The following is a 133,252-nucleotide window of genomic DNA, read 5'->3' on the forward strand; positions in this document are numbered from 1 at the left end:
ACCCTGGGGACAGTTTTAATCTCCTGGTTAAATCGCCCAGGAAGTGCAGGGCAATCATGTCATGCAAACAGAGATTTCTTTAACCTAAGTAGTACCAGAGATCATAGTTTTGCTAAAACTTGTGTTTCTTTTAAAAGTGCATTTGAGATAATAGTGAACGGACAAACATGACAGGGGAATTCATGGAACAATTAAGTTAGCTACAATAACTTTAAATATCCATATTATGATTGATATAATTATAATTTGCCACAACTGCATTGTTCCATACTTTCACAATCCTGGCATTGTTGCATGCAGCAAAATGTTTTCATCGTACTCTGAAAGTAGTTAAAGTATAGAGATGTTTTAAGTGATTATTTTTTCATATACTTTTTCCCTATGACTTTGAAATGTTTCTCAATATACCAGTGAGTATTATTTAACAGGGCTTCAAACTAAATGAAAAGATTCAGGGGAAGAAAAAAGGTTTTATCACACAACCTGCGAAATATACCTAATGTCTCAGATTATTATTATTTTTTTTTTTTGGATTCTGACCTCGCTGTCTGTTAAAAAGGTCACTTCATTGTCAAGTTGCAACCTACTGGACTGGGAGGATGGAATGAGATCAGCATTCTCTATTACAGATTAATGTGCTGGGTGCAAGTTGCAATGTACATGCCCTGATGCCTAGATCTAGCTCGGAGCAATCCACATTTTCCTTTTACAAAACTTGCAACATAAGTTGCATAAGACTGGAGATATAAAGGACACATACACAAGGTTTACACGAAGGAGAGGCTATGTAGGTTTCTTTTGCCGTCATTTTGGATCTACAGCCAACCTGTGAAATGACCTCTTACTCACAAATGCTCAGTTCCACAGGAATATGCACAGAGCAGTAACATTGTGATTCAAAATGGAGCCCAGTGAAAAAACAATTTCAATTTTGTAAAGACCTTGATCAAGACCCGTTTCTGACCTCCTCCCAACTGAACCAGATTTGCTCCTGTTAAATATTTGTACTTACTCAAAGATATCTGGCAGTATTTCTAACATGGTTTAGCTAATTGCATATTTAATGGTTTAGTGAGTCTGTTGAGTTCCGTGCAGGTTTTCTGTGTGTTGCACTGTTGGTCTTGGTTAATTTTAATCTGATTAATTCTGCCAGCTGCATACAACAGGCTTAAGCACTTTTTTAAATTTAAATTTGCTGAATCAATTAAGTTATCATTGAAATTACAGCCAGGAAATTACTTCATTTTGAATAATTCCAATGAGTACACATTGGTCAGGAGGTCCTGTCTCCAATGCATCCAAACCCAGCTGTGTCAATATTAAGTGCTCACCAAAAGTACTTGATTGGACCACCTTGAGAAATCATCTGAGCTTTTTTTTGATATTGCTTGAATAATATATAGTAATTGTTTTTATGGATTGCTTCTAATTTGTAATACAGGATGCCTGGAAAAGCATTTTAAATAACAAACCCCAGGAATTCCCTTAAAAGTTTTAAAGCTAATTCGTTACATAACAAAATAACAAGTACATATATAACGATGTGGTGAATGTTTTCCACATCGCAGTATAGATTTTAAAGCTAAATAGGTTGATTTTATTTTGAATGTAGGGGAAAAAATACTAATGGGCTCATAAAGAAAGGAGACCAATTATTTCTAGCTTAGCGATAATTCTCTCTTTCTATCAAAGTAGTGGTTCCAGAAGGTTCTCTAATAAGGAATATTTTATTCAGACAATAATGAGCAAAACACAAGGGAACTAGAGCTTATCCTCAGTGGTGAGGGACTTCACTCAGAAAGTATTGCTAGCATAGATCTTAAAGTGCGTTTGATTTCACAAGTCTTGTCTGTGAACAGTAAAGCATTAGCCCCACAGACCATCATCTCAGAGATATAAAATGTGTATACTGTAATTATCATTGATGAGTAAAGACACATCTATTAATAACAACCACATCCAATATCTTCTCAGCTAGAATACTGAATTGGAGTGGTACGGTACATCATTTCAATACGTCCCTATACCTGTACCTATACAGACATCTGTTGAAGTTCAGTAACAGGTACTGAACACACACATGTATGGTTTGTCTTCTGAACAATAAAATAGTCTAGACAAAGATTGTCAAAACTAACAAAGTGTTTATCGTGGAAACAGCAGAGAAACAAATAGTTCTGAATATGAAATGAAGAGCATCTCCCCAGGTCTCATTTGGTGTTAATTTGAACTGCAACTGGCCTCAGCAGATGGTGTTGTCAAAGCAACATACAATATATATATGCAGAAAATCACATAACAGTTATACCCAAAACCATAAAAAACAATTTTTTCCTATCTCAGCTCTTTCAAAAAGAAATGCATTTGAATTTCTTCACTCTGTTCCCCTGTGTCTCCTCTCTCCTGTCTCCTCACTATCTACTTCACAAATTTCTGGCAAACAGCCAAGAATGCATTGCCTATCTTTCTATTTTCTACTTTACGATCTGAGTGTCATATAATTCAAACACATCCATTCCCCCCCCCCCCCCTTTACACACACAACCCAATTTTACGACCTGTGTGGCATTCCTGAATTCATGCTGATTAGAACTATGCAAGCCTTGTCTGAGAGTTTAATACACATTTAATTCAAAGCTTACTCAAACGTATAGTGTAACCATTCAATAAGGAAATTGGACAATCAACAGCACCAAGAGTCACTTAATGAGGATGCATGAACAGTATAAAATATTGAGCAGAACACTGGAGGGAATTCAGTCACCTCGTTACATTGTAATAACTGGGCAATAAATGTCACTGCTGTTACACCTCAAATACTGTGTAATTAAATAAAAATAGACAACAACACTGTTTTACCTGATGAGATTACATGGTAACATCACAGTACAGATAATATAACTGCACATGTATTCCACTAGCAATCACCACAATAATCAGGGTCTATTGGTAGTTGCCAGTTATTACTATCTGATAACATGATTATGTCTGCCCCTAGTCTAAAGAGCTACGAAATATTATTACCCTTATGCAAATGGGAAACAGTGGCATATTATATGACATATTATTATATTGGGTGATTGGATAAGCCAAAAATAAGTTAATCATCTGGATATAATGCTTTAAAAAGATGCCTGACAATGTTTAATTGCACTCAAGCCCTCTAAACACATTTTGAAGACTGATCACCTGTGAGTGCCCTTTTGACAAACAGCTCATCAGAAAGAAGTGAGGAAGGTATGATTAGGATTTTTTTTTAAATGACCCTAGCACACATCTATTTGAAGGCTTGGGTACTGGCTAAATCTCTTCTCAGTGATATAAATGAGATTACTGTGATCTACCAGGCCTTCTATTATTCCAGATAGTTTCATTTAGGGTTTCTCAAAATGCATCCAAATCTGCTGCTGCAGATGGATTTAGCCACGCTCACTTTTCATTGTCTTTACAGGAGTCACAGGGCATTTACATCTGATGGAGATACCAGTGAATGCTGCTTTTGTGAAGGAATTAGGTAACCAAGTGTGACATAAACTGCTGGGAGGACTGACATGACCAGAGATGCTGATACCTTCCTGCCTTACTCTTTGTGGGTAAGCCTAGGGTCTATATGAAGGCTGTGTGGTCCAGTGGTTAAAGAAACAGCCTTGTAACCAGGCGGTCCCCAGTTTAAATCCCAGCTCAGCAACTGACTCATTGTGTGACCCTAAGCAAGTCATTTAACCTCCTTGTGCTCAGTCTTTCGGGTGAGATGTTGCTGTAAGTGACTCTGCAGCTGATGCATAGTTCACACACCCTAGTCTTGTAGCTTGTAAAGTGCTTTGTGATGGTGGTCCACTATGAAAGGTGCTATATAAAGATTATTATTAATCAATTACTTAAAGGTGCCCTTTCTGTCCTCATCATTAGCCAATATCATTTCTTTATTGCCTTCCAATATGTATGCCCTTTGTGTATTATCCCTGGAATTGGGCACTAGAATTAAGACCTTATTCTCATGATGTTATCCCCACTTGTTTTCCATTTAGTAACTTCTGCATGCTGAGAACACAGCCAGGCTTTTCCCACTCTAATGGGTTTACTGTAACTAAATGATGTATTGCTCTGCGACCTGGTCTAGGGTTTATTTGTTTCAATTGAATAAAGACATGTTTGTATTGGATCAAAGTCCTGGACTGGAAGGTTTCTTACCTCTGGTCTTGTACAGCTATGAATTCAGCTACAGTAAGTAAGAAGTGTGATTTAGTTATAGTTTATAACAAATGCACGTGGTCACAAACCCTATTGACCTAGGGGCCTTTGTGAATGAAACTGAGTATTTAGAACCACTTTGGGTAGGGAACTGTTTTATTTTATCTGACTTCAATTAAACAATTAAGATCATGGCTGTAACAAGGACCTGGAACGGTCAGTTTCCCACTCCAGAATCTTGCAAGCAAGTCGAATGTTTTATTGTAATAATCTTATTACACAATGGGCCTTATTTAAATGATTTAGACATGAAGCCACACTATTATGGTCACTATCCAATTGATTCACAGCTTTGTAACTCATTCAAGATGATGTCGTGAACTAGGATTGATGGTATTAAAGCTACACCTAGTTTTCAATGATAAATTAATAATTCTTGACAAAAATGAATTCCTGTCAGATCTGTTCAGTATGCTTACTTACAGGACTAGGGTGTGTGAACTATGCATCAGCTGCAGAGTAATTGCCTCTTGTTATTAACAATATGTTTTATTATAATGTTATTTGTAAGAGAAATAGATAATAAAATATGGACACAAAGTGGAAACCAGAGGGTTATTTTAGACAGTTTTTACTACTAATAATAATAGGCTCTGGCAAGCCAGTATAATAATAACATGCCGGGCTTGCATCGAATTCATTATAATTACTTTATAGCAGGGCTTGGGCTTTACACTAAAAGTGTGCCATTAAAATAGTATAATAGCATGCTGTTATAGTTAATTCTTGTCAAAACCTTTTATAAAAACCTTTTAGTTATAAAGGAATCCTTAAACTAAAGTGTGACCTAGTTTTCTTTGTCAGATTAAACATGGAATTGTTAAAATAAATCACCTTGGTTGCGTGCTTATCTATACTTATTGCAAGAATCTAATTGATTTCTCGATGGCTTCTGCTCTAAAAACACATGGGAGTTCTAATGATGCTGTCTCTGGACTTTTAAGGATAATAATAATAATAATAATAATAATAATAATAATAATAATAATAATAATAATAATAATAATAATAATAATAATAATAACAGTTTACTGCAGACAATAAAGCTAAATTAACATATTACATAGACTGGAAAACAGTATGGAATTATAATTAGAATAGCAATAACATTTCATTAACAATTTCATTTGCATTATTCCAGTCCATAAATGCATTTCATTAAATGCAAATGACACACATTTAATTGTTAATTAACTTAACTTAGGGGTACTGTTCAATGATAAAGAGTTGCTCACAGAATATCTTCTATGACTTGTACACAAAACTCATTGATATTGTAAGCCTTCCCACAATGCACCACAACCAAAACCTGAACAACAATGAACAAGCTTAATCGTATTCTGGAAGCATACTGTATCTCTTATTATTACCATTCCATAAAGAATATGCCACATTACACAGAAACCAGGCCCTTGGTAACACAAAGCTTCTTATTGAGTTCATTGTTCTGAATCAGTTTAGTTTTTTATCACAACTATTTCTTTTGGAATATGTTACCTTTTAATGTTCATTTAAATGCATGAAAATTCCGCATGACCTGCTTTTTCTATTTCAGAACTGATTAATATGTCTGGATTAATCATGATCTTGTCAAATAATCGACTCTCTAATGGGGAATTAAGAAGAGGAGCTGGATCTTGAAATATATTCCTGCTCAGTAACCAAGCACATACACTGAAGTACAAGAGTCACATGAAGATGTTCTTGTTTATTTCAACATCATCAAGGGCACATCTCTCGTGAGGTGTGTAGTTAAATCATGGTATTAAAGTTGCATTGTATGTTTTACAAATGTATATCAGTGGGGTTTCTTTACTATTATTCTTTGGTGAGACAAGAAAGGAACAACAAAATAATTGATACACGTATTCCATCAATGGGATGGCATCTCCATACCATGTGACTGGGGAGTGTGTGTGAGGGTAAACAGTGATCCAGCAGAGGATTCAATATAACATTGAGTAATAATAATGTTTCATTAAATTATCTGCTATTTCTGTGTCTGTGTTGAGGAGGCTTGATGTCTTCTTCCTTGGTGGTCTTGGGATTGGAGACTTCCTGCTTCTGTCAGCTGCAGTGTTGCTAACTGGTCATGACAGGAGTTCCAGACGGTGGTGAGTCCACAGATGTTATCAGAGCTTGAGGCTCTGTAGAACTTCCTGTCGTAGTAGCAATGATGTTAATCATTGTTCATACCCTTAAGCTATTTTTCCACAGCCTGGCTTCCTATGAAGGACCTTTGCTCTATGTCTTGCTTCCAGACCTCCTTGTTTTTGCGCTGTTGTTTGTGAACATTCAATTAACTCTCAAATTAACTCCTACTCTCCAGTTGTAGACATAATTCATTTTATTGTAAATAAAAAAGCTCCTGACAGTGGAATAGTCATTACCAAAGTGATAAAGGATTTAGATGGTTTCTGTTGCAAAAAATAACCGTGACTTTGGAATGTTTAAGAGATTAGTTTAATCACTGTTTGAGGGTATAGCCTGTTCTATTATTGAACATACAGCTATACATTATGAAGATGGTGCTGACTTGATCACATTAAATGTATGCAATGTACAGTTTCAATCATGGCTATGGTTCAGAGCTGTGTGTTGGATAATGTGTCGAGGGTGGGGGGTGCGATGGGTATGTGTGCATTTTTTGTAACAAGTACAGTGTTAGATAAGAAAAACATACAATTAGTGTATATTGTGACAAATGTGAAATATATTAAGACAAAAAGATAGCTTTCATATGGCCCTCTTTGTCATAAAACTTCTGTCAATTGAGTATACAGGTATCAACAGCGTTTTATATGTTGACCTCCGGGCTCAGACAAAGAGTTTTACAAGAAATCTGTTAGATCTATGAGCAAGATTAACTTTCATCCACTTTCAAACTCAGTGAACTCTCCACACATACTGTGGAGAAATCATAGATCTTCTTAGTCCTGTTGATTGAAAATTATATTATGGGATTTCCATTTAAATAGTGATTCACAAATGGGTCATCAATATTTATTATTATTCTATTTGAAATTCCTCTTGAAATTCATTTTTTCTTCTCTCTCTTTCATTCTCTTTCTCCCTCTCACTCTGCCTTTTATTCTCTTATCATTACAATGGTTACATGGAAACGAGGAACTGTTCAGAATCAATTACACTTTATGCCTCTTTAAAATATCCATCTCCTTTTTACATTACCATTGAAAAATGTAGGTTTCTGGTTTGTATGGGCAATCCTTGTGGTATGCTATGTCTGTAGCAGTTTTACATGGAATGGGAATTTGTCTTTGTGGCAGAGCAAAGCTCTGCCCTTTTTAAATTGGCAGGGATGGGGTTAATTTCCCCTACCTGCCTGGGTTTATTATGTTCAGGTGGCTGGGGTTGGTTAGTTGATTAGGTTAATTAACGATCAATCAGCGCCCAGCCACCTGACATAAAAGGAGGCCTCTGCTTCTCATTTGGGAAGAGGGAGCTGAGGAAGCTGGTTGGTGGGTTTTTGGTGGGTTTTTGGTGGGTTTTTGGTGGGTTTTTGGTGGGTTTTTGGTGGGTTTTTGGTGGGTTTTTGGTGGGTTTTTGGTGGGTTTGAAATTTTGAATCCAGTGAAGGCATTGCCCAGCCTGGAAACCTTATTTTTGTAAGTTTGGTTTTCTTTGTTTAGGTATTTGTGTTTAAACATCTTTGTTTTGCCCTTGTGCACGTTTATTTTGTGTTAATTTATAATAAGTATGTATTTTTTTGAACTGCAGTCTCTCTGAGCCTCTGTCCACTCGCCAGCCTGCCACAGTCTTCTACTTAAGAGATGTGACACCTTTTATTGGACTAACTAAACAATAATTAATCACAAGCCTTCAAGACCTCCAAGGCATCTTCTTCAGGTGAAGGTGGGAAAGCTAGCAGACTTCAGCTATCCAGATTTCCTGTTAAACTGAAATAGTTTTCTTAAGCCACTTTACATTGAAGAAACACATACAAATCCCATGTATGCCTTCTTACTTTAATTGATTGCTGCCTCATGTTTTTGAAAGTGTAAAAGCTTATGTTTATATGACATTATGCTTTTTTTTATGTAGAGAGCTTTCACAAAATATCCACTGGATAATACCTCCTGCTATGATTGAGCTAATATCTATAGATTAATAGGGATTCATAGAGTGGAATGCATGATGAGAATGTATTGGATGTCTACAGCTGTGGCTAACAAAATGGCACAAAATGGAAATTGTTAGTAACAGATGGCCCTTATTTAATGCTCAGTGTTGACCTGTAGTATATAGCGCTGTTATGGTCCCTGTCTGCAGCAGCAATACAAAAGCTAAGCGTCTTCAACCAATAATCCTGTCTCTGATCTACAAACAGTTTAGTTCCTACTATTTATGCCACTTGGAGTAGGTGAGTTTATTGATTTTTTCATGTACTTCCTCCTACAGGAAGTAAGGAGGCTTGGTTGTCTAGTGTTTAAAGAACGGGTCTTGTTCTCTTGTACCAAGAGCTTCAAGGTTCAATCCCAGCTCAGCCACTGTCTCACTGTGTGACCATGAGCAACCTCCTTGTGCTCCTTGTGCTATATATATATATATATATATACCAACATAAGTTGAATATTTGCCAGAGGAAAAATAATTAACATAACATTTTAAAACAGTTAAATCGTGTACAATTCATCAATATTTTAAATGTCAGGAAATGCTCCTAACAAATAAAACAGCAGTGTGAGCTTGGTTAATGGAAATGTTCAGCCCTTGTTAAAATAATGTTTTATGATACTTTTACCTGCATGTGTAAATGCCTTTAGAGGATGGATATTGAGTTTCAGAGTGAATGTGTAAAGTTGAGAGATATGCATGATCTGTTTCTGGAAGAGAATGCCAGCACTGAAGAAAAATAATAAAGATGCTATGCATTGTGGTTATCTACAAGGTTAAATGAGTACAAGAAATCAATGATGGGAAAAGGTTTGAGAACCTGGAATTGTATAAAACATGAAAAAAGACAGGAGAACAGATATGATTTACAAAGATAAGTGCTGTTGTTTCTGGTAAAGTGTGAAGAGAGGCCCAGGAATGCAATTTTCAAAAGCAAGCTATCTCATTTTAACAGTATTAATTCCCAAAGGTACTGAGCATCACAACTCGTTCAAACTGTGGAATGAAATGAAGAGTTGTCACATTAAAAGAAAGCAAGCCACTGGAAAGAGGCCATAGCCACAGGCAGAAACTGCTTCTCCAAACCATTTCTGCCAACGCCACCCTTTGATCTTCCATTCAAAGATTCAAGTGAAAGCTGTGGATTCGTCACAGAACCCAACCACGGCAGCCGTCCTAAATGGAAGTCAGTCAATTATATTGTAATACTTTTTATTTTTCAGTAAAAGGATAATGAATTTCGTATAAGAGTATTACTGATATCTTAATCAGCAGATTATGCAAGCAGATCTGATATTTAAAAAATGACAAAGATAAAAACTATGCCTAACTTTTTCTTTTTACAGATGCTATTGCAATCAGTATAGCAGTTCCAAAAAACAAAGTATGTGATAACTTCAAAATTCAATTTTTTTTAAAATTTTTTACATGCGTAAAATTGATACTCCAGACTGACAGCCGCGTTAATGGGATTTTAAACGTGGTGGTGGTTTTCCTTTACTATCAACCACTCTTGTTTGCAATGCAAAGAGCTATGTTGCTTGTTTCATTAAAGTAGTCCTTCATGTTTGACACATTTCAGCACTGGCAACGTGGATAGACATCTTAAAAGCAAATTGCAATCGAAATTCTGAGCAGGATGAGCTGCAAATTAGCTAGCTGTCTAGTGCAGTTCCATTTATCTCAGAATGTCAGTTGTCTGTGAAAGAAATTTTGATAGGGAGGCATCTGCTGTTCCAGATTACAGAATTAGTAGGATGGGAATTGAAAAGGGACAGAGAGCTGTTTGAATAATGGTGCATATCAAAAAGGGGCAGTGGAATGTCTGGCTGCTTCAAGTATGTATCCAATATAGCTGAGTGTGCAGCTACCGAGAGCCTTTCACGAGTCATATCTTTAAAACTCTGTTATTTTCTTTTTGCCTGATCCATTGCAATGTGCTTGTTATCCATTGACGCAGCAATTTCCCAAAAGCTGATTGGAGGCAATATTCAATACTCAGAACTTGTTTATTATAATATTTTTCTCCTGGAAGGTTCTACCTTTGAAATAGGACTCATGGCAATATGCTGTTTCGATCAAGTGTAGACTATCATGCACACTATGACACTAATAATGTGGACTCAACATATTTTAATCTCCAGAAGCTTGAAGGAGTGTAGCGTACACATGCTAAAACTGATTCAAAAGCTTTTTGGAAAACAGTGTGTGTGTTTGATGGGAGGAGGGGGGTGTTTGTTTAACTTTCAGGACAATATCTGTCATCTTTACAACTAAAAAAATGTCATATAGACTCAAAGTATGTACCAATGAAAGAAGTACAACAAAAAGCAAGTTTTTCTACAAGTAAGTATTAAAGTAGATGGACTGGCACTAGAATCAGTCGCTGCCTTCTCGGAGAATCCCAGGTGCATTCTGTAATAGCATCATAGCGAACTGAGTTAAAGCCTTGAGGCACTTGTTTATAGACTGTCCAGGTTTTAAATTCAGTCTGCTGTAGCCTCTGAGCTCATTATGAAATCATGGCTTAGGTCCTGAGATGTCAGGTTCAGAATGACTGTACAGATTAGCTTTCTGCTTGGGAAATACATTAGTCCTCAGAATTGCCAACTTGCCTTTTTTATGCTTTTATGTTTTGTTATGTGCACCTAATAAAAAGCAAGGAAACCTACGTAAAGTATTGGATCAAAACTCTGATTGTGTCAGTTAGTTGCATCATCCTCTCAGCCGGTAATATCAGCTTAATTGGAACAATATCTTAACTGATGCTAACTGATCAGTGGGACTTGAAAGATTGTGACAATGACAGGCAAAATGACATCCCAAAAGGCAGCATCAGCCTGCCATGCAACTGATAATCATACTGACTTCACTGGGGTGGAATAAGAAAGGGTGCCATCATAGCTGCTGTTCATGTCACAGGCCAGCAGGTGGCATTTTCCCTTTTAGAGATTTTTGTTTTTTCTCTCTTGCATCGGGTCTTCCGCAACACCTCACTGATCCCATAATCAACACATCTAATTGCATTAAGCTTAGTCTTATTGCTTCTATGAAGTGGTATGAAAACGGCCTACATGCTACAATGTAAACGTTTGTATCTTGTTAATATCCCTTTACGTGTATTTTTTGGTTATGGTGCATTTTCTGCAATGTGGCACTTATTTTATTTTATTTTTAGGTAATACTTTAAAATAATGGCTGCAAATTTATAATGCATTACAACTGAATACCACACACGAATTACACCTGAATATCTTATGCACTTCCTCTGAGTTCTGGGGTCATTCATTTTGAATTAGGACTTTGTTTTAAAGTGTTGCTGGATTTGGTTAGCTGATTTTGTAGGAAATTTTCAGGTCTGTTTAAAAGCTGACAAAGCCTTTTACAGCAGCTCATTTGAATGAGATATGTGTTGACATCACCTGACTTGCACCATATAAAACTGCACCCCCCACTATACATAAGCAAAGTGAAACAACCAAGCATCATTCAAGCTGTTTAGCACCACCTAGTGGAACATGCACTTCACATGTAATTGAGGATTTTAAAGCTAACTTTTCCATTGGTGCCGTTGCAGCTAATAAAAGCAGACACAGTGAACGGCATTAAAAGCTTGTGAATGTCAGCATCCTGTTTTAATATTTTGGGTTTATTAAAAGCTTCCTGTTATTTGTCAATAATGCAGAGTCAATTGATCCTTGTTGATACATTTTGAGAATTCTTGGACCATAATGGACCATTACAAGTAGAACGGTCTGAAAACAAAACAAACTATCAAAATATTCAACAGATAATGATTCCTTCAGTGCTTTTAACACATTAACAACATCATTAAAATTATTAGTTTTTCGCTCAAAAGATGTATTTTCATCAACTCCAATGGTCGGTATTGAGCCAGTTCATGATTGAATATTTGCAAGTTTTACAGCACCATCAATCCTAATACTTCTCAATGTATTATTAAACAAAACACAACTAAATGCTATCAAAGGAACTTATGGGTTCAGGAAAATTAAACATCAATCTATTTCTAAAATGCTTTCCTGGCTATTCCTGGCTATCCTGGTACTGAATAACCAAAAAAACATGAAAAGACTGAGAGACACTTACTGGATATGGAACTATCAATAAGATGTATTGATGGTGCTTGAGTGGCTTACAAAGTGGACAGTAAAAGACACTCTGATGAATGAATTCTGGTTTGAGTAGAACACATGAAAAATAAATTGTTAGTCAAATTATTTCAACATTTCTTATTCTGGTTTATTACTCCACTAGTTACTGTACTTAAAGCATTTAATTGCTTGGTTTTGAAAAACAAAAGATGAAAAAGAGCTGTTACAGTCTGAAAGCTTTATCATTTGCTAGGGAAAAGAAAAACAAAAAAAAACATGAGTTAGCTTTAGCTAGAATTAAATGAAGCTGAAACCCTTTATTTATCTTAACTTCTACAGCTGCCCAACCATTGTATTATTTGTAAGTGTTATATGTGAGTTTGGATGCATACTAATCATTGACTGTTATTCAAGATCTAGAGCTTACATATGCCTTTTTCAAAGGTTATTATCATTAATCTGCATTTCTATGATGGGCCCAGTGGGCTGATTATAAATTTAACACAGCCAATCAGCTATAAAAAAACTCAGCAATCAAGCTTGTCAGAATGATGTTCCACATATTAAATAGATACAGTTCTCTCTGCTTCAAGAGCATGTAAAAGTGAAAAATAAAAACCAGATCATCCCTATAAGCACAAGATGTAACATGGCGTATTGATTACTGTAATGCATTGCTGAGTGTGCTGCTTTCTCACCTGGTGAACTGGTTACAACTGCTCCGAAATGCAGCTGCACGGATAATGACTGGTACAAAAAAGACTGAGCATATTACACCTGTTTTGGAAAATTTCCACCTGCTGCCCGTCATGTTTAATATTACGCCTATCATCACTATTTATTTGCTATCGACTAGTTAACATCTGAGATAAGAGCAGTTGAAAATAAGTTAAGTGGACACATTTTTTGGCAATCTTTCTTTTTCAAGGTCTTTTATGTAATTTTCCCTTGTTATTTTCAATGAATAGTGTAAAGTTATGGATGAACTAATTAACAATATACAGCTGATACTTAGGCTCCCCCCCTTAGTCTGAAACATCAAGTGAGACATTTCCCTGCGCGAGTTCTTATAAATACTGCATGTGGTTATGAAAAGAGACTTTAGTTTCTTGGTAAAAAGAGAAGCATGGGAAATATCTAATTTTATTGATATAAATGTGTTTTTGCCTGTCATTGCCAGTCATTATGTTGGCATGAAAAATGACCTGGAAAGCCACAAATCTCTGATGGTGTCTCTGCCCCTGTAATAGTTTTTAATTCCCCTGGTTTTAAATAATTTCTGACCTGCTGATTCTAAAACATAATGAGATCTGTCAAGCCAGAATTCACTCTTTGTAACTGGAATGTGAATAGACATTCACATTATCTCTAATGCTGCAGATAGATATTGCTAATATGGAAAAAGGGAAAGGGTGACACCCCCCCCCCTCCCCCCCCAACCACAGTCTCAGCACTGGTCGCATTTCATTTTAATGTGATAAGAGCTATATGGCGCTTTAATCAGCCTAGTATCTAAAATGCCTTGTTCACTTAAGTCTAGTGCAGAGATTGAAAAAAAAATAAAAATAAAATAAACATATAGTATCTTCAAGAATCTCATTTAACAGTATTCCTATAACCAGGAAAATAGATTTAAAGGGGCTGCGTTATCTGGAGATAAAAGTAATGTTGCAACATAAAAAAGACTTTTCATTTAATATATGCATATTAGATATTAGATACTATATGTAGCATATGTATTCTCATTGCCAACATATAGGAGAAACATGACTCTAGCCATGTCCATCAAGGATGGTTTTTGTAGCTGTGACAGTAATTATTCAAACAGAAACACTGAGGATTATTAACAACAGCATTATCTACTGCAGACCATCCAAGTAAGAGATCACTAAGATATCTCCTCTTTTATTGCTAGAATTGCATACATCCAAACACAGCACACACATTGTGTCATTTTAAAAGCTCAGTGAGTTCATTCAGAACCAGGTTTTTGTGTATTGCAAAAATGTACATTTTATATAACCGGATTTATAACAAGGCTATTTAAGGATGTGATTAATCATTCGACATAAAACATTCTGTTTAAGCCTGTAAGATTTCTACAAGTAAGAAATGTCAACTAGCTCTCTTATGATTACCGAAAGACAATCCATGTCAACTCTGCCTAAACTTTACCTGAACTTAAAAAAGGCTTTCTTTTAACTTTTTTTTTTATATTCAGTCTTTTATATTTAGTTTCCCATCCGTTCATTTTAACTGTCATCAGCCTTCATTGTACCCTTTGGGTATAAGATGCCAACGTCAAAGGCAATCACTATTTAGGTGTATACATGGGCGATCTTCAATATCTCATATTTCCTTTGTTAGGAAATAAACACCAACTGATTCTAGCCTCAGTGTGAGCTTCTTTATAATTATGAAATCTGATCTCAAGTATAAAGCACGAAGCAATTCAGCAGCTGTAAGCTGCAGTGCTAGATCAGCATGGATGGTTGAACCCAGGTTCTCCAGTCAGCTCCATTGTAATTTAGTCCTTGACCCAGCAACAAAGAGAGTGGACGACTTCATATATAATAGTTTAAGGTACATACTCAGGGTTGTTTTAATCGTTTGTGCAGTTCTGACATTCTCTGGGTAAGCCACAGCACAATCAATCAAAGTCTACATGAAAGAGTTGTCTTTTTTGAAGTAAAATCAATACCCTTTTATCACCTAGTGGGGATGTAAAATCCATGGTGACTAAATCTTCTCTAAAAATGCTTTTGTCAAGAAATATCTGAATTGCTAGCACTGGTTGTGATTATTTTGATTTTCTTAAAATTTTCAGTAAGAGTTTGCACTTGTGCACCATGCAAATACCTGAAAGTCCTTTATAAAATGTTACCAGAGTAAAGGCATAACAACGTGTTGTAAAGGGTAGCAAGAGGTATATTAAAAACATGGTAAACTAGAGTTAATGCTTAGTGCTATAGTGAACTGCAATCCATTGGGGAACACAGTAAAGAAACATCTTAAATATCTGGTTTTAAGTAAAAAGCATATTTATTTCTGAGAGCCTGCCAGGCCTGTCAATTTCACCCTTATCTTCTTCCTAGCTTACGTCCTCGTAGTCGACCTGTATTCTACAGTGTTATCTGATGCACAGGGTTTCAGGAACGCAATCAATAAAGTGTATTTTAAACAAGCACAAGCCTGCTTTACTGGCAAGCCACTGCCATCCACTCACAACACTTTTGCTTTACTTTAAAGACAGTAAACCGTTTTGTAAGATATTTCTGTGTGTTTTTAAAATGATAATTTTACTGCAAGTTGAGGAAGATTTTTTTTTTTTGTAAGGTGTACTTAATATTAAAAATAAATGTTTCATGATGATACCTGTGTTTAATTAAAACCCTTATATGGATCTTTGTTACTTACAGTGATGCACGTTGCTACTATTGATGAATCAAGGTAATACTCAATGGTTAACCCTTTGTCTGCAGTAAATGGTGTAAACTCACCCATACTTGTTTGAAACATGCTGGTGGAGGGCACTGAGCACTGTGCTTGAAGATGAAGAATCCGTTTCCCATCTTTCTTAGGATCAGGCCATTCTTAGGGTGGGGTCTGTTCCATTTCTTTGTTGTGTCAGTATGAGACATGCAAGCCGAACATGCACTCAATTACTAGAGGGAAGAAATACAGAAGAATTGACGACACTGTGAAAACCACCTCGGTTTGCAAGCTTGAGAAAATTACTGGCATCTAATTTAGCAGATGTTATAAGGATGTGCACACAATGTCTCAGACCACATCAAGGATGATGTGGAATATGACCGCTGGCTGAAACTCTAACAATTAAAATGACTGTGACTTTATTGCACATGGCATGATGCAACCCATAGGGAGATATGCCAGGTGGGACCATGCAATGTAGAGATTGCACCTGACCCAGTATCTCCCAGTGATCCCAGTGCAGGATGGCTCAAAGGTAGACAAGAGTTTCTGATCATCTTAAACTCTGTTAAAATTATTATACACACAGGCAATGCTAACAGTGTGAACCATCCGATCATAAAAACCCACTTATAAATGCCATTAGACACCCTATTTTATTTTTTGTATTGTACCTGCTCAAGCAGGTGTTATCAGTCCAATTAAATCTGCCTATATCTGCTTCTATTAAACTATACTTAGGTTGTTAAAAGAATACAAATTAAATACATGCTATAGTAATTTTCCATCTGTCTGTATTTTTTTTTTAAATGCTTAGAAGAATGTAACTCTCAATTAGATTCAGAGTACAGAGCAGTTATCTTAGATATAATGAATTGCTCAAAAGCAGTTTAGCAGAGTGCCTATGTGAAATCATAAGCTTACAGTAATCCAAGCCTGTTGATAAAAGACATCACCAAAACACATCGAGAGCTTTTTCTTCAACAAATTGAAGTGCAGTGAGAGGGTGGAAAGGACATATCAGGGAACCAGCAGTGCCTTTGCTGTTATTGCTTAGATAAAACCCCAAGGTTTGACTGTATTTTGCTAACCTCACAATAGCATTGGTATTGTGCCTTGTGTTCTTAATAGATGCAGATGCAGTTGCCTTTACAGTATATTAGATGGAAGCATCGCTGGCATTTGGTTGGGAGATAAATCATATTGATCCACTGACTGAACATCCCACTTCCTTTGCAAAAATGTGGGTTAGCATGGTATATTCTCTTAATTAAAAAACACATCTATACTGTGCCACTGATAACAAAAAAAGTGGGTACAATTATTATTATTATTATTATTATTATTATTATTATTATTTTCTTTCTTTTTTTTCATATTGCTTAGGCTGAAAACAACAGACAGCAGGGACTATTATGTGATCAACTTGCTTCTGATCAGACAGCTACAGTAAGGTGTTTTTCTATTTTCTTTTCTATTAATGAAATGCTTTTTGTGAGGTTGTTTGTCTTTGAAATATAAGGGGGGAGCTGGGGAAAAAAATGGTAGGAATGTTAATAACAATGCTTACAATTGCTTCAAATTACATTCTAATAGTTTTTTTTTTTTTTTTGCATTTCCCTTGGCATTTGTGATGTTTGCAATCATTCTGAGCAATCATTACTCTCAGCTTCTCTGGAGTATTCACACATTGTCACATGATCTCAGTGGAATGAGGATGACACACTACTGCTAGCCCCACCTTCTCTACACAATTATGTAGCCAGAGAGAGTAGGAGAGCCGACAGCCCTTTGATTTGAATGAAATAGGGAAGCCTGTTAGTCCCATGCACTTTTAGGAGTTGGTTAGAGCAACAAAACACTAAACCAGATGGATTGCAAATTCCATAAAACAGCAATGGAAGCATACAAATTAAAATTACATTATTGCTTACTCTTTAAACACACTGCATCCGTTAACATCATTGTTAATACATGCAGCCGAAACACAGCTAAAAATTATTTTAATTGTAATTCTGTAATGTTGTTTGACATTCTGAGAGCTGTGCTGTGCTAAAGCATGCTGAAGTGCTCTTTAATAGTGCTTCTGGTCTTGTATTTGGCTATGAGTGACTACAGCATGCATCATTGCTTCATGTGCTGATTGAGACTATTTATCATGCACTGTAAGAAGGGAGTCTATTCAGCCATAGTGGAGCGTGTTTATAAATGGAACCCTGTGTTGCCCACTACTGTGGAATTATTATCAATTTTTAGGTATCTCCAAGGGAATGCCTGGCCAAGACTATTTGAAGCAAATGCAGTTATGAAAGTCTGGTGCTGATGTGAGTTGTTCCCATTATTCTCTGCTTTTATAGGAATACTGATATACTCTCCTCACTTTGTTTAGTATAATCAATTATTAATTGGGTAGAAACAATTGGTGAAAATATTAGATTCTGATTGGCAGAGACCTTCTCCCTAGCCATTAGATATCTGGTGATAACACAACAGTGCGGAACTTCTTCCTTCAAAGCGGTTTCATCACAGTAAACAAAATCAATATGCCAACTGTAACTGTACATCTGGGTAAACAAAACCAGTTGAGTCAGTCAGCATGACAGCAATCCTTGAGATGTACTACAAACGTTCTGCAGCTGAAAACATTGACAAAGAAAATAAAATGCCAACATCTCGCCATACTTAGTTAAAAGAAGCAGATTTAGGCAACCTAGAAACACCAAGCGCCAGACAAAATGGGCTATGAAAGTTTTCTGTGGTTAATTGAAAAGAGCATCACCAAAAGCTACTGGCACCCAACGCTCAAGCAGCAAAAGGTCTGGAGCAATCTACTCACCGCAACAGAAGAGAACGAAAATTCACTCCAACCTCCTCCTATCAAACGAGCAACCACAAATGAAAATGTCACAACAGCATCCGCTCTGTCTACTGGACAAAACCCACACATACATGTTGAAACAATGAATGGCAACATCCAGTTCAATATCTACAAAGCCTAACCAAGAAACTATTAGCGAAGCCCTAAAACAAGAAAATATTATACAAAACTTGTTTAAAATCAAAGGTTTTATTGTTAAGCAAAATTGAAGTTACTGTGGAACTACCTTTTCTCTCAGTGGACGGTTACACAAATAACAATTATTAAAAAGTATTCTTTAAAAACAACAACAACAGCAACAACACAATAATAGCAATAATACACTACAGGTTCTGTGTGTTATCGTGAGATATCACCACTTCTTGCGTGGTTGAAGGCATCACACCCTGCCATGTATTATTGCTTAAATATCCAACAATGAATATATCAATTTACAAATCAAAATGCCCTGGGGCAGAGGTGACTGTTTTTTCTATCCACACAAATATCACATTTATTTTCTAGCAGTACGACAGTATGAGTCTTCCTGCATTTAAAGGGAATGGGTTCAGATGCAGTCACAAAACATCTTGCATTGTAGAGAAGTGTCATGATACAGAGGCATCATATTACAATAATGTTATTACTTTCAAACCACATGGATAACAAGGCTGTTTTGTATATTTAGAGCTATTGCATTTTATCAACAGGGACAACAAAAAATAATACTAGTGCAAATGTGACAGTGACACAAAAGAATGTGTGTGTGTGCAATTATTGTCAGTCTTTTTTTTACACAATCACAAAGCTTAACCTTGTGGGTTAGGCATTCATCAAAACAGGCTTTGAAAAAATACTCCTTATGTAACTCATGAGTTTGTGAAAGTCTTCATCACATAAGATTTCACAACACTGCCTAACACAGCCACATAAAATAAATGCATACTATGCACTGAACATTTGACATATATTATGCTGTATGCATTTTCAGAGATTCATCTCATCAAATTGTCTTGGCGGCAAGGTTAATTAATTGTCTAGTTATTTTTCTGTCTTCGTTGTAAATTAGGCTTTATTACTTTTGTTTTTGTAATTGAACCACCTTTGATTTGAACTTTGTACTGTAATAGGAATGCCTCGTTATTTTATTTGATTGGAATACATATTATTAATCACATACAGTAACAACTCAATCTTCAGCAAATGACCAAGTTCGAGGTTTGTGATTAGAACGCACTATCAGTGGTTGGTTAATCAGATTGGTTGATTGGTGCTATTATAATTGGTATACTTCAGACAAGCTGAGCATTCTGAATTACTCACTGATTCTAGACTTTGATTATTGAATATCCGTAGTATGGCATCAGTCCATTTCTTCTTCTTTTGGAATTTGTACTTTATTTTCCAGCAAAGGTTTATTGCCTTTTTCTTTCCTTGCATTGATATCCTAGGATTACACTCTCCTTATTAGTATTTCTCTGTGTTTTTCTGGAACAATGCACTATGCCTGTAACTACTAGGTGACCATGCAGCTTGAACCGAGCTTTTGTCTAAGAAGTGAAGAAAAACTAAATCAGATCAGTGAGGACATTCTGTAAGAGCAAAACTATAAAGTGTTTTAGGACAATGATACTGAAACCATTCGAATATTTAACAAAAGAAAAAGATGTGTGTGTGTTGCTATAATCAAAATCATATAGTTTTGACCAAAACAGGTTTTATAGCTACTGTATGCTTTTAGAAATCCAGTAGCTCCAAAGAAGATGGGCTTTGGGAGCACATTTTGAAATGTCAATACAGAACAAGCAAACGTATAAATATGCATCAACTGCCTGTTCTGACATACCAAACACTTGTCAGTCTATTTAATAAGAATGATCCTGCTTAAACGCCTGTTACAAAGAGTAGTTTATTATCGCATTGACATTTTAATCTTGCTGCACACAAAGATGAAATGAGGAAGGGTTGCTCAACCAGGAAAACCTCATCTGTTATCATTTTCTGAAAATAGAGCAGATTCTTTAATAAAGCACCTTTTGTTTCGTTGTTACTTTGCTAGAGTGGAGTCTGACACAAGCTATGGCAAGTCTGAACAGTAATTGCGGATCATTTAGATATTTTAAAGATTCTTCAAGTGCGTCGCCTTTATATCCATCAAGCATTGTGCTTTCCTGCCTTTATAAATCACCAATTCATCACTGAAATGCAAATTTCAGTATGGAGCATTTTAACATAAAGTTGCAAATACTAATAAATCCAATGGAAAACCTTGCTTCACACCCTATAGCCATGCAAGTTGTTCCCTAACACCATGAGCCACCTTGATCACATCCTACAGCACTTGATTTCCCTTGGTGCAACGTGATCAACGTGTACCTTGGCCTATTACTGTACACCTCATTCATTAAAAATATGTCATTGAAGACACTGCGAAAGAGTTATAGTCATAACGTTTGCCATTGAATTGATTAAGTTTATTAGTATTTCCAAATGTAGCACTATCGTTATGGATAGCATTATTTTACTACATCAGTATACTTCATAGACTAATCGGATAACAATGAAAGTCAGCTGACCGAAATCCTAGCACCATCAATAATTTCAGGGAATAATAATAATAAATCCGTCAACAGCAAAACATTTTAACATGTTTTATAATATTCAATTGTAAATCATTTCTATTTGTAGCAATATTGTTGACTGTATTTTAGTTTACTGCATACAATCAAAAACTGTGTTCTAGTTTATAAGGATAATAAAAACGGCGATTCCTGTAATCCCATGGTCAGTTTACATAATACCTGTAAACAATGAAATCTTCAAAGGGAGAGTGCCAGACAAGGTTGATAGGCATTTCACTCGCTGCTAAATCCATTATGCAATTCTGTTGGTACAAAACCTTGTAATCTTTCCAATGCTGATAATATGTTGAGTGCTAGCTCTCAATCCCACGGTGAAAGCAGCCTGTCACTTAAAGGATGCTTTGTCATTGTTTACTAGAAAATAAATGTACAGCATTCTGGGAAGACGTGGTAGTTAGGTTGGTAACACTTTATGTTAAGTATCTCTACTGACTGTGTGTTTATATAATGGATAGTAATTACATGTGCACAAACACATCATTACAATGCCATTCTACACGGTTAAAATGTATTTAACATGTAAATATTTTAAATAATATGCAAGTACACAATTGTATCACAAAAGTGTTAGGGTAAGGGCTATGTTTAGAGTTAGGATGAGTGAGGTTAGGGTTAGTGGGGGTAGGGTGCAGTTTAGAGTTAGGGTTAGAGTTAGGGTTATGGTTAGGGTTAGGATTATATCATGCACAGATTACTACATTGTAACGATACATAATAACATTTTTATTATGTGCAAGTACACATGCATTTACTAAGTAACTACTATGCAAATGCACAGTACAGTAATACAATGTAAAGTGTTACCGTTAGGTGTTTGAAATTCCTGGTGTCCGTAACCTTACACTGCCCAAATAGAACATGATATGCATTGAGTTCTCCCAGGACAAGACAACATTAAGATATTTTAAAGGATGTGAGGAACAGCTAATCAGTATGAACTGATATATTCAATTTAATTCCTTAGAATTGTAAAAGCTACTGGACATTCTGTGACCCTAAAATATGACCATTCTTATTCCAGTAGAATTTTCTAAGAAAAGTCTTACTTTTGCAAGCTAGAGCTCACTATGTTTTTCTGCAATATCAGACATACTTTAGTGTGGCATGAAGAACAACTGGTAATCTTTTTTAAACCATTGTGACCTTGGCTTTGCAGTGGATCCAACTACTGTACTGTAGTTGACCTGAATTATCCTGTAAAGGTTGAACACATTAAGCACACTGTATAATTTACAGCCTTCTGACAATGCAGGGCTTGTAGCTGAAATCATTTCCAGAACCCCCTCTTTTTCATTTTCCAATTTGCATTATAATCATCACCTGTTCTAGTTTTCTTTACAGACAGTACACCGATGTAGCTTTCATACCACAGAGTATCCAGCCCCAATCACATCTGTTTAAGCCTGTAAATTTGAGTGACATCACATTCCCAATGGCTCTTATCATTGCAGGTTTGATAATGACAGCATTTATTTTTAATTGCACTGTGAGCACAGACAATGTGCGCTGTCATGTTCATATTCTCTATATAAAGCACTCATTTATATGGAGAGCCTCTAAAGATCCCAACCAGGAAGGAATATAACCACTGGCTCAAGCAACAGGGACCAACAAAGAAGAACAGTATATGCCATAGGCTTCAGATTATGTATCTGAAAAATAACTCTATTCTTTGTATGTCACTTTGCGTTGTTCAATATGGCAAGGAAAACGTTTATTTAGATGGTCTAATTAAAAAAAAAAAAAAAAAAAAAAAAAAAATAACTATTGCAGTTTCTATCCGATTGCTTGGTGAGGGTAGTAAAAACCTAGTTTCTACACCAGCCTGTCACTCTCGCATAATGCAAGAAAATAATGTACAAAATGGAATAAAACCAAAAAATATTCAGTGTCCTAATAGTTATAGAGCTGCACTGCTAACATACCACTGTGGGCAGGACTCCCATTTCCTTTACATAATTACATAAATGGTAACCCTCAGCATCATTTTTCTGACTAAAGGTATGAATGTTGCAGCCCACACTGCACAATCCATTCTGTTGTTACTGTATGGGAAGGTTGGCATTTGAAAGCAGGCTAGTGACCTCGGTCATCACTCTACAGCAGAGAAGCACTGCATTCTCTGCCCATTCAATCACCATCGTCAATCTAATGCAAAAAGAGCCTTTTCTTGCAAATGTTACATTTTTTGTTGTATTTGATGCTGTACATCAAATACAACAAAAAAATGTAACAGTTTTATATTTATTTTCAAAACAATTTAGGAATGCTAGTTTATAGAAACCTAATTGATGTCTGTGTGAATTTAAATATCAAGCCTGATGCGGTACTGGTATGCTCATTGGGTAAAGGATGGAATACCTACGGTAAATGCATATAAGTACTCTATTTTATTGCTATTTAGAACATTAAAGTTCAAACAATGATACATAGCGGTACAATATGTTTTGTAAGGGTTGAAGAGAAAAAAAAAACTATTGATGTATATTGATATTCTATCTTAAAAAAAAAAAACATTTAAAAGGTCTCCAGAATTACTTTGCCAAGTGCATTATTCTTTGCTTTGCTACCCAAGAGTAAATGACTTGTTACATTTACTGTATGAACAGTTACAGGCTTGACCTTCTAAGAAAGGTCAGAATTAGGTCTTCAACCCCCCCCTCCCTTTTTTAAGATGGGGTTAGAGTTTACATACTTTCATTATGTAGCATTTATTTTACACAAAGCTAAAAATAGGCATTATCTTGAGAAGAATATACCAGTACCTAAACATTACCTGAGTATCGTACTACTCAGCTTCTGTACTGCCACCTACCAGAACAACAGCAGAACATTATTCGCATCATTTTATTTATCTTTTAAACTTCTGTGAAAAATGAGGATGCCTATTTTAACACATACAATACATCATGTCATTCCACGCTATCTCGTTTCTAGTAAATATAGCCATGCGAGCTTTCTCTACCATTATCAGCAGCCAAGCAGTAAGCTGTATCTTGTTAATCAGCCTGTATTTCCTTTTCAGCTGTGACAGGAACATGAAAGGGTGAATATTCCTTGTGCCGTGTGCATACCAACCGACACAAAGCTTTCTTCATTAGACTGTGCATCTGACCGACATGACCACACCTCGTCAAACAAAGATGCCAACCTTGAAAATATCTGCAAGCTCAGTGAACTATCATGTCATCTTGCAATGATTACAAACTCAACTTTGACCCTTGGAAAGATTTGACTACATATAGCATTGAATATTTTATTACCACTTTGCCACGTGCCAATAATACCTTCTCTATACCTGGTATTTCAGGTAATAATTAAATGAGCATGTTATGAATGTTTTTTGAAAGTCTTCACTACAATAGATGTAGGGTATATTACACTTTGGGTGATTTCCACTGTATCTCTTAATTTCTGCCTGTCACATTGCAGTTGTAAGCCTATATGTTTTAGTTGTTCCATAATAATTACAAGGTCTCTTCACGGCATAGTTTGATCGTCATTAAAAGTTAATCATATCATTGTGTTGAAAGTGTTTTAGCAGTTTCTTCTATTTTTATCTCTTACTCGTTAAGGTAATCCCTCAGTTCATTTTATTGGTTTTGCATCTCCTCTCATAGACAGCAGCTCCAGCAGGACAGCGCCCCAAATGAAAATGAACTTCCCTGCAAAGTTACCCATCATCACTTAAGCAGCTTCTCCGACCAGAGAGGATCAGGTTCCAAATTACCTAATTCAAATTGAAACACCCATTGAAAGACAATGGACCCACACCAGAGATTCTAGATCCATCTGACTGCAACCAGCTTTGATCAGCACAATTCACATTTAAATTATATTAAATAATATGACAAAGCTCTTTCTGAACAAAGAGTCATAGCTGGGGTTGAGAGCAAACAGTATACATGGACAGGATTTCCCTTTACAATAGATGCATTTAATTATGGTACCTTGTGTTTGCCATCTGTGGAACAAAGCATAAAACCAACAATAATGTAGGTCATTATTGGTCATTAAAGCAGAGAAATCGCCACTAAGCCTGCAACTGCTGTAGAGTTAACAGCATAGCAAAAAGACAGTGAGCACAGGAATGTACTTATAATGTAAACTATTTATATTTGAGATAACAGACGTCACAAAGATGCTTTGCATGTTGTAGTTAATATGAACCTCACCTAGGAGTCCCCCAGCTACAGACTGCATGTCTAATGTCATTGGGAACACCACTACAGCAGGCAGTGCTCCTAGGGAGTTAATGTACTACACTACTGTCCCCAGGCTCTTGATAGGAAAGAAAATGTAACAAACAACAGCACACTTCATAATTGCACTACGAGGAATACAGGCACACAGACAACTATTAAAAACACGATTCAGTACATACAAACCATGGACCATTTTGGGGAACTGGAGCCAAGATTATTAAAGAAATTCTAAAATGCAAATACGCCTAAACACATTCCCATCTGTCTGAAGCTCAGTGCATGTTTTTAACAAACTGTAAAGCACTTGTAGAACAATCAAGGTGCATTTTGAGTCCCAAGAGGAAAGCAAGCTTGCTTGTTAATAATCCTTAGAACTGTTTTCTCTTCCTTTGAGCTGCTATGTGCTTTACAAGCAATAATTATTTTCTGATATATAGCCCAAATGTCTCCATATTTCATCTAAACCTGTAATACAATTTCTAGCTACACTTCCAGCTATAAGTTATACCTTACACTGTTTTCTAGATAGGATTGTGCCTGGGCCCTAACTGCGTTGATTAGCAACTTCGAACATTGATTTATTGCTTGTGTTCTCTTACTAGTCAGAATGGCTTCATTTACTTTCTGCATTTTTAACAACAGTCCTCAATAAATATAACACTGGAATAAAGAAGAGGCACAAGGGGATGAGCAGTAAATCACAAAACCCCTCGAGATATAAAAATAAGAAGACAAATGAAATGTAAGTCTTCACAAGCTGTGAAAAACAAAGGTCATGAAAAAAAGCCTGAAGACTTCTCTTTTTTAAGAAAACAGGGCAACACTTTACATGAAATGTCTCTAATTACTGCGTCTTTACATAGTAGTTACATAGTAAATACATGTGTTTATTATTATTAAAATCCGTTTAGTCGAGGCCGACTTTCGGTCACTTTATGGGTCATAATTTTCCACGCATTTCTGTCTTTGACCGCTTCTTTCAGATCTTTCATGTGCATGTTTGTGTCAGCCTTGATTGTGTCCAGCCAGCGGGTTCTCTGACGCCCTCTTCTTCTTGACCCACTGACTGTGCCGAGCATTAATGCTGTTTCTAGGGAATTAGCTCGCATGATGTGTCCAAAATATGAGAGCCGCTGTTTCGTGATTTTTCCCTCTAACGATGTTTGTGGTTTGACACGTTCAAGGATCGTCTTGTTTGTGACCATTGCCGTCCATGGTGTTCGCAGCAATCGTCTCCAACACCAAAGTTCAAAAGCATCGATCCTCCTTCTGTCGGCCTTCTTGAGCGTCCAGCTTTCGCATGCGTATGTGGAAATCGGAAAAACGATTGCATTGATTATGCGAGTCTTTGTTGCTATGCTGATGTCATTGCTCTTCCATATTTTTGCCATTCCCTGCATTGCGCTACGCCCAAGTGCGATTCTGCGTTTGATTTCTGGTCCCGATTCGCCACCTCGGTCGATCTTGGATCCAAGGAAGAGGAAATCTTGGACTGATTTGATTTCTTCATTGTCAATTGTCAAGTGGAGTGTACCATTGCCTGCTGTTGTCATTACCTTTGTTTTCTTGATGTTGAAGTACAAACCCATGCGCTCGCTTTCTTCTTTGACCTTTCGGACCAGATATTCTAGGTCTTTTTCACTCTCTGCGAGCAAAGTCGTGTCGTCTGCGTATCGAAGATTGTTGATGTTCCTCCCTCCAGTTTTCACTCCGATCGGTGATTCTTCCAGATTACATCGTCTCATGATCGTTTCGGCATATAGGTTGAACAGGGCCGGTGATAGAATGCAGCCTTGTCTAACGCCTTTTCCGATCTCAAACCAGTCCGTGTTGCCGAATGCTGTCCTGACCGTGGCTTCTTGATTCTTGTAGAGCGATCTTATCAGTTGTTCTAGATGTTCTGGGACGCCCATTTGCTTCAGACATTTCCATAACTTGCCATGGTCAACGCAATCGAATGCTTTGCTGTAATCGATGAAACACATATACACGTTCTTTTGATATTCGCGAGTCTTCTCCATGATCCACCGCAAGTTTGAAATTTGATCTCTGGTTCCACGTCCTTTTCGAAATCCAGCTTGCACATCAGGGAGTTCCCTCTCGACAGATGAGGCCATGCGTTTTTGAATAATCTTTAGCAGGATTTTGCTTACGTGCGGTATAAGTGCGATGGTCCGATAGTTGCAGCATTCTTGCGTGTCGCCCTTTTTTGGAAGCGGGACCTGGACTGATCTTTTCCACTCTTTGGGCCACGATTTGGTCTTCCAGATCAGTTGGCAAAGCGCTGTGAGTATCGGGATCGGTATTGGCTTGAGTAGTTCGGCTGGTATGCAGTCGATGCCCGGGGCTTTCCTGCTTGGGAGTTCTTTCAGTGCCCAGGCTACCTCCTCCTTCAGAATATCTGGTTCTTGCTCGATCGAATCTTCCTGACTGGCTGATGGACTCGGTCCGTTTCCTGCATATAATTCCGTTGTGTACTCTTGCCACCTCCTCTTAATTTGGTCTTCATTCTGTAGTACTTTGCCATTCTGATCTTTGATGGTCGTTGCTTTTCGAAGTGCGAAAGGTGCCCGTGCCTGTTTCACATGGGCAAAAAGCTCACGGGTATGTCCTTGTTTGCTTGCAGCTTCCAGTTTTGCGCACCGTTTGTTCCAGTAACGCTCCTTATCCCTCCTCGCTTCTCTCTGAAATTCCGCATTTAGCAAACTGAATTCGAGCCTCTTGCCAGTGGCTTTGGCTGTTCGTCTTTTGTTGGCGATTTCGATCGTCGCATCCGAGAGCCATTGTGGTCCTTTCACTGGCTTTTTGTGCGGAATCAGTTGTTCCGCTGTGTCCATTATGATCGATTTCATTTCTTCCCACAATTCATCCGGGGCTTTTTCAGTTGTGCTGAGTGCCTCAAATCTGTTGTGTACCTCAACCGCATATTTTGCTGGGATGTTGCAGGTGTCAAAACGTAGCTGTGCTGGTTGCCTTTTGATGGTGTTGAAGCGGAGTTTGACTTTCGCGACCAACAGCTGATGGTCGGATCCACAATCTGCACCGGGTAGCGTTTTGACTGCTTGCACTGAGCTCTTCCAGTGTTGTTGGCAGAGGAGGTAGTCGATCTGGTTGCGATATTGTCCATTCGGTGCTATCCACGTGTATGCACGGCGTTTAGGCTGCTCAAACCACGTGTTTGCGATCAGTAATCGATTTTCTTGGCAGCACTGAACCAAACGGTCGCCAGCCTCGTTTCGTTCACCTAGTCCGAATTTGCCTACGACTGGTGGTTCTCCTCCAACGCCGACTTTTGCATTGAAATCCCCGCCAATAAGGATGATGTCTTTGGCCGGGACTTGATCGATTGCTTGTTGGAGATCCGAATAAAATTTTTCGATATCCTCTTCTTTCGCGTCGGTGGTCGGCGTGTAGACCTGCAGGATTGTGAGCGAGCGAGGCTTCCCGTGAAAGCGGGTGGTCATGATTCTGTCGTTGACAGCGTTGAAACATTGAACGGTCTTTGCAATTTTCTTGTTTGCAATGATGGCTACTCCATTGCGTCTGATGTTGTCATTCCCGGAGTAGTATACCGTATAATCATCGCTGTTGAAATAGCCGCTTCCTGTCCAGTGGAGCTCGCTGATACCAAGTATGTCGATGTTGAATCGTTCCATTTCGGTTTTTATGATGTCCAATTTGCCCTTTTTCATGCCACGGACATTCCAAGTTCCGATGTTGTGAACCTTTGTGAGACGCAGACGAGTTCTTTCACATAGGTCTGCATCAGCCGACCGGTGTCCTGGTGGATTTGTCCCGTCCGCGTCATAATTGCCTGAGCTATTCGAACTTCGTCCTTGTCCTTCCCTGGTCGCTTGTTGGGTGCCTTCCGGCCCAGGGGGCCCACCTTCCAGCACCATGTTTGAAGACGTTTCGTTGTGATCCATAAAGGATTTCAGCAGAAATAGTGGGGTAGTTTGCCATTGCTTTCCCCACCCCTCCCCATTTTTCCGGGCTTGGGACCGGCGTGTAGCTGCTGCCAGTTACACGGCTGGGTTAAAAAAAAAAAAAAAAACAGTTTACATTAAGTGTCTCTAATTCGTAGTTACTAAGTAAATACATGTGTACTTACATGCAATTACAACGTTTTTTCTGCATAGATCTTTGCACACGTTATATTCAAGTACCTAATTATATCAGAAAAGGTTAGGGTTGGGTTAAGAGTTAGGGTTAGGGTTAGAGTTAGAGTTAGGGTTAGGATCATGGTTATAGCATGCAAAAAAAAAAAAATAGACATTGTGACTATGCATAATAACATTGTAGTTATGTGTCAGTACACATGTATTTACTTAATAACTACGAATTAGAGACACTTAATGTAAACTGTTACAGAAAATGGTTCTGACCATACCACTTTCCCTTGTCTTTTTTCAAACTTTTTCATTTTTTAACACTTTTTCATTTTACAATCAGATCCAATTGACAGAATCTGTAATACTTTAAGCAAAGAGAAAACATGTTAACCTAAAAGCCCTGATATGCAGAAGTTTGTAATTAATTATTTTTTCAGCCCGTTGAATTTAAGAGAAAGGCATGGGTTGGACAAGAACCATAAACCATACGATTCAAAGAGGAACGTCTTACCATTCAACTGAATAACAAGCTCTGTAGTAGAGAAGTGATTATGTGGCATGTGCTGATGTTAGTATTATTAACGCATCAGCTGCTAGCAGGAGGTCCATTACAAGTTGTACACGCAAAGCATATATTTATGTTTCTCTGCTGAAGTATTTGTTATAGAAATCTAAAATACATCTTCTTTGATTGCTTTACCTGAGGGTTAGGCCATTCTCATTGTGTGCTCACACAAAGAAGCAGCTATCTTATTAACCTCACAAAAGATATTACGATACAGTGTTCACTAGTTACAGTGCAATTCTTCTAGACTTTTTTTTTGGGGGGGGGGGGTCTCAGTTTTACAATGCAATCCTGTGTCCATATGCCGCTAAGGTTGTAACTAACATAATTGTCTCTGTATCTGCTTAGCATGCGTTATGTTTTACCACACTGTTCTGTTTGCCACTTGCATTGTTAAAAGGTGGAGCAAACATCTAAAAGCAGACTTTAAACAGACAACACAAATATCCAGGAAGACAATGCAAACTCTAAACTTTGATATGCAGTCATTAAGGCAAAAAAAACCCCCAAAAAACAGTAACAGCCCAGGCAATTTGTGATTTGATTGGAATCCACGATTTTTTTTAGGAGCACTAAGAGAATCACTAAATCAGATGTATTCATTGGCTAGGTGTTCACATTTGCAAGTACATTCTCTTGAGTTCTATATTGAATGCTAATCACAGACAGATTATGCAGTAGAACAGAGTGCAGTGGCATTCCAGTAAGTGTGCTGCAGTCATGTGCTTTACTGGCATCTTAATGCAGTCTAGATCCATGATGAGTTTTAATCAAAACAGTGTAGGACCCCCACAAATAGCTTCCGTATTAATTGACTTGGATTTATCGCACTAAACCTGCAGTACTTTATCCTCCACATCATGCATCAGTGTTTTGTTCTGTAAACCTATATCTTCTGTACTATATAACCTAGTTACAACAAAAACAAATATGATTCGTCTAACTTCGAAACAACACTAACGTAGCCCTAGCCCTTATCAAGCCTTTTTATTTATTTAACCACAGACGTTAGACTCACAAACTGTGGCAATCTATGCTTACGACAATGAAGCAGTAATTAGACTCGAAAAGTCATTAGAAGGAAAGCAACTTGAAACTTTTGAGGAAAAGTTTCGGTCTAAAAGTGCACTTAATATATGATAAAATAAATACGTTGAATATTTAAAATATTGCATAGTGGTAACAGGTTGGTATGCTAGTCTATTTATCTAGGCACACAGAGTGAAGCTAAACAACTGTCAGACTTTTAAAGTCAAATAAGCCAGATTATAAAAGTGTAATTGACAGTCCACTTTTCTTTGTACTCTGTAGAGAATCAGCATATCCTGCGATAAACTCAGTGTTATAAAAGCAGCACTTGTACAGTGCAGCCTCAGGCCTCCACAATGAAACTGACACCAAATCTGTAGGCCTCATTAGGGCCTGTCTGTCCTTTAAAGGAAACTGACACAGACCAGTACTTAAAAACAGCTCTCTAGATTTTCAAATAATAATAATAATAATAATAATAATAATAATAATAATAACAATTCCTGGTCCATTTCTTGTTAAAAAAAATTATATTTCTTGTAATTAAAAAATAAACTGATAAACATGGCTATATTATGTTGAAATACACTTAACTGGTCTCCGGTCCTATTTTTTTAAAATTCAAAACCCACAGCATTTTATTTTCAGCTCAGTCACAGATTGGCTTTTTAAAGATCTGTTGAAAACACTAGACACATAATTGATATAAGTTTAAGGTTGGTTGTGTGTAAATTTGCCTCATGCTAACATAAACAGTCCAACAGGGCTATTTATCCACTGATCATAAGAAGAGTTATTTCCTGGTATACTTAACAAACCCTAAAATTATCGCTTAAACAGTTTTTCTTTTTTTGTTAAATTAAATCTGTTTTTCCGTCACTGCTTCCTCTTTTGCAAATCATTGCAAGTCATTATTAGAAGTCAAGGGCATATAAATTCATTACTGATTGTGGTGGTTTAATCAAGACTTTCTTTTTTTTTATAGACCCTTCAAGTTTTATTAGTGACACTGTTTATAAACAATACATCACATTAATTCACTACCTGATGATACTGTCTGTTTTTTTCTAGAATATTTTTTTTTTCCAATGATGTTAACACTAACCTCAGCACAGTGTAGCAGTGTTTAAGACGACTCCATTTTACAATTTGATTACGTCTTAATTCTGTTTCTTCGTGAGTGGAAAATGGCCAGTCAGTATATGTATACCTGATCTGATTTTTGCCACAGAGGGCTCTATCCATTTACAAATTAAAGTGAGACATCGATGTTAAATGGTTTGTCCTCTAATGTGCACCATCTGTTTACTAAAAACTGTTTCCTGACTCATTTCTCGATCAGGGTCACATTAATAGTTATGTTTTAATTTTTCAGAATTTTGTGTGTGAATTTTGTGTATCTTTCAGCATAAAAACCTTTTAGTTTTGGGTTTTAAATACATAATAATTCCATTTTATTTTCCATAAATTCATGGCCAGTTTGTGAAAAGAAAACCATGTCTTCTGAGCAAAGTTTAAATCAAAGCATTACAACTATCTACAGTATTATATTCTATGTCATAAAAAAAACACAGCTTTGTCTCTTTGCCAATTTACAAAACATGAAAGAGTTTTTAGTGAGCAAACACCCACTGGTTGTAGTTTAGGTGATGGATTGACATCTGCAGGCTAAGATTTAACAAAACAAAGACTGTGAACAGAAAATGAGTTTCTTCAGAGATGAAAATCAGTAATTGTGTGTTTCTAAGACACATGCAAAGATGACAGTGGTCCCTTTTTATCAACAGTGGTAAATTGCACTTTGAATGCAGTATTTAATACGAAATCTAAGCTTAAGGTTACAATTTATGTAGCGAAGCCCATGCAGGAGAATAAGTTCTTTATAACTGTACATAACAGCTCTCATCTTTAAATGTAAGCACTGTTTTTTAATATGATAGGATAACACATTTATGATAACACACTGTGACAGAAAGAAACACGTTTACTGCCCCCAGGTTTCCCATCATTTAGCTGTACACACCAGGACAATGCTAAACCAGTCAGCTAGCATGCATCAATCTGTAAATAACAACCATTAATCTGAGACGCCCTTAAAAGTTTTTTTTTTTTTGTCAAGAATTGTGTTACTGTCATAATCGTTCTATCCAAGGCAGATTCTACTAAGTCTTATGAAATAATGTGAAAATTATTTTTGTCGGCTAGAGAAACAATCCTGAATCAGTAAAACCATTTCTGCTAATTTCCTATTCTTCCGAGCAAGAAGGCCCGTTCTCGAAGATATCAAACAAGTAGGTGCACTACAAGGCCATTAGGGATAGCTGCATGATATTAACCCAGATGCAATAAGGATACAGGTCAATTCTTCCTCTTCTTATATCAGCCTAAGGCATTTCTCTTATTAGAAATTGCACAATTGGACATTTCAAAGCTATTTTCAGCTGCACTGGTAATCGTCTCAATAGTCTACAGAAAGGCTGCAATACACAGCGATGCAACATTATTTGCAAAAGATTTATGCCATGCAATTTGAAGGCTTTATTATGGGATGCTTGTGCACATACAGAACACAGAAATCAGCTGTATTTGTTCTGCCTCTCAGCGCGTCCCCCCCAGAAATGCTGAAAGGGGTTTGAAAACAGCAGGTTAGGCACTGTATGAACCCCTTGTGTTCGTGGCTTTCTTTCTACTACTTGTTTTTTGCCTGTCTGTTGTTAATTAAGAGTGCATTATATGTTCCAAAGCTGGCACCACAAAGTGATCACATTGCACATAGGTGTTATGATATGGCGATACGTTTTATATGTGTCAGTAAAATGTAATTATGTTTGAGCTAACACATTTTCTTACTGAGTTCATGCTACAGCCATATATAGTAAGCCTCTATTCATGATACCTTACACCAAACTGGTAGGGTGGCACATCGTTAGTAGTGAATAACATTTCAACTAATTTATCGCATGACTTATTAAGAAAAAAAGAAAATAATTAACCTGGAGGTATATAATGAAACTGTCCAACCCAGCTATTGCAGATGACCATGGCTGAAAACTCCCACTTGTCAATTACAGATGATGTGTCTCGGTACTCGTTGATTTGAGCGATTTCACTCAACGTGTTTCCTTCTTCATGCAAGTCAAGGTTATAATAGTAGAAAACACTAGTGAAGGCTTTGAGTAAATTGTTGATGCTCATAAATTGTTGATGCTCATAATGCATCAGAGTAGAAAAATGCAACATATCTATAAATTTTGCACAGCAGTGCATGATATTGAACTAATTGTTATGAAATAATACTATGTTTTATTCCTTAAATTCCATGCAATTGAAATATTCCTGACAGCTAAAATGATGCCAGTTCATAAAACTGGGAATCATGATAAAAATTTTAACAGATTAGCAAATGGGAGAATCCAGTATATTTTACCAGTTCCCCTGAAAATTAAACCCTTTTTGAAATGTTTTTAATGTTTAAACAAAGCTGGTTACTATATCAGTGCTGCCATTGTATACACCGGAGCAGAGTTATGTCCCAAAACAATCGCTTAATCCACAATACCCTTGACCCCTGTTAGTTTTAAGATTGCATTTCCTTAAAGCAATTCAGAATTATGTCTACAAACCTCATAAGGCTCGATAGGGAAGCTGACACATTTGGAACTGCTGAACAATGGATTTGTAAACACAGAAGATAATTCATTAGAAAGACAAATGACGCTGATACTGCATGGCTAATCACCACTACCCCATAAGAGGTTTTAATTGGAATGGAAAGCCCTTATTATTCATATCACCTGTCTTACAGATTATTTTCCAAAGGCAATTCAATCCTTAATTATTATTACAGATATTTATGAATAAGTGCTACATCTGTTTGGGAGCAGTTTATTGACAAAAACATTCCGATATATAAAACAAGCAGCATGCACAAATCGCCTGCCACTGCACCTGTTACCAATTAGAAATTGATTTAATTAATCTAATAATGTATCTTTATAAAAATGTGTTCTTTATTTCAATGACATTTGGGCATTTATAAATCTGGAGATGATTGTGTGATCACATGTTTGATGTAGAAGGGTGTGTGACATAACTAGCTAGTCAACATTTCTACAGAATTCCCTTGTTATATTTCATAAACAACAAGTATAGGAATTTTAATGGAAGGGAATTATTAAAAGGCTCTATACAGTCTTGCAAAACTGCACCCTGCCAATGCAAAAAAGAGATACTGATTTTTTTTTTTAAAGCCTTGCTCACTGGTGCTCACTCTTTTATAAATAGGTCAATGCACTACATTAAAAAACTTCACCATTTATTTTCAATAGATACATTCACAAATTAAACAATCCTGACATTTGTGTTTGCATAAAAGTAGCTTCCTTTGACACCTGGAATACTCTATCTGCCCCACAGCACTTGCTGGGAATTCTCTGAGAACACTTTTATCAGCTATTTCCAGATGTGTCATGCATGTATGAGCTGCATTATTCAAGAGAGCAAACCAATACATGTGCTTTCCACGATTAATCAACAGTACTAAATCAACAGTACTTTATACAAAATATCTGGGTTTCCTACCATCCTCTCAACTATTGATTAAACTAAAGCGGCAAACCAAGTTTCTTCATGAATTAATTAGCCTGAGGAAAGAGACAGCTTCCTTATCTGTTTGTATGTGAGGCTCTTAAAAAAAAAAAAAAAATACCACACTACTGACAAAAGCGTATTGCATTGCTCATGTCATGACTGCTATTGTACACAAGCGATCAATCAGGGCTATGTATTTTGTAAATATTCAAATATCTGAGCTAGGGAGGAGAAAATGTATTGTTACAGTACAGTAGGTATGCTCACTCATCTAGCAGGGCTCTTTCAGTTCACTATGAAACTAGGTTAAGGTAGACAAAATTGTTTACTTTTCTTATTAAATAGAATGGGCAAGAGCTAGTTCTCAAACTAGCCATTTTCAGTATCCATCTTCATCCAGTTACACTGTATTGTTAAGGAAGGCTGTTTTCAGAAATGATTCCATCCTGCACAACCCAATTGTTAAGTAGTTCTGCTGTTTCATAATGATATGCCATGCTTGTGAAAAACATGTCATGTACATCTAGCCATTGAGCAGAGTTTCACCTATATCAATAGGCAAATCGAATCACAGCAATGCGACAGCTTGTGTCCTTGATGGAACCACTGCAATTTAATCAGAAAGGAATATGCGTTGGTTTTTGAGTATGATAGACAGAAAGCATGATGGTTCAAATGAGATAATGCAAAACAAACAGTGTGAGGGAAATCATAACCTACTTGTGAACTTGTCATTGATTATTTTTGCATTACCTACTGTACTCTGAACCCCACTTCTGAACCCAACCATATGCAATTATGAAATTTGCAGCAGATTCTCCAAAACCAATTTAATGCTAAATGACTTGTATATACTTTACTGCCCAAAAAAGGGCATTAATTATGCAGCTGGGTGAGAAAGGTTAATATGCTGGTGGGGATTTCTTTCATTTAATTGCTTTGTGCGGGGTGAGATGTACTTAGGCAGCAAGCACTCCGTCAGTATGCTGTTCTTACTTTCTGGCTACTTACATCTATAGCCAAAAGTTTTGCATCACCTAGAATTCTAGGATTGAGACATAATAAAAAAATAATAATAATTATGTTCCGTGAACATAATTTAGAGCTTTTATTTAACATTTATTCAAAGAAACTCCAACATGATATCACAATATATATATATATATATATATATATATATATATATATATATATATATATATATATATATATATATTATATATATATATATACATGTGTATAGTTTATATGAATATAGAGCAATTCAACTTTTTCAAGTTTCTGGATTCAGTTCACTGAATGACCTATATATTTAGATGCACAACATGAAAAAATGGTTTGATTTATGATTATTGCACTTGAATGACACCAGGAACATTGCTTCAGCAAGACTATAGAAAGAAGATTGATGCAGTGAGATGGCCATCCTAGTGTAAAGAAAAAATAATTTATGATTCTTTACAAAACAAACCGTTGTAGGATCCCATGAAAATAAATCAAAATCAAAAATAAATCATTAGAAATGTGTAATCTCACTTTGTAAGAAATGGAAGGAATGCTTTAATGTGTTTATGCTTCCAATGGAAAATGATTCAGATTTATGATAAGGATCACAGGATAAACCATGAGTTTATGTCAGGCCATCCTCAGGTTATTATAAGATACTTTTTTTTTTTTTTTTCCTCAGGATGCCTCAAAGCCTCAAGTAAAAATCTATAGTGCATTAACATAGGCAACAACTGTCTTTTAGAGATGATGGGGCCCATGCACGTTTTTAGACCAATACAGGATCTTAATATGTAGCTGACATATATTATATGGATCAAACCGGTTATCTTTTCTCAGGCTAATACATTTTTAATTTGCTTTTTATGTGAAATAAATTGTATAGACGGCTTCACAGCCCAGGCCCATTAAAGCTTTCTGAATCAATAGCGGCTGTAAAAGTATCCCTATAAAGAATGGTGATTTACAAGGAATATTCTCAGCTGGGAAAAACAGCAAGCACCAATTATCCCTTTGAAATTATTCTGGAAGCACGCGATACAAGAAGTTTGATGCTGCGCTTCCTCAGTTCAAGAACAGGAGTACTGTGAGAAATCGTCTACTTCAGTGTTTTGGTAAATAACTGTCAAACAAAATATATGTGAATGTTGACATGTCTGAGAGGTCAATAGCATTCCACAAATATGTATGATGGTGAGTAAGGGGATGACAAGTGATTGAAGTCAGAAGCAGAAATCTGACAATTTCTTCAGAGCTAGGGATTTGGAGCTGGAATATGAAAGACCAGGAAGAACTTTTTAAAAAGACAACCAACATCCTTGGTCTTCGTTATCTATGTTTTCATGATGTCTAAAGAGACAAAAACTGCAGATAAACATTACATTACATATGTGGTAAACTGGGGATTTGTAAGACAATCAAAGGTATGTTACATTAAGTGTCTCTAATTACTGTGAAGCTTCTTAGTAAATACATGTGTACTTACACATAATTACAATGTTATTACACATAAATACAATGTACTTAAGGTGTAAATCTTACATATTAATTACATTGTATTTATGCATAATACAACTGGAATTATGTGTAAGTACACATGTATTTACTAAGAAGCTTCTATGTAAATACGCAGCAATTAGAGACACTTAATATGTAAAGTGTTACCCAGTCAAATAGATAATCTTACGAAAACATTTCTTCTCCGTTTTGATGCATTGAATTTGAACTTCTGTGCTTATTTAGCTAGTATACTATGAAATCGAGAGCACACTAGGGTTGAGCTCCCAAAATACGTCAACAGATCCTCATACCTATTTGTTCAGCTATGCCCAGACACAGACCATTCTGTTATTATTGCTCTTCAAAAATGAAATAAAATAGTAAACCAGCTAACATTGTGCAATATATAATAAAAAAAGCGATAAAGAGAGTAAAAACATGTACACAGTGGAAAATAAAGCCTTTATTCTTATTTAATGATTGTATTTCCTAATTTAATTTAGATTTACTCAGAAGGGAATTTAGAATAGTATTCTGAACAGCATTGATACCATCAGCGACTCATATTTAAACTGGATGAGGTTAATTTATTGACAGTTATTATGAGCGGTAGTTTATTTAATGAGGTAGGCCTGTTGGTGCTAGGATTATATTGGAATTCTGGTGTCGATATAGCGACCTTGAAGAAGGACAGATAACAAAACAAAACAAACTGTAATACAGATAGCTGCTGAGTTTTTTGGGGGGCAATTTGATCAAGCCCTAGACAGGACTTGTTTGTATGAACCAGCATGATGGAGAAAAGGTTGCCCATCACAATATCACTAAAAGATTACAGGTGAGCTTTGCAATGTTATACCTTACTCCGCCACAATGTTACTAACAAATCAAGTGGAAACAATCACCACATTTAATAGGTCTGTATGAGTTGGAGATATGATCAAGTCATGCATGATGTAATGGTTGTTATCATCTATTTATCACAAAAGCATCTTTTACTATTCATTAAAGCCATCAATTCCATACAGTACTGTAGTGCTGGAGAGATGGTGCTTGTGTAGCACTCCAATGGGCACCAGTGGTCTGTAATGCAGACATGGGGATAGACTGGCCCAAAGCACTACAATATAGATCACTGTTCAGAAATAAGACACGTTGGTGGTCCAGTGAGGTAGAAAGTGTTCTTATTTAGCTCAGGTATTAAGTTTTTACAACTGAAAATGAAACAGTGCAAAGCCTTTTAAGAAATAAGAGACAAAAAACAGCAGACAAAAGAGAGCGGATCCAGGCAAATGCAAGGACAGCATTTTCAATGCTGAGTTGACGTGGATTTAATTAGAGCAGGCTGTAATTAGACAGAAGAAGCGTGTTGATTGTTTCTTCCATGTAATTAGAGACTCGCTCTCAGAACAGGGTTGTAAAAACATTTATGTTGCACATCTCTAGGATCTGAGCAGAATTGTGTTGAAATAGCAAGGAGGCTGACAATGCCTCATTGCTCTTCTAAGCCCCAAAATACAGTGAATTGGAACCAGACCTCTGCTGGGTTCTATTTTTGTTTTGCATTGCGCAGTGTAAAACTTGTTTTTGAAAAGGCAGACACAAATTATCTAAAGCTGGAAACTAATCCCTGAAATTCATGCTCGTTTTTTCCGTTCTCAGACAAAGACATTTTATTGTTAAAGGAACCTCTTGCACATTGAGATTATAACAAGTAAATGTGATGCATTGTATGTGTGTCTCTGTGCATTTCTGTATGCTTTTCTTTAATCATACACAAGTCTTAGTCAGTAATGGATAGGAAGCCCACACAGTACTTGTCATATCTATATGTCCGGTTGTGTGGTAGATTTTGGGTGTATCCTGTTGTTTTGCATCAGTGAAGATAGTGTTTATTATGGTCCACTACAAAGAGCAAGGCTTGGGTTGTGGATCAGGTCTAGTGGGCTTCATTCTGTATTGATCTTTATGTAAATTCTTACTTGGGATGCAGTACACACACAGACTTGTTTGTGTGTGTGTGTGTGTGTGTGTGTGTGTGTGTGTGTGTGTGTGTGTGTGTGTGTGTGTGTGTGTGGAGGTTGAAGAGGAGGTTATATAGTGTCGGAGAAGCAAAACTGAAATATATATTTTATGTGAAATATTGCACATGAATAGTCATGTATATGTTAATTCAGGTCATTTTTTTTAACAATATGCTATAATAGTACTACCTTATCACATCTGTGATCAGCTGTGCAGTATAAGGCTGAGATGGGATAGCTGTATGCACTGTAAGTTTGACATGTGAGCTGCAAAGATTGATCTTAGTTTTAAAGTGTGGTTGTGGCTGCCCGGCTTGTTGAAGCCTCTGTATCCACTCCACTGGATCCTAGAAATCACCATCTGTGTCTTTAGGATTGGCAAACGACTAAGAAGATGACTAATCATTCATAGTGTGGTCGATAGCAGACAAGCGAGAAAACGTCAGTCAGTGAGCACAGCTACGCATACACGGAATGCTAGTATTGAGTTGTATTGAACATAACTTAGTCTTAATAAGGTTCTGTGAAACTCTGAAACATCTAACTTCCCATGAGATAATGATTCACAGCACTTGTGGCAACGGTTTTTATAAATATGCATTTTTTTATACTTCTCTCTCTGTTATGAGTGTCTAAGAGAGAGAGAGAGAGAGAGAGAGAGAGAGAGAGAGAGAGAGAGAGAGAGAGAGAGAGAGAGAGAGACCAAAATGGAAATCAAAAAGCAGTTTAATCAATCAGTTCTGTTAAAACCATCTGGAGAGCGCAGATACGAGGCAACATTTTTTTAATCCTTTGTTGATCTACCACGCTAATTGAGAATTTTAGCAAAAATATAGGGAACAACAAAATCCCCATGAGGCCAATTCATCTCAGTGATAATATATTTATATATTTTTTTAATTATTCCACTGATTTCTTAAGGTTACAATAAAAAAAAAAAAACATACAGTATGCGCTCTATATACATATATTAATAATAATAGAAAACGTAATTTAAGGTAACCCTGCATGTAATGCACATATATTTATTGCTGTTATTACATTATTAAAACTTTTGATAATTTTAAGCGTGCTGAAAGTAGTCTAGATACAAATTTGGTGTATTTTAACATATTTTGTTGTATTACAATGTACAAGTTTGATATTAAACAATACATTTTTTTGGGTAACAATACTAGAACGTAATTTATACAGAAAGTCAGCACTTTCTTTTCTCTATGAAAACTGTTGATAATACTGAGTTTAAAAAATTGATTGACTGATTGATAAAACTTTTAGTTGTTCTAATAAATCGTCTTAAATAAGCCTGGGCTGGTGCTGCTGTGCTCCTTGTTTGTGGAACTCTATTCCGGTTGATATTAGGCAGGTTGAAACATTGGCTTCTTTTTAAGTCTAAATTGAAAACATACTTTTTTTATATGTGCTTTTATAAAATTGGTTGTAGCTGAAGTGTATTGTACATATGAGTTCTCCTGTTGTTTTTTTTTTTTTTTTCATTTTGTACAGTGCTTTGGGATACAATGATGTGAAGGGCGCTATATAAAAAATACATTTATGTTGTATTGTAATAACATTGACACTGAAGATTAATGCACATGTTGGGAACCTGTGTGTTAAGTTGAGTATATTTATACAGCATTAAAGGTGTTGTACAAATAAACCAGTGCTTCTGGATACCTGTGATTTTTAGTTACAAACTATTGGAAACGACAGCCTCAAAATTTATAGCATAGACAACTCCTTTCCTAACTTAACTTAATTGCTATCGCAGCTTTGATTAATCTTGTATCCAGAGCTCTCGTTAATAACAAATATAAAACCTGAATTAGACACGGCTAGTACTGTTATTATTTCAGATTAAGGTAAATGCATTTATAAAGTAATGATAACATATCCATATTCAAAAAACAACCAAACACCACCCAAGCCATATTAAACAACAGCACAGTTTTAATTAATGCCCGTCAACTTTATATACCCACTTTTCTAGGGCTTGTGCTCCAATGCCTTTGCTAGCTAAACCTTCCAGTTTAGTAATGTAATATTAGAATGCAAGGCTATATGAACCTAACCCACCTCTAGCTTACCTCTAACACAATGCATTCTGACTTACTGAGGGAACTGTCCAACTTAATGACATTTTTTAAAACTGCTTTCTCTTGTACTGGGAGTGCATATTTGAAAAATAGAGTTTATTTATATAGCTGTTTGAAGACTGATGCTTATTAGGCTCATATACAATGATTGCATTCTGTCTGCCTCTTAATTGCATCTCACTGTCTTAAAGGCACCATTAATGGATACATTTTTAGGAGACGGAATTTAGTCAAATGCAGAGATTGTGGGGAAAAAAAAAATATTGCTAATTTGCAAAACATATGTATAGAGCTAATATAGTGGAGATACATTTTTGTATGCAATTAAGATTTAAAATGTGCTGTATAAAAAACTGAACAATCCCGTACATGTCCCAGCTGAACAGTTACTGTGCACCTTGTTAAGATTGACAGTCTTTATGGGACTATCTGTTACTCATAAACTGCATTCAATTGTCAAGTATAGCCTCAGTGGTGGATTTTGACAACATCAGAAACTCCACAATCAATGGGGCCTCACAAAGTACATTCACTTGCATATATCTCGCAGTGTACATGCTATCTATTTAGACAAGGAGGAGAGTAAGACTAATCTTCAGTGCCAGTTGACTTATGTACAGGTGAAACAACATGGGTAAGTAGGCAAAGATAATGTTCAAATACAAGGTTTTTCTAATATGTGGGCAGTGGGTTTGTAGTTCATGCAGCTCCTATATAAATATGGCAAAAAGGTTTTGTGTATGTGGCAACACGTTGATCATACTGTTGCCTAATTATTATGTTTGCCAATAGCTGGATTGACTAAATATTTCCGTATATAACAACACAGAATTTAGTATTAGTGATTTAACTAAAGAATGTATTTTTGACCAGTTAACTAAAGAATGTATTTTTGACCAATGCTTTGGTCGAGGAAATTGTATATTCTCTGCTGTAGGCTAGTTAATTCCATTGATTAGTTGGTATTAATTTATTTCTTGAAAGAAAACCCACATACACACTTCTGATCCTTGCCCTCTTTTTTTTTTAAATCAAGAACAGGACAGAGAATAGAAAAACCATGTAGCATGGAAACTGATAAATGAGCTAATCAGGATCTACAGAATCTGTCAGAGTGCCCTTCTGAACACTTACTCCCGCAGGATTCATATGCTGTGCTGTTTAAATAACCACCTCTGAGTTCAGAATTTAAAAAGAAATATATCTTAGCTGCTTGTTCACATGTATCGATGGAAAGCAAAGCAAGAAATCAAACACCAAGGCCTTCGGGAAGCTTTAGAACATGCATCAAGACTTCATAAATAATGATGTGACCTGTAGTGATTTGTCCCCCTTTCTCATCCCATCTAATACTTACTGTTCAAAGGATTAGATATATGTTGGCCATTCATTTTAATACAGTTTGATGGTGTTAAAATGTTCATTGTTATAAATAAATAAATGAATAAATACAGTGGCTCTCAAAAGTATTCACCCCCCTTGGATTTTTTCATATTTTATTGCGTTACAACATGGAATCAAAATGGATTTAATTAGGAGTTTTTGCCACTGATTAACACAAAAAAAGTCCACAATGTCAAAGTGAAAAGTAAAATCTACAAATTGTTCTAAATTCATTACAAATACAAAACAGAAAATAATTAATTGCAGACTTATTCACCCCCTTGAGTGAATATTTGGTAGCGGCACCTTTGGCAGCAATTACAGCCATGAGTCTATTTGGATAAGTCTCCACCAGCTTTGCACATCTGAACACTGCAATTTTTACCCATTCTTCTTTGCAAAATTGCTCAAGCTCCGTCAAGTTGGATGGACCTTTGGTGAACAGTAATTTTCAACTCTTTCCACTCCAGGACATTGACCTTTTGTTTTTAAGCCACTCCAGTGTGGCTTTGGCTATATGTTTGGGGTCCTGCTGGGAGATGACTCTTCTCCCAAGTCCCAGGTCTCTTGCAGACTTCAGCAGGTTTTCTTCCAGGATTTCTCTGTACTTTGCTGCATCCATTTTGCCATCTATCTTTACAAGCTTTCCAGGCCCTGACACAGAGAAGCATGCCCATAGCATGATGCTGCCACCACCATGCTTCTCGGTAGGGATGGTGTTCTCAGGATGATGTGCGGTGTTAGGCTTGCGCCAAACAAAGTTCTTAGCGTTGAGGCCAAAAAACTATTTTTTGGTCTCATTACCATAGAATCTTCTTCCACTTGGTCTCAGAGTCTCCCACATGCCTTCTGGCAAACTCTAGCCGAGATTTGATGTAAGTTTTTTTCAACAATGGCTTTCTTTTTGCCACTCTCCCATGAAGGCTAGTTTTGTGAAGCACCTGGGCTATTGTTACCATATGCACAGTGTCTCCCAGCTCAGCTGTGGAAGACTATAACTCCTTTAGAGATGCCATAGGCCTCTTGGTGGCCTCCCTGACTAATGCCCTTCTCGCCTGGATGCTCAGTTTTTGAGGACGGCCTGCTCTAGACAGATTCACAGTTGTGCCATATTCTCTCCATTTCTAAATAATGGACTTTACTGTCCTCCGGGGGATATTCAATGCCTTGAAAATGTTCTTATATCCTACCCCTGATTTGTGCTTTTGAAGAACCTTATTCCGGATTTGCTTTGAATGTCCCTTCGTCTTCATGATGTAGTTTTTGTTAGGAAATGTACTAACCAACGGTGGGACCTCCCAGAGACAGGTATATTTAACCTGAAATCATATGAAACACCAGGTGTGTCATAGCATAGGGGGTGAATACCTATGCAATTAATTATTTTCTGTTTTATATTTGTAATTAATTTAGAACAATTTGCAGATTTTATTTTTCACTTTGACATTATGGACTTTTTTATGTTGATCAGTGGCAAAAACTCCTAATTAAATCCATTTTGATTCCATGTTGTAACGCAATAAAATGTGAAAAAGTCCAAGGGGGGGGTGAATACTTTTGAGAGCCACTGTATCACATTTAAAAAACAAACATGAAATCGTAAGCTAATCTTAACCTGTTTAGTACTTTTAAAATTGAGATCTAATATGGGCTTTTTCTCCAGTTTGAATGATTTGTCTACTTTTGCCATTGGTTTTATAATGTTGTTTCTTTCTGCGTTCTCCTGCCAGGACCCCCTTGAAATGAAATGTATATACCAAGGGTTATATCCTGGTTAAATAAATACATTTGCTTTGAATTTGATTTGCCTGGGGTCGGTACACCATCATTCATATTGAAACATGTTATACATATATGTGTGCATTGTTTATCTTTGTTGGAATATCATTGCCAAACACTCTTCAAGGATTTTAACAGATGTGAAAACCATTTTAAATTACAGTATTGCTGGTTGAAATTGGGTTATTACCCCAAAAGTACAATTGATTGTAATTCTAATTTAATTCCAGATTCACAGCTTTAAAGATAAAATCCTTAGCGAAACTAAATCCATAACCAAAGCACTGATTTTCTTCAATGCCAGCGACGGGTTTCATGCTGATGTATGCAAATCTATAGGCTTTGTATCCTGCTTTACTGGTGTATTATCTCAATTATATTCTTGCATTACAGAAAAACAAAGATATTGGTTTGCATCTTCTGGAGGTTCAAACATTAAAAGAAGATTCTGCTTTATTCCATTTTTCTAAATACATTTTATCCATAGTACTACGTGATTCCAACAAATATTAATAGCATGATATATTAGGGTACGCTACTTTGAAATGGCAATTATTTGGAAGGATTTCTTTTCAATTGCAGTGTAAGGGCTTATCCCATTGCACAATCCATTGTATGGCATGTCTCTGAACAAAGTCTCCTTGAAACAGGGGCAGCAAATCTGCTTGTTCTTTTTTATAAGCAAATGCTGCTTGATACGCCACCAGGGAAAGACAGCAAGTGAATGCTCTAACCAACCTGACTGCATGTTAATAGAGACACCAGTACAGGGAGAAGAACTGAGAAAGCTTGTCTTAAATAGCGCTCTATTATTTATAGAATAGAATACCCTTCCAGCATCTACTGCAGATTTGTGTTATGGCATAGCCAGACTGTAAAGCAGACTATAGAAACCTTGGTTGTATTTTTACAGTAATTACAAATCATGTGAAAAGCCTGATAACATTTGCTTTGTTATTACACAGTGTCATTAAAAGCATTCTTGTTAGTGGATAGTTTATAAAGTTGTCATTATATATAATATGACATAAACACATTTCTCAAAAGCACACTTTTTTTTATTACGTTAAAAACTTTATTGTAATTTAAGAACATTCTGAAAGTTCCTATTATTGTTTCTAAGACATTTCCACTGAAGTAGTACCTTTACCCAAATAAAAGTATACAATGTACAGAAACATTAGCTGACACAATCCACATTTTGTGCTTAACGTTTTATACAGCATCACAGAAACGGACTGATAATCTGAAGAACGCATTAACTATACCATGTTAACATCTTACCTACACAAGGTGTGCACACAACAGTGTTTTGGGTAATTAAATATGAATCAAATTGAATCACATGACCAGTTTAGTGCTGGCAAAAGTTTAATGCCGTTTTTGTGATTCTTTATGCTGTTTTGGTGCAGTTGGTTTTGTGGTTTATAATTTTAACAGGACACATTCAAACTTAAACAAAGTAGCTCCTGTTTGAAAGGGAGGGCTTGTATCTGTTTGTAGGGGCTGCAGCTGTTGAGGCTCCAGCAGTTTTATGTAACAAGAAACAGCTGTAAGTCTTAAGCATGAACTTAATCTTGTCTTAAAGATTTCCAATAAGTTTTGATTAGGCCTGGTTTTCTTGTTTCCCTTTAGTATGCTGTTCTGTTTCCGTGAACCAGTTTGAAGAAAAAAAAGGGAATCGAATGATTCACAGGTTAATGCAAAGCCTCTGCCAGCTACATACGTTCACCTCAAGTAATTTGTATACATCTGGAACACAAATAAAGCTATCCCTTGTTATTTCAGAATTCAAGAATTCGCTTTTTTGTTTTTTGGTGCGCAGACCAGATAGTGAAATGAGGAGGGAGCACTAGAGTTCAAGCTTGTTAACGCCATCCACAGAATTCAGAAACTCTGCACTTGTGGCCACTATAATTGAGCTCAACTACCTCTTGACCTCACTCCTAGGGATCTCTATAAGCAGAGTATTAAAGTGCTTTCATCCTTCTGCAACAGAAGAATAAACTTTCGCTCTAGCCAGGTCTAAAGCTAACCCATAAGGATTACAGTATTTTCAAATTGTTGCTAAAGTCCTACCTAAGCTCTGGCAGGCTTATGTGTGAATGCAGTTTTAAAAGAGCTTCCTGTTATGAGGGTGGAGTAGTCTCTGTAATACCCAGCCTCATCACATTTGTGCTAGGTCTGTGATCAGAGAGAGGTCCTCTTCCAAAGGATAGCTGGAGAGTCAATAGTAAGCCCTTCTTTTCTGCAACCTGGAGCTCTAGCCAGCAAGCTTTTCATACAGCATCTGTAGGATTTTCAGCTGTGGGCTGTTTTCCTTTAGTCATAAACTCTTATAAAAGATGTGCCCATAAGTATCAACGCCCCATTCGGTGTTATATTGATCCCCTAGAAGTCTTTCTCAATGATGCTCGTCAAAGATTATTTACATTATTATTTTATTTTTGTAGTATATCCTTCAGTGTTTTATAGTTCTGGATGAATACTTTCCCCATATGTTGTCTGCAATAACAATTGATTTTGGAGTCAATGTTTTTAGAACTGGGGTGGAAGCATCAAGGTTGGTTCATAGCCCATGCTATTGACTGTTGAAACTGTTTATAAGAGTAGAAATGTGGTCATACCAAATTTTAATAAAGGTTACTGGATGTCAGTACTTACAAAAAAACCCACAATTTTGTCACAGTTTAGTTTAGGTATCCGTTATAAGTGGTTTTATACAATCTAGAAACATTGTATTAATTATTAAAGATAATAACTCTTCTATAACGCACGTTTAACCTAATTGTTAAGAATAAAATACAAAGGAAAGTGTAATCAACTTTAATAAATGTATTGGTGTTCATTTTTATTTTGGACTTATGGTACAAAACTATTATGTGTTGTTATTATGTCATTTTAAGTGAATCACTTTTTCATTCGCTTGTCACAATGCTTTCAGGCAGCTACAGCATTCGGTGAGTGTCTCAAACCACACAGTGTCAACACTCATGGACACAACTGTATAACATGACATGGACAGCGCACGGCTGGGTTATGATTCTATTCCTGCCTTTGAAACATTTGAGAGGAAAGTGACAGAGGCTCGTTCGCATGGCTTCTTCGCAAGGTCTAAATGAGGTTTTCACCATGCCCTAGAGAAAATACACAAATGACATACATTTTCAGTGTTCCAAACCACTCTTCATCATTCTACAAAAATAGTGAATATGAAGCAGCCAAAAATTTCACATAAGCAGCTGATATTTTTAGAAAGTGCATGGTTGGGATAAGATGAATTATTTATAGAGGATATACATTTATCACAGACCACTGTGGCATCCGAACAGTCAATTATTTCTTTGCGCTATTGGCATGCAGTAAAAGAGGAGGGAGAGGGGCTGTATAAAACCCCATGAAGTTATAAATTAGCAATAAAGGAAGGGGATGTGGAAGCCTCAGGTAAACTCATACACATACACTGTGCCCTTTAGAGCTACACATACTTGTATTAAAGAAAGCTGATAAATGAAAGCCAGACATGTGTGCTTTCATGTGGAAGATACCCTGTGAGTGTAATTTCAAGGTGAACAATGCAGTTTCTATTCAAGCATTTCATATCCACAGAGAAATATTACTAAGAATATAACTTTGTCTGAGGCAGTATCATGTATACATATACTTATATACTGTATGCTCTTTTTATTTTAATATATATTTTTTTTATTTATTATTATTATTATTATTATTATTATTATTATTATTATTATTATTATTATTATTATTATTATTATTTGTTTTAAAGACGATATTTCCTAAGGAGGTCAGACTGCCACATGTATTTTCTCTCCGGGAATCTGTCTGGAATTTTGATTTTGTGGAAATCCTCGATGCATTTCTCCAGCTCTTCCTCCATGGTTAGCTTTTCCTTGGTGGGTTTTTTTTTGCCGATGTTGGATTCGCGAGAGCTGCTGGTCAGAGTCCTCAGCAGGTCACTCTTCCGACGCAGCTCGGACTGCTGTAGCTGCTGCACGGGGCCTTTCTTTAGGGGCCGGTCGAGAGTCTGGATGTTGGGCTGGCGGCTTACCGGTCCACAGATGACCGTTTCCTGTGGAGAGCTCGCCTCGGATTGGCTCTCGGAGCTGGAGGTGGAGAGTTCGTTGAAGGACGTCCCACTCTCCCCTTCAGGGTCTACCTTGTTGGTTGTGCAGCAGCAATCACAGTGAGGGGACATCCATTGGGAAGGACCACCTGAAAGAGAAGAAAAGGCAGAAATGAGTTTTGCATTTCCTCTCAGTGCCACACTTACCTAAAAATCAATACATACAGATGACCCTGTCTCTAATGGTTTAAGATGAGGAAAGAGCTCAGATCTCCACCTGATCTACAGTGGAATTGGGTCTTATTTCAGAATAGGCAGGGTCAACTGTGAATAATAACTTATTATAAATAATCTTGTTAATACACTGTATAAAACAATTGTGATTGTATAAAACAATTTTTAAAAAATGAAATATCTAACAGAGAATATGAGTCTCTTGAGTGTGTTCCTGTCACTGAAAATCCCCAGTGAGTTTCCCACTTTAATATACTTAGATCTGACAGCATATAACAGCATGTTCACTTGTATTAAATAAAATGCACACAACTGTATATAAACATAATGATTGTCTCAAGCTTTCTCCCACAAGCTACTTGTCAATAAAGGTAAGACGAGGGATCTCAGTGGATAGGTATCAGATATTAAAACTGCAGCATCCCGTAACCTTGTTCTTTTTCTTTTTCAGTATACACAGCACACTTTACGTGTGCTTGTCAGTAATGGAGCTGGAAAACGCAAAGCAGAGTATTCTAGGATGAGCAGTACATAGAAACTAAACCGTTTAAAATGTGAAATAACCAAAAGACCAGGCTGAGCAGACCTCAGAATTATTACTTGATGTGGGTTACTGCAAAAGGGTTTTTCTTTTTTTTTAATTAACTTTTTTTTTTTTTTTTTTTTTAGTGCGTTCATTCATGACGATTCAAGAAAAGACTCCTGTATTATTTTGATAACTGCATGCCTGATTGATGGTAAGATTGCATGTATAGGATAGGAAATGCCTGTTTCAAGGGCGGCTATACACTTCAGCAATCTCAGAACTCGATAAACAAAGCTTTCCCTCAGCTACAGTGCAATACTAGTACAGTAGCCATGCAGAATGGAATCTCATTTGTAATTGTGATTCCCATTGTACTCTGGTATCAACAACTTCATACTGTAGGCACCTGCTGTTCACACCTGCATTTTCTATTTTATGTCTAGCCACCTGCTGCATATACTCTACACAGTACCCAAGCAGTATACATCATTTATATTCTTCTATTATACCATAATCGCAATATGTGGGATATTTTACGATAGTGTCATTACTCTTCCCCTCTCCACTGAAACTTCAGGTCTCAGGTAAGTCTTATGTAAAAAATTAAAAGCAACAGCTAAGAAAAAAAAAAAGACAACTGGCAACACAATGAATCAAGGCAAATGCATATGAAGCATGTCTTAATTTCTTGTTTAAAGGAGTGGGGTTTTTTTTTGTTATTTTTTTTATCAAATATTGTTGGCAGTAGTCTGTTTGGATAACAAACTCATTTTGTGGCAGTGTTTACTGGCAGCTAAATAAATAATTGCAAGAGAGAATATACCTTTGGAAATAATCTTCAGTCACCAAAGGGATGGAGTAGAAATCACATCTGTTCACTTATTTGCACCTACTTGGCAACGTGTCTTCTCTATAAACATTGAAAAATAAGTGCAAAAGAAAATTGCTTTACATTTGTTTTACAGGGAGTGTTCTACAGATAGAGCATGACATGCAATGTGTCTTCCTGCTTTTTTTGTATTACTACTAGGGTATATACAAATTCAGATTTGGATTTTTTTTATCTTGCTACGTTTGCAACATTTAGTCACTGGGTGGCACTGTGTGCATTGCTTTAAATGCTTTAAAAGTAAGATGCAGCTTTACATTTTTACAAGGTAATATAGGCATTACAGGATTTATAGTTAAACTATTTGTAGAGGTGTGTTGATATATATGAAAGTACTACATTTTAAAGTCCTTTCAACAAGACAAATCCCTTGGATGTAACATCATTTTTATGAAGCTTTTGCCTTCAAAGCTTAATAACTGTTTTTACACATGTCTTCTTCCTGATGTTGAAATTAACGTGCAGAAATACAAACCCAAATCCTTTCACAGTGGGATCTATTTCTGAACAAGACCTTCTTCCTGTTGTCTTTCTACTCTTTGCTTTAAGCCTGTTTTTATTCTCTTCCTGGCATTCATCCCATTTTTCTGTAATCAATCTGATAACAGAAACAATCAAAGGTGGTAGTGGGGATCTTATCTGCATTGGAATGTAGCTAGGTCCTTGACTCAAAAGAGAGCCATGTGATTTAATATCCATAGTACCCTGTTTCTCCGAATCACATAACTCCACTTGCACTCTATCATGCACAACTTTTATTTTATGTTAAACACACTTCACCCTGCAACTGATGAGTTTATTATCCAACAGAGCAGTTTGCATATCTATTACCAGCGAGATTGCTCTGTGGTGATCATAACTATATCACCTGAGAATGTTCTCGCATCACTTACTGCAATAGAATATGAAGCTGTGAAGCTATCACTCTTTGGGAATGTTTTCAGGCACGTAACACAATCAAACACTAATATAAAGTGAAGTAAAGAGCAGCATGCCACATGCAGTCTCACACACAAGATAACAGAGCTGCTCCCCAGTCAGGCACATTAGTGTTTCCTACAATGCCTACTGCACTATTTCCCTATGTATGTAACTATAATATTTGCCTGCATCACTGGGTTTCATTTGATCAATACCCTTTTCTCTGATATATTTCTTACATGCAATGTGTTTGGAATGCACTGTTATAAATGACACAAAAGGAGAGCCACACTGGATTCATTTATAGACACAGTTTAGGAATCACATTCAGATACTTAGCACTATGCTGGGCTCCCTGTTTTTCTGTTTTTTTTTTTTAGTCCAACAATAATTGGCAGTAATTATTTGTAGGTTTTAAAAGGCTAACACTTGATCATCCTACATTTTGTTCTCAGCATCATTAAGTGTTTTTAATCAGAGATGCAACCATGAGGCTGTGTATGAACATAACACACAAGAACCACAAACTATATACAAAGTAGGGAGAGCCAAATCAAAAATAACAAAAAGGTTGCCCCTTTGATATGGGCTTACATTATGCCCAGTGGCTGACTGAACTGAATAATATAGAGCTTTAGTTGGTCTACTTCACAAGCATAGCAAACAGTTCATTGGTCGTAACCTACCCTAAGAAGGAGTTTTCTAATCACGTTTTTACTTGCAGTAACATATATCTGAAACACTGTACTAAAAAACACAGTATTTTAGTGTGGCGTGCAAATCTGTTTTGATATGTATTTTTCAGATGCCAGGTATGCTGTTTGCTTTACTATATCTGTTGTGCTTGTTCTGCATTACTGTACAGTTAACTTTTACATTTGAAGTGCATTTAATGTTTTCCTTCTAATGATGTACAGTTCATGTTTCCTCATTTAAAAAAAACATTGCTTTATAACTTCCCAAACCGCCTTAACATATATCTGCTTTTTTTTTCAAGAGGCTTTTTATATTTATTTATTTGTATTCCTTTTTTTTTTTTTTTTTTTTGCATAATTTGAAGACAAATATTTTGCAAGACAGTGATATAAAATTGCTTTTATTCTGAAACTTTAATTTATCTTAAGTGGAGCACTTCCATTGCAGGAATACCCATGGCAATAAAAATAAATGAAGCAGTCCCTTTAACATCTAATGTTTATCAATATTCCCCTGGTTTGTGAAATCTATTCAGCCATAATTGGTTCTCTTCAGGCTATTGCAGGCTATTCTTGGTGAAGATTTCTCTATTTTTAAACCTCTGCAAATAAAGCAAAACCATGTTTTCAAACAAAGATAAAGTTATGTGTGTGCATCACCAATACAGTGAGTCATACAGTATATGGAAGTTATGTGACCTGAGAGACAGTATATTTAAAGTACTGTAACTAACAAGAAGATCTTAAATCACAAAGATGTAAGTACAGGTGCAGTGCAAATAACTGGAGATGCAAAATCGGCCAGGCAATTATTTTGCACTTGATCTATGTAAGCGTAAGAGCAATGCAAATTACTCAACACACACAAACAATGAGCTGCAATCATGATAATGAGGGTCTCAACGAGTGCATCGGTATATTTATTATTTGTATTATTTGTGGGGCACGAAAATACAAAACAAAAAACAAAATATGTCAGAAGATGGGAAGCAAAGTTCTCTTGGCGCACGGCCAACAAAAGAAAAGTTTTCTGATGAAGGTAGTAGATAGTCCTTAGAGCCTCAGCCTACATCAGTTATGCTAGTATCCTTAAGAAAGTATATATCTATATTGGCCTGCCCTTTTCAGTATGACATCCAGAAATTTGCCTAGCACTCTGGAAAAGGTGGATTGGGCTATCCCTCCAGACATTCCAACTGTAGTCTTAAAGGAACCAGAGGCTAAGTAGTGCAGAGAACACAGCACTTTCACATGGGCAGGGATAGCAGTCCCTAGGTTAATGCTGGGATGTAGTTTACCCCTCAATTCAGCTATCAGGTCTAGGTTGACCTGCGGAGTGAGACAATAACACTTTAGCACCACATCCTCCAGTATCCCAAACCAAGTGACCCTGGAATTGAATATGCAGGGTCTTCTTCATCTTGCCCTTCCCTCCAAACGCGTTCCTGCCTCTTCTCAAAAAGAGCTAAGTGTCACCGCATCAGGAAGTGAACCACAGCAGCCATCCTGAAGCCAGTGACAGGTCTTTGCAGGTGTGTGCTTTTATACAGCTCTTAGTTACTCGCTTCTATAATGGTTTGCAACTTGTAAGAAGAGGTGTAACGTTTTTGGAGAGTCAGCAATTGCCTAAGTGCAAGGCAAAATCTTTAAATCATATAATAATGATTGCGCCCGCTTAGTATCCCAATTCCATGTCTTCATTTGATTGCATTTCAATATAATTTGAATGGATTAATGATGGTAAAGTGCAAATTTGCTAGCGGGTGCAGAACGCCTGATGAATACTATTCTTTACATAAGCTACATTATGCAGGTTTTGAGTCCGCAAATCACTTTGCGCATATCCTTACATCTACCCCTATATATGCACCATAGTTGATCTTGTTAATAAACAAACAATATAGCCTAAGGCACTTTATTTTATTTTTTAATTTATTATTTATGAATTTCGATTTGTTAGTTGGAAGCAGTTTACTGGAAGACATTATCTGGATATAGTATCCAATATGAATCACGTTATATAGCAAGAAGATCCCTTTTGCTCTCCAGTCTGGGGTGATATCAATAGCTAGGTATAAAGCCCTCTTAGATCATTAAGCAAAGTTCAGAATTTATGTATATTAATGAACAGAAACCAAGTGAAAAATATTATGATAATACATTTATAATCCATGCTTTTTTATATAAATTACAATGTGAGCATATTTACAAAAGGCAACACTTCCTTAAAGTACTATATAGTATACCATACAGTGTATATACTAATCTAAAGCTATGATATTTTTAAATACAAATATCAATGTATGTAAAGGATACAGAAACGATACATATAGTTCTAAGTTCCAAAGCATGGATAGCTTAGCAGTTAGAGAAAAAGAAAGGGGTTGGAAGCTCTCTCAATTTCCTCATATCTCCTAACAACTAAAATAGCTACATAAAAGAATGTACTGCATGTCTATTGAATTAGGCTATTCTGAGAAATAAAAGTCATGATTTCAGGATGTTATGCAGCTAAACGTAGGGATGAGAAGGTCACCAAAAGTCAAAGAATCAAGGAGATCAAAGAGTGAAATATTCCTTTGATGACAAAGAAGCTAATAATTCAAAATCTGGTCCAAGATATATATATATTATAGTGGTTATTTTTTTAATGTTTTTGTCAGCAGACATCCTTCCCCAAAACGAATATTTGGGCAAAATGGTATCTCAAATTTATAGGTTAAAACAAAAACAATATATTTGGACCGAGTAAGGTGGTAAAAATACATTGTTCTTAAAAAAAGTTTAACTGAACTCCCCAAATTTGAGGTTTGTAGATAATCTTGGTACCTCCCTAACACACCTGCAACACCACTGAATACCAACTTTCACCTAAATACAGCAAGAAAACATCTTTACCCCAGTACAGGGTAAGCATAGGGACCGAAGACTTGTTTGATCTAAAGCCTTTGCTTGCCCATGCAGAGTAGTGCTGCATTTGTTTATGTCACTCACTGTCTAAAAGGTCTCTTGATCGATGAGCAAGCTCCTCCTAATTGGTGTTGTGAAAAATAACTTCAGACTCTGTAGTATAGCTAAATCTGTCTGCAGCCTATGTTTTCTTGTCTAAATAAAACGACCAAGCTATACCTAAGGAGCAGTGACAAATGCCAAGAACAAAATGGGTTGTTGCAGCATCCACTTTGCCAGCAGAAGCTGACAAAACCACTGTAATGCCGCTCCTCTGTTGCAGTTTAAAATATTGACGCCGCTCAGAATGTTTTTGGAACATTTATGGAATTCCACCAGCCATATCCAGGAGAAGGTGGCCAGTTGGGAAATAAAAGGAAGGGTTTTAGGAGCAGTCGCATAAGCTAGTGAATTGATACCTGGAGGCATTCTTTTGAAGAAATATAGTGAGAACATGTTATAAAAGACAGGAATGGTCATTACCCTTACAATACATCTGCACAGTTATTCTACTAATAAACTTAAAGATTTTAAAGGAAATGCTCCAATGACTCCTGAATAAAGCCATATTTAAATGAAAGTAGACGTGGTAAAATACATAAAATCTACAGAACATTACTCTAAAACTGGCCATAGTATCAGTGAATTTCCTTTACAGACTAGACCAGTCTAGAATTGTAGTTTCTCCTTATCCACTTCTCTTTTAATCCTGATAGACATTTTTACATTCTGATAAACAATGTTCTATAATATAGGAATAAAGCAGCACAAATTAAAGCCTTTTTAAAATCCAACACAGATATCAATAAAAACACACTTAGATAAAACAAAAATGCTAACTGTAATTTATAAGCTCCGACCTAAAAACATACATAAAACCATTTATCGACTTTTTTTTTTTTTTTAATATTGATCAACATATACCCGTTCCTTTTTGTATGTATAGACACCTTAGGGAAGTAATAAATAGCAGACCATAGAAAAAATATGAGTGAATCACAAAACTGTGTTGCAAGTGAATGGCGCTTGTCAATATCACGTACATGATAACCCCAAAGACAATCAATATTATTGCAAGGAGAATACTCGCATGTGTTTAAAAGTTCACTTGTGTGGTCAAGTTACCGACTGACATCAGCTCCACATTCATGGCCATGCTGTTGACATATGAGTAGTTACATTGCGGTTTTTATTGAATAGATTTTAATAGATGTATAATGAAATCACTATAAGCTGAAGAAATTCCTATATTAATGTAAATATAAGGAAGTCGTCATGGCTGTATATCTTAACCTGTAATCACAACTAAATTAGCTAGAGCTGGAAAGTGCCGGCTGTGATAACTGGTTCAACTCTAATTCACTGTCAATGCATATGGCTGGAGTCACAGCAAAGTCAAAATCAACACAACAGAGCTCTTCCCACTAACTATCCCCCAAAAAAGTTTCAAGTCATTGTTTAAAAATTTAAAAATTTTTCACTCCATTCTGTAACTGTATATCAACAGCAAATTCAGGATCAAATTTAGCAAATATTATTTATTTTATTTTTTTCTAAACAACACATTGTCAAACAAATTAATATTTCATTAACCATATCATACATCTTTAATATACTGAAATTTAATACATGTACACCAGTCATACTAGACCAGGGTTTAATCACACTATATCTGCAGAGTAACTCCACTTGTTCAATGCAGCCATACCTGTTCTTGTGAAAATCTAGAAACTGCCAGCCTGCTGATGCCAACATTAATATTTTGACTTGGGTAAAACTGCTTTCAACAGAATTGTAATTCAATACATATTTTTTTCATGTTTAATTTAAGATACCCTTCAGATTCAGTCCCAAATGACATCTAACATTTTTTTTAGAATACAATTATTGTACCATTTCTATTTACATTGAAAAATTATATTTCTTATAACACTATTGTGAATTTAATCACACATGCACTGAAAGTTTAAATAGGAATCTACAGTTAGAAAGGATAAGGAAAGTTTTCTGATTCTAATGTAGTTTTTCTATTCAATTCCCTACTGTTTCTCAATGTAGTTATTGAATGGAAAATGGGGTTAAGTCTGTTCCATTCAGCTTTATTACTGTGGGTTTTCAGATACATTTTCAAGCTGTAGTGTGTACTTAAAAAATGCAGTACTTTGCTGTGGGAGACAGAGCTACTGAATTACTTAAAACTCTACCAAAGTGAATGTGATAAACACCAGCAGATTGCATGTAATAGCAGGTGATGGAAAGTTTATGCCAACTGGGAACAGTAGAGCCAATCTCAGTTGCACTGGTTCAGTACAGCATGCTCCCGTCTATAGCACCTTGGAGAAGAAATTATTTATTCAATGCAGTCGCTCGGTTTTGGACCACTGGGAGATCTCACACATATACAGAGGTCAAGTAATGAAACCTGTCCATAGAACACGGTTGTGAAATTGTAAAAGGACTGAAATAAATATATAAGTCCCCCCTTATTTTTCGACCACTCTGAATAAATGGTTTGATCATGAAAAAAAGTGATGTTCAAAATTAATAAAGCAAAGCGCCGTTTCTGGCAGGGAACTCATTTTAACCTTAGATCAAATCTCGTAAACATCAAGCATGGTGTATTTCAGGGGCTTCCAATACCAGATCAAATCATCAACCAAATAGCTAGCTTATTGATCCTTGATAAGCAATACGTCCAATGATCATTAATGAAAGGATTTATATCTTACCTCAATCCACCACGTCCCTGCTGTGCTCCAGAGTTTGCCTCCTCCTCCCCAGCCTCCCCAGCTTCCACCTGCTTTTTGGCTTGGTCTAAGGGGAGGGCAGCTATCCTGTCCCCCTTGCCCATGGCTTCCCTACAGTCAGCCTTTTCACTTATATGTGAGCTAATTTATGAGCAGGGGTACCTCAAAAATTGAGGCCAAAGAACGTACTGTAAAATATGTATAACGTAGCAGTGTTATCTAGTCTATGTTTTAGAAAATAATCTATGGCATGAGTTTCTTGGCTGAGTAAGTTGAGTATGGTTTTTAGCGTTTTTCCTTTAAGATTCCCTTTGTGTATAATATCCTGTTGCTGTGATTACTTCCTGGTGACTTTTTTAGAACTCAGATGTGATAGTCTTACCCATGACAGTTTGAACTATTATCTAGTCTCTCTCTCTTGTCAGAATTCAAATTTGTTTTGTTTGTTTGTTCATCAACTGTTTTGCAACTGACAAGCAGGTCAACCGACAAAGCAAAGAGAATCAGATTTGCAGAGAGATGCATTTTGGTGTAATTTGCATAACAGTGGAAACCTCAATCATGAAGGTGATGTGACCCACATGAAGCAAGCACACTGTAAACAACAATAGGACTGAACCATAGGGAGTCCCACAGACTCCTTTAATATCTGAAGAGGAAATGTTAGCCTTAAGGCACAAAATGCCATTTATTTCTCAGAAAAAAAACAAAACAAACAAAAAACACATAAGCCAGCACAGTAACTGTGATGAACTTTTTATCGAAAGCACCACCGAGGTCTGACAAAATGAGAATAGGCAAGTTTTCAGAATCAGATATCAATAATAAATATTTTGTTATATAAAATAAAGCTGTTGGAGGCTAGTATCTGTTTTAGGTATGCCAGACGGTTGTAATAATGATCTGGGTCCATAAGAAGAGTTCTTTGGCAACAGACTTTTTAAAATTATATAACAGTACTGTAAAGAGCAAATGCAAAACATGATCAATCACAGGCAAATGTGACATCAACCTTGGTCACATATCAAATTGAGCAATAAAAATATATATTGGTTCTTGTACAGTAGAAGTTACTGTATGCCAAGGATTTACAAAACAACAAGGGGGTGCATTATGGATAAGTAAGGGATAAGGTGTCTGGCTAAGTTCTCCAGTCAGTTCCTTTATCTTGTCAAATCAGGTGGAAGCTGTTCTGCTGTCTTACAGGAGAGATAATGTCATGCTTAGACCCTTGCGTGTTACATGGATTGGAATCTGTCTTCCTTCATTCCTATAGTTTGTTCTCCAGGGACACTCTGTGGTAGCCTTTGCCGTTACTGGCTCTAAAAGCTAAAATGTCTTGTTTCAGCACAGTGATCATTGAGATCACTGAGGGTGGCAGAGTCAAGGACTGCAAAGGGACATACAACACTGCACATGCCCATTCAGGCCCTGAGGGCACACACGTGGTCATGTGCCTTATGGATTTTCACTCACTCTCCATACTGAATAAAAATGATAATAATAATAATAATAATGACTGGGGATATAGTCTAATGAATCAACGTTCATGGTTATTGCTGCAAACTCCTTGTCGGCCTTCATAATACTGTATGGGGTGCACATACTTATGGAAAACAGTATTAAAGCTAGCCAAAAATAGTAGCGATGGGTTCCTTTAGTGTTTTTTTTTTTTAATGATTTTATATTTTTTAAGGCGGCCAGACGTTTTGCTAGCTGGCTGAATGGGAACAGTGTTTATAAAGTCTAGTATTTTGGCTGCAGAGTTTTGTTATGTAAATTTGAATGCCTATCTGTTCTTCTGTTACTACAGAAGGAAATCACTTGGCATGTCTCAGGGTAGACGTTACTTCTGGTACCGTACTTACACTGCAAACATTTTAAAATAGAAACCCTTTTTATGAATTGGTTGGTGCAACATGGTTGTTTTTCATGTAGAGCCACATTTAGATTCATTACTTAGTTTGATTCCACTGGTCCTGTATACAATAATTCATGCATGGGAACCCGATGAGTAAGGACAGCAAACTTCTCCCAAGCAGAGAAGTAAGAACCTAAACATACAATCCAATACAGTGGCATTAATATATAGTAGCCTAAAGGTAAGCAGCCTTAGTAAAAAAGCAATAATAATAATAATAATAATAATAATAATACAATGAGACAAATCTTGCAAAGGCTTACAGAATACCTTTAATGTTTGCCAGTTAAAGGTTACAGGAAAGACTTTGTCTCATACGTGCATCTGTGTTTGAACTTGGGTGTTGATTGGATGGGGAAATAATGCCACATTAATTAATTTAAATGAGAAAAATACAGTTTATTACAAAACAACAACTGAAAACAACTGTAAACATATACTGTAGTACAACAGCCTACTGTGGGTAAGCTACAGTTATGGTGTTATGAGCAGGGTGCCTTTCTTACCATGCAGAAGATGCATTTTCAACTGCTACAAAGCTTGATTTGCATTTATCTGGACAAGTTTAGACTTGAAGTCCCTCCGCTCCAGCCCCAGCCCATTGAGCTGTGTGCAGCTGTAATGCAGTGCTCTCCAGGGACTGAGTGCTCATCATTACACTGCATGGCTAGCTTACAAAAGAGAGAGACCTCAGTGAATCCAAAATGCTTTCAGGCTTCAGCACTCCTCTGAATCAAACTCGAAGGGTTTACCGGAGTGTGGGCTGGAATAATGCTGTCTTCACAAATTAAACGGAGAAGGAACTAGTGACCCATAACTTGTCAGACAGTAAAAAAGTCTCACTGACTTCTTATGTCTCCCACAGGGAGCTGATTTTTAGAAGACTTCAAGCTGTTACCCTTCCAACATACCCCTGTGATCCTGTCAAATAGGAACACTATTTATTCCACCATAATATATTATGTAGTTACCATAACTAAATCTTTTGGATTAATGCAGTGACATTTTACATGGGCTTGTAATTACATACAGGTATAATCACTAGATGAAAATAGGCATGAAGAATATACAAGCTGATTTTTCTCCTTCTCGAGGTCAGAGATGCCAGTACGCAACTTGTGGGCAGTTGTTCTTACCTATTGCGGAGTGGATAAGCTTGGATAGTACAGCACTGTATATCTATATGCAGTATATTTCCATTTCCTCTCAGTTATAGCTTTTGAATTGCCTCCTCCCCTCTGTCTTCCGTGTTGAACGAGGTCATGGTAAATGAACAGAGCAGTAAGGTTATAACTGTATTCCATTGCCTTTGACATGATAACAAAGTTTCAATACTTTTGCTAATGAGATGGAAAGACGAATATCTGCTGTCTTCGAGTTTTGAGCAGTCATCCTACAGCACGTGAAGTGTCTGCAGTGTACTAAATTAAGCTAGTTTAAAAAGTTAAAACACTCAGCAATATTCTTATAAACTCAATTGTGACTTTCTATATTCATGCTGCTGTACGTTTTCATTTGGCTTTTCTAATGGAATAAACTGAGCAAGCCAAATATTGAACATTATGATGAGAGGCTAAATAAATCCATTTGTAATTTCTGCAAAAGTACAGTCTTTTAAATGCCTGAACACAAATTGCCATTCAAAAATGTTAAAAGCTTTTATTTATTTTTCCATTTAAGTTCAAACTACATGATTAACGTCTGTATAATAAATAATGCGTTACGACTAAACCACTTAATAGTATAATTTCTATGTCTATGTTTAAAGAACCCAGGCTGGTCTGTGGAAAGTAAAACTATTGATTGTTATTTGAAGCCAGGCAGGCTGATGCATTAGCTTGAGTGGTATAGTTGATTTTCAGTCTCTTCTTTACCATTCCCTTGTGAAGTTTTATAATATGATGATATGAAAGTGGAGCAGCTGGAAGATCCGAAGCAACATGAAGGGTTCTAATGCCTCAGCACGGACCCAACAAAAACAATATCCTGAGTTGAACTTTGCTGCGATTGTATTTTTTTCTCAAACTGGAAAGGGAGGTGGAGTTTACAGATCCTTCAGAAACATCACCTTCAAGAAGGACAGGACATCAACTCTAAGAAAGTAAAGTGATCTTGTTTGGCTGGTCCCAGATGATCTATTAGTTGGCATTATGCCTTTCTCTGATTGGTCTCATACAGTAGCCAAGCTTCACTGTAGGTTCCATTGCTCCTGCTATGTATTGAGTTGCTCAAATTGATGTTGTTTGTTTCAGAGGAGCCAAAAGGGATTTTACAGGCCCACATATTGGCAGCACTTTTATATCCTCTTAATAACCCCTTTCTTATTTCAATGGGTAGAAATACCTGAGAATTGCAATTTTCACTGTGCTCTCAGAGTACACATATGGTCATTTCGAACATGAAGGCAGAAAACAAAAGCTTGACTTTTAATTAAGAGTAGAGAATTAAAGTTTGCAAAACTGAACAAAGTATTTGCCAGCCTCTAAGGGCACATGAATAAGGTAACTGTGTAAATGGTATTTACCGGCCTCAACCATCAATCATACCACAATGGCAAATCATTAATGTCATACAACAGACCTGTCCCGAAGATCACACAGTGCCCGCCAGGCTACACCCTTGACCTGGCCAATTAGTCCTTTTGACAGGTAAGGTACTTGTTGCCCCAACAGGGGTCTCAAGGCAAGACAAGTACAATGGATGAGTGTCAATGAAGATAACAATATCTGCACAAGAAAACACAAAAAGAACCCAGCAACAACAAAACAATGATTGTGATATTCTGCTAGTCCTTGCATTCTATTTGGATTTTGAATTAATGTATATCTTGTGTGGAACAATGGTTTCATTTTCATTTTATTTTAGGATGGATGTTATCTTTAAAACTTTAATGAAATAAACACAGGGGCTTCTGCATACAGTACCTGTTGCATATATGTAAAATCAAACCATTGGACATTATAATGGATCTCCGCCTAGTGGCTGATGAGTTCATAATACTGACATCAGCATAAGACCCGTACTGACCTCTCGACTACAGTGCTTGCTGTTTAGTTGAATGGTAAGTCGTTAGTCTTTGAACCGTGAGGTTTACAGTTTGCATCCAGCCCTTACCTTTCTATTCAAGGCACTGGGATGAGATGCCATTACAACATCTATGTAAAGGTATGAATACTTTAAATCACGGATGGGATCAGCGTTCCTGGTATAGACAGAAGGCTACAATCTCTGTATAGCCTATATATGGCATGGCTGTGCAAAGATTTATTAGGAAAACATCCAACACTGTTGTACTTCAACAATTCATTTGGAAAATAAAACTTTTAATAACTTGGCTTGATAACGAATTAGCTGAAAGATACAGATGTCCCAGAGTACAAGAAAATCACTGAAAATGGCTGCATAATTAGCCAGCTGAAATGCTCAACCGAAAAGCGAGTTGGAAATGTCCCTTGTGCAAACATGTTCTGTAGTAGCCTCAATATTATTTCCCCTTAATACCGGTACTCTGGCATTGGTTATAGAAAGCAGAGGGATTTCAGAGCCAGAACAGTTGAAGCAGAAACAAAAAATACACAACTGTCATAATAAGAATATGGCAATGAACAGTACAACCACGCTTAAAAGGCTTTCGCTGTCCCTAGACAAACCTGTTTTAAACTGTTAAAAATCCTCCGCAGTACACATACAGCATGGAAACTGAATTGGAACAAATAAATAAAAACTGCCGTTCTGTCCCTTGGCTTGCAGCATGGTAAATCAGTTTCAGATTCTGAGAGATTCTCTCACTGACTCTGACGTCTACATGGCGTTTGTTGGCAGAACAAAATGATGCAGGTGTTTCTTTAATGGTGCTTTCTATTTTGAAGAGTGTTGCCATTTAGAAAATATCTGAACCATAGCTTTTGCATCTGGACCTGTCCATCCCGTGAGGGAAAGGGCTTCCGGTAATTCAGGTCCAGATTGGCACTGGAATAGAGTATGAAATGCTAATGCTGCATTACTACTATTCAAAGAAACAGAGCGAAACACTTGGGACCCTTATTTACAACCCAAGCAGTGAATATGTGCAGCTCCACATTCAAAACATTTTCTGTCTCAAGCCCTGCAGCCGAACTTATGATTTCTAGGAGGCTTATTATGGATATACTGTATTATAGTATAGAGACCTTAAAGACCTTAAACACGTCAGTAAATCGGTAAAAGTATTGCAACTATATGCATTTGCCAGCATACTATGCTAATTCTTTATGATTAGAGTAGAAGAGTAGAATAATAGATATAGTGCCTTGGTTAATATTGACTGCATCAAGCTTATATTTCCAGATTTTATACAAGAATCCAGAGATTGTGTTTGTATTCAAAAGTATTGTTGTATAATCAAAGCTAAGTTTCATCATCAATAACCGCTTAATCCTTTACAAGGTTGTGGTGGTACTGAGCCTAACCCAGCAGACACAGGGTGCAAGATAGGACTACACCCTGGATGGACGTCAGTCCATCACAGGGCACCACACACACATGGTGTGTGAAAGTGATGGAGAAAGTGATCAATCTTTACTGGGTTTGTCAGGCTTATTTAGTTATAAAAGCCATTTAGAAGAACATATATTGTAGTAAAAAGACTACCAGTTGGATAGATTAAAGCCTCTGTGAGTTATGTTTACTACTTCTAAGTCTGTGTTGGTGTATACTGGTATGCTGTAGGCCTCAATTGTTTAAATACACCACATTTACAAATACAAGACAGAACCCGTTATTACCAGTACAGTACTAGTAGAAAACAGGAACTACTTGTCAGCAGCTGTCTTTGTGTTACTCCTGACAATCCCCTCACTGTTACCATATTTTTATAATAGTTCATCTCATTCTCACTTTGAAATGACAAACAACATCAAATCCGACCCCTCGGAATTCCTGAAGCCCTGTTCCGCCCTGTGTGCAGCATTCTGGTTTGCTTACACTGTAAAATGACACTGACAGAGCCATACAGTGTTTTAGAGTTTAGTGTGGGAGCTGCTTTACAGAAGCCTCATTTTCTACGTCCTGCTTATCTTGGCCACTGCAGGACCACTCAGCAGCTCAAACCAGTTCAGAACTGAAGCAATGCTAAGGTTCTACAACACTGATCCCAGTGGAAATTTTACTGGAAGTGTGTTTTGAGCCAGGCAAGATGGCCCTTAGGGGCACAATAAGCATGGCATGCTGTAAGCTGTCCAACGCATAACAGCTATTTAGTGCATTTTTATGTAAAACATACATTTTTAAGGCTCTTTTTGTATTAGTTTTCCATGCATTGGTATGGAAGTTATTACTTTCTAAAAATTAAAGCAATATACTCAGCAACCTATTAGAGTTAATCATAGAAATTGCCAGTTAGCTAGTGCTTTCAATATCCAATTCTGTTTTATAGCTTGCTAAGCAAATAAAGTGATCCTAGAATCTTTCCTTTGTCCAGCAAATCTGATCACTGAATCAGCTGTGTCACATAGAAGGCTGAAATAAAAAGGCAACAATATACAAAAGGTTTGTATTGGCTAATTAAGTTGGCTAATTCAGTTGGCTAATTCAGCTACTGTAACTCCACTGTCCATGCTAGTAACAGTATATGTGCTTAGGCTGGATATTTCATATTTCCTGCTGTATATCAATCTAGCATAAGCAAGTAGAACAGTTACATCAATGCTAAAAGGCTGTAAAAAGGCTTGGTATTATGGTGCTGACATTTTTTTATTTCATGCAGCAGACAGAAAAAAGCACCTTGCCATCACAATGGCTTTACTTTTGAACAATCGCACGGAAAATTGGATTCTATGCTTAGAAAGGATATTTCATTTTGGACTTGTCAATCATTTGCTTATTTTTCAGCCAGCCCTTTATATAATGCTGTAAATCATGAACCAGCATAATTCACGACTCCAATAGAATGGAACCAATGTCAATGGCAGAATTCTCTGGGCAACCACATGCGAGAAAGTCAGTGAAGCTCCAAGACTAAATCCTGGGGTTCAGTGGTCAGGAACCTGTGTTTGAGAGAAAAAGGGAGAGATACCAAGTGTTTATGCTGAGCATTTCTGAAGGGATCCTCAAATTAATTAATTTTCTTCAAAAAATAAAACATTCTAAAAACATAATTATCTATTTATTTTTACTCATTTTCTGTGCAACTTTCCTTTAGTTTCATTCGTATCACGTTGTCAATAATATTTACCTGTCTAAAAGCCTGAGACCCTTGTCACCTGTGGAGCTCACTGTCTGCAGAGTTCACAATTTCTGTTACTGTGTAATGCTTGATATGCAAAAGATAATTCCCCAAACGTGTTCAATCCCTTGAAACAGCTACAGACTCCAGAGAGTGTAAACTCCAGACAACACTAGTACTTTCTACCAGATCACTCAGATAGGGAAGTACCATGCTTTTAAAAACATTAAACAATACCATAGATACCTACGTTTATCAACAATTCAGTGAGCAACTGTGTGCCAAGTTATAATGGAGGCAGACAACTCTCTTTAGAGTTAGCATGCACGCATGAATAAAACAATTAATATTGTAATAGACTGTGCACAGAAAGATTTATTCATGCTATCTGATGACATCTACGGACAGGCTACCTGTTCTTTTGCTACATGCTGGTCCTGTAAGTGCAACCGTAAAAATGGAACATTTTAACACATGTTGTCTGACTCTGTCACGGTAAACAGCAAAGAGAGAAAGCAGACTCTAACAAGGAAAAGCCTCCCATCTCCCAGCAACACAGTTTAAAAAGCAACGGTGCGCCGAATGTCAGATTGGTCAATTAGCTTTTCTAGCTTTGCATGTGCACAGCACAATATTTGTCTCTGGAGGAGTCTTATCGGTGACTCTCAACAGTGAGCAAAGTCATGTTTATGCAAGTCAAAAGCCAGCATGAAAGAAATGAATCAGCAGCTGCAAAAACCTGGATATTGGGAGCAAACTTCAGGGCATGCCTAGGATACACATGAATTACTATGAAGGGGACATAAAGCAAAGGTGATCTGGAAAGACTGACTATTTCCTTGAAATCCTATAATCTTTCATTTATCAAGACTTTCATTTGTGCTCTAGTGCATGGTTTTCCTGAAAATTCCTGACTGGGCTTTTGCTTGTGTGTTTGCTTTCATCAGTCAAAGATAACCATAAAGACGTAACCAGGACAGCTCTCCAGGAAAGGCGTACCTGTTGTCCAGTTTGGATGCCTGCTGTTACATAGAAACTCATTCATAGCTGGAGTAATGCTGGCAGAGTACATAAGACAGGTCCCACACAGAGCACTTGTTAACTAAGTTATGTAGGCACTGATGCCCTTCTATATCAGCCACTGAGTTTGCTTTGCAAGTGGTTTAAAATCACTCTGTTTGCTTGGAATCTGGGCTGAGCAGCACAGTTACAAGGTGGAAGTAACATAATAAGCTGCATGCGTCATGGAGAGTGTAACTGGAAGGTAGCTGCTCTTAGACGAGTGGTTAAGAAGCTTGGGGGGTGCTTGGTTGCTGCTTCTCGTCCTGTTTTTACCAATTGCAAATGACCCGCAGTAATGTATGTCTGCTCATTGATATGCATAACCAAACAATATCTTACGCCTCCTTTGTGTCATTGGAAAGTTGATTTGGGAGGATCTGAGTTGATGTTAGCACACCATTGCTGTATACATCTGGCAGCAGAATGAATTCTACCGAACCAAGCGTTTTTTTTTTGTTTGGTTTTTTTTTGTCTTTTACCCTTTTCTACCTGATTTGCGTGTGGCCAAAGTAGAAACCCAAAACACACCGAATTTGGGTTGTAGACTTCATTGTGTTTGAATTACATAACTGAATTTTACATAAGCTAAAATTATAGAGGCAAAGCCTAGAAAGCTCTTAATACATGGTGTAAATGTACCAACAATTGTTCTATCTTGAATATACTTTACATCACTGACATGTAATTCTGACAGCGATTTATTATGAATAAGGTTTCAAGCTCCTCTTTTCTGTCCTCTGTGCTTCAAGAGTCTGACCATACAGCTCTCTTATGTTCTGTCACACTTTCAAGTGTTACGTGGGGCTTAAGAGTGTCAATAATACATAACATTGTGATACAGCTCCACTGTGGAAAGTAATTTAACCAGAGCTTTGGGTTAAAAGGGATGGTTTTAAAACACTGTTTATCCATTAAATATTATTTGTGTTGTGCTATGTAGTAGATAATAAGGAAGTCAAACAATCATTGCACTTGACCATAGAAAAAAAAAACGAATAGCTAATTGTATGCTGTCTAGCTTTGGACTACATGTTAAATCTGAAGTTTTGCATACAATGTTTCTATACCCTTGTTATTTGTCTCTACAGTGTTTGTCACGTAAATGCACAACCAATGTAAATGAGAGCATTTTGCACCACAATAAAGATACAGTCAGGTTAATTACTGTGGCTATTTTCTACTTGTGTTAACTTGCTGAATCCGTGCCATCTCTGAGAAGACTAAACATAGGTGAGACGCCACAGCCTGTGCCGTTAACTGAACGATTTATCTCATAATAGGTCTTGTAGGGGCCAATGAAGTTTATGCTAATATTGTGGCATGTTTGAGAAAAGAACCGTGCTGAGCAGACCTGCAAGGCATGACAACAGAGAGAGGTGTTCTACCCAGTAACAAAGATTTGATAAACTGGGGTTTATTTCACCTTGTCTACGTTCTGTGCCTGGAAAAACATTATAACTCATGCCAAAAAAATGGATAGTGTTTAGATATGGTTAGGAAAACTGAGTGTAAGTAGAGTTCACACACTAGGTCAGCATCACACACATGCAGTTAGGTAAGATATATAAGACAGGCACTTCAGAGTGTGAGTGAGAAAAATCTACCTGAATCCTCTTCTGACGACAGACCATCTCCTTACCTGAGCTGTCTCCCACGACATTAGGTAACGGATCACTATCGGATTTTTGTTTAAAACCAGGTGCCGCATTTGTTGTGTCTAACAATAAATGTTTAAGCTGTATGTGTGAAACTTTTGAATATTGGAAAGAATACATGAAAACTTACTAACATAGCAATTGGTATAGTTTCCTTACACTGTGCAGTAGGAATTCATGCAGGAGACACGACCTTTATATTGAGTTTGTGATAGCATGACTAAAGCAAGGTTGACATGGACAGATGTGTCTAGCAAGACATGTCCTCTAGACTACGTGAGTACATGTGTGCAGTGCAGCAAGGTGTCAGGTTTCACATTTCAGTTTATTTGATGGCAGTGGTGTGCAGATGTAGACGACAATGTACTACTGTGTATAGCAAAATAGTATATACTTTGTTTTTGCAGGTCACTGGTAATTTTTAACAGCCTGTAAGCCGTGACTGTATGTTACCTCTTGATATTTGTATAATGTATATTATTTTTTGATATTTGTGTGATAGAATGCTGTAGATGGGATGATTACATTTGCAGAAAAGGCCATTCTTTATTACAGATTGATTAAATACACTCAACAGTTTTAATATATTTTATTGTTATTTGGTACACAGTTCTTTGTGTCTGCCCATTTTCAAAGGTCATATTACACTCAGGTTTGATTGAAGAGGAAATAAAATTGATTCTACACATCATTTATTTCCCTTCCATTAATCAGCCGTGAACATTAATCTCAGTGAAATCAAATCATCAAAACAATTATCGCCCTCGTTCTAAAAAGAAAAAAAGTAACATTATTGCACAATCTACAGTATACTAATATTGAGCAAGTTAGAAATTCTTAAAGTTACACCAGATATTAAGCCAATTGCATTATTTGTCACAATTTATTACAATTAGAGTGCCAGTCATGGAGGGGCATTCCACTCCAGGTTCAATAGGCAACATGAAAAATAAAAGTATTACTCTTCAGCCAGGCTGCTGTTTAATTAAATGAATTACACATTTCCAAACATGGTAAATGATAAGACTTGGACTGGCCAGGCCCGTCCATGCTATAGCATATGCATGATGTCACTAATCTAATACACTTGGTCTGTGTACAAACTATTAACTGCTAACACCCACAACACAACAGACTGGTAAACATTCTTATTTTTCATTTGGGTTCTGGCTGACTCTTCTGCACCGGCCTCCCCTCCATGGAGAGTTGCAGTGGGTAGCACTGTTAAACTTTTACTTGATTACACTATTTTCTATAAATAATTGACTTTTACAGTGCAAACCCTCAGTGATATGACCTGCCTAATCATTCTACCTAAGCAGTTTAAAGAAATCAGAATGAGCAAGCATCAGCAAGATCACTTGACTTGATATCCAGCTGCAAGGCTTTGAAACAGTAGAAAATCTCGAACACTATGTGCAGCATACAGTATATAGTTAGACTTTCTTTGTAGTCATGAAAAACAGACACATTCTTATTAAAGCTTTGCTCATTGCGGTTCCTTTATTATGAGCCCCAGTCCCATGATCATACCCCTACTTAAAATTGTGCTTCTGAAGCTTCAAACAATGCACACTTTGTGAGCAAGGATGGTTGCCAAGTTCTTTTCATTTTTACCCACTTGTGATCTCTCAAATCTCCTGCTTTTTCAGCAGAAAACACAGCTGAACTGTATAAAAAAAAAAAACCTTCTAGCATAATTATCTATGAAGCAATACATATTTGGGTATATTACAGATCAGTTAGTGCAAAACCATTCCTAACTCAAACACCAAAATCATTGATATGTACTGTATTAAATAATAAAACACTAGCTAATTCAATTTAGTATTAAGCTGCTGCATTCTACAAAAACAAAAGAAAATATTGACATTCTAACATGAAAAGAAACAGGATTATTTATGTGTTTTATTTTATTTTATATAATCATTTGCAAACCTTCTAAACCGAACATGCCTGTATAAATAACAATTTTAAATGATAAATGGGCTTTGAATGTACAATTGATTTCTGACAATGAGTAAAAGGAAAATAATATGGTAAAACCACATTATATGATAATCAAACCACTTCTTAATACACAATATCTGTGTCTATTGTTGGTACTGGGTTCAAATAATCTAAGCAATATTATAAGTGTCAGTCTAACACCAACAATGATTTTTATTATTTTTTATGTTGTCACACTTCAGTGACACTCCTGTCTCTATTCAATCTCATTTTATCGGGGTCACTGAGTTCAGCAAAAGTTGATTCAGGCATCCATTCCATTTTCTTGGTAATTCACTTCATCCGTATTATTTTAATCATAAAACTATGCAATTTTAAGGTCGTATCCTGCAGTTCTGAAAACTGAATGTAATTACAAACTCTTTTCTTGGTAACCTTTTGCATAGTAGTACATTTTATACATTGATTGATAAAACTAAGATCATTCTATATATATATATATATGTGTGTGTGTGTGTGTGTGTGTGTGTGTGTGTGTGTGTGTGTGTGTGTGTGTGTGTGTGTGTATTTAAATGAATCATTTTCATTTTTTTTTTAAATTATGGCAGTTATAATACAAAAACTAAATACTGTAATACTGAAAATATAAATAGTAGTTTATTATTTGTTGATGTATATTATTTGTTCAGAACTCATTTTGAGGGCTGGGCAAATTAATACAATACAGCTAGTCCCTTATCATCTTTTGCTTTTGATTAGGTAAAGCTGCCTGCCACTGTTGTGCCAATCAGACAGGACAGGGGCCTGGAGGTTCCAATTTGGATCTCTCTCAATTATCACCTCTCACCCCATCAACTAAAATCAACTGCTGTTTAAATAAACAAAAAAAATATTTATGTATAGGTGCGTTCTACCCTTTGGGGATATATTGTTCCCAGGCAATCTCTACAGTCAGTAACATGCTGGAGGCCGATATAGAGAGTAGCTGGCAATGTCGTGCGCTGATCGTCATTCAGATCATTAAAATGATATTGATGTTCAACTCATTTAAGAGAGCCTGCATGTGCTTGTTCTGACACATTAGCCGTTTGTTTTTCATTTTACAAAAAATGGTGCAATCTTTCAGTGATAACTTATTTGTGTTTTATAAAATATAATACAATCTAAAACAGAATACTAAAATGTATTTTGTAATCAAGTTGTTAATTTAGTCCCTGTAATTAGGTGAAGGGCAATATTGTTTGCTATTGGTTACCTCAAGAATGTATTGTGCTTACAATTGAAGAACTCAGCGTTATGTTTTGCACATGTGGTTTGTGTTGATCTTCTGTACCTTACTGCAGTACTGACTTGCTACAGAAAACAGTTGATATTTATAATTATAATAAATAAATACAATAAATAGCTTTGAGGAAAACCAATGCCAATGAATCTGATTCGTCAAGTCAAACCCAGACTGGAGCCAACTCACCCATGCCTTATTTAAACCAGACATGTCTTTAAACTGATATTAATCATTGAAATTACCAATCATATTGTGCTTTGCTATAATACTTGAGCAAGGGCACAATTTTCTCTCAAGTCATGGCAACATTATTTATTCTTAAGGACTACTGAGCCCGCTTTAGAGACAGTTTGCGACAGCACTATTACATGGTGAAGGCTTTCCCAAGAATAACAAAGTGTACTTCTGAATCCTTGAGGATACAACAAATGTGTAAGTTATTTGGGACAATCTGTATTGTACAAGCCAAAGATGGTTAAACTCTGGGTATGCTCAAGGGCTGTCGTTTTCACATGCTGTCTGCTCTAAATTGGCTGTACATCAGTAGGTTTTATTACTTATTACACAATATAAGCCTTGCAATCTCCAAAATAAAGAGGTGTGTGTCTAATATATAATAGGATTACATTAACTAGAAAGACAAAACAGGGAATTATTAGAGAGGATCGTTTTTTATTACCTTGCTGTATTGAAGTTGTCTCAGTTTGAAATGTGAATTTGCCCCCTTTTTTTAAGAGATTGTCTTCCTTCTTGATGTTATGGTCAATAATATATTTTCTTATAGTTTTTTAACAGTGACACTTTAAAGAAGATCTGCAGACATTAAATAAAATGGTCATATACACGTCACTATAACATGGCTTTAGCAGTGTTATTGTTTTGATTTAATCCTGGCCAAATCTGCGATTGGAGCTTTGGGGAATATGGAACACTAAAGGAAATGAAGAACTACAATGGATAAACAAGCTAAAATGTTGATGGTAATACTGTTAATGCAGTATGATCGTCACCAGCCCGGAGGTGCCATTACCCACAATAGGAAAGGACACTTCTGGGTTAGTAATTAGTAAGATTATGTTCTGCTTAACAAATACTGATTATTCTTGCCTCTTATCAATTCCGAGCTATGACAGCAAATACATATAAAAAATGTTCTAGGCTACTGTAAAGCCCCACTGGATATGTATAGTTTAAACAATTTACATAATTAACAGCGGTTCACGTCTTTCAAAATAGATCAAAGTACTGTTTTGAAGTGGAAACTACTGTGCCCTACTGTGTATTAGAAGGATGACACCTGCTGCGGCCAGCTTCCAGAATAACAACAAAAAGGTGAGATCGAGACCTTATTGGCTGACATGTTCATCTGAATATCTATATATCTATAGATCTACATATCTACATATCTATATATAATGTTACTGGATATTGTCTCTTGACCAATGCATACATTGAATAGCATGGTATTTAACGTCTATTAAAGGAATGAAAATGAAAGACTTGGACAATAGGCCTTACCACAGACATTGTCTAAGGCTTATCCCATGTGTAATGGGCTGTGTTGTTTGATACAGATTCTGTTCTGTCCCCCGTCGATGAGATGAGGTTAAAAGCTCTAAAACCACAAATGCAGACAAGCCCGCTCTTTTGCATTGTGGTTGAGACATTTGCTTTATCCCAGTTACAACATCAACTAGCATCGACTGAAATTGCCCTTGCATATTATTGTTCGGGTCCTTTCTCCCTTTTGAGAAGAGTGCCCAATACATTTTACAAGTCATAAAAGAATTCAAACAGTCAATGTATTAATCTAAAAAAGCAGTCACACCATAAAGGCACAGGCTTAAATCCAATAGAACATCTTTGAGTCAAATTGATTACAGACAACAATATCAAAGTTCAAAACTTCTTTAAAAGTTAATGGCATTTATCTGATATCTGCCAAAACCAGCTGATGTCAATTGTAAGGCTCAAACGCAATTCCAAACACAGAGGTTGCCATTGTTTTGGTATTCATGTGGCTTTGCCCTGAGGCAGGCTGCATGTTGTTTTTCATTCCTTGTGCTGTCTTGCTTTGAAATGTCCTCGCCTGGAAACAGAGTATATGAATGTCAGTTATATGAAATGCAGTTGTCCAATGTTCAGCTGCTGTGTAACTTTAGCTTGTCAACGCACAAAAACGGGTTTCCCACCGACAAACTGATTTGTTGATCCCCCAGGGCCACTGCCAAATATCAAGAAACATTGCATTAGAGGATGAATACAGAGGAGGGTGGACAAAAATAAAACTTTTAAACACGATCCGAGAGCACAAGCAACTTTACAATGTATAATGAGATATCAGTACAGGTGTCATGTACTGTACAATTGTAAGTAGAAAGTTATTAGTAGTGTATGACATAATCTATATTGTTTTTTCATAATCTGTCCTAATAGTGAATTTCACATGAACAGTAAAGGGGTCTGTGATATATATTAGTTTTTATTTGCTATGCCATGAACTGCAGTGTAGAGAACCATTGCCTTTATCAAATTAAGAATGTTCCTATTCTTACTGGAAAATGAAACACAGAATCTAGACAACACTCAAGAGCTGTGCTTCCTTTTATATGCATTTGCAAAACCTCCTGGGGACTGCTGAAGCATGGCAAAGCCATTTCCAATAATAGTATCATGCAAGTTTTAAAGTCTGTAAAGCAAATGAGTTGCGCTGAAGAAGAGCTTTTAGTATCACCGCAATGTTTCTGTTCCTACTTGCTTACTTACACCACTGTGTTCAAGCAAGGTGATTTTAAATCAGCAGAATCTGCCTAGTTAGGTATTGATTGGTGTGTTTGTTATACCCCTCTCGGGAGAGCTATACATAATGCGTTTCTGTAAAGCACAGTTCTTTAAGGCTCAAAAGGAAGACAACTCATCATTCATTATGCCTACTGCTTAAACAATAACACAAGTAAAATTAACACATAATACAAACAACACAGCAAATTGACATCATCTTGCACTGCACAGCAGTAATATAGAGCAGAAAAGGAACATATTTTCCTCTGGAAACATTTTCTGAATTAATGTCGAAAGTAGAACACCACTTTGGTCGTGAGTAATTTCATGTACATCCAAAAATATCAGATGTGAGGCGCTATGTTCCTGTTTAAAGATCAAACACAATTACCGCCTTTAGAAGCAGCCTCACTAAACTTATTTTTTTATAACAACACTTGCTTATACATTATGTTATAGCTGATAGATTGATTATGCAGATTATTTCATCATATTATGTATTCCATACTTCATTAAATAACAGGTTATTAAGTAAAATAACCAATTACCATTCTGAACATTCTTATCTTTTACTGAATATGTTTGATGTGGGTTTGTGTTGTGCATCTGTTTGAGGAAGATGGGAGATTAAAAGGACTGTTATTTGTTTTTTAAACAATGGTGGAAGATCCTAAAAAAAAAAGTTTGGGTGTGGCGCCATAGCTATATATTTTAATGACTGGGCAGCGCCATGAGTTTGCTTGGGTTAGTCTGTCAAGGCAAGAATGTCAAGACATCTAATCGGGCCAATGACATCGCTAATAATTGACCCTGGCTTTAGCCTATCACTTAATATTCTGCCTCGACTGCTACTTCATAACACTTGGTGGAATGCATTTCACACATTTCAGAACTGGCTGCTAAAGTGGAACTCAGGTTAGTACCCACTGAACACATAAATGAAATGTCTCTCACAATTAATGCTTCAAGTGCCTGCAACAATGCTGTTTCATTAGCAGACCAGGATGGGAATTTAAATATAGCAGCCCTTTATTCTGTAATGGTACAGTGGTTTTACATAATGCAATATACAACATAGCCAGGCTCTTTAATCCAGCCATGAACTGCTTCACACATTTTTAACTTGGGTTATGCTGACATTAAATTTGATCATATACAACATATGACAGATATAAAATATGTATGATGGTAAACGTAGGTTACAGAGGCCTCTTTTAATGTATTGTATCTTCTGAAAATGACAGGAGATTATGCTTGCTATACTAAGATACTGTATAATAAGATTTCATTTGTAAGATATGCAGTAATAGGATACATGTTTGTGTGTGGTCTTGTGCCATACTGTTTGGCTTTATGTTTGTCAGGCAGGGGTGTGTAACCTAAACTGACAGGTTTACCACAATAAGAAAACCGAATGCCAGTCATCTCTCTCAATGCAAACATGAGCAAGGAATTCACGACTGGGCACCATAATTTAAAATGCTGATGAATATTATAGCTCTGGCTCTCTGCTATCAAGCTTGTCTTTCTCTAAAGTTTGCTGATTCATTTGATGCATTATGGTCTCTTAGGAAACTGCCTTGGCAGATAAGTCCGAATGAGCACAACACTCAGTGTAAGAAGGGTAATTACATTGTCAAAACTAATTAAACTCAGTAAATGTTTAACACAAGAGTTTTTAATTATGTTTTGTTAAATTACTGTTACATTATTTGTATCATCCTTTAAACTGTCCATTTTGACACACCCTTTTAGTGAATCTAAATGAATTAAAACAAAGCTTGTCAAATACATAAACAGTCTCTAGGTAGTTTAAGAGAAACAGGGTCACATTGCTATGAAAGAACAGGCACGGGAATCATCTTCCATTTTTAAACTGATTCTGTAATGAAAGCAATATTTACCAACTCAAAGTGTTCATAGCAAGTGGGTCATTTCATCTACACATTAAGTATATATTCAGCACTGTCATGTATTTACAAATGAGTTTCACTGTTTTTATACAACTTTTGACTGTAGCACTTTCTATTAAGTGTATATAATTACTGTGGATTTAAATGCTATTGTAAACCTAACCCTAACCCTAACCCTAAAACCTAACCCTAACTCTAACTCTAACCCTAACACCAACCCCAACCCCAACCCCAAACCCCAACCCAAACCCAACCCCAACCCCAAACCCCAACCTCAAACCCAACCCCAACCCCAAACCCCAACCCAAACCCAAACCCAACCCCAACCCCAAACCCCAACCTCAACCCCAACCCTGACCCATTCCCTAACCCTAACCTTAACACTAACACTAACTCTAACACTAACAATAACCCTAACCCTAATCCTAATCCTAATCCTAACCCTAACCCTAACCCTAACCTTAATCCCTTTCTGATATGTATACTTACATATATCGTTACATAATAACAGATTTACACATCAAGTACAGTGTAACTATGAATAATAACATTGTAAATATGAGTAAGTACACACTAAGAAACTACTATGTAAATACACAGTAATTAGAGACACATACAGTGTTACCCTTTTATATTAGAAAGCTTAGTTAGATGTATGCAGCAGGTTTTTTAGATTGACTACATTTTATAATTGTGTTTTTGCTTTGTTCAAAACTGTTGTGTAACTGTGTTGTAACCTCCAGCCCACCATATCAAAAGAAGAGTTCCTCTGGTTCCTCCAGAGGGCTTGACATTGTGAAACAACAGGGGTCACATTAAACCCAATTTCCCAAGTTTTACACAGAGAAACAATGTTCTTCCGACAAAGGGGGGGGGGAAAATCGTTAATTTTGCATTATCCATTGTCACCATAAATTTCTTCAAGCATACCGGCAGGTTTTAATGTAAAGCTTTCTATTGGAGAAATAGGCAACATCTTAAAACACCTTAAACAACTAGGGAGGCAATGACCATGCTGGTGGTGATTTTATTTCAATAGACTAGAAAATAAGGTAGGTTTATTTCCCAAGTGGTCTAAACTGTTTACAGTAATTACAGGATGTCTTTTCAATTGGCTTCTTGTTACAGGAAGCCTGGCAGTCCATAGCCCTTTCTGCCTGTCATGGATTTGCTGAAGTAAAGGTACATAGTTTACTGTAAAGGGTCTGTGAGAAAACATTAAGCAAAGAAAAAAAAAATCCTCGAACTTGGCTATAAATGCTTAGCTTGGCATGAATTTACAACAGTCTAGAGACAATCCCACGCTCATCTATTTTCCTGTAGTAAAAATGTTTCACTGAAAATTGTGGTAGTCAGTAGATCGTTGTCTCAGTGAAATGTACTGTAAAATAAATCCGTTGGCTGTAATGTGTGTTCCAATATGTCACCAGAATGGTACAATTATTTTCAGATTTTTATCATACTGCCAATTTATTATACCCCCCATGGCTGTCTACAGTGCAGAGATAAGCACATCGGGAAACGTTTAATCTCAGGCTGGCTTTGATTGACTGTCGTCTCTGACAGAGCGCTAGGGGAACATTGCGATCTTAGTCAGGAGATCAGGAGTACCTTTCAGAAAGAGAGCAGCTGGAACTCCATCTAGATATCATAAAGCAAGACAAGCACGACTCAATCTGCTGCTCATCAATATAGCAACCGTTTCTCATAAAACACAATCTAGTACTTCTGTTACATTGAACCAGTGGATTTCCAAAAGTAGACAAACTGGAGGAAGAGAGGAGGGTAAAAAATACCCACAATGTAGATGGTTTTACTTTTCATCTTCCCCTAACAGGCCCTTATCGGGACCTCATCTCTATTCTCTAACCTCCATTAACCAACCTTTATCAAGCCTTTAGGCTTTGCACAGCATAGAGCATAGAGAAGAATCATCTACTAAAATAATGAGCTGATGTACTGCCTTTGCAGATAAAAGATTCTTTACAAAGTATTTGGGTCAGTGCCAGAGGTTCTCAACCCTTCAGACTTTTTTTCCTGTCAGTAACCAACAAACTATGTGTTTGCAATGCTAAATATTTCCTCCACAACATCATATTTGCTAGGCAAGATCTGTGCATGTATGCTGATAGCAACTATTCATACAATTCACTTTTAAAATAATAGCACGGTTACAAGAATCTGAGAATCGCTTTTATTTCAAGCCTGCAAGCCATCTTTTTTTTCTTCACCTTTACCTTATTCTGTCTGAACCATGGTAGACCTATTATAGCCAAAGTATTACAGTACTCAATTATCTTATTAAAGAATCTGTTCTCTTTGTTGCTACCGACCTACAGAACACTGTATTCTTTTCTGGTTAACTGCTTGAGTATAAATATAGTTTCACTGGGAGACGAGCAATGAGAACTTGAAAGGGAAAAAAATATATACCAGTCAAGATCAGGTTTTATTGTTTGTTTCCTTCAATACGTTTTGATTGTTCTACAGCTTTTTTTTATTATTATTATTTTTCTCCTCAATTTGGAATGTTCGTAATGCTTTTTCCCTCGCTGCAGAAATTCCCTACACAGCTCAGGTCAACAGAAATGTCATGAAATGCTCTTTATTAATAAAGCAGATCTTTAGCAGTCATGTTCCCTTGAATAATTGAGTAATAGCATTTTTTTTTAATTAACAGTGGGAATTTTTCGGAAGGTTGCGTTTTCCGGGTATTAAGTAGAACTTTATTGCACTCCAAGCAGATCATTACTGTCCTTTGTTGTGTTCAGCATTTTCAATTAAATGACAGGGCTTCAGAATCAAAGACCACACAAGGGCATCTTTCATCATTTAAATATTTTACAGATCTACTTTAAAGTGTAGCTGTGCATCCTCTTAAAAAGGATCAGATGGGTAACATTTAAATGTCTCAACTAATGAGAGCTCCTGCTAAGACATCTTTGAGGGTTCAGAAAGGCCAATACAGCCTTTTGAAAATTCACAGACTCAAAACACGACGCCTGAACATTAATATATTCATTTAGACAAAAAATGTTTATCCTAGAATTCTACCATTTGATATTGGATTCATGTTTTTCACTCCTTTGCATAGAAACATTTATTTAACAAATGTCAAGCAAGAGCTACCTGCTACCACAGTAAGGAGTTAGTTTAGCTTTAGGTTTATTTATTGACTTTGTGCCCGTAGGGCCAGCACAGGTACATCTCAATATTGCAAGCACTATACAAAGAGAGCCCTAAAACAAGACAGACCACATAAACCAGCAGAATCTTTTTTTGCACCGTTTTTTATTCAGATGCTTATTTTTAAATACCGTAGTCCGAGGGCTGGAAGTAACTTGGACAAGGAACAGATAAGCAAAGCTACAGTGTTTATTTGTCATCCTACTGCTACTTAGGGTATTAATTAAGATGTTTTTTTTAAGTGCATCTCACTTTGTATGTTCTGATAATGTGCTGCTGATTTTTGGAGGAGCAGCCTGTCAGAAATTGAGTACTGTCTGAATGCCAACAAAAATATGGACCTGCAGGAGTGGTGCATTTTCAGTGCTCCAGTAAGGAGACATGCCTAGAGACTTTATTAAAACAGCTTCATCTGTTTTGAAAACAAGTCCCACATAAAGATAGTAATAATAAAAAAATTACAAAAATAAAAAAAAGTGCCCTTTAAAATATAGTTATAAGAAACTCAATTTCTGCAGGACCATGACAGCTCAACCTGCCGAAGATTGTGCTCCATAAAGTCAAATGAAACCAGCTGATTAATGTTCTGTTAACATATTGCATTACATACCGCTTTGTAGTTTTCCATATACTTATTGAAAAACTGACAAAAATTGAAAAATGTAACATTTCAAAATCTAACATGAAATACTGTACTACTATTATGGCCTCCGGTAGACTTTTGCAATATAATTTTGTAGTTTCTAGGATTACATGAAGTTAAATAAAAGATCTAAATTATGTTTATACAATTTCTTTTTTTTTAAATTATGTCTCAATCCTAATAGCCATAGCTATATATTTGAACTAAAAAGCATTCCTCTATTTAACTTTATGATTCGCAACTCTGAGGGCAGATTTGTAATTTTAAGTATATATTTTAAAACATGGCTGGGCTGAGAAGGTTTTGATTAGCCCATAGAATTGTTGATGTGTACCTGCTAGCACAGAAGATTCCTACTGGCTTATACAAATGGAATCACATTCCTTGAGAATTCCATTGATAACAATGAGATCCAGTCAATAATAACTGATAAATGGAACACACAATTGGGAACCAATTAAAAACACAACAAGCAGCCATTTTAATGGAACAAGAGAAAGAAGAACAGGTGTACCTAGTTCTCGTAGTTCTTGATTCCAATGCAGAGTTAAAGGAGAGGCAGTTTTTGTTTTTTTCACACACAGATTCCTACTTACAACCTATTGCATTTCTTTTAAAGTGTTTTATAATGTATTTCCCTGGGGTGAAGAAAGTGATTACAGGAAGCATTACCAAGCTACTTTAAAAGGAACATCTCAGGAAATGCATTGCATTGTGATGCTTCTTTAATGGGCATCACAACAGCTAACAAACAAAATACACAAAAAAAATTATAAAACTGATTTCTTTCTTTTTAAGTCTAATTTAATACAATTAAAAGGAATGTATCCAAAGTATGTCAATATCTCTTTTCAGTCTGGACTGCTCCTTCAGATATTTTAACCATTTGACAACAGCTCAAAAGCTTGGTCAAGTACAATACCTTTTACAGGTGGATAGAAAGCTAGGCAATCAGAAACCTACTTTGCACCAGTACACTGAAAGTTGTCCAATCAGAGCAGTTTGACAGAAGAGGCAAAAAACATGGGGGGCAGCATTATTTCCATCTTGGGGGAGAAGCAAGCAGAAACAATGGTGCTCTCAAATGCTGAACTGTTAATAAGGAGGCTAACACAAGCATTTTTTTAACTCATATTACAACTACAGTAACATCGTGTTATCCAAGTGTCCTGTTCTAAACATAATGACAATACATGGTGCACCTTTAAGCCTTCTCACAGCAGTCCTCTCACACAATGATGGAGTGAAATGGCTTGATATTGTGAAGCTTAATGGAGTGTTTCACCTTGAGCTTCCAAGAGAAGTAAGAAATTGTCAAAATGTATCAAAATGTTGACTAAAATGATAGGAGGTTGACAATTATATTGAAAGTGAATGTTCAGTGTACTAAAACATGTTTGTAAACTAGTATTGCAAATGTTGAGCTACAATTAGCTGAAATAGAGTGACGTCTATGTAGACTTTTCTGAACAAGTCATAAGAATTTGTAAGCAGTGTGAAGCCATCACAAGCACACAGGACATGACAGCAGCCACCAAATATGTAAGAAGACTTCTCTGTTTCGACTGCATTGACAGCAAACCTGGATTCATAGTGTGCCTTTCAAAACCAATGTCTTACCATAAAATCCCAAAAGAACATATCAGAAACTTCATCAGTGGTATCACTGATTGATTTTGGAAAAACGTTATTCCTTCATCAATCAACCAATGATTATAATGTCCCTTCTGGTTTTTCTTCTATCTTGTTCTAGATATCAACATTGTGAAATCAGTTGTATCATGTCCTTTGGCATCTATGCTAGCCCTTTTATTGAATTAAAATGTAATTTTTAAACCTGTTAGCTCAGTGCTCACTTGTAAATGCTCCCAGCTATGTGATGTAGTATTCTTCACCATTTTACAGTAACAGAGAAGGATAAAAAAAATGAGACACCCTACCCCTTTGGCCACATTTGTCATGGATCACTTCCTACAACAGTGGAATATTAATTGAGATGCCACTTTTATGAAATCTTTGACATCCACTCACTGATAGATTTATATAAGTCATGGGTCAATAATCCTGCTGGAATGTACTGCACTTCTGCAAAGTTATCCCCAAGTCATTTTATTGTCAGATTGAAATAAGGAAACCAAATGTCTTCAATATGGAATTCTGTAAATAAAGCATAACTTTCTATCCCAGCATCCCAGTGTTGCCTAAAAAGCATCAGCTATAGTAAACCTGGTAAACAAGATACCAAGATAATGGGGTCAATCTAAACAGTGGCATAGTCCCTTCATTGCACCCCCTTGTTAACTCCCTTCATCACACAGTGATATAGCACATTTACATGTTGTTGATATGGGCAATTTCACTGGCAAGTCAAAACAAAAGTCAAAACTATACTGTAACTAACAGACTAACATGCATCTTCATTTTTTTGGAATTTGTATGATCTTGCACTCATTCAGTGAAAAATATACAGCAATGTTTTTTCTATGTGTTTTAAATTTCGTTATTTTTGCTACATGGTTATATCCAGGATTTCTATGGCTACTCACTGAGTCCCCCAAGTTTGTTTATAATAAAAAATAATTAAAACGCACATCCATAAAGCTGACTAGCATGAAACACTGGAAGATAATATGTCAAAGTTAATAGAGCAAGGTACAGAAAGATTAAAAAGTAAAGGCAGCCTTCCAAACTATTAATTGGCAAAGATTCAATGAAAGTTTGATTGTTTTTTGTTATTTAAGCATATTGCTCCTGAGTCATTATCATTTGAATTTTAAAAAGTGGCATCTCTAGGGGCTGATTTTCATCTGTCCATAAAGTTCATTTTAAAGTTGTTGTTATGTTTTTTTTTACATGTCTTATTTGACCTCCATAGAGATGGATCTTATAACCATTCCTCTAAAGCTTCCAAACCTGCTGTATTTCTTTCCATCGCATTTGTTATTGTATTTAGTGATTTTAATAAGAAGGTCAGTAGATCCCTCTATGGATAAGAACACCCCCGAAGAGTGATCTTTAACTGGTTCCATTAAACGTCCATGCCACTGTATTTAGATCCACTGTTGTTAAATGATTTCGTGTCCATGTTCTACAGGTGTTTGTACTTACAGATCGAGGGCAGTTTATTGATGAAACAGGGTTCTTTTTTAATCCAAGGCTTCTTCTGATGTTTGTAGCTCTTATAAAATAAACCCAAGCAAGAAATTTGACAGAGGCTGATTGCATTGTACAGGTTTGTATGACAAGAATTACAAAGTAATCAACGTGCTGATTATCTGTAATTGCATTGGTTTCCAAGAAACAGTTGTCAAAAATAAATAAATAAATACATAAAAAATGCAGGTTTCAAGATCAGTTCTGGGACTAGTGTTGTGTTGTAGTCCAGATTGTACCAATGTAACCTTTAGCCAGGTTCTTAAAACTACACCTATTAAAGCTGTAGTGCACTGACACGCCCGGTTAACCTGAAGAGTTACGTATATTTTAGTTTAACCCTTTACTGCATATACAGGAGTAACAGTGACCTGCTACTGCCTATTACACTGAAAGAAGCACCCCTATTTTGATAATGGTGCCATATCAACACCCCTGTAACATGAGTTAGTCCATTTCCATGGCAACAGATTATACTACCTAGTTTGTGAGATGTGGATGGAAAAACAATTTAAAAACATGTTGTCAAAAAAAGAGGAAGTCATTAGGTAAAGGGTTGTGCAAATATCAAGCAACAGTGTAGATTTCTGAAATATTTATTTTCTATGTATAAGGAGGAGAAAGATGTAGATATGAAATCAGTATAGTATACGGTATGGATTGTGTAAAACTGAAGGGAAAAAAATCACTTTTTTAAACACCAGTCAATCAACACCCCACAGATATATCTGTGTATCCTGGAAATCCACTCCTAAGCCCTTTGTATTGTTGAAACCCCAGTTAGAATGAATTGCTTAGTTTAGTACAAGGTTATATTTTTATTAACATGCCAACTTTTAATGTAAAGAGTGAGCCTGCCTTTGTAATATATTTAATTAGTAGGACATTAAAACAAACTGCTAGCAGCAATAGGAGAAACGGATCTTCCTGCAAACTTAACAAAAAAAAAAGGCTTTCTCCTGGGAAAAAGTCTAAATGGATCCAATATTAATCCTGAACAGCACAGGCTTGACCTGAGGCCACAAACAGCTCACGATAGTGACAGGATTTTTATCAGATCTGAAAAAGCCACACACCAGAGATAGTATCTTTTGTATCTTGGAACATACTGATCAATCTGTGAGAAGGTCATGAGACGGCCTGAGGATGACATGAGGCCTAATATAGTTCTGGAAAGTAAATTATGTTGTTGTTTTTTTCCCCTGAGTAATGTTCAAGCTGCAATAGGAGCAATCAGTTTACAAACATAATAAAAAGGCAGATTTAAATAACCCTATGGAAATGTGCAGTGGAAATCAAATACCTTACCAGACATACTTCATTTATCCTGTGCCTATTGCTCTGGTTCCTGAAAATGTTAATAGCGAGAGCTCATTGTTTCTAATGTAAATTGTATATTACGTTCCCTCTTGCAATGAAGTAGAACCGATATCATAGCAGACATTAATGTACTGTAATATATTAGCTTGGTCGGATGGCAGAGAAAACTATGGCATACATCACAGCCACATGCGACAGGTCTCAGTGAGTGTACAAGCTTGCAGTGTGCATGCTGCTTTTAGATGGATGTTTGAATTTTTGTTTCTATGAAAACTTCTGACTTTTATAATTATCTTTTGAACACCTTGTTGGATTGATCTAAAAAGTTGTAAATTGCTTCATAATGGCATAGAGTTTTAGAACAAACTGTCCCCCTTAAAAAACCAACACCAGCAAGTCAGGGGTATAATACCCTTTTGGGGTGGGTGGATGGCTAAGGGGGTCAATGGTAGCTGTTATGTCAACTGATTAATTGAAGTGCGGGATTAGTTAATTGCATCCCATTGCCAATTCATACTAATAAATTGATATTGATTATTTGGCACTGGTGGGAACTGATTCATTGACATTTAGAGCCATGGTTTATTATGATGAAGGGGCAAGGATGACAGGCCACTTTTTCCTCAGTACTGTCATTGTCAATCCTTCACTTTACTGTGTATTTCCAAAGACTAAACAACTCATTACTATTGATTCTTTAAAAAGGTAAAGTGCTTCTCCAGATTAAGATTATAATGAGTCAGGCTTTGCTTATGTGCTTTCCATTTTAAACCATGGGAGAGCGACCTTGAGGTTAGCTAGTCATACACATACTGCAAATGGGTCATATATTAAATGAAATTTGATGGGGACGAGGGGCTTAGATCACATATATTTTATGCACAAGTCAGGGTCTGTTGAATAGCACTTGTGAAGCATCAGGACAGATTTTGCACTGTGGCACTGTGGAAAAGCCCACAAATTGATGTTGAATGGTTCAAAATGTGCATCTCATTACATTAATGTCTAGAGAACTCGAGCCTTAATGGACAATATGCCAGCTCAAGACCACGTCCTCTAAATCTTGACCCACCAATTGTATTTTTAGTTAGTTATCCAAAGGGATGTATTTCACATTACTATCAAAGTGTGTTTTAATTGGCCATATGGTGCTATTTACAGTAATCTCTGCATATAGGAACACCTCCTAAGAGAACATTTTCCTAGGAGAACACCCTTGTGGTGAAACTGATTTTTCCCATTGTAAATGCTCCGCCTAAAGGAACAGGAACTTCGCTTAAAAGAACACCTTTTTGGCACCGTTAGCGATTTGTTCACAACTGATGCAGTATTGTTTTGTTCTCATAACTCATCATCATCAAACATAAATTAAAATAGTTTATTCAATCTTTTCAAATGTGACTTGTCATTGTGAGAGTGTCTTGAAGCACACTGATTGGTTTAATCGATCTTACCAGAACCATCGTCATATCATTGCCTTGTTTTGTATTCTGATTTCCATGAGTGCACCTCATTGCTACAAAATGGCATGTAAACAAATGACAAAATGAGGCACTGTTTTTCTTGCTACAAAAGGTTGGAAATTGTTTGAGCTCCTGAAAAAAATGTGAATCAAACACAAGTCGTTTTCCATTCTGATGAGTTGCTTCACCAGTCTGTTAAATAATTTTGTACATGTCTTGAATATTGCACCTGAACAAGTATTCAAATGCAGCCTCTAGAGCTGCTACATGTTTTAATGTGTGTAGGAGTGCTGTGTTAATTTAGTTTGACAGTTAGTTTACTAACATTAGTTACTGTTACTTTCTTATTATAGTTTAATAACATACACTTGCCTATTGCTTTTCTCTTACTTAGTCTGTTAATTTCATACGTTATTATTTATAATTATCTAATTATTTAGCAGACACTTTTATCCAAAGCAACTCCCAGAAATTAAACAAAATATAAAAATACTGAAAAAAAAAATGTTTCTTATAAGACTGAAAATGAAAATAGAAAAAGAAAAATAAGGATACAGACAGAGATGGCAGGAGATAATATGTGGATACAAGTGTGTCAGGTCAAGAATTAAATATTTATTTATTGATTGATTCATATTGCGTCTGCTGGTCAGCTTCATCTTAAAGAACACTTTGGCTAAGAGAACTTCTCTTGCTTCCTGAGGGGTGTTCTCTTAGCTGGAGACAACTGTATCTCTCTAATGCAAGACACCAAAGAATGAGGTCTGCTAATGACTAGCAGAGTACAAATAACAGGAGAAAGGAGGTGTACAAATACATACTGTAGATAACAGTAAGGGGTGGGTACTTCTTGGATATTCAAGTCTCATATCACACATGCAATATTCTCTATTTCTCTGGGCTTCATTTAAAATGCATGAAACACACTAAGGCTTTTACATTTTAAAGTTCTAGAGTGGCCTCTATTAAGAATCTAACTGACACTGTGCAGCTTTGCAGGAAGACAATAGAACAAGAGGCCAAGAATAGAATGGGAACACAGACTGCACATTCTTCAATATAAAAGGGGGTTCCTGCAGGGTAGACTGACATGCTTGTGGGCAATGGAGAGAAGCTCATATTGCCTGTGGATTCCCTACACTATGGATCAAAAGAGAGAAGCCTGATACTGAGCGCCTTTTATGAGAAACACAATTGATGACAAAAATATATTCCCCACAAAATGGCATAGGACTGTTTATGGAGAGTTTTATGTAAGGCATTTTCCTCACTATGTGAGAAGCATTGAATAACACAGGAAAAAGCAAATTACAGACAAGAATTAAGCAGCACAACTCAAAATGCTGTATGTCACAATAAAACATTATGAGCCCTATTATAAGACTCATAATCAAGGCTGATGCTGCAGAATTGAAGTGGAAAGGCTGTAACAACTCAACCAAATGCAAACCTTGAGCGCTAGGCATACAATTAAGCACAGCTTGCTGGAGTGGAGTGGGGCTGGAATATAGAATTTGCTCCATTTTTCCTTTTTGAAGGAGTAATACAAAAAAAAACTACCTACTGTACCTGCAACTAACTAGCTTTTTTTTGCTTTCTGAAAAACAATGAGGACAAATTGATACCATTTAAAACGAATGTAAATCCATGATGGCTAATGTACAACATAAAACCATATCAGTAAAGCATTAGTGTGATTGAAAATGGACTACAGTTCTGTGATACTGACTGAAACATGTGTATTATAATTGCTAATGATGTTAACTTTTTGTAAATGCCAACCAATAAACCATAGGAGGGCTCATTGAAAACACTTGAATATCAGCATAATGCTTTAAATTAATTAATAAAATACAAAACTCCAAAGTAAAAGAACAATACACTTGATTATACATTTGAATATGCATGTTACTTCCGCAGTAGACCTGGATTTTTTTTTTTTCTGTAGCAAAAAATAGTTGTGTTTCTGGTTTAATACATTGTAGTATGTGGCTATCAACAAAATTAAATCCTGTTAACATTCCAAAAACAGAGGTGTATGTTCTTAAAAATGTATACGTAGAGTAAAGTATGTCTATGATTCTGCATTTGTTCAATAGTCTATATCTTTTAATGTACAATGGCTGTGCTTGAAGAGCAAGAGGGGGCATTGAAAACAAAATAACATATCAGAACAATGCCACAAACATTAGATTTTAATCTATATCTACATAACCCCATGTTGTCCTTTATGGTAATAAGCTATTTCAGTTACAGTATTTGTTACAGCTCTAGTATAAAGGATAAGACAAGTTTGCCTCCAAGTGGTGACTTCTTTTAAAAGTCAGTTTTTATAAAACTCAGTTTGAAACATTACAGGGGCTGGAACATGCCTTGTGTTATGTTTCATAAAAAAGATATACATATAAGGCACTGCACATTAAATCACATCTTATTAGAAGTTGACTAGGTTTTATTAAGACTAGATTGTTATTAAACATATATATCATATATGTACCAGACAGTTCATCAGTATTAGTAATGAAAAATCTGCGACTTACGGTAGAAGACATATTCTGTGTAGTTGGACCAAATCTTGTCATCTGTGTATTGATTGACAAAGGATGCTGTCACTGAAGAATTACAGGCAACCATCTGGAATCCACTCTCTGACAACATGTCAAAAGCTCGTTCCAGGTGTTTGAACTTTAGATAAAACCTGGATGTATACTTCTCAGGTGGCCTGTCCGGGTCCCTGCTCTCATTCAAGGTATCCCCAAAGACCTCCTTGGCTAAAGCTATCCTTCCACAAATCAAGATTCTCGGCACCCTTCGGAACTTGGCATCGGCTTGGCTCTCTCGTCCCATGGTGCAAGACCCTCTATACCCGACTGTAATAAAGCCATTTTTCCTATCAGCAGGCACTAATGAAGACGGTGGGCATATCCTTTGATCGCTACCTTGTGATGCCTCCTCGAAGTCAATATGAAATTGGTCATCTGGGCTTTGCTTAAGGTCATCAGGGGTCAAGATTTTGGCCAGCTCGGGCAGCAGGAAATATTCCGCCTCTCTTTTCAGCCTTCCTCTCTCTGGGAAGTGATCAGGGAGAACCACTTGCTTGTCTCTGAGATAGTCCAATATGTAACGAAATAAAAAACCATCCCTGTCAATGAAGTATCGTCCCTTAGTGTCCCTTGCCAAGTCATTGGTGAGATCCTTTTTTGGGGAGAATATCTTTCCAAGTAGGGAGTTGGGAATGCTAATTAGGGTGGTGTGGCGGGTGAAGTAGACTTGCCCACCAACATTCAGCTCTACAACATCGGGGAAAGAATTCTGAACAGACCCCAGTTCTTTTGTCGGAGGGTAAGTCCTACAATTCCCAGTCAAAGCCATTGTTTCAGTCATGCACACAAAAATCTTAGAGCCGGTGTCTACAGAGAAAACTTGGGAAAATATATCAGGCACGTTTTAAAAAAAAAAAAAAAAAAAAAAAAAAAAAAAAAAAGCACTACTCGGTTTTTACTCTGTTAAAAAAAAAAATCACTAGGTTAGAAAACAGTGTGCGATCTGTTGTTTGGTTGAAAGCACTAGGCACACAAAACACACATCAGTGTCCTCATAGCATAATCTGCAATGTGCAATTGAATGGTTAGTCCAGCTGTGAGTGTATGATTTTTTTTTAAAGAATTCGACGTCACACACAAAATATCAATGTATCAATTAATTGCACTTATTAGTTGCACTTAAAAAAAGTTAATGATAAAAAACAAAAGATAATTACTCAAACAGGTTTTGTACGTTTAATTCTGAAAATGAACGTTCTGTCTCCTATAAACTGAGATCAGCTGTTCTTCGTCTATTTTCACTCAAGAGCAGCCAATTGAGTAAAAAACGATTAATCAAAAGCGTTAGTGTGCAGACGCTAAATCTTATAAATATAAATGAACAGGATTTTATAAAAAGCAGGACTTGTTTGTTCTCTTGTCGTTTTTTCTTCTGCAATAACCACTAAAGCACACAACCTGGCAATAAGACATGCTCACCTTAGTGCTCTAAGATCTTGTTAAATATTTCCCGTTAAAAAAAAAAGCTTTTCTTTTTCTTTTTATAAATTAGATAGTCATTGAACAGGGATGCTCACATACAAAAGCAAATCCCGTCTTCATTAACGTGGATCTCGACTGGTCCCAAATAACTTCAAACAATGGCACACTAGGTAGTCCAATGATGTGGAATACCTCCTTGAGAAAAAAAAAAAAAAAACACACTTCCTTAATTATCTCCAAAACTGATCAAAGTTGATACCTCCACGCGCAGCCTTGTTAAAAGCATCAACGCATGTTGCTCAGGGGGCCAGGGCTATAGGAACAGCAAATGTGGCAGCCCTGCTCTGCAGATAGCTGGAGTTCTGCGCGGAGCTGCGCTGACGCTCTGGGAGATGTGCAGGGTGGTACTGAGGTCTATCAAAGCGGTTCAATTGCTGTTGCTCGAGCAGTGCCAGGAGAAACCATCCTGGGGAATAAACTCTTACATCATCTTAAAGGAAAATGCTATCAAAATACTCCTGCCTCCTGGTGTTTGCTGTGTTTTTTCCGTCTTTCTGTGGGCTGTGTTACATATTCTATTAACACCAGAGAAAAAAAAAAAAAAAAAAAAAAAAAATAGGGAAAAAGATGCAGCGCTAGGAGAATGTTTTACACCAAATACTAAAATTAAGATAATGACAAAAGTATAACTAGCTCGTGCACCAGTTACGAAACTGCTATTTATACCTTTATCAAACACATAACAGTGTATTTGATTCGTACGTAGCCTACAGTAGCCTATAGTAAGTGTATTAGTGAATATGAATAAAATAGTGTTGTTTTTTTCTCAAATAAAAACTAATAAATAAATTAAATTGAATTAAAAAAAAAAAAAATCAGCTCATTTGCATATGCTGGTTTATATATGGTGATACGTGTTATTCAATTCTTTCTCCAGACCTTTCACGAGCTGTGAACTACGTTGCTGTAAACGCGGAAACCCGGCACAGAATTTCAGCACCATGGATAGTAACTCGTTATATTGGCTCTCGGGTCCCCAGGATGTTGTAAGGGCTCGGGTTTAGAGTTATAGCTCCACACATTGCATTCAAATCGAGTTAGTTGCTGTGATTTACAGATAGTTGGGTTTCACTTTTTAATCTAGAGCATTGTATTTTCAGCCGATGGAAGATAATGTTAGAGGTTAAACTTAGGCAAGTAGACATCAGTGATTATACTGTGTAACAATTATTATGTTTTTTTTTTTTGTTCCTGGGTAGTAAGTGTTATTTCTTAATTGCTTATGCCTCAAAAGTATAGAAAATGGCTATTATTCCCCACAAACGTCATATGTTTCATATGTTGTTTTTTTCTGACTTTATATGAACGAAAAGACACATATTTGCCCATTTTCCCATTGGAAATAGTGATATTTTGAAATATCACTGTCCTTGTCACAAAAGCAAAGTTTGTGGGGAATAATAGCCATTTTCTATACTTTTGAGGCATAAGCAATTAGGAAATAACACTTACTACCCAGGAGCAAAAATTGTGTTACATAGTGTTATGGCACTAATGAGAAAATTGATTTTAAAACCTCACTTAGCACTCTTTAAAAGTCAGATGGGACATGAAAAGCAGAGGTAGTCTAATCAAATGGCCGAAAGAGTCAGAAATCTAAATTCTCCCTACTCTGCTTGTCAGATGTCTTAAATTAGGATAAACTTAGGGAGAATTGTTAAATGTTACAATTGCCTGGCTCTATCCAATTAATTTCCCGGTGTCTTTTAGCAGCTTTGAGTGAGCCCACTTACACTTAGCACTGCATGCTTGTATCTTTATTATGATGTTTGATACAGTTGAGGGGTAAAAGGTTCCACTTCCACTCAAGTCTGATTCAAAACCTCATCAGGGAAGCTTGCTGAAGTATGCAAAGCCAACAGATGTCAGCTACAAGCAAACTTCAGTTATTTGGAGCCCTGACCGGGAAGTAGATAAATTCATTGTACGGTCTGAGAAAGAGAAATCACAGTTTATTTTGTTTCAGAAGCAGATCCCATCATGTACAGTAAGCAATACTAGAGGTATTACTTTAAGTTACCAAATGTCTTTCCCTCCAGATATTTCAGTGTTACATGAAACATATTCACTTGGACTTGCTTGTCAAAAGGCCCTAGCAAGAGCAATGGTTCAATGAATTAATTGCTGAAAGTTAAAATCTCAACAGCTACTATTGCTGTGAGGACACCTTTTTAAACTGCTTCCCGCTCTTGTTAGGAATTACTAGATTTTATCTCCTAAAAGTGAGAGAACACGGGCACTGTTTTTTTTATTTATTTTTTGTATCATGACTGATAATATGGAACAATTTTTCTAGCTGCCAGTTATTTCAGTAATTTATAGCAACAGCAATTTATAATACAGTTTTGCGGCACCTTATGGCTAATAATAGCTTAAGTTCAAATGAGTGTCATTTCTCCCTTCTCAACCTGTTATAGCCAATATGACATTCATGATAATGGACTGTCTGTAACATGACACGGACTATTTCTTGTCTTGACCTTTCAAAGTATTTTTCATGGTCAACCTTTTTAGCCTAAAGTAATTCTAGCTAACATAATAATAATAATAATAATAATAATAATAATAATAATAATAATAATAATTCCTTAAATCTTAGCTATTTTGTACTTCATTAAAATGTGCATTTTTAAAATAACTCTTGCACTCTTGTATTTAACTTTTAAAACATGATATCTGCTTCTACTTTATCTTAAAGGAAGCTCTCAGTTTCAATAACTTGTTCTTGGGTCCTTTCCCTCAGCAGTGTTTTCAAAGTCAAAGCATGCTACTTGCTGAAAGCATGCCAGTCAATAGAGGAAGCAGCTGATTGGTTACTGACAGTAAAGAAGTCAGTGAAGGGGTGGGTGGGGGGCAATTTCACTCTGTAGGTGAAATGAACCAGAAAGCACAAAACAGTCAAAAAGCAAGCTTTCTTTAACCTAGCATAGAACCAGATATTATGTTTGCTATAATATGTGTTTCTATTGAAACTGCACATTTTAGACCTATAAAATGAATATGAACAGGCAGAGAGATTTTATGGAAATATTTTGTTAGATTCGATTACTATGACTCATGCACATGACAAGTAAATATTTCCTGTGTGCATCACCCTTTTTCATTATTTTTGCATCATACCCTTCTAACAATAACCCATCTGGCATGTAAGGGAAGAGCTTTACCCTTTGGCAAAAATGACTGTTTCTTAAAAGAAAACATATTGAATGACAAGCATAGCATCATATTATTATTTCAATTAATCAAGTACTATAAGGTTATTTTTATATAGGGATTCCTGGTTATAAAACAGCAGGTGGTTTGGACAGTTACTGTTTTAACTACATATTAAAGATATTATAGGGTGTACTTTTGAGTGAGTTGTATATTTCTAGCAAAACTGTCTTGAATTGACACATAGGGCCCTCTTCGGAAAGCTTCATTATCATGTTAAATTATATTTAAAAGGAATAAAGGTTTTGCTCAGTTTCATGCTCTGTAGTTTATTATACATTCTTGACTTCATAAAGAGCAAATGTTACAAAAATGCAGTTGTTTCAGATAACAGGCACTTCATGATTTTGGAATCAGATGTGACTTTAATGTGACAGGATGAAAGTGAAGCTAATACTGCAAATAAGATTCATTGAAACACATTGCGATTAGCCACTAAATGCAATCTAAACCAATGGTAAGCAGTACAGCCAGAGCTGAGCATGTTATTCTTTTCCTTGTTGTTGTTGTAATGCACAACATTACAACAACAAATATATTATATTATATATATACACATATATATATATATATATTATATATATATATGTGTGTGTGTGTGTGTGTGTGTGTGTGTGTGTGTGTGTGTGTGTGTGTGTGTGTGTGTGTGTGTGTATATATGTATATGTATACGTGTATATGTTTGCATGGCCATAGATGAAATGTATAAAATACGTTCTCCGCAGCCATGATTGGAAATGACTGAACATTTTGCAAATAAATTCAAATGAGTTGGAATCGTTGAGATTGGTGATTTGCTTAGAGTACTCTTCATAATCAGTATAATGTCAGGTCTAGTCTTTTACTTATATGTCTTCAAAAATCAGTAATAACCCTTTTGAATAAAAAATACAACTGGTTTCCCCCTCCAGCAATGTTAGCCAATCTCCCTAGTATTCATGCAACATAAACAAGCCTGTCTCCCATTATGGTGTTTCTCATCTCTATCGGTTTTCTCTTTTGATAATATGAAATCCTAATGAAAATGCTTCCATATATTAGTCAGAAAGAGTGTGATGTATTTTCCAGTCTGTGCTCCATTTCCTGCTTAGTTCATATTGAAATGGGAACAGGATGTGCACGAGCCTGTGTGCAATCAATTGTATCTAGGCCACTGCAGTAATCATTAATAAATACATGGTAGGTCTGTATAGCTTATGTTTAGTCGTGTTCTTTTCTTATATAAATACATGCATTAACTTACGTTTTGTTCACATATAAAGTACAGGAAGACATGACTGAGTGTAACAATAGCCTGATTTTACAGTACAGCTGCATGCCTCGAGTGTACATGATTCGCTAGTTTCTAGCTGTCTGTAAACCCATTAACCCATGTGTATTTCTATTCTGAATTCAAACAGTAATTGCTACCATTGTGCCTTTTACTCATTTTATCAATGTCAGTTAGTATATTAACAAGCAACTTGGTATCTTCATTAATATATTTTTCTTTGCATCCTGGCTGTGCAAAGTAGGCCGGTCTTCACTGGGGACTGTGAAGGGAGTGTCTCATTGGCTCTGGCACTCCTGTGGGTTAGAAAAGGTAAAAGCATCAGGGACTGTTTGACCTCATGACGCTGCAGTGAACCCTGCTGGCCAGGCGCCCAGTGAGCTCAAAGGCGGACAACTGCAGGGTTGGCCTTTGTCCTCCAGAGGTCGGTAGCTCGCTGACATCTGCTCTCAAGTTCCTAGGTGAAAAAGGAAGCTGTCTTGGTTTTGGGATTGGAGGATGCCCAATGAATCTTTGGGTCTCCTGAGCCATGTGGGGGATTGCAGCGATGAGGGGGAAAAGTGATTGGGCATTCCAAATGGGGAAAAAATAAGAGGTAAAATAGTAACTGGACACACTCAATGAAAAATGTAAAAATAAAAAAACCTGTCAATCTGCAACACCCTGCCCTTCGTGGGTGTAAGACATTTAATATGATTTTAAGAGGTCAGCTGAGGCCACAGGGGTTTTTATGCTGAGTTTAAATGTCAAGCGTCACCAGTATGTGATGACAGAAATGGAAAAGGATGCAAAGTGAATCTAAAACAGAAGTTCAAATAACTAAATACCTCACGCCCATACCAAGTTGTTTTTTAAGGTGTTTTTCCAGTGGGCAGCCTCTTCTACTCAGGTTCATGCAGATTTCCAGGTGCAAGCTGGAGGAATGCTCTATATAAATCTGGACTTCAGCTCCCAGGAGAACTGGCACAGCTAGAATAGTGGAAGAGAAAAATATATATATGCTGTGATTTTTAACATTCAAACACCACAGCTTTTCATTGTATTTAAAAAAAAAAAAAAAGTTTCCTGAGAAGCCTGAGAAAACTTCATTTGTCATGTTTAATTAGAGAGTCTTGTTCTTTCCCTGTCTGTAATTGAGCTACTGCCAGATCTACTGAGGTGTGTTTTAACGGCTCACTGTGGCTTTTGTTCAGTAACGCAAAGTTGAAACTAATGGAAGTGAAGGTAATGGTGCTTTAAAAAAAGTTCCATTACAGGTATAGAAAAAAGAACATCTTGGGACTGCAAACCATGTAGATAAACTATGTATTTGTATAGTTAGTTTTTATATAGCTGATAAAAGGGCAATAACTAAAAACAGAATACTTTGGGTCTGATTTTCCACTTTCCAAATGTAGCAACTAGTAATAAAGTTGTTTCTATGACCTCACACCCCTTCACCTGATAACTAGATACAGTATTAAGAGTCACACCAGGCTTTTCCATGTCCAGCTATTTTATGTTGTTTTTGCTGTATAGTTATGGATACCAGATGTATGTCTCAGAATACTGCAAAAGTATAATCACATGACTAGATAATGTAATTCAAGGTATGTTAAGCTCTCTTAACAAGGTAGGTTAAGTATGTTTAGAAATGGTTATATCCTGTTGGGTTACGTTCATTGTGCAGTTGTTGTTGTTTAGAGAAGCACCAGAGTTACAGCCAGTATTGAAACCAAGCTCGGTCATACAGACAGCCTCTCTCTCTCTCTCTCTCTCTCTCTCTCTCTCTCTCTCTCTCTCTCTCTCTCTCTCTCTCTCTCTCTCCTCCCCCCCCCCTCTCTTGCGAGGGGGTGGTGAGAGAAAGGTACGCACTCAGAAATAACACAACACTGCCACCTGGTTGTAATATAATTAATAACAACTTTCAGAAAAGTTCTCGAAATTTTAGCTAAAAGCAGTTTTCAAAGCCACTATAGATTATCAAAGAGAACCGTAAAAAATTGAAAACAAAAATAGAAAAACTTGTCTGATACCCTTCTACTGGCTACCAACATTGCTCCTCCGAGCTGACTAGATCTGACAGCATACAGTAGGCTAAATGACCGTGATCGTGAATCTGAACCATCTTCCCATGATGGCAATCGGAGGGACTGAAGTGTGAGGCCCTTCTATTCTTTCAGCCTTTCCTTCTGCATCAACCCCACTGTTCTATCTTTTTATTGGTAGGTCTGCATCAGTCCTGTGAGATGCTGCAATGTTGCAAGAAGAAACACAGCAGATTAAAGACTCAGTAAACTGTCTCCAAGTTAATCTGCCTACCGAGGCATCCAGAGTTCCTGACACATCTGAATCTGCTTGTCAGAATGCCAGTGGTTCATTTCAAGATATCTCGGAGGCTGTTTGCTAGTGTGAAATTGTTAAAGTAACCACTGTCAACATAAGCCTTATTAGCACGGCAGCACCACGACGCCATCAAATAGGCTCCTTTCACAGCTTCCCTGTCAAAAAAAATTCTGACAGAGAGGAATCATGTATTTAAGCTGTTGCAGTTTTGCCCACGGGTGGATCTCTGTAGATTTATACAACCATTATCGTATGGTACCGTGACAGTGACATGCATGCACTGTTCATGTATAGCTTCCAGGATATTTTGGCATGTATTCAATGTGATTGTCTGTAGCTGCTTTGCGGTATTTGGAAAGGGCTTCAGCTGTAACGAGAACAATAAACCCTGAATCTCTTTTAGCCGTGCAAGTTTTCGGTTTGTCTTGAACAAAGAGTCACGTGAATTACATGTGGTAACGTCTTTTAGAACTGTGTAAGAATCTAAGATTTTAGTAAATGACAGTATTTTCTATAGAATAATAGCTGTGCTCCCCCGGTTAATTTGGGTTCATTGTGCTGGAGAGGTTGCTAGGCACCGCTATGGCTTCTGCCGAGGGAGATTGCTTGCAGAATTTCAACTAAATTTACAGGTGAAAAATCTGGCATCTGTGAGATAGCCCCCATTCCATGTCAATATTATACTCGAATAGGAAGTGTTTTTCTCTTTTTCTCTAGGTGATTAAAACAAAATAATAGGTTACAAAAATACTTCTTGAATTGAAAGGGCTTATCTGGACCGGCAAACGCAAGGCTGTTAATTAAATACTCAATGGTAAAAAGATACGAATCGATTCTACACTGCACAGTAGTATACATAGGGGGAGAGATATTGTAACTGAACGCATTTACATCATTCTACAAAACAGAAGAAAACAGTAAAGAGAGACATTGCCGGACTGTTGGGAGAGGCTTAATTTTCTATTTGTTTTGTTTATGTTCTGTTTTGAGAAATATCAATAGTTAAGAAACCTCCTGGGATAGAAATGCGAGCAAACAACTGGCATTCAGATACAGTATTTAGAAACGGAAGATAGTCCAGATAGTATTGAAGAAATTAAGTTCATAAGTCTATGCGTAATTTTTGTTTTTCTTCTTAAAAAAGCAACAACAAAACAACATTTCCGTATTTTTTCAGGCCAACATTACTGTATGCACACTCCTGTGTATTTGCCATTTTGTATAAATATTTAAAAGCTGCAAGCATGTAGCTTTTTTTTTTTTAATTTCTTTTAAAAACAATCAATAGTGCACTAGAGCAAACTCGTAATAAATATGACAGTGTTTTTTTTTTATTTTGAATCTGCAAGTTAATAAACACCTAAAATGGATTGCTCATTCGTGCCCATGATCGGCTTATTTGCCTGCCGTCCTCTAGGTGGCAATGTGCGTTACAGCAAGGGGCTCCAAGCAGTCGGAAAGTACCCGCCCACATTTGCCTTGCTGTACGTGATCCGGAAGAATATTTCATTCGAGCTGGACACGTAGCACCCAAGCTGGGAGTGTATACCGAAGGAAAACTGCTGGGAGGGTGAGCTTTGACTCAAAAGTATCTGTTTATCATTCAGCGAATTAATGATAAAGGCATGTTTAAGCAGTTGAACTGCCGTTCCGAATATTGACATCTTTTTCATGCCATCCTGCTAGTTGTATCTGTTTGTCGTTTTGCATTATTTGCATACGGATAATGCAACACCGGTGATAATGTCCAGTGTCCTGTGTAGTGGCACCTTGTCAACAAGATCTTTAAGTGCTGATGCACGAAGAAGATCCTGTGGGTCTGTTTTAGTCATATGAAAACAAAACAAAAAAAAGAGCCCGGAAGCATTCATTACGCCGTGTGCTGTAATGTTTGTCTTAATATTGCTCATTGCTACATGCAACCAACAAACGATGTAAATAAGTGATTGAAATGTCGTCACTGGTGTTTTGAACCGACACTTCTTGCTGCTTCCGTTTGGCCACACGTTCTGCTAAATCACTTTTTTCAAAATGTTTTTTTAATCCTAGTAGGTACCATTCTGAGAACACTTATTGGACCGGGACCAGGACAAAGCCGTAATAGGAGACTGTCTAATAAGGGCAAGTAACTTGTGTGTTTTTCTTTTTACATAGTTCAGCCCAAGTGAGACCAGACACCAAGCACAATTTTGGTGACGCTAATACGTTATCTTCACATGGGGATAAATGAAACGATTAACGTGGTTGTTTTTTTTGTAAATAAGCATGCGTTATATAATAATAGTATCTTTAGTTTTATATAACGCCTTTCACAGTGGACCACCATCACAAAGCGCTTTACAGAGGTAGGCTGCGAACTGTGCATTATATGCAGAGTCACTTACAATAGGACATTGATTTAACATCTCATCTGCAGGGTGGAGCACAAGATGGTTAAGTGACTTGCGCAGGGTCATACAGTGAGTCAGTTGCAGAGGTGGGATTTGAAACGGTGACCTGGTTACAAGCCCTGGACTTTAACCACTGGACCACACTGTATAGTACTATATGACTGGCAATAGGTGTTTTTGTTAACTTGTTTTAATGTAAAATGGGGGTTTTATTGAATACAACAACAACAAAATCCACTATGTACAAATCTTGTGAAGTCTAAAAGTGATATACCAGTAAACGGCTTACATTTTCTTTACAGGCTGTTTGAAATGTCAGGCTTTGACAGCTTAAACCCAGATTTTTACCAGACGAGCTACAGCATTGATGACCAGGCACAGGGCACCTATGACTCCAATAATGCAGGGGATCCATACAGTAACAAGTACAGTTTATATACACACGTGTTCATCGTTTTAATTTATATGTGTTAGTTTAAGACTATTAATATAACACTTCACAATTTACTATCAGTGCGCCATTGTTTTACAAGTTACTTGTGACTTGTTTTTTTTAAATCCTGTCAAATGAAAACAGACTCTTAGTAGGCCAGTAGTTTGTATGTGACATTGTTTTTGTCGTTATTTTCAAGGCAACAAAAGTGTTAAAACATGATATTGATATATGTATATATAGTTTTTAAATGTCAGTTAAGTTGGAACAGCGTTTTAGGGAAAAAAAAAACTTTATTGTAAAGATATATAAATCTATGCAAAAAATACATATTCACATTTTATGTTTTTATGTTTAGGCAGCAATATGGCAATTACAACTATCCCCTCCAAGGTGGGCATTCAACCCCAGGAGTAATGCAGCTGCAGCAACCTTACACTGGACAGATCTACCAGCCAACCTTTACACCAACCGCTCCACAGTCTGTCTACGGGTCCAGTTTTGAAGACGAGCCTCCATTACTAGAGGGTAAGTTTATTTGCAGAAACTTTTCTATGAAGCAACACTACGCACTAGTCAGGTGGTAGCTTTGATCTACAGCTGAACTGCATTCGAGATTCCATTTGCATTGATTCGACATTAAACTAAGTGAACTATTTTGTGAAGTATTTTTGTAGTGACCAAGCTGTTACTTATTTTTGCACTGTAGTAATTGTGGCATTTGGGGAAAATATGATCAGATTGAACCTGAAATGAGCAGAGAACATCCTTTATTGAGTGTTAACAAAATATGTGGAACTATCTGTTGCCTTTACACTTTTAAACTATAGTCTGATTAAATGTTAAGAGATTTCTTTTATCACAAAAATATATTATTTGATAATGTTTTCCTTTAAATTTTCATTGTTTGCAGAATTGGGAATAAACTTTGACCACATCTGGCAGAAGACCCTCACTGTGCTCCACCCTCTGAAGGTAGCAGATGGAAGCATAATGAATGAGACAGACCTGGCAGGACCAATGGTCTTCTGTCTGGCATTTGGGGCTACATTGTTGCTGGTATGATTTCTGTTACAGAAGTTGTTTATTTTTAGCAGTTTTGTATTGTGTTTAGTAAAATCTGTTTCACAGTGAAATGGGCCAATGTTTCAACCAGATTTGTTTTGACCTGGACTTTTTCAAGCTTATTTTCTGAACTTCAGTATACCACTTGGCTCTTACATGCCTAGTATTGTATTTGTTTGTTTTGTAGTCATTTTCATTTTTGGCTTTTATTGGGGCTTGTTACAGTATTTTTCTTTTTTTCTCTTCACCTTTCTAGGCTGGAAAAATACAGTTTGGCTATGTGTATGGAATTAGTGCAATTGGCTGCTTGGGAATGTACTGTTTGCTGAACCTAATGAGTATGACAGGAGTCTCATTTGGCTGTGTGGGCAGTGTCCTGGGCTACTGTCTGCTGCCAATGATTATCTTGTCTAGCTTCGGTGTGCTGTTCTCACTGCAGTAAGTATAACAATTGAAGTAATATTTTGTTACACTTTGCGATTTACTAAATGCAGGCAGGCTATCCAAAGTTTAAGGTGGTAGTGTAGCGTCCCCCCCCCCCCCCCCCCCCCCAAAAAAAATGCAAAAGTTGTACTTTTGAATAAACAAATCACAGTTGGGTGGAGTCAAGCAAACTGACCCCATAGAGTGCAACATCTTTTCAATTTAAAAGAAACACAGGGAGGTCCAGAGGCTGTGTAGTAAGTAAAAGGCTTAGCTTAAAGTCTCGGGTAAGCTTAGTTAGTTGAAAGGAACTGTGTTTAAGTAATTCGTTGTCAGGAAAGAAAGTATGAGCTCAAACTTGCTACAGTTATTAATCCTATGAAATGTACAGGTTTAAGTTCAGCGGAATTGGTATTGCTTCACTGAGTATTTGCTCCAGTAGTCTTAACAGTTGTTTGTTTCTTATTGCAGAGGAATGGTGGGGATCGTCATCACGGCTCTGATTATTGGATGGTGTAGTTTTTCCGCTTCCAAAATTTTCATCTCTGCTTTAGCCATGGATGGACAACAGCTCTTAGTGGCATATCCCTGTGCTCTGTTATATGGAGTCTTTGCTTTGATTTCAGTGTTTTAAACTGATAATTGTAAGTTGATGGACTAAAATAGGACAAGCAACCAAATGTACACCCATCTGGCAATGAATTAGTGGCTCATCGTTCAGCCTGCTATAAAGATGGGCACATTCCTTTTGAGCACCTGAGGGATCGACTCAAATGAATACATGCATGTCATGCAGCATTTTTGTGTGGCTTCTTTTTTAAAAATTCAGATTCCAGATTCTAATGCAGTGGCAGTAGCTTTAATTTTTTGGAAAAATGCTGTATACGAAACTGTAATATACAGAATTCTCCCCATACTTTCCTGTTAATTAATTCTGGCCTTTAGAAATGCATTCCTTCACCACGTTGTTAATATATGATGATATTGTATCGGAATCTAGATTTCTATCATAAATAAAACCGTATTGTTGTGGTTTTTGTATATGTCGCTATGCTTATATAGATCAGCTCCTTCATAATCAGTCCCAGGTTTGGTTTTTGGTGTTTAATCCTAAATTCTAAGATGACATTCATTCAGATTTGAGCCTTTTTTAAATTTGTTTCGGAAGAAGTGTTGACAGTCAAGAATCAACATGAAGCCATAAATATTATGTAATATACAAATCTGAGATGCATTTTGTAGCTATGTGTCTCTGAGACACAGTGGTGATACACCAGTGTTCCAGAACGTGTGCATGTTTATCAGAAAATCCCAAATTAAGGGCCTTCAGCTAAAATATTTGTAGTAACTTTCCAGTAATGCTCTGTTTACCAACTTTCCTACATGCTTATCTTCTTCTTTATGTTAGATCTGTCACCAGGGTAAATCGCACAATGTATATATTTAAGATCATTACTTTGTTTCTATTTAAGTAGAATTTAGCCCAGTTATTTTATTTAATTTTTTTTTTTTTTAATTATACGTGACAAATGATGCTGCCAGGATGGAGAACAATACAAAAGTAATCACTGTCAGACAGTCAATTTTAGGAAAAGTTGTCAATGATATACTTTACCACTGAACTTGTCTGTACTATTCCTCCCCCCCCCCAGATGCATTGACATTCTTGCAGAAATGTTCAAGGGTTTAAAATAAATTTAGATGGTGCTTTTAAAAAATGGTTTATTTGTAAATGTATTTGAAGCAAATTAATAATGTTGCGTTAACATGGTCTCAGTGTTTCATATATCTTGTACTACTTGTCAGTAATAATAAGAGGAATATTAATGTCACTGATTTCCCCCCCCCCCCCCCCCCCCCTTAAAATTAAGGTGTGTATGTATAGGGAATGTTTTAAAGATTAATTTGAATTTCAAGTGAACCACAAAATATAAAATGCTTTTGAAAACATCAAATAGTCTGTCTTGCTACCCCAGTCAAAGTTAAATATTTATAAATAATTTCATTTTGTATGTTGTCTGTTTAAATATTGTTATATATTTTTATTATCTGATAATAAAGGGGTGGGGTTGAAATAGATGTTTGTTGGTATATGTGTTTTCCAAACAACTAGGAGGCATAAAATTGTAAAACCGGGTATTGTGCTCACACTAGCAACCACATGGTCATGAAGTTTGTATTCTAGTTTCAGTTTGTTATAATTGACCCTCATTGATTACAAAATACAGTCAGGGCTATTTTTGCTGGAATATATTTATACAGACAGATGCCTAAGCCACAATTTAATTAGCAATTTCCAAAAACCCAGAACTACTAAAAATTAATACATATCAGCTGTGTCTCACAATCAAATGGAGTCTACTTGTGGTCTCCTGATGCACTGCAACCGGCAAGAGATGTTTTCCTTCAGGGTTCTTTTCCCATACTGTTGGTCTGTTCTGATTGGTTCAGGCACTGTGGGAATGCTTTAAACCAATCTCTGAATCCCGTTGACAGCACAAAATGGAATTAGAGAAATATGTATTTATATTCTGTTATTGCACAATATAAAAATAAAAAATGAGTAAAACAGTGGTAATCCTTTAGATGAATGAATTAAGAGATGATCCTGAAATTTGAGGCTGCTACACCTCTAACTGTGGAATAGTATAATGCATGCTTCTGTGTCTTGAAGCTCATTCTTTGTAATTATTATTTTTCCAACTGTGCAAGCTGTGTGAACACAACTAATGACTACTGGGAATGCCTTTGATAAAATGGAACTCGGATTACCCCTGACTTCAGTAAACTCGAGTACAGTCGGCCCTAAGTGGAAGTCTGTTTGTTTATTTGTACACAATGCAGGGATGAGTATGGAAATGACAGCCTGGGTGATGCCGTGGATTTAGTTTGTGCAACTGAAATGCTCCTTGCTCCATTTCCTGCTTCACCATGATGAAAAAACAAAGTCAGTTATCGCAAGACTGTAAGATTGTTATGACACTTCCTTGCTCAGAATAGAATTATATGGATTGCATGACTTATTGTTATTGGTCATTTTATTTTCAATATAACAATTGTTTCCAAGATTTCCATTGGGAAGATTTAAATTACAGAATTTATGTTCCCCACAGGATCAACACCATTGTTTTAATACTCATTTTCCAGACAAAAGCAATGAAAACTAACAAGGTGTTTACTGTGTACGGTATGCATTGCACATGTGTTCCAAGGCTATACTGTAGATGTTTAATAATCTGTTTTAATATTGTACCACTAAAACACTGCATTCAGTATTAAGTAGTTGATAACAGCAGTGCAATTACGAACATCAGAGCAGTGTAATCGGCATGTACAAATGGGAAGAACAATTGCAAACGTACATTTTATTAAAACCACAAAATCTGGTGAACATAGGTTACCATCATCAGAAATGACATACAAGCAGCAGCATACTGGGTTCATTGAAAATGTAGCAGTTCTCTCACAGGGAATGTAGTTTATAGGCAGAACAGGTAGCCTTTCAGCTCACCTCTGCTCAGCCATACAAGCCCTCAGCAGCCAAGCTCGCAGTTATATAGGCTTACATGCATTTGCTGTACAGTTAACACTTTAAACTGTCTTGCCAGTCTTTCCAAAAGTGTGTGGAAAAGTTGAACTTGGACAATGAAAGCTGCAGGCAGTTTTAGTGCCGCTGTAGCTCTGCAGGCACACACTCACGCACGCTGTCCTCATCTTGTGTCTGTCCCCATCAGACACTGCAGTTAGTTTTAAGATGGTCATAGATTTATGAAGGTTTCCAATTGCAGGTTTGCAGCCCTGAAGTCCAACTACGAGTCGTTATCATTTTAACCAAACCTCTAGGGGGCATTAGTGTCCATTTTAAATTTAAACCAAGGACTAGTTGTTTTTTTGTTTTTGTTTTCTCTCGCTGCAGCAATATATTTTATTTAGCCTTTCTTCAGGCCTCATATTTACTACAGCATCATCCACACCATACGCTGGCTTCAATATATGCCAATGTGCTCTGACAGCAGACAACTAAGCTTAGTGATATCTTGGGCTCTAGGTGTCAGTGTTGAGTCGTATAACCAATGCTAAATGGTAAAATTAATGAAAAGTGTGTTATATAACACTGGGATGCAGCTACGAGGCTGCTATGAACTACTTTTCCTTTTAATTGTATAATGATTGACGGTCTCTTAGAGCACAGCAAGGGAGCCATTTACACACTTAACAGGTTTCATCCAGCTATCAATCCAGAAATCTTATTTAATGTTGGCATCAATGGGACATTATGTGCATGCCCTAAACTGAGTTGTGTCTGTTTCTTCTCCAGGTTGGAGTCCAGTACCATAGTAACTTTATATGCATTTGTATTTGCAGCCTGTTTGGAAAAACAATGAGGTCTATTGAATGGATCTAAACTGTGTTGGTTCTAAATAACACCACAGTTTGGATCATTCCAATAGGATCCTTTTTGTGCACAGGCAGCAAACTATTCCAAAATACTGATATTCCATAATGGAGCTATTTAATTCTCTTGTGGAAACGATAAAGAACTACAGTGAGTAGCTTGCCATACATTGAAGTCTGTTGATTCTTTTACTGCATCAAGTTTAATTTGCCTTGTCAACCTTTTTGATCACAGCAAGTCATTTCTTTATATATATATATATATATATATATATATATGCCAAAGAGATGGCAAGGTGATTGTTAGGCGTACAGATTTTAAAATGGCACCAACTGATTTCTTTATTAATTTAGTTTCAGAGAAAGTCATTCAAGTTTGTCGAAGCTGTGGACGTGCCAGGCAGCAGCTGTTCGCTGGTTTTGAAATTTAATGAAAAGCATTCGCCTGCTCTAAATGGGATGATTGGTATTCATTGTTGCTAAGTATTAGGTAGGTTCAAGTCGACTAGACATTAATATTCATTTAAACCTTCTGTTACATGATTGAGGTGAGTACAACGTATGCTGTTTCCGGATTTCATTACATTAGTTGTCTCATTCATTATGTGATTCAAGTCAATTTAATATGCAAAGATTAGTATGCAATTAAATATTGATTATTCATTTATATGTTTTAATGATTAATCAGCAGTATAAAATGTAATAGTTTCTGTGCAACATATAGTTTAGTAAGCAGTAAGACAACTCACTCCAGGTTACTTGTGTTGGGTCAGCACACAGTCTTACGAATGTAGACCTTGTAAGAAACCACTGCAAAAAACAGGCCTTTTTTAGAATACAGACTGGCCTTGTCAGCCACCCCTTTCACCTGTGTAAGTTTCCTTCATTACTGACCTAGGCAGAGTTCTCTTGCAGAAAAGGGTTGGGTGAGTAGACTTGTGATACAGCTTTCTCTGCAAGACATGTATGTATTTATTTTTGCTGTAGCTGAGCTGGACTGCCGCCACCTGGGCGAGGCTGAAGAAATGAGGTGAAGTGCAGGAGGAGGAGAATATTTTCAGAGTGAAGGCTTGCATTTTCTGAAATTGATTGTAAGTGGGGTGTCCTAAATGGTTGACAGGTTTGGGGGTTATACTGTTCAGTGTCACTGAGGTTTAAAAGAGGAGTAGCCTGCTGGAAACAGCACTTTCTTTTATATGTTATTTTTCAGTCTGCATGGCTGGTGATTACTCATCTAATAAGCTGATGAGTCTTGCCAATTGTTGCTCTACCTCGTAACTGGTAAAAAAAAATAGCTTCCATCCTGTCCCAAAGTCAGTACAAGATTAAAGGGGGAATGTAGTAGAACACATCTAGTCTGCTGTCTGTATTATAGCTATTTATACTTTATATAAATAATGTTATTATGTATAGTTATAAGGTATTTAATGTGTACATCTTTTTACATAATTTATGTACTGTAAGTACACAATTGCATCAGAATAGGGTTAGGGATAGGGTTATATCATACAAAAAGATTTACACATTACGTGTTACATGTTTTTACTAAGTAACTACTATGTAAAGAAAGTAATTAGAGACACTTAATGTAAAGTTAAGCTTTCTATATTTCTGAATTTATAATGTATGAGATACTCCAGGGACTATTAAACAATGATACGTGTACATTTTACTTTTTGATTTCAATTTGATTCATTTTACTTCAAAAAAAAAAAAAAAAAGCTGTCAAAGATTCAGATTTTTTGTGTTTTGAAATGTTTGTCTTCATTTTCTATATTTTGTCATAAATGTGTTCTGTAATTGTAATTATTTTGTATTTGTACTTAAAACAAATTAAAAGAATTTGGTGGGAATTCTTAATTATAAAAAAGGAGAGAGTCAGACCAAATGAATTGCTTATTTTATCTGCTTTTCTCCCAAGGAAATGTATTTCAAGGTGTTTTTCACACAAAGAAGAAAACCCACCCCAGTTATCACCATGTCGGACCAAAGTGCGTTCGTATAAAATAATAAAAGCACATTTTCAATGCCAAGCCTTAAAAATGGTCTGACTAGTTAGTATCTCCCACTCAGAAGCAATGTACCCAGTTCTCTTTCAATGATTGTTGCTAAGGAACTGTAAAGCAGTATCATAGAAACTGGCCTAGTATCTAGAGTATTATTTTCCAATTACTAATACAGGAATAGGTTAAGAGAACCTTTTTTTTTTTTCTAGCAAACAACAATTATTCATTTCCATGACTAAATTCCTTATTTTATATGCAACAAATATAACAAGTACTGCACGTCCTGCACAGGTTGTTCTTCTTTGAACTGCCAGTTTAAAGAAAATGGTTAAATTGGGCTTCCTTCCTTTTCTCAAAGGAGCATGTGCTTAAAAACAAACAGCCTACATTCTGTAGGAGTGAAAACAGTGATGGCATGGCAAATACCATATATTATACATAATAAAAACACATCAAATATGCATGTGTTTATGTGTGTGCTTGTTTATTTATGTATCTATATATGTATTTAAAATTACAAGATAGGTTTTTAAATCTTTATCTTGACAAACAAGAAACATGATAATTACTAAGAAAAAAAACCCCTACAATACTTGGAACAAATATTTAAAAATGAACAGACAACACAGGCCATATACACAGCAGTGGATCTTAACTCTTCTTTGAGTGACAACTCACTGTTCCTACACTTTAAGTTTGTAGCACATATATATATATATATATATATATAATATATATATATTATAAATAATATATTGCTTTTGTCGAAAACGCATTAGTCAAAACGATTGTGATTACGTTTGTGTTATAATTTGTACATTAAATTCTAATTTAAACAATTAAAGTTTGTTTTATTAACAGATTTTGTTGATGGGAATTGCATTCTTTTTTCCTTGCTGTACATCAAAGTGCTGGAAGGTATCTATTTGATACATTTTCCTTAGACAAGGCAGCCCTACTTTGAATGAAATTGAAAACTTTTTTTCATAAAATCGCGTTTTTATATATATATATATATATATATATATATATATATATATATATATATATATATATATATATATGTGTGTGTGTGTGTGTGTGTGTATTTCTGTCATTAAAATATGTAAAACAGCAGATGACATGTAAGACCTTCCAATCCAGGCAGGTGCAGATCTGAAGGTAAAGGACAACATACCAGTGTTACTTTTAATAGAAAGAATGGGAGGCATTATCCCTATACAGACCATGTTGATAAACCCTCCCTAATCCCAGCCAGCCAGCCTAGGTGATACACTCTGATCAGCATGTAGATTACATTCAAGATATGATATATAATAAAGACCATCTGTTCCTCGATCTACCTGTGGTGAATATGATTAAAGTACACCTACTGAGGTCAATAGTTACAGACTATAGGATCTTTGTTTGGTGTTTTCACATTACAGTTGTTATTTAGTGCAATTTCACATTGTTTTGTTCATTAATGTCACCTACGCTATGAAACATAATATCTTAATTACCTTAAGTCCGTGTAGCGAAGTGGGCTGGGTTCTATTTTTTGTATTTGCCAACACAACAAGAGGGGTGTAGTTTACAAAAACTGGTGGAATAATCATTTTTTAAAAAGGTAATTTACAGCTGACCTCAAAGCCAGGGCAGAGGTTTCATATTTCCTTTGTGCATCTCAAATGTTCTAAGCAGCGATAACTTTTATTGAATATATTAAGGGACAATTGTGCAGGCAGAGAAATTTGATTTTTATAGTTAATACTTGCTTTTAAACTAAGCCTTCATTCTTGAGTTTTCAAAAGAACGCATTGTTAAATTCAGCATTGGTTTTCAGATCTCACACTGATGTGAATTGCATTTTATTGATAAGAGACAGAGGTAGCGAGAGCAAGAGAGGAAGAAAGTGAGAGAGACCTGTTTTTAGAATCGATCGATCCCCTTTTTTAGAAATTAGCCTTTTTTTTTTTTATCAATAGCTACTTATTTGCAAATTAGCGCCTTTATTTCGAAAGTACCCGTTTCTGGAATTGATAGTCCCTTTTTGAGAAATTATGCATGTTTTTGGAATCAATAGCCCTTCTTTTGGAAGTTATCCCTATATTTGGAAATTGTCTGGAGAGCAAGGGATGGGTGCTGGGTAATTTACTATGAGTCTGAGAGCCTGAGAGAAAGTGTTAATAAAAAGGATGCTGTTGGGTAATGCCGTGTCAGAAGACCATTGTTCAGCATCGTCTGTCAAGAACAATCTGTTCTTTTCAATGACTGTGTCATTAAACTATATTAGATGCAAAACAGTAAGCTATATTGGGGATCCAAATTTAGACTGGACCAGAAGTAAGGCTATTGTGACTTAGACTTCCCTTTGCCCATTATGGTTTGCAAGGAACAATGAAAACGAAGTTCTAATTAGATAGAATTTGTATAAATTTCCAAGGTAAATATGAGTGTCAGGGAATAAAGAGTGCTAAACATAATCATATCTACATTGGGATTTGTAGGACTTACAGTGCTATTATCAAGTTATTAAATGCTTCTGTAGTTGTGCACTAATACCCATTTGGCCCTGCTAACTGTCTGAAACTGTTCATGAGCACCCACATTAAAGCAAACTGAAGGATTATAATAATCCCAGGGTCACACCAGAAATCACAGAAGAAACCCCTTTCAAGGTAGGAAGGCTGTTTGGGCCAGATCAAGAATAGGAAATAAAGGTAAATAGCTGTCATTTTTTAGGCAATATCTATTACAAAGAAAGCACACAGTAACTTTCTATCACTACTTACAGTACAGAAAATCTAAATAATTGACTGTACATTCACTTTCACAGGCAATTAGCAATTTGATTGATGAAAGTACTGTACATAAAATGAACTTTTAGAAATGCACTTAAAAAGCCAAACCATAACAGGTTAGTAGGGATTATTAACATTTGCCATTTGAAGAGCAAATTGGGCTTCCCTTCAAAATGATAATAGTATAGATAGCAGCACATCATGTACAACCTGTCTCAAATGGAACTTCAGATGGTGCTAGGGTTAGGGTTAGTATTAAAGTCAATAGATTAAGCACATGGATTTATTCAGAAATGGAACCCAGTCCCAAATAACACATTTTGAATGACTACAGTTGCATATAATTAGGTATAAGATTAATCGGGGGGGGGGGGGTGGTCATTGAGTCAGCTTGTGTATTCATTAGAGCCCTGAGGCCTTTCCTGCATATTACTTTTGGTTGTTATATCTCAGATGAAGTAATTTCAGAGTGAGTCTGTTCTGCCATTAAATGGTTTTATATGACATGCAAACATGAGTAATCCCAGGTCTGAATGAATTAAAGCTATTGATGTGTCACTGCGTTCTGCTGTACAGTGTAAAATAGAAATTAACGCCGCACAGTTCACTGACGCCACTTATATGCTCTGTGTAAATGGATGATTACTAATTGTACTTAAAAAAGGTTTTGTAAAGGTTTAAGAGCTGTCTTACAAGAGAACTGCATCTGCCAAAATCAAAGCTGATTTGTGCAGTTCGTCTTTTACATAGGGCAAGGGCTAGTGAGGTAAAATCTTATAGAATAGTCAATGTTGATTAATTATACAGTGCATTGTGTGGTAGTAGTATTAGCTATTCACTATTAAAGCAATTATATGGTGGTTAAGGACCATTTTATTTTATTGTGTTACATGTTCCCATGTGTTGCCACAACTGTTTACGTAAGGTGTGTGTATATTTCATTTTTTTTCTTTTACATTTTTACCACTTTTTTAAACTTTTAAATTGCATTCCCTGCTTCAAGATGGCTTCATGGACCCGAATGGACCTTTTAGAGCTACATTTCCCATCATCCTCCTGCTCACATATGCTCTACCCCGTTTTTTTTGTTTTGTTTTGTTTATTTTTTTTTATTGTGGCAACCTCAAATGTGGTTGTGACCCCAAGGTTGGGAACCGCTGATGTAGATAGTAAATGAACCGTGTGATATGCATGTGTGGGCTTCAGCATCGGCCCTTGTGGGCTTTTTTGGTTTATTGCACCATTGTGTACCCAAAGTTTGTTCTGCACCACTATCACAACTTACCACTCTACTTCGGCTAAATAAGCCACAGCATGTGTGAATCTACCCCAAACGTCGTCATGCAAGACCCTCAAGAAAAATAAAAGCCTTGGGGGGTATTAGTCACCCATACATGCTAATGAAATTCGATTGCTGCTGGTTTTATATTTTTATTGAAGGTAAATGCAGTTTACATTCTTTACTTACATCCATCCCAGTTTGCTTTCTCCATGCATTTCTATTAAAGGTCAATCCATTAGCCTTTCAGCTATTGTTCTATTAAGAAACCATTTCTTTCAGTCTGTTCTTTTGTATTATTACAGTCTATTGCTTCAGCTGCATCACTAGCTATTTGGCTCATTTTTTTTGAAAAGCTTGAGTACAGTGCCATGTTATTTCCCTACTAAGTGGCAACATTCAAAGTCTCTACTAAACACACTAAATCTCCCTTAGCAAAGGGATTATCTTACCTAGATCATGCTGTTTCCATGTTTGTGATTCTTGCATGCATTTTATTCATATGCTGTGCAAAAGATACAGCTACTGATACAGCAGAGAGCTGAATGTCAACAAAACACTTCTATGCATACTGACTGTGGAAAGCAGGAGACTAGATTTAGGACATATTACCATGGTTATTTTTTTTATATACACACACCTGAGGATAATTTTCAATGCCAAAACTGCTTCAAGGGAAAGGACAAACATATTGGGGTTTTTTTGTCATTATTATTTCTGTGCTTTATATAATTGTGTGGGTGGGCACACGAGTCTATATACAGCAGTCATTAAGGTTAATGAAGTTGCATTGTTGTACCAAATGCATCAGAATACAAAATAGCGAGAATGAACAATGGGGATTGTTTGTTTGAATATGGTTTGGATTACACATTAAACTGTATCGAAAATAGCAAAAAAACTCTGTTCAAGTTAAAAGGTTCCTTTCCCAAGGCAGTGCTATGACACTGGGACCTGGAAACAACGCGCCCAGCCTCCAATATGTTATAGTAGTAACAGTACCTCTTAAACATACTGGAACATTTTCATTAGCAGCCTTTTTTACCCTGGGTGACATCAAGCTTCGTGCATGCTGCTGACTGCTTGGAATAGGAGAGTTATGTGTAATATATCAGGAGACAAAACAGTACTGTTAAAAAAGAACTAGCTGGAGAAGGGTTGATATTCTCCAACTATTAGAAACCCTCACATAATGTACTGCACTGTAAGCAGCCATGGTTCATATCAATCACCTGGTCACATGAAACCTGGTCCTGCATCTTTCTAGAAATGCTCTAAAACAGCTGTCAGTCCAAAACATTCTCCTCTGTTTCATTATTCAGTGATGGAAGCCAAAAACTTGCGTGTCCTAGATTTTGGTGCTCTTTCTCTCTCATGACCTTTAAAGACTACATTTAGTTTCTGCAATGTTTTTTTTTTTTTTATAATAATTTTTTATCAGTGTTTTCTATGTGGCAACTAATTTATAGAAACCAAAAATCTTTGGCCTTGCCACCCACATCGTTGCTTCCGTGGGCATCCGTTACAGTAGATTATTGTGGTGAATTAATATTTGAAGTGTTGTTTTTCTAAACACTGCCTGGCAGCGTGTAGACATGAGATTCCTTGAAAATTAGGTCACTGTTATCAAGCAAGTCTTTACAAAGCTTTGGAAGCAGTTGACATTAAAGGGCAAAGCATAGGTATAGTGCCTTTCTGAAAAACTTCAATTACCAGAATTAAATAGTTTTAAGTTATAACTCATTAGGCTTATTCAGTAGGCTTTTTTTAAGAAGAAGAAAAAGGACATAGATATACTATAAGTGTTTATTCTTTAATCACAAATACCCATCTTCAAAACCATACATTTTCCTTAAGTACAGTGATCTGTTCATACTGGCAACAATGTACATTAGAGTCATTTCTTTTACTGGTCAGTAATACCTGTCAGGGGCATTAAGTACCTATTACTATTCTAGCCAGTCATTAAATGGACTGACCTGTTGTACATTCTTGCTGCATCAAAAATAGACATTCATTTCAGTGGCAACACTAATCTTGTTATGGCAAAACATGAATAATATTAGGTGTTGTGTATATATATATATATATATATATATATATATATATATATGCTATTTTTACATTTCTGTTTGATTTGTACTTTTTATTCATTCCGGTTCCAGTTTTCCTGACCTTTTATTGTTTTATTTATTTTAAATACAAGTTTAGTTTGATATCTGAATTACAGGATGTGTTAAACACAACAAACTGAAGCTGAGGAGGTTTACTGTTATTTTTCAGGACTTCCTGTCCGGACACAATTCTTTCTATATTTTCTGTCTTCTCGTCAAAAAGTTTATAATTTTATTAGCGCAATAAATGCAGATGTGGATGTTTTACATACAACTCTATTGATGAAATGTTGCAACAGTCTGTCTAGTGTTTTATTGAAGACTTAGATAGACTTCTGGTTGAAACATTTGTCATTTTGTTAGTGCAAATAAAGGGGGAGAGGCAGTAATAATATTGATCAAGCTAATAAAGATTTGAAATGTACTTTCAAAGCATTGGTTAATGAGCCTTCCTAACACACCCAGTAGACAGGACCTTTCAACATCTTATGAGAAGGAATGCCCTTGTCCTGATGGTGTGAGCCACCATCAGCACCTTCTGCAACAGTAGATTTGTCCTTTGGAGATTACCATCCAAGTACTGGCCCAGCATTGCTTTATAGAAGGATATTCTGTCTTTCGATAAATACTGGAGATAACTAGAGTGTAATGCAGCTAATTCCCAACCCTCATGAGAAGGCTAGTGCTTTCACTTTGAGATCAAAGCTATCCATTCTTTCTTTATCTCTATTAAAGCAATTTTAGTCAGTCAATTCCACTGTATTTCTTTTGCAAAAAAAGCAGTGAAAAAAAATTCTATCACGCATTAAGGCGCAATAGCCAAAACAGAGCTTTTTTTTCTAAAACTGCCTAGCTTTATTAATCCTATTAACAGCGATTGTACTTTTATTAAGAAACACAATGACGTGTATATTAGTGAGGCTGATCTCCATTTTATTTCACTGGAGTATTTCCTTTAAGCTCAATGGAAACTTGCAATGTAAAACAGAACACCGAGATCTTCCTCACTTCCTTCATTTTAAAATTCCATTTTTTTTTTTTAATTAAGCAAATGATATGCATTCCCTCACCTCACTTTGCATCTGTGTTAATATTTGGTAACGTTTCTAATTAGCTTCTGAAAATTCTGTTAAACAGTCTGCATGTATGAGTTCTAAATGAGAGGCAATGATTTATTTGAATGCTGTTCTAGAACAGCTGGGTCCAAATAATGAATCAAACATCTCTAACAAAGCATTCTGATTAGCAATTAAACTAAACTCACCTAATATTCTTTAATAATGATATCAAAGTGCTTCTACAAATAAACAACTTGCACAGATTAGCAGGTGACTCACACCAATCCCCTGGACTCACAAAAGCACCACCCTGATACATTTTGGTTAGCATTATGACATTTACATAGAGGTTTATACAGTTCATGGCTAGGGCAGCCTGTTCTATGGATTAATGCATTGGTTAGTAACCTTTCTAACACACCCAACAGTTGCTTTTTCTTTGGAGATTACCATCCAAGTACCGGCCCGGCATTGCTAGAAGGATGTTATGTCTTTCGATAAACACTTTAGAGTGCAATGCATCTAATTCCCAAACCTCACAAGACAGCTAGTGCTTCACTTTAAGATCTTAGTGCTTCACTTTAAGATCTACAAGGGCTGCCAAGATTTTCCTCAAATTCAAACATATATCTAAATTCTGTACAAATTATTCCACAAAAGATCCTAACCATCTTGCAATTAGCCCCAGCCTAATAACTGTCTAATGTTCTTGTGAGAGGTTACTTGCATTGATAAAGATTGATTGGAACGCTAATGTTTTATATTGTAGGATCGTTATTCAGGCAACTGTTTTAATTCCCCCTGCTCATATAGGTGCCAGCTCCTCTTTACGCTTTTTTTAATGGTCTTAATTCAGAAAGAAAATTCTCAGTGTGCTTTGCAAATGTTATATTACAAGCCGTTGTCGTGTTTGAATTTTGATTTACACATCGGTGCTGCGAGCTGCTATTGGGGTCTGCTCAAGTAAAATGCTGGCTTTCAATAAAGTGGAACGTTTTTAGAAGCGAGTAGGGATTGACAGTTACACGTAATCTATAATCAGGACTACTGGTTAGTCCCTGCAGAGTCATTCTGTCTGATTCCGCAACGGTATGAATTCTGAAACCAATTCAATGCTGGGCTCACTTTTTTTTTCTCTTTTTTCATTTTTTCTTCAGATTGATTGCAATGTCATGCCTCCTGCAATGTTTTCAACCCACGATTTTGTGATTTTTTGATGGTATTGTCACAAGGCAGATTGAAGTGAAACGTCAGGCATTATCGAGCAACTACTGTATATTGTTAATGACAGCACACTCGCCTATAGCGTTCAACAGTGAAATACAAACAGCCAGTCAGAGGTTTCAAGGCGGGCATCAAAGTGTAATGGATTACTGTGTTGCTGATCACTGTGTAGGTGCCGGCTCATAACGACCTGTTGTGCTGCTCCCACGTGACTGAATTTGACAGAAGTCCTGAGCAATCTCATAGCAATCTCCTAGCACCATCACCATTCAGATACATATTTAGTACAGGTTACCTCATCTCTTTCCTTGGAATACAGATCCCTTTAAAATATGAACAGCATTCCCAACTCAATATTAACTGCTGACTGCAACAATCTTATATACAGTGTGTTGGATCCTACATTAAAAAAAAGCTGCTACAAAAACACAAATGAAAACATATATGTAAATTCTTTTGAATTCTGGTGGAACATCTGTATGGTGCTCCAATGCATTAGGAATCTGTGGCCAGTTTTTAAAGTTCATAGCTAGGACATTCATTACAAAATGACAGTACATTATACAGAAGTCTTTTGAAATTCATACTTTTTTGCTTTCTTTCCATCTAGACACTCTCCAGGTTTTTTTTTCTCTTTTTTCCCCCTCCAATTACATGCAATTTTTATGACCACATTACAATTTGCATGATTGAACATGATCTTATAAGCTGTCAAACTTGTATTTGGAGAAAATTGCTTTTTTCCTTTATACCACATTGAGAGATAATAGGCTAATTATGGGCACCAAGATCTCCACCTCACAAATTAAGTGGATATTCGCATGCTATTTATTAAGCAATGTTGTATCATATGGAACAAACCACTTACAGATAAATACACACATATATAAATATATATAAAATGAGACCCATCAAAGTGAACTTCATCTTGATCTTAATCACATCCACTTAATTGGCCCACTCTGCATGTTTTCATTCAATGAGTCAACCTGCAATCTTCAAAGTGCTTCCTGTTCTGTGTGTTTGGCATATCCAGCTTCAAACTAATTTATTGGAAAATATTATATCAGTTTATTGCACAGCTGATAGGATTTGGAATCATCACCTTTGAGATCATATTGTAATTAATCTGAACAAAACATGGTAGAATCAGAGAGCAAAAAAACAAAAAAACACCTTTGCCACATCCACTTTGGGACAGTCCATGATTTTCAACTCACACCCAATGCATCCTGGTAAGTGTAGTCCTGCTGTGAAAGGTACCTGAGACAGTGTGAACTGCCCCAAACTGTCCCATTGTATATGTAGTCACACGGTAACCCTAATGCATATCTATAAAATGTGTTTCCAGCATGTACAAAGCAAGCAAAAAAAAAAAAACAACAACACAACATCGTTAGTCTGAGTATATATTTTCTAGTACATAGTACAAGTTTTACATGTAAACCTAATTAGTGTAAACCAATACATTTCTACAGTACGTGCTTCATTTACAGCTGCTAGATTTGAAATATAGCCAATTGACTTATCTGTTGCTATTTTGTAGCTGCACAATATGATCTAACATTACATTAGGTAACACATGCAAAGTCTTGTGAATCACATTGTGATTACACTGCAATAATGCAGTGATCACATATCTGGTTGAGTAATTATGCATCTGCAACAACACGCTTCATTTCAAATAAAAAAATGTGGATAGTTGCTAGCATCTTTTTTAATTGCTAGACACACTAGTTAGAGATAACAAAGTGTTTTTATGTTACAGTATATTATGTTTTTCCTTCTTTCTATTCATGAATTCCACCGAGCCTACACTATTTTAGAGTTGAGTAGGTGGAAAATAATCTAATGATATGGTTTTGTATAGCAGAAAACTTCAGTGTTCATTTTTTGAAGGTTTATCAGAGGTAATTGCTATATTATTACTCTGGTATGTTTTGTTAGTTGCACCACATTCCTAACAAAACAAAAGGTATGACCTGCAGGAGGCAGTATGTGGGCCTCAAAAGGTCTTCAAGTTGTGACATCCTGATTTCCAATTCCTAGCACAGCGAGGGTTATTATTATACAGCCTTGGGCAAGTTTTTTTTGTTTTTTTTTGTTTTTTTTTTCTTGGTGATTCACTCACAGGCAATGGTAAAATTATCTGTTACGAGGTTCCAGCTAGAAATAGAGTTGCATAATTTTTTTTTTTTAAAAAACCTGAAAAACTTCAATATACAAACAAGTCCAAATCCACATTGCAGACACCAGCATGCACTTTTAAAATTTGCTATTAACAAGTTATTTTTTTATCTTGGTTTGTGAATTCGTCCTCCAGTTTTACAGTACATTTGCAGCTGATTTTCACACTAATTAGGCATAATTGATGGTTTACCAGACATTATTGGTTTCTGGCATTTTCCCCTATCAATATCACAGCATTGGAGGAGAAGGATACAGTGCAGACTGAGAGGACATTACTGCAACCCCCAACCCTTTTATAACATAACACTATTCCTAACCCTAACTCTTCAATAAAAAGACGACCTGTAAGATGGGTTTAACATACATATTGTTTTAAAAAGAGCTGTCTGCCATAGACCTTTCCATAAATAACTCCCAACACTCAATCAAGAGCTTATTACAGTATACTGGGCTGACCACTCGTATCTTTCTCCACACATCGACAGTTTGAATGGAATTGAATTGAAAGAAGATTATCTGACCACTTCTCCAATGTTCAGTGCTCACAATCCCTTTTTGAATTTAGTAATTCATAGTTTCCCTGTCCGGTTCCCAGGAGCTACTAAAAGTCCAAGTTTATGTTTCAATACAGTCCTTCTACTAAAGGATATTTACAGTATTCTTAGTATTTCTCTCTGAGTATTTATTTATAAACCAGGTGGCAAGACTTTCGTGCCCTACAGAGTCACATAAAGTCTTGCTCCAACGCTCTACATATAGTTCTGACCACAGTTGCAGCAGCAGCAGCCAAGGCAGCTGCACCACAGATCATTGACCTATTTAGCCTATTGCATTTCTCACAGCATGGAAGGCAGCCAAAGTTTTACTTCTGCACCAATGAAGAGGAAGCTGTGTGATATGGAACTGTTGCCCTATTTCTTTCCGATCAACCAAAGCAAAACGTCTGTGGAAAAAATAACTATTCATCACCAACTGAAGTCTTTGTATTCTTTAGAAAACATATTGCGTATTGTCACAATTTGCACTGCGTATTAAAAAAATCACAATGTTTATAGTCAGATATTCCACACAGGCAAACCTAAAATCTGTGAACCTAAATGTTAATGAATGAACGGATAACTTGTTTATTGAGATGAACAGTGATACGTATAGAGCTTACACCTGTCACAAATTCTGTCAATACGTTGTGGGGTCATGATGGGCATTGGTCTGACATAAGCCTGTAAGGTGCTGAGAATCCAGCCTTTAAGTCTTTAAATGAAGTTGGTAGTGGAAATGCACTGGGAAGACTGTTCTCCAGAATGGACCACAGAGTCATAATTTTAAAGACAGTTAATTGTAAAACATCTATAATTTGTAAAGACTTTGAAATGCAGATCCCGTCTTGTTCGTTGTGATTGAAGCTGGCATGTTGCCCTAGCGCCAGGGTTAAAGAACACCCTGTAGTGTTTACTGTATCCTGTGCTGTACATGTGCTATATTTTTACGTCCTGTCTCATAAAGAAGCTGGTAGATGAAGCTAAAAATATACATTGAATTTTCTCCGGCGTCTGCACTACAGCCATTTATTTCTATCAGAGCATCACCATCGTCCAAGGAGAGAGCAGTGATCTGGAGACGCTAATGATGTTCACACAACAAATCCTCCTTCTCTTTCTCCGATAATCCCAAGGGAAATTAGAATTTTTATTTTCACTTCCCTATTTTATGTGATTAAAATATCAAAACAAGTAGAGCTTATGTTGAAAGAAAATAGTATTGCAATATCATAAGGGTTATTTTGTGTGTGTTTTACTCACATACCTAGTGGAGAATTAGTGATCGCATTGGAGTGCCATTATTGTCTGATAACAGTACGGATTTTGGGTGCAGTTAGTTTCTCGTTAATAAATTAATAATAAATAAATAAATAAATTATGAGACTATCAGACACACTAACTGTCACACTCTGTAAAAAGCAAACATCTTGATTGAATCCAGAGAGTCTATCAGCATGTTAATTAAAGCTGCAAATCATTAAAAGGACTATGTTGATCTGAGCACCAGTACTGTATATTGTATAGCTGAGCGTTTAAAGTAATTAATTAGCTCTCTGCTTGATCAGTAAGAATATAAATATAACTGCTGGTCAGTACTGTACATTAGCATGTTTGCTTAAATGCATGTGTGTAATAAAAATAATGTCAAATGTATCTCTGTTCTGGACTGAATATGTTTAGCTCAATTCATGTCTCTCCTTTTCATGTTTCATACGGGAACAGCTGTGAACCAACTTGCAGAGGAAAGGGCAGACCTTGTTTCAGAATGTGTCAGCAATGAAAACCTCAACGATATGCAAAGCAATGAAGGAGTGGTGCTGAAGTGAGCCGAGGCTTGGACAATTGATTTAAACCCTTGGGGCGATACTTTTAAATCTTTTAAAGCAATCAATATGAGGACAGGCAATTAGGTGTGAAATAGTGTATGGAATTCAATGCAAAGCAGGCACCATGATACATGGTGGTGAAATGATGCAAATGTGCAGCTACAGGTAAAAGCAGATGCTGATCTGTCTTTCTTTTCCATTTAGAATATGCCTCTGTGGACTGATTTCACTCAACATCCAAAACCAAATGGCAGCATATAAGCGCTTGAGTCAGCTTTCTGTCTGCATGTACAAATGCGCATTATACATATTGTATACACAGAAGGTGGTCAAGTCCACCCTCTGTACATTGTCATCTCAGAAATGGTTCTCCTGCTGTACTGAAACTGGTCCTTCTTGTGTCAGCAATCGGTTTAAACAGGACCTTCAAGGTTCAGAGATGTCAGCCTCAACACCTTTGAGAGGGTTACAAAAAGGGATACAGGAGAGAAGGTTAATTGCTTTCTGCCTATGATATTCTTGGCTAAAAATCTTGTATGGAAGAAATATTATAGAGACTTGCGACATTTCCATAATATAAAAAGGTTCTGTCAAATTTGCACTTCAGGAAAGATTGTTAAATTATGATGTAATCCTATTTTTGTGTTGCCCGCAGGAAGTAGTTTTGGCTGTGAAAGCTGTTGTGAGGTCATGCATTGTGAGATTCTGTCTTGTAATGAGATAAGAAGACATGAATTATAATTAAGCTAGCCAAGTACACAGTATATTGCTTTTAAAATAATAAGACTGGTCCAACTTATTTTTTCTCTGTAAATGGATAAATATTTGTGGTAAAATAGATTATTAGGTATAAAAAGTGGAACTCAGTAAATACTCTTAATGAAGAGGCCTTATTTCAAAACCATATAATCCAAGAGATGCTTCCTTTTTTGTTATGCAAAATGACATTCAGATGAAAGTGTACAACACAGTTGCCTTGTTTGTGCAGCCGCATGTCTGTCTGTTCATTTGGGTATTACTTTTTCTCTGTAAGTATGAGGACAGCATGAAAAATTGTGACATTTTTGTATTGGAGGACTGTCTCTTACAGACTGAAAATGCCATTTCATGTATTTTTAACTACATCAGCTGAATGTACATTTCTTCAAGAGTCTATGACTGAAGCTGAATCGAAGGTAGTCGCATAATAGGCTGTCTACTCACTGGGTTTTTAAAACAAATGCATTGCATACCAGCTGTGAGGATATGCAGCATCAAGAGCACTCTTCTTAAATTATATATATATATATATATATTATAATAATATATATATATCTATATATATATATATATATATATATATATATATCTGCTGCTGTCAAGTGCAGTAGACAGAGAAGGTGGTGGATGAGGGAATGACGGAAGGATAATGTCAAAATTCCCAATGATGCAATAAAAAACCGTTGCTTTATGCCTTCACACATGAAATTGAGTGTCAATCATTCAGAGGTTCTGAGGTTTGCTTTCAGTTTCCCTTTACAAGGTAATGTTGTTTAAACAGGATTGATTAGGCATTTGCATCAATGAAAAGTATGGACCTTCTAGTCAAAGGGTTATATTAAAACTGAAAAGTCAATACTGTAACTTGAGAGCACTTAAATTGAACTTTCATTGTATTTTTTTATTTTTATTTATTTATTTTTTTTGCTGCTGCTATAGGTCCATAAATTAAACTTCAAATCAATCATTCAGTGTTTTATTAACCTGAAAGTAACATTGCAAAGTTAAAAGGCAACAAAATAAGATATGTGTTCTTATAACTGTACACTTAAAATGTCTTTAGAAATAAACGTGATGGTGCTGAGGCCTGAACAGAGTTAACCTGTATAAAAAGAATTTCACATGTGTTTTCATTATGTAGCACCAATACTGTAGTATGTAATGAAACCTTTTTCAATGTAGGTAGCTGGGCTGCCGAGGAACCACGGGTGCATAAAGTTATTTAGCATGTGCTGGGTCACACATTTAGAAATGGAATGCTCCTGGTGTCAGTTACAGCTATTGGAGAAACAGCATATCATGAAGTAGAGTAGAGTGCAATGCCATATAACTTAATCCTTGCAGCATAGCTGTACAGCAATGACAAGAAAGACAATGCTTAGGCATTAATAGATTTCTGAAAGTATCACTATTTTCTATAAGGCATGTAAATATGTCCTGTTGAGTGAATTGTTTGGATAGGCGGTTTGGCTGTCTCCCAGGACACACGCATTTCACAAGGAGTGATGGATTAAAGAACACTGTTAGCATTCTGACCTGATCTTGGATGAAAGCTTTTGAAACATCATTTTTGTACATGTACCAATGTGCAGCACTGAGGATTAATTTGGAATTGCATATTCCATTTGTGCATTGTTTAATAACCCCAATATCACGATTCCTGATTATTCTATTGATTCAATGTTTCGAAGCAAAGCAATACCGCCAATTTATCTCTGTTGATAAACACAAAGCAAGCTTGCCACGCCTGCTGTGTACTGGCATGTGAAAACCTCCCTCAGCTTTGATCAGTCTCCAGAAATGCTGGCCTATATTTAGATTGGTTAAGCACATGACAAGCCCAATGTAAACATACTCTGTGAAACATTCACTGAAACACTCATAAGTCTAGAATGGGTACTATTCAGTTTTCATAGAGGTTAAGGGAAATACAAATAAATCCATATATTAATGCAATTTCCAGTATAATACCATTTAAGACCACATAATGTTCAGACAGAAGTAAATAACCTGGAAAGGAGCTCCTCAATCCACATTATGAACTCTTAATTACACATTAATTATTAAATAAAAAGCATATGGGTTATTATCTAACGACAAGCAGTAAGCAGGGGGTTGTTTGTTAAGTGAGGAGCTGCTGACTGCCTGCCAAGTCATGATAGGCTGAGACATATTTGGGGTCTGTGTTGGAGAAATGAGAGTACTCTCTCTTCTTGTCTGAGGAATGTGTAGGTTGTGGCAAGTAGAGGGTGGGGGTTAGGTTATATGTATTGTTACACTGTTAGACTCAGCACCGTTGGAAAAAGGGAGAAGAATAAAGCTGACATCGCCAATTGTACAGAGCCAACAGCTTTTGAAAAGTACTAACTTATTATCTGTTACTCTGTAACAGGGCTAGTTCATATACTCTAATAGTTGTGGATTTCTCTGTATCACTTTACTTGTATGTTAATAAAACCTGATTACTTTGACTTGAAATCGTTTGTTATGTTTGGTGCTTACCCTCTCAGTGTCTCCTGGAAATATTAAGAAACAGTAGGTCTTGTTTTCTTACAGGGTCTTTCAGTTTTAATCTGACTACATGGAAAGATATAGTCTTTGTGGTTCTTGATTACAAATTGGGCTTTATTTGTTTTTTAACATATGATGTTTAAGTTCCTGGCAGGGATCAGTACTGGCAATGATTATTGAACTCTGGACTCAGCAGTTAAGAAATACAAGTTATGTGTTTTTGCAAGGTAATTTCCAACACATGATGTAGGTTTGTTATTATCTTTTAAATCCAAACAGACATGAGAGATAACATTATCTGCTGTAATGAGATATAAAGATGAAACTTTAGGAGTACTTAACAAAAAAATATATAATAGATAGTGTTGTTTGTAAAATTACTTACTTGAAATTTACTCTGCTGTGCAGATTTATCTGATTCAGTTTAGCTAATCTACCAACAACATAACAAATCCAGTGAACCAGCTTATATTGTCCTATAAATGAATCCGGTGATTGGCAAGAAATACTTTGACCCCTGCTGCATAAATTCAAAATATCTGAGCGTTATCTTGTAAGGATATGGACCTACTCACTGATCATATCTAACGTTATACTAGAGCCATTAAACTTCAGTCCAGGTATCTTGTTCCAACCATGTTCTGAAATATTTGCATTAAACCTGCATTAAAATGCCCAATTTTAATGAAAGAAATGATGGTTAAATTATTAACCTAGGCCCTTTTCTGGCATTGGACATACTTCCACAGACAACAATGAACTAAACAGTCATGTGTTATTAGTCATTTTTGCAAACTTGACAGCCAAAGAGCTCTATTGTAATTATCTAAACAGCAGAAGTGTTTTGATTTATAGCCATTGAGATCTGTAATATTGGGCCCGTCTTCTCTATTTCAGTTTCAAGCAACTGGAATAAACCGGACATGACTCATTTTTAAATGGAGATGGAAGCTACTCTGGAACATAGTTTATTAGTGTTAATGTACTCATGATGATGGGGTGACACCGCACCCAACTGGATAATAAACCAACAGAAAGCCATTAATCAAATGACAAAATAAAAAGGGGTTTGTTTTTTTATTTTAGGAAAAAAACTATTGCGGTTGGCAACATTTTAGTCAGCTCTCTCTCTTAAAAATCACATGTTACAAAAATCACATGTTACATATGGATTTCTGATCATGGAATAAAGACAAGATTGTTATTGAATGCATGCTTTATTCTGTGTCGTTTGGTGTGTTAAACCTTACATAGTGCTTGGCCATTAGCAGTGCACTCAAATCCGTATTCATTTTGCATATGATGCACTCTACATTTTAGGAGCTTAATGTTAATAATAGTCTGAGGTGGGTTTTTTTCTGTTTTTCTTATCTATTCAATTATCTCCTCTGTGGAGTGATTGCAGTCTTGAATCTTTTTAATGGGAGAAGTGTTTAATATGATAGACCACATATGAAATTATTATTCAAGCAATAACTAACAGGACTTATTGACTGTCTTGTGGTATTAATAATTTATTTCCTGACAATAATGTAGTTCAAAACGGCTCTGTTTTATTATGCAGGTCTTAATAAAAAATAGTATTAAAAGGGAAACATAATCTTACAACTGTAGTGCTTTACTGGTTAAATGCTACCATTGCATTTAATTGAGATTAAAGTGAATCTGGGTTATTAAATGGTTGCTTATTTATTTGCTGGACATTGTAACTGCTGAAAAAACCCAGGCAGAGGTTATTAATCCAAATGATTGACTGATGAAGCTCTTTTTTATTTTGTGTTTGCTTGCTGTTTAGCTTCTGTGATGATAAGTGGTATAATTCCTCTACATAATCAACTAAACGCTTCCTCTTACTTTGAACATTAAACAGATCAGTATGGTCTCCGAGGCAAAAGCCCATTTTATATTCCATTAAGCACATTCGATGCCAACATGAACAAATAACTTTAGCCTAATTGAAAGAAGTTGTACAGTACATTGACTTCTAAAACATGCTACTATACTCTGAGTATTATGTATGATGTGTTGTCATATCTTGTTACATTTTTGGAGAACCCTGATAGAAGCAGTCGTGTAGTGTATAAGATGTTGCATTTTAGAATTCATTCGCAATGTTGACTTACTGTTGCTGACTGATGGTGATGCTGAAAGAAAATGATTTTAAAATCTATAAAACTGAGGCATCAATACACTGTAAATAATTTTACAACAAATGCACAAATGAGTCTCTGCGCATTCTGAGATAACAATTCCTCTCTAGCTGGCCAGAACATATTACACTACTCCTTAACAGCATTTCTTACCAACACGTTTCATATGTCAACCATACGTCATTTGACATGCAAAAATTCTAATTAGCCCTAGATACTTGACTTATGAGGATTACATTTTGAGGGATTAAAATAAAATATGCCTTTTTGAAACTGTTACCAGCTTGAGCTGTTTAAAATGTTATAAATAATGTAAGATGCTCCTTCCTTATATTGCCTTTCCTTTCCTCTGGCAAATCAGATGTGAAACCTAATCGCTGACGTTGAACTAGCATGATTTAAGGTACTAAACAGAGCCTTAAAGGCTGGAATGTATTCTCATAGCAGCAAACAGACAGCAATTTCTTGAATAATACATGCTGTAAATGAATAGAATACATTGTCTTCTATTTGTTTCCACATAGAAACATTAAAGGGAGGCATGTCAGGGTTTTTTTACATTACAGGCATTACATTAATATGTGTTTAAACACAGTCCCTTGCAGAACAGGAATCTTGTTTATAATATTAAAACACACATGCAAAGAGTCTAAATAGTACACATTCAACTACACATCCACTTTTGTATGTTGGCTTCAGTAAATACCTGTTTATTTCAGCCTGATTTTCAAAAGGAACAAAAAGGAACTAGGTCAGTGGAATAAGGGACCGATTCAAATATTGTAGGATTATTGTGTCTATGTTAGCTGTGTGAATAGATTATTATTAACCTACTGTATATCAGCTGATAGTTTCATACTTTTATACTGTATCACCCTTTTTAATGTATTAATTTCACAAGGCTGCTCTTATCCACTTTATTTCTTTGCCATTGAGATGATCTATTTTGCAACAGCCAAACCTGTTTACCTCTATTGTCTAGTTCCAATAACTTGCAACCACCATGTCCCAGTGTATCAGACATCTTGTTTCTGGGGCTGTTCACTGCACTGCAGTAATGTATAGAACCCAGATTAGTAGATGCAACATGTTTTGCATGTTAATAGCAGTACATTGTGTATAGTTCCTTGGCAAAATGGTTTCCCAATGCTTATTACTATGCAATTATAATACATTCCATAGTAATAAAAATGTATCAGTTATCCTTTAAAAGGGAAAGTCCCAATTCAGTCACTCACTTGTGCCTCAGTTCAACCCAGTTATACAATTAGAAGCAATCCAGACGGTAGTATATGTTCTTAAAATGCATCCCATCTAGTAAACACCCTGTGAAATGTACAGATCCAACAGCCATCAACCTCACACCCTCACTTCACAGAAAGCAGGAGACTGCACTACACTCTGTCCTTTTCCTTACCATGGGAAATCACATCAAAAATAATACAGACTACACCAGCCTTTGTATACAAAAAGATGGTCTGATATCCCCTTGAGATTCCTGATGGTCTGCAGCTGTATTCAGACATAACTAAATGTCCACATGCTCATGGCATGCTTGTTCCTTCATAATGACAGGATTCGCATTGGGCCCCATGGCTGCATTAATGCTGCCTTCCCCCAAGACAGTTCAGTACGAGGACAGACGCGTTCCACATTGCCATAATTTAACTACATAATCCCAGAGCATGATTTCTTTGATTTATGCATTATCGATAGTTGTTGCATTTTGAAACTTAATGTGGATTAACGTGGCTTGCATTTTACAATATATTTAATACTATCTTCTGAGTGTACTAAGCAACATAGAATGAGAACTGTGCTGGCATGGTACTTTATGTTCATGTCCATCTACAGTATCATTAGTGCTACAGATGCCTCATCAACATATAGGACAATAGGTGGCTTTGAGTCCATTAGAAGCTGGTAAAGGATAGTGAGGATGACATCAATATCATGGGACTAGATGGTGATCCATTGATCTAGCCACTCAAAAACAGCAAGTATCTGTTATTATTTCGAATAGGAAGAACATATTTTCTATTTAAAAAAAAACAAAGGCATATAAACTCAACGCTTTAATTAACCAAGTACAATAACAGGTATCATTTTTTTTAATGAAAGTACCATTGCTATAACAGGGGATTGTTTCAAAATTACACATGTGAGATTGACATAGTGAATGGAAATGCATGACAGGTTAGATATATGGGAATATTATTACCTCTTTATTGTAAAAATGTTGATGGCACACTCACATGCCCTATTCACTAACATGTATGAAAAAATGTCAAGACTCTTTTGTTCTTGGATATCCAATAGATCTTGGTGTTCACGGTGAACTTTGCCTTGTTTGCCTTTTAGATAAGTTAAGTATCACTGCAAAATGCTCTTTTCAAATCTGAAATGGAGACAGGATACAGACAACAATGTCTGCAGGGGAGGTTAGGGGTACATGTATTGCTAATGCCTGGTAAGGGTTAACTAGACAGATACTAATCTGTATACCAAAATGCTAATGGTAAACTGGTGCAGCTGGCAACAAAGAAGGTGTTTAACTACAGGGTGTTATTTTGCTAGCAAACACAATTTGCTACAGAGGGTATGAGTATGTGATGCCCCATTGTTAAACATCTACCTAAGTCTCTCTGGTTTATTAATCAGCAAAACTGTGCACGTACTTATATAAAATTAGGTTGGGAACACAAGCATTATATTTTTCTTGTCATCCAAGCCCAAAAAAAAAAAATCACGTTGTGTTCCAACTATTAACTACCAATGTGTACCTTTGCATCTATATTCAAGTCTATTTCTGTACTTTAACTTTTGATAAAACCAAATGAATTTGTGTGTGCTGTAAATGTTGAGTGCTTTTTTGATAAAGGCTGTAATGAATGAATAGCTCTGCCCATCTAAACAAGTTATGAATGTGTACTAATAATGTTCTTCATACAGTATTGTATTAGTAGGTTATTACATGTTTGTACTAAGAGGGTCTTGTTTTGCTACATTCCCCTGTAGATTATGTGTCATCACCTTTTTTGTGTTCATAAACTAGGGAATTATGACTTGTCCATGTCAAGTCTCATAGGCAGAACAGGGTATAATTTCTATTGTCTTTTACCACAATTGATGGAACAAGCATCAGCTCTCTGCTATTTAAACTTTATTTGGACCTCCATCAAAAAAGGTAGAGTAAACATGTTGAAATTTCACAATATTACATGAAGACAATAGTCTTTATTTCTAGTTTGGCACGTTATTATATTTTTTTGTGTGGTGTGTCATTTTATAGAATAATTATTTCTTCAACTAAGAAACCTAGAATTCAGGAGGAATTTAAAATATTTTACAACGTGATCAATGCACAACATGTGATGCCTTCATTTCTTTTCAGTGAATGCTGCATCCAAAGCAGTCTGGAATAAATGGGGACATTATATAACAAGCAGACGAGAACAATTGGACATTGCACATCAGACTCTAAGGTACTTACAGAATTAGTTCTGCCAATGAAAGCTAAGGGATGTTACACATAATTAAGTTACTTTTTTTCAACGTGTCTTATACAAGTTGATTAATAGTCTACTATACTGCCTTACTGGTGTTTTATAATATATATCTTAACACAATTTGTAATAAGCCCCTTCTGTAACTAATAATAATTAAGCACCTGTTCTTACAAACCGTATTACAAAAATGTGTATGTATGTATGTATGTATGTGTGTGTGTGTGTGTGTGTGTGTGTGTGTGTGTGTGTGTATATATATATATATATATATATATATATATATATATATATATATATATATATATATACAGAATAGTACAGTCTTATGATACTACAATGTACAGAATACAGAATACACAGCAGTGGCCAAAACACAGTACTATATATTATGCTATAGCAAACTATACTTTTAGCCACTGATATAGAATACTACAGTATTTTTAAATGGGTTGCTAACATGGTAAGCATGAAGAAAAACTTAGCTCGATGAAACCCACATCTCAAAAAAAATAAAATGAAAGTACGTATAAACAGCACTGGCCTTGTGCACTTTGCGTGCCAGTGAAACTACATACAGTAAGTACTGGTCTGCTTGCACACGTTCTTAAACAAACACACTTAAATGAGTCTTTAAATGTACAGGAGGGCTTAACAGGCATCATGCTTCGTGCTGGAGCCTACTGTGTCTTGAGCTCTGGCTAGTACAGACCATTCCAGAAAGCTGATGTTTCTACAGTGCTGACCGAATCATCTTGTTTCATACAACCGCCAGTGGCAGGTTTTTTTTCTTTGTTTGTTTTGTCTTTTTTCAGTCACATAGCAAAAAATGTAATTTCCTGAAAACTGTATCTGCTTTATCTTATTTTATTTTATTCATTTTCTTTAGGATTCCAGCCAATGATATTCAATTGTAAGTCACAGCAGTAATGTGTTACTTCCTGGAGAATTTCATCCGCAGCATGGAAGAACTTTAACAAGAAATCAGGGAGATTTTCTTTAAGCTAACAGGAAGCTGACTGGTGTTCCATCACATCAACTCTCAGTACACCTGCAACCAAAATCAACACATGCATAAATACAGCTGCAGGAATGTGTATACTTTAAATATGGATGTGTGAAAGACACAGTATTCATAGCAAAGTGATGTGTGCATGACCAAATACTGTGACAATCTTAGGCCCCTTGTATTCTGTGAAAAAGCCTGTTTGTAAACCTCAGGCAAACTCCCATCCCTTCAAGCTCTGTAGTACCTGCTCTGTCTCATCAAATTCGAGTGAGTCTGAGGGCTCTATATACAACCAATCTGTGGGGAATGTACGCTGCTGCCCTGCCAACATTATGCATTTCTACATATCTGCCTTAAATAACGGCAGTGCTTGTCTAAAAATCAGTCTGAGTCTGAGATATTGATTAAATATAAAAAAAAAAGTGTGACTTATAATTTGGCAAGAAACCGTTCTATATATATTATATATATATATATAATATATATATATTATATATATAATATAGATATATATATATATATATATTTTATGTGTAGAACCTTATTAAAAGTTAACAATTGGAATAATCCCAACAACAAAATTGATTAAATTTAGGGTATCGCCGCACCATTGGGATGCCTTGTTTGAGAGAGAGAGAGAGAGAGAGAGAGAGAGAGAGAGAGAGAGAGAGAGAGAGAGAGAGAATACTAGATGGGCTTCAGGAAATTAATTTCATCGAGGTTCAGCAGTAGTTTTTTTTTTTAACGCATTTTACGTTCTGTCGTTATCTGTTTTTTTTTTTAACGTAGTCTCATTTTGTTGATCATTAATGAATATGTCTGTACAGTGGGTGTTGTCGAGTGATTGAAAACGAGACATTTTGTTTTTGAATTGAAAGTGATGGTCGAATGGGTCAAATTTCAAGTATTTTCTGCCTTTTTAATTTTTTTAATTTTTATTTTTTAGAATGGCTCAGGATTGCTCATTTATGTATCTAACATAGACATGCCCTTAACACAACACTTGAAATATCAGTTGTTGCGTTTTTTATAGAAACTTGTTACGGGCGGGGGGCTCATGTAAAGAATGGCTGTAACTGTAAAACGTCATAGCATTTCAAAGGTTAACAAGAAATGCAACGAGGGTATAAGCATAACTGTGAGACCCATACCGCTCATTTTAACTTGCCTAGCTTGAAAAAGATGAACTTCTACTTCACAGGAGAACTCGCATATTGCGCATGTCAAAGTCTCTTGAAAATTGGCAAAGTTCCATGACTGGCACTGCAGTTCAAAGTCTCTCGGCTGTAATCTTCTGTGTGTTTCCGTCTTCATGGCGTCTGCGTAGGTTTATTTGCGCTATAAGGACAGAGGAGGCCTAAAGTGTGAAAGGGACTGTCCTACATTAAGAATAATATCG

At 36.3% G+C, this 133,252-nt stretch overlaps 2 protein-coding genes across 3 annotated transcripts; one reads left to right on the top strand and one right to left on the bottom strand.

The window, feature by feature from the left end:
* Positions 1-49,502: 49,502 nt before the first annotated feature.
* On the bottom strand, positions 49,503-90,756 carry LOC121297514 (BTB/POZ domain-containing protein KCTD16-like). Its single transcript, XM_041223863.1, has 2 exons — positions 89,841-90,756; positions 49,503-49,954 (listed from the first exon to the last, which is right to left on the bottom strand). The coding sequence occupies exons 1-2, from the start codon at positions 90,682-90,684 to the stop codon at positions 49,503-49,505; spliced, it is 1,296 nt and encodes a 431-aa protein (XP_041079797.1). The 5' UTR covers positions 90,685-90,756.
* An 8,930-nt stretch (positions 90,757-99,686) lies between these two features.
* Positions 99,687-104,581, top strand: LOC121297446 (protein YIPF5-like). 2 transcript variants are annotated; one of them, XM_041223772.1, is made up of 7 exons: positions 99,687-99,763; positions 100,243-100,314; positions 100,886-101,008; positions 101,375-101,544; positions 101,930-102,075; positions 102,338-102,519; positions 102,976-104,581. In XM_041223772.1, the coding sequence occupies exons 3-7, from the start codon at positions 100,896-100,898 to the stop codon at positions 103,136-103,138; spliced, it is 774 nt and encodes a 257-aa protein (XP_041079706.1). In that variant the 5' UTR covers positions 99,687-99,763; positions 100,243-100,314; positions 100,886-100,895; the 3' UTR covers positions 103,139-104,581. The 2 variants fall into 2 exon arrangements, with proteins under 2 accessions (XP_041079706.1, XP_041079707.1); XM_041223773.1 differs by having other exon boundaries at positions 99,690-99,763; positions 100,246-100,314.
* The last annotated feature ends 28,671 nt before the right edge of the window (positions 104,582-133,252 follow it).

This window comes from Polyodon spathula, chromosome 22 (genome assembly GCF_017654505.1).
Source record: "Polyodon spathula isolate WHYD16114869_AA chromosome 22, ASM1765450v1, whole genome shotgun sequence".
NCBI classification, from domain to species: Eukaryota; Metazoa; Chordata; class Actinopteri; order Acipenseriformes; family Polyodontidae; genus Polyodon; species Polyodon spathula.

Excerpts from the sequence above, each read along its gene's own strand:
- LOC121297514 (XM_041223863.1), bottom strand. The coding sequence starts at position 90,684 with ATGACTGAAACAATGGCTTTGACTGGGAATTGTAGGACTTACCCTCCG. Across the intron at positions 49,955-89,840 it reads CACAGAATATGTCTTCTACC|GTGGTCCTTCCCAATGGATG; the intron begins GTAAGTCGCAGA and ends CTTCTCTTTCAG.
- LOC121297446 (XM_041223772.1), top strand. The coding sequence starts at position 100,896 with ATGTCAGGCTTTGACAGCTTAAACCCAGATTTTTACCAGACGAGCTAC. Across the intron at positions 101,009-101,374 it reads GGGGATCCATACAGTAACAA|GCAGCAATATGGCAATTACA; the intron begins GTACAGTTTATA and ends TTTTATGTTTAG. Across the intron at positions 102,520-102,975 it reads GGTGTGCTGTTCTCACTGCA|AGGAATGGTGGGGATCGTCA; the intron begins GTAAGTATAACA and ends TTCTTATTGCAG.